The sequence below is a fragment of the Lathyrus oleraceus genome, chromosome 2 (assembly GCF_024323335.1).
Source record: "Lathyrus oleraceus cultivar Zhongwan6 chromosome 2, CAAS_Psat_ZW6_1.0, whole genome shotgun sequence".
NCBI lineage: Eukaryota > Viridiplantae > Streptophyta > Magnoliopsida > Fabales > Fabaceae > Lathyrus > Lathyrus oleraceus.
The window spans coordinates 235293780-235437958 of NC_066580.1; the positions used below are offsets into that span (position 1 = coordinate 235293780).

The 144179-nt window shown below is 39.3% G+C and overlaps 1 protein-coding gene across 1 annotated transcript; it reads right to left on the minus strand.

Annotated features, from left to right (window-relative positions):
• Positions 1-119108: 119108 nt before the first annotated feature.
• LOC127122719 (uncharacterized) lies at positions 119109-119609 on the minus strand. The gene has a single exon (XM_051053014.1). The coding sequence runs from the start codon at positions 119607-119609 to the stop codon at positions 119109-119111; it is 501 nt and encodes a 166-aa protein (XP_050908971.1).
• Positions 119610-144179: the final 24570 nt, after the last annotated feature.

Consider the following 144179-nt stretch of genomic DNA (forward strand, 5'->3'; position numbering starts at 1 on the left):
TCTCTCCGTTTTTGGTTAGTCACCTATTATATACTTCGGTATCTCTGGTGTCTTTTCCTTTCGAGTATATTATTCACGGTCTGCCGGTAATGAATAATATATCTCATGCGCTCTTTAGTTGGAATCCTTTGTTGATTTTCCCCAGCTGAGCAAGATTCGTATTCTTTGTAGAATCGAATATCCATCCTTTAACCAGTTTGTGTTTTGGATGATGAGTGTTTTGGCATATATACCAATTCACGTTTTCGGTAGATCACCTATTATATACCCAGTAACCGGTATCTCTGGTGTTTCTTACCATGCGAGTTTATTATCTACGTTTTGACGGTAATAGATAATATATCTCATGCGAGTTTCTTATCCACGGTCTGCCGGTAATGGATATTGTATCTCGTGCACTCTTTGGGTTTGTGTCCCCAGTTGAGTAAGATTCGTTTTCCCGTTGTGGATTCGAATGTCCATCCTGTAAGTCGATTTGTTTTTTTTTCAAGCCCTCCTTTTGGATGATGAGTGTTTTGGCATATATACCAATCCACGTTTCGGTTGGTCACCTATTATATACCCAGTAACCGGTATCCCTGGTGTTCCTTCCTTTCTGCTCCCTATTATGACCTTGGTCCCTTGTGGAGTCAGATTTTCCTGAGTTTATGTACCTTTTCCAGGTCTTTCTCAGATGTTTGGTTGATTGATATCTCTCACCCTTATACCGGTCTTAGATATTCATTCTTCCTGAGTTTGTTACCCTTATACCAGTAACATCTCATTTCTTTGGTGCTTCCTTAGTGAAGTTTTCCTGTTGCTTCTCCCCCAGGAGTCAGCTTGTGTCTCTCCAATGGATTTATTTTCCTTTGGATTTCTTTTCCCCAGTGTGAGTCCTTCATTCCCCAGTGAGGTCTCCAGTCTGTTTTCTGTTCCCCTAATCAGAGTCGTGTCTTGTTCACGTTGTGTCAGTTTTGTCTATCCCCAACATGAGTCTTGTTAGAGTCTCTATTCCTGGTGAGTGTATTACTCCGATGGATCGTCTTTTCTTCTGTGTGAATCATATTCCCCACAGAATTTGTGTCTTTTGCATGCATACATTTGCATCATGAGGTCTCTTAGGGACCAAAATTCGTCTCATTACTGTTATTTAAGCCCATTCTACCGCGTCGAGATGAAGATTTCTAAACTTCACTTCTCCGGCTAGAATGACCTTAAATAGGGGCATCTGTAAGACCCCAATTTCGGCCCTAAGATCCCTCATGGCCCATATCATATCATACCATGGCCTCAAGGATCATTGCATGCCCTAGCTTCCCTCCTAGTGGGTGGGTTGCCTTGTGAGTTGATTCTTGATCACCAAGCATGTTTTGCATTTGTATATCTTTGCTTTTCATATGTTTATCAACCAAAAGTACAAAAATATTGTCATCTAACCATGTTACTTGCAGCTGAAGCAATCATCAGCCAATTAGGTCAAAATCAGTCAAAGTCAGTCATTGCAGTGGATGGTGGCCATTCTTGCAGAATTTGGGCACCATGATCAATCATCAAGAGTTCTTATATGTTGTGACATCATTTGGAATCAAGATATCAAGGAATTAGGGTTTGGAATTCATCAGAAAGTGATTCAGTCAAGCAAAACCCTAGAAAGTCAAACTTGGTCAACTGTCCATTTAATCAGTGATTTGAGGATGGGATTTGGTTTGGGAGGTCTCATTCATGCCTATACAAGCTTCATATATCATGTCAAGCATCCACAGTGAAGAAAATAAAGTCAGACAAGAAATTTCCAGAAATAGAAAGTAGACCTGTAATTCAAATTTGCCAAAAATGGAAACTTCTTGATCCTAAACTTACATCATGATACAAGCTTCAAATGAAATTTTGCCCAACATGAAAGTTGAAGATCTTGTTCTCCCATTTCCAAAAAGTCCAAGAACACTCAATTCCCATGTATGGTTGGCAAGTTATGATCAATTCAATCTCAAATATTTTTGAACTTCAAAAGGCCATATCTTCCAAACCATTTGGCCAATTTGGGTGGGGTTTTTTCCTACAAGTCATATTTGATCCCCTCTTTCCAAAAATGTCATCATCATGCATCAAAACATCACCATTCAAAATGACCTTTTTGGACTTGCTTGAATTAATTTCAAGTGTGGTGCAAAAATGAGTTTCAAAATTAACCACTTCTAACACATCTTGCCAATTGAGATAGTTCAGAAAATGTATTTTGGATTTGTTTAGGCCCAAATTTCACAGCCAGCTCATGCACATGCACCATTTGAGTGAGAAACCACCAATTAGCAAAAAACATGTCAAATTAGCAATTCCAACTTCATTTTCCATTAACCTTAATTAGAGAAGTTAAACAGAGGTATATAAGCTCTTTTTCTGCAAGAAGCAACCCTAGCAGCCATCAATTGAAGACAGAAAAACTCTCTCTCTCAAAAAACCTCATTTCCTCATCTTTGATTTTTTGCTAAAAAACTCAAAAGGATTCGAGTTGGCCTTGGTTACTGCATGATATACCATCACTTTTGAGCCCATTGAAAACCAAAAACACTAGCTGGAACAGCATTCTCGAGTCTGTTTCACCAAGCACACTTCCATGGCAGATCTAGTTTGAAGACATTCCAAAGGCTTTTGAGCTACAAGTCACTCTCCATTCATCATTTCAAACCACAAGGAGCATCTGTTTTGAGCATTTGCAACAAGAGAAGCACTGAATCGACACTGTCCTCCAAGTTTGGTGAGTTTTCGATTTTCATTATTCTCTAAACCATGCCATGCTTTAGGTAGGCCTTGTTTTGCTGATTCTATTGAGCCTTGAATCCATAAAAATGGTCGAGTATTGAGTGAATATTGTTGAGTTGAAGTTTCATGTTAAAAGTTGTTTTTGCTTATTTCTCTTGTGTTAGTTTATGTTATTGAAAATAAATGGTAGAATGTTGATGAGGATGCTTGGCTGGTTCGAATGTTGGTTTCAATTTGTATTTCTGGAAAAAATTTGAATCGAATTTGGTGAAGAAGATGAGTACTGTAGCGAACCCTAACCATAAACCCAGAAATCGCGTTTTCTGCACTTTTTGAATTTTGTTTGCATGAGGTTCCTGTTTCATTGCCATGTGACCTATCACGACTTGCCACGCCTGTGAGCTTAAGCGCACCGTTTCGTTAAGTTGGTCCGGTATTTACCAAATTGCCATTGTGCCCAATTATTTCAATTAATTCATTTTATTTGTTCAATATTTATTTCATTTTGATTCAACAACTTACAAAAATCCTAGCAGCTTCATTTTAAATCCAAATTTCATGGGAATTTTTGCATTGTGTTCATCTGGATCTCTATTATTTTATCATGATTTTTCCAGAATTTTTGCATAGATAGATTTTAATTGGTGCTAGGATTTTGTTCATGTGACAATATTTTGTACCTTTTACCATATCCTTTGTGAAATGATGATGCATTATCCAATGGCCCTGAAATTTTTTGTGCTTAAACCAGACACGCTCGTGGTGATTTTGGTGTAGAGTTTGTGAATTTATCTTATCTGGATTGTGAGTTATGAATTTCTGAATTATGGTGTGACAATTTGTGTCACACCATTGATGTGCAACTTCATGATTTTTGATACCATGCCTCTTGACCTCAAATTGATGTGAATTTTTGCATGAACCTACTCTTGTATGTCTAGTTTACATGTGAATTTTCTTGGAATTATTTGTGGCATTTCCTAATTGTTTGAGATTTTCTCCCCTGTTTGACCAAAATGTTGACTTGTGTGATACATGTTGCCATTTCATTTGTGAAATTCTCATACTTTATTGGATGAACATGAAATTTGACATGTGATTAGTAGACATCTTAAGCTTTGTCATGGTGTTGATCCCATTCATTTATCACATGTTATCACTTATTTATGATTTTTTGAAGTTGATACATGTTTGATTGACTTCTTTGAGCATGCTTAAACTTGCTTTGAATTTCTGATTTTCATTGACCATCTTCCCATGATCCAAATGAGCTGAAACTTTATATGCATGTCATGTTATGGATTATGATTGATCATGTATTATTTAATGATTTTTGGAATTGATTATGATTAGTTTTGAGTTAAGTCTTGCTGTTGACTTCTATGAGCTTTCATTTGCCATGCTTTGACTTCTTTTGCTTATGATATGATGATGATGAATGATATGAATGTGGGACCAATTGAGTTTTCCTCTTAAATGTTTAAACTTGATTTTGATTGGATATCACTTGCTGTTTTGACTTTCTCATCCCATTTTGACCCTAGGCTTGTCCTAGTGGTCCTGTTGCTTATGTTTGAGTTCCTGTTTTCAGGTTAAGCAACAATGCCCCAAAGAGATCATACAAATTTGATTGAGCTTGATTGTTTATCATGAGCTAACCTCTTTGTTTTGTAGGTGGCTTGACTCATATGATTTGAGTCTTGTGCTTTGCACATTTGTCTGTTTGTTTTGACTGTTGGTTTCTACCTCCTTCTGATTTAAACTTTGAGTTGTGTACTGATTCTGTTTGACTATTTCAGGTACCATTAGTTGCTTAGTTCTTTGAACTTGCTTTGCTTTGCTTTATAGCAATTTGCATTGAGGTATAATTCCTTATTCTTCATGTAGTCTGGAAGACCTGGCCTGTTACTTGGCCAGGCAACTGTCTGAAGTCCTCCTTAAGAGGCAATGCTTGTGTGTGTTTACATTTGTCCCAAGCAGGAAAAGTCCTTTAAATAAGGCAATTGGTAGATCAAAGAGATAAGCAACCTATCTCCTACTATTCTGTGAGTCTTCTCCTTGCTCCCATTACATGGTTGTAGCATTGAGATTCAAACCCAAGATCTATAGAGTCTAATATGTGGAGAGAGTTCCTACTTTCTGAACTCTCACACCTTCTGATATTCAAAAGCTCTCCCTGATCAGGGATAAGAGCAATGAGGCACACCCCTCATCTCCTTTCATCTGTTTCACCTTAGCCCCTCAATGGCAAGGTTAAGAGCACCTTTGACCCTATTCCAGTTGGCTTCAATGCCTAAACCCTTTTGTATGAGCCTCCTTGTTTGGTTATAGTGTATGCTGATTGACTTCATTGATTGATTGTTGTTTCATATGCACATGTTTGCTTGTATGCTTTATGCATTTATCATCATTAATTGCTCATTAATGCATAACCATCTCATTTGTCTTTGTGACATTATCATTGTTGTTTACCCATTGAGGACAATTGTAAGACCATTCATTGGCCTTTGCTCCTATGATATGGAAGGATAGAGTGTAAGACCTCATTGGTCACTCATATCTTCTGTTGTTTTGTTTGTTTGTGTGTGAGGATGCAATTATAAGTCCCTGTAAGTTGGCATTTGCTTTCCTATGATCACATGTGGCTTTGTTTGTTTGTAGGTGAGGATACAATTGTAAGTCCGTGTAATTTGGCATTTGTATTCCTAGGACCATACTGTGGAGGTTAGAGTAAGCCCAGATAGATTGGCATTTGACATCCATGTTTTGCTTTCTTTGTTTGTATGTGAGGATACAATTGTAAGTCCGTGTAATTTGGCATTTGTTTTCCTATGATCATATGTTGGATATTGGTATAAGCCCAGTGATTGGCATCTGGTATCCCAGTTTAATCTTGTTTTTGTTCTAGGAGATTGGTATAAGTCCAGTGATTGGCATCCGGTATCCACTTTCTTTTATTTCTTTGTTTGAGGAGATTAGTGTATGACCATTGAGTGGCCTCTGATATCCAGTTCTGTTTTAGGAGATTGGTATAAGCCCAGTGATTGGCATCCGGTATCCGCTTTTGTTGACTTTCTTCTTTGTTTGTTTATTATTATCCATTGCTTATTCCAAAGGACACACTTGAATCATCTCCTATATGATTTCAAGAGGTGAACCTTCTAAGAAGTTTTACAACCCATCTTCATCCATTCATCCCCATTATGTCCTAAACCTTTTCACACATTACTTCAAACTCGACATAGATATTGTGCAAACATCTTCATGCTTTTCAAACTAAAAACCTGGACCCAAGTCCTTGACTTTTTTCAAACCCCATTTCATAATACTTCTTTGAATTAATCTTAATCATACTTTGACTCCACATTCATAATCATAATCAATTAACTTCACCCATACAATTGTTTTGGCTTTGTCCATTGTTAATCTTTTCATACATGAGCTATAGGTTTGATTTATCTTAGCTGGTTGATGTCAATCTCACCTATTTGTCCTTAGTTGATTGAATTGTAAGTCTTCCTTGCTTATTATAGGGTTAACCCCTCACTAGCAAATTGAAGCCGTTCTCACATGGTGGACTTGTTGTTTGTATAAGGTTGAGTTTTCTCCCGTGGATAACGTAAGACCTTAGGGCTTGTGTCTAAAATTGAATCCACCCACTTTTGGAAATCTTTTAGCCGAACTACGGCGTTTTGATCCTTACCTTTGATGGAAGGTACGTAGGCAACGGGTTCATCCGTTCGAACACAAGAATAATAAAATTGTACATTCTTTTCTCATTATCCCAATCATGTTTGCACAATACTTATGTCATAACAAATAACAATCTTTTACAACAAGTGTGAAAAGGGCTCCCTAGGAGTACCTAGGACGTAGTGGGTGCCTAACACCTTCCCATTGCGTAATTTACCCCTTACCCAGACTCTCTGATCTTTTTATTAGTTTTCTACGTGTAAAACTTCTTAGGCTTTTGTTCGCTTTTTAGCCAGTCCTTTGGATAAATAAAAGTGCGGTGGCGACTCGAAATTTCATTGTATGCTTTGCTTATGGTTTAATCGATAAATCATATAGCGACGAATACACCGCTACAGCGGCTTAGACAAAAATGAGCGTCTCGGTGGATAACCCGAAAGGGTGATCCAGGCAAAAGTTAGAGACATGAAAAAAAAAGAATATTTGTATCCCGCTAGATTGAGTACCTCACCCTGGGGCAATCTAGGCAAAAATTAGGGATTTGGCAAGTAACTGCATCCTGACAAGACTTTTTGTTCTACAACTGTCTTTTCGTCAGAGACTCTCGATTCGTCGTCAACTGAAGCTTCGAATACATCGAGATTCAAATTGGTAGAGAAAGGATCATTATGTTCAATGTAGCCCTCTTCCAATATACATCACTGATTTCAAATTTGTACAGATCTATGGAGTCTTGCCATTTGCAGGCTACCATTCCATCAAATAAATTTGAGCTTTTTATCCAATTATTTGCACTCTTATTTGTTTCAATTCAACAAATGTTTTGCATGTTTTAATTGATAAAATGTCATTGTTTTAAACAAATAAATTTTTCAAACTATTGTTTTAAACAAAGTGAACATTCACAATGATGAAAGGATACTTAAGAATTTCTTAGTGCTCTCCCGAGGGTGGCATGATTTCCAACAGGGTAAGACATTTGTTCATATTCCTGGCATGGTGGTATCCTCTTTCTCCAGATTGTTATTGGGGTTGTTCCCCAAGCAGAGCCTCTGTTGAGATCTTGTTCCCCAAGCAGAGTGCTTGTTGAAGACTTCGTTTTCTTCTCCAACAGTTTTTTCTCCCCAGCATGGTTGCTTTCCTTTGGAAGATTCGGTAGTAGGTGGTTTGAGACCCCGGTACCCCATCACTCTCCCCAGTGCAGTCGCCAGCGGATTTGTTGCTTCTCTCCTCAGCACTGTCGCCAGGGTTGTTGATATGATATACCGCATTTGATGCTATATCTCCCCATCAGAGCGCTTGTTGAGGTTTTCACCTCTTATCTCCTTCAGCAAAGCAGTGTTTATTGTCCTCCTCGGCAGTTGTGGGTTTATTCTTGGAAGGTTCAGCATTTGGTGGTTGATCCCCAACTCTCTTCCTCATCCCAAATGGATTCCCTAGTGAAGCCATCGGTATATTTGTGGCATGATGGATTTGTAGCTGTGATTCCCCCAGAGTCCCCAACAGGGTCAGAGTCTCCGCCAGAGTTGGTTTTCTCAACAGATTTGTGGCAGTTTCTGCCTGTTGAAATCTCTGTTTCCCCAGTGGGATCGGTTGGTGATCTATCATCCAGAGATTTGGTTGATTCCCTGATGCTTTTGATCCCTAGTAGAGTGGCTTGTTGCAGAAACTACTTGTGTGATCTATTTTTTTCCTTGGTGGGTGTATTCCCCAATGGAACGGCTGACAGTATTTCCCAGTAGAGTTGCTTGTGCAGTTAGATTCTACATCAATGATCTGTTCTCCCTTTGTGGGTTGTTCCCCAGCGAAGTTATTTGGAGTTGCTTTCGTGGCAGTTCTCGCCTGTGCAGTGAACTCTTGTTTTCCAGTTGATACTGAGAATCTCCCTGCAGATATCTCGGGATTTCTCCTTTTTCCCAACAAATTTGTCTTTGTGGCTGTTTATGCCTGTGGTGACTTTCTGTTCCCCAGTTGGGTTGATTGATGATCCATCACTCAGAGATTTTGTGATTTCCTTTGTTATCTCTGACCTCTTTTGCCTCCCCGCAGATCTTTGCTTTTCAGCATGTAGATCTCCAGCAGATTGGCTTTCCAGTTGTTTTTCTTCTGGAAGTGTAGTACCGGGCGTTTGATTCCTGGGCCTGTTTGTGTTAGATATGTCTGTTTTGTCAGCATTCATCAAACTTAAATCACGCATATTCATGCATAATCATAAACATTCAGATATTCATGTTGCATTTTTTTGACATATATCTCTTGTTTGTTGTCTCCTGCTATGGGTGATACAGATCTCCACAATAGATCTTCCCGAGCAGATGTCGGGTGTTTAAATCTCTCAATATAGAGTCCGCCCTATTAGCAGAAAGTGTTTGTCGTTCCTTCTGCAGTTCCCCACTGAGATATATCCTCGTGGATGACGGTTTCTTCCGTTTCCTCCCAACACATATATTGGGACGGATCTTCCTATTGAGTTATATCCTCATTAGGATGAGTCTTGATTCAGTCTGTCTTTTTGGATCAATCCCGAATTGGCTATTTTGTCAACTGTTTCTCGTGCTTCCCTGTGGAATAAATGAATGAATTGCCCAGTAACCGGCAATATTTCTTTTTACCCCCAGCGGGGTTTGGGCCTCTACCCTTATACCGGTAGTTGTAAGTCCTACGTTCCCTCTTCTTGGCGGAATTTGTGGTTATATACCTTTTATTCCTCAGCCAGAGTTTTGGTTTTCTACCCAGTATTCGGTAGTTGTAAGTCCTATCTCTTTTCCCCTATCAGAGGTAACCTTTGTGGTTCGTTCTGGTTGATGGTGGATTTTGTGGTTTTCTACCCCGTATTCGGTAGTTGTAAATCCTATGTTTGTTACGATTTTATTCCCAACGGAGTCTGTGCTTTCTTGTGGATAATTGCCGGTTGCTAGCAATTTTATCCCCAGCAAGGGTTTTGGTCTTCTACCCCGTGTTCGGTAGTTGTAAACCCTAATTTCTCCCCTTAGCAGAGTTAACCTTGTTGTTCATCCTAACCGATGATGGTTACTCTTCGTGGTTATCTTCATTCAGTATTCGATGTTGATATTCCTCCCTTGCTTCTGGATAATTGCCTTTTGCTAGCAATTGTATCCCCAGCAAATCTTCTTCCGGATAATTTCCGTTTGCCTGCAATTTTATCCCTTTTGAAGTCGCCAACAAATCTTTGTGGATAATTGCTGTTTATGCAGTTCATCCCCGGTGAGTCTTCTTTCATTTACCCTTTTGCTTGGTAATGATTGTTGCTCCCTTTGATTGGTCATCATTATATACCTAGTTTTGGTATCCCGATGCCTTTCTTTTCGGTCGATTTATCCTTTATTAACCCGGTAACCGGTTGTGGATAATCTTCCATGCGAGTATGTTATCCACGTTCTGACGGTAATGGATAATATATCTCATGCACTCTTCAGTCGAAGCCTTTTGTGTTTCCCCAGTCGAGTAAGATTCGTTTTTCCTTTGTGGAATCGAATTTTCTTTGTTTCTTGGATAATTGCCGGATGCTTGCAATTTATCCCCTGTGAGTTATCTTTCGTTTACCCTGTTGTTCTTGGTAACGATTGTCTCTCTTTTTGGTTGGTCACCTATTATATACCTTGTAACCGGTATCTCTGGTGTCTCTTCCTGTCGAGTATATTATTCACGTTCTGACGGTAATGAATAATATGTCTCATGCGCTCTTTGGTTGGAACCCTTTGTTGATTTTCCCCAATTGAGTAAGGTTCGTATTCTTTGTAGAATCGAATATCCATCCTTTTGGATGATGAGTGTTTTGGCATATATACCAATTCACGTTTTCGGTAGGTCACCTATTATATGCCGTAACCGGTATCCCTGGTGTTTACTTCCATGCGAGTATATTGTCTACGTTCTGACGGTAATAGATAATATATCTCATGCGAGTATTCTATCCACGTTCTGAAGGTAATGGATATTATATCTCATGCGCTCTTTGGGTTGTTCCCAGCTGAGTAAGATTCATTTTCCCGTTGTGGAGTCGAATGTCCATCCTGTAAGTCGATTTGCTTTTTCAAGCCCTCCTTTCAGATGATGAGTGTCTTGGCATATATACCAATTCACGCTTTGGTCAGTCACCTATTATATACCTTGTAACCGGTATCCCTGGTGTTCCCTCCTTTCTGCTCCCTATTATGACCTTGGTCCCCTGTGGAGTCAGATTTTTCTGAGTTGATGTACCTTTTTCAGGGCTTTCTCATATGTTTGGTTGATTGATATCTCTCACCCTTATACCGGTCTTAGATATTCATTCTTCCTGAGTTTGTTACCCTTATACCGGTAACACCTCATTCTTTGTTGCTTTCCCAGGAAAGTCTTTTTGTTAGACTTTCTCCAGTGGAGTTTCTTGTGGTGATTTTTACCCTCTTGCTGTATGGGCGTTTTCCCCAATATATGCAATTTTCCCCGGCAGGGAGATTCTTTGTGAATCTTTTCCCTAGTCCGAGACCGGATTTTTATCCGAAGTATCCTTTGTGGATAATTTGAGTCAGCTTGTGTCTTTCCAATGGGTGTGTCTTCCTTTGGAATTCTTTCTTTTCCCCAGTGTGAGTCCTTCACTCCCCAGTGAGGTCTCCAAGTCCAGTCGTGCTTTGTTCACGCCGCGTCAGTTTTCCCCTAATTCAGAATCGTGTCCTGCTCATGCATTCTCTTCTTTTTATTTTTATCCCCATGAGAGTCCTGTTAGAGTCTCTGTTCCTGGTGAGTGTATTACTCCGATGGATCGTCTTTTCTTCTTTGTGGACCCTATCCCCACAGAGTTGTTTCTTTTGCATGCATACATCTGCATCATGAGGTCTCTTAGGGACCAAAAATTTGTCTCATTACTGTTATTTAAGCCCATTCTACCGTGTCGAGATGAAGATTTCTAAACTTCACTTCTCCGGCTAGAATGACCTTAAATAGGGGCATCTGTAAGACCCCAATTTTGTCCCTAAGATCCCTCATGGCATCATATCATATCATTTCATTGCCTCAAGGATCATTGTGCACCTTGTTCCCTTCCCTAGGGGTGGGCTATCTTTTGAGAGTGATTTCTTGATCACCAAGCATGTTTTGCATTTGTATATCATTGCTTTTCATTTGTTTACTAACCAAAAGTACAAAAATATGTCATCTAACCCTTGTCTTGCAGATGAAGCAATCAACAGTCAAAGCAGTCAAAGGCAGTCATTGAGCAATAGGTGGTGGCCATTCTTGAGAATTTGGACACCACAGTCATTATCAAGACATCATATGAGCTATGATATCATTTTGAATCAAAATCCCAAGTGGTAGAGGCTTGAATTTCATCTGAACATTGCCAGGTCAACTGAAGACCTAGAAAGTCAACTGCCAAGTCAACTGTGGATTTGGAGATGGGACATGATTAGAAATACTTCATTCATGTTCAAACAAGTCTCATTTGACATTTCAAACATCAACATTGAAGAAAATAAAGTCAGGTCAAAACTTTCCAAAAATAGAAAGTGACCTATAATTCAAACTTGGCAAAAATGGAAAGGTTTTAACCTAACTTCAACTTCAAATTACATCATCAAAAAAGCTTCAAATGAAATTTTGTTGAACATGAAAGTTGTATATCTTGCTCTCCCATTTCCAAAAAGTCCAAGATCATCCATTTCTCATGTGTGGTTAAGGAGTTATGATCAAAACATGGCAAGGTGTACATGAAGATTCAAATGGGCATAACTTCTCAACCAAAGCTCCAATTCAAGTGGCTCTTTTTTGTACATTCTTCTCTTGACTTCTACTTTCCAAATCATGCATTGCATTTCATGAATTATAATCATATGAACATTTGGTATTTCACTTGATTTTTGGAGGGAAATCTTGAAATTTAAAATTGGTGAATTATTTGAGCATTTTGCCATTTCCAATGATTTTAAAAATTCATTTTAAGTGAAATTAACTTGAACTCGTGTACTGTTCACATGCCATTTCCATGCATAAGGGTGAAAACCAAAATTTGTCAAAGCACCTCCAAACTTAATCCATTTTCATTAGCATTGGTTAATCTTGATTAGAGCATGATTAGGAGGGAGTATATAACATAAAACCCTAACAGAATTTCATAACAACACACACAATTTTCAGATCTAGAAAATCCTTCAAACTTTTTCTCTCAAATTTTCTTCACATTTCTTCAAACCAAAGCACAATCCACTACTTGATTCATCACTCTGAAGCATCATTGATCATTATTGGACTTGGAATCACATGAATTCGTGCACATTGGAGCAGCTTGGAGCTTGAACTCATCCATGGTGAAATCAAATTCTGCTCGAATCAAGAACCATTGAACCTCAAGATCTCTTCCAAACACTTGTACAAGATTGCTAGAGGAAGATTGAAGCATTGCAAGGCCTGATTCCATTGAACTCCAAAGCTGCTCTTCAAGAGGTCACGAAATTGATTCTCTCTTTTCTCAAATTGCTTATGCTAATGTTGTAGATCATGTTGTTGTGGTTAATCTGAGCTTTGAATCACTAAAATCCATGCCATATTCATTGAGATTCGACTGTTTAAAGTTTGATGATGAATCTTGTTTTGTTCGATCCTCATGATACACGATGTTAGATGCTTAACCATTGCTTGATTCTTGATCCATGATGTTTATGCTACATGTACATGTGCTTAGTTTTAAGATTTGGAAAATTTGTTCATCATGTTCTTGTTGAATCACTGTTCATGGCGCGTGTTTGTGAAGAAGATGATACAGGACATTAGGCCATAGTTTTGATGCTTCATTGGCCATGCAAATCCGTTTCCGTATGTTTCTAGGGCTAGCACGTGAGTGGTTTCATGGACCGCTCATGCTTGCATCTGATTGGCCAGGCAAAAATTTAAATAAAACGGTGCGTTTAGCACCAGGCGCCAATTTCAAATTGTTACTTGGTTCGATCCTCTGCTGTACCAATTATTCAAATGTGCTTCATGATTTTCCTTTTCCCTCCATTATTCCATGCATACTTCATATTACATTTTTTTATTTTTTCTACATCTTTAAAAATTCATAAATAATTGATAAATGATCCAAAAAATATGTGGTTTTTTGCATTGTGTCACATTTTCTGTCTATTATTTTTTGGTTATTTTTCCATAAATTGTGCTTGGCTTGAAATGTTTTTGAACCCTAGGGTTTGTGAACATGTATCATATCTTGACATTGCCTTGCTTCTTCATTTGTGAAATGCTGAGTTTTTATCCAATGAATCTGAAAATTTGCATGTTGAAACTAGACACTTTGCTTGACATTTTGGTGTTGATTTGGTATTTTTATCATTTTTCATTTCTGTTTTATGATCATATGAATGTAGGTGTGACAATTTGTGTCACACCTTTGTTTGTTCATCTTATGTGATGTGATTACCCTATCAAATGATCTCCAATTGTCCTGATTTTTTGTGTGATACATATTATGAATGTTGTGAATGAACATGAATTTTCTTGGACTTATTTGACAGATTTCTGATTTAATTGAGATTTTTCATTCTGGTTGGTCACATTTGAGCTTTAAAATTGTCTTGAATTTCAATTGATCATGAAATGGATTTGGTAATTGATATTGATGTGAGACCTTTTGGACGGTTTCAAGATGTGTTTGAAGTTGATTCATGTTAATTTTCAGCTTCTGTTTTAAATTTTTTCTCCATCTTTGACCCTAGGCTTTGACCTAGTGGTTTGCCTCTCATGTTTGAGCTTTGATTTCAGGTTGAACATCCAAGTTATATGGTTCATGATGCTCCATCATTTGAGCATTTGATGTTTGCCTTTGACTACTAACATTGTGTGTTTTGTAGGGTTGTTAACTCATTTGATCTTGACTTGTGGCTTATGCCTTTGCTTATTGGGTTTGACTGTTGATGTTAACTGTTGGTTGTTTGTCTGTATAGTTGTACTGATTTGTTTGATGTTTCCACAGGTACATAAGTTGCTTAAGTTCATTTTGAACTTGCTTTTGCTTGGTTGCTTAACCACTTAGGTATAACCTAATCTTCATGTAGTCTGGAACACCTGTCCTGTTATGTGGGCAGGCACCTGTCTGAAGTCCTCCTTAAGAGGCAATGCTTGTGATTGTTTACTCTTTGTGCCAAGCAGGAAAAGTCCTCTTATGAGGCAATTGGTAGATAAAAGAGATGTGTAGTCCATCTCATACTATTCAGTGTGTCATCCCTTTTCTCACATAACATGTTGATGCATTATGGATACTAACCCAAAATCTTATAGAGTCATATCATTTGTGGAGAAGAGTTCCAACTTTCTGAACTCCCACACATTCTAGTATTCAAAGCTCTCCCTGACCAGGGATAAGAGCTATGAGGCACACCCCTCATCTCCATTTCATCTGCTTCACCCTAACTCTCAATGTTAGGGTTAAGAGCACAACATACCCCATTCCAGTTGACTTTAAAGTCTAACCTTGCTTGAGCCTAACTGATTGTATATAGTGTGTGCTAATTGACTTGTTTGTCTGCTTACTTGATTCATCTGTGCATATCTGCTTGAGTGTGCCTTTGTGCATCTATCATCATCATTTGTATATCATTTCATAAACTTTGCTTTATAGCATTTTTTCTTTGTCCATGGAGGAGACAAGCATAAATCCATTACTTGGCAATTGTTCCTATGATATGGTGTGAGATTAGTGTAAGTCCATTGATTGGCATCTGGTGTCATTTGTTTTGTTTTAGGAGATTGGTGTAAATCCATTGATTGGTATCCTGTATCCATGGTTGTTTGTTTGTGAGATTGGTATAAGTCCATTGATTGGCATCCGGTATCATTGTTTTGTTTAGGAGATTGGTGTAAGTCCATTGATTAGCATCCGGTATCCAGTTGCTTTGTTGTTTATTTGTTATTGCCCATTGCCTATTCCAAAGGAATCACTTGGATCATCTACATATGATCTCAAGAGGTGAACATCTAAGAATTTTTACACTCCCTCACCCTCCCACCTTTTGTTTCTTTAAACCTTCATTTGCATGCTAATCCAAAACCTGAAAAGTATTAGGCAAACATTGTCATTTCTTTTCAAATCAGAAACCTAGGCTTTAAGCCTTTGATTTTTTTTCAAACTCCATTTCATAATACTTCTTTTGAATTGAATTATAATCATACTTTGACCATCTTTTGTGAATAAATCCTAATTGGTTAATCCAACTCATTCAATTGTTTTGTGGCTTTGTCCATTCTTGATAAGTTTTCATACATTAGCCATAGGTTTGATTTATCCTAGTTGGTTGATGTTAATCTCACCTTTTGTCCTTAGTGATTGAATTGTAAGACTTACTTGCTTATTATAGGGTTAACCCCTCACTAGCAAGTTGAAGCTGTTCTCACATGGTGGACTTGTTGTTTGCATAAGGTTGAGTTTTCTCCCGTGGATAACGAAAGACCTATGGGCTTTTGTTTAAAATGAATCCTCTCATATTTTGGAAATCTTTTAGCCGAACTACGGCGTTTTGATCCTTACCTTCCATGGAAAGGTACGTAGGCAACGGGTTCATCCGTTCAAACACAAAAACAATAAAAATTGTATATTCTTTTCTCATCCTTTCAATCCATGTTTGCACAATAAATATTTCATAAACAAATAACATTTCGTACAACAAGTGTGAAAAGGGCTCCCTAGGAGTACCTAGGACGTTTTGGGTGCCTAACACCTTCCCATTGCGTAATTTACCCCTTACCCAGATCTCTGATCTTTTCATTAGTTTACTATGTGTAAAACTTCTTAGGCTTTTGTTCGCTTTTTAGCCATTCCTTCGGATAAATAAAAGTGTGGTGGCGACTCGATTCTTTGTATGCTTTGCTTTTGATTTAATCAATAAATCATAAAGTGACGAATACACCGCTACATCGGGTTGTATGAAACTGTACTTCTTCGTATTCCTTCTTTGCTTATCCATGTCTGAAAATTTGCAAATAGACCTCTTAAGTTCCTTGAAATGTTTCTCATTGTTGATGATATGGATGTGTATGAATGCATGAATGCATGGATGCAACAATCACACTCAAGGATCAAGCAAATCACACCACACAAAGGTCATGGGATGGATCAAGTCATCCTTAATATCAATCATCCATTTTGGTGGATTATGGTTTACACCTTATCAACACCCAAGTTCCATTGATATTAAGGATACACAAGAACGGATCAACCATGAATCAAGGGTTTGTTGCGAGTCGCGAGCATGGAGTCTTGGTTAAGAAACACCCAAAGGGAGTGTACTATGGTTAAACCTGACAATCATGTTCTACAAGAGGTTCCCATAGTCATCATCCCATCTTTCGGATATCATCGGATAAACGATTACTCGTATTCCAAAAACATTCTCAAGAGAGACTCTTATGAGTGTAGTATCGTGTAACAATCGTTTGAAATCTTACACTTGAACGATCTTTGCACTACGTCCTAAAAATAGGCCAAGATGGGCGTGGTAAACTAAGGTCCTTGGCATCTAAGGCATATATTGGAAAGAGTAATGCCTAACCACAACTACTCGTGTGACATTATTGATCCCAACATAACCTCCACCAAGTGAATGGGCTTGCAAGTCAACTTGCTAAGGAATAACTCCACACAAGTCAACAAGACTATGCCATTCTCCTATCCTAAGTGCACTCGAGTTCAGGTATAGAACTCATCTCACGAAGATCACCAAGCATACAAGGAATTAATATTCAAACAATTCAATCATTACATACAATACAGTAATCCCAAATTGCACAAAAATATGTCACAAAGCAATATACCATACAATACAACAAATATGAAAAGTAGGCAAAACCCACTAGGCAAATGATAGTCCCCAGCAGAGTCGCCACTTTTCTGTAGCGGGGTATTCTTTACCATTAGAGATATTGACTAAATCCAAGGTAAACCATACAAGTCGAGTCGCCACCGCACTTCTATTTATCCAAAGGAATGGTTAGAAAGCGAACAAAAACCTAAAAGTTTTATCGAATCAAAAACTAGTAAAAATGACAGAGATTTGGGTAAGGGGGTTGGTTATGCAATGTGAAGGTTTTAAGCACCCAAAACATCCTAGGTACTCCTAGGGAGCCCTTTTCATAAGTGTTGTTCTAGTCTAAAGGGTGTAGGTATATCTAAAGTACTATTTACTAAAAGGAAGGTTAAAAGAAAATGACTCGCAAGGATGTCACATCCACTGCCTACGTATCTCATCTGAGTATGAGAATCAAAGTCTTCGTATCTCGGCTACCTATGGGTTAAAGAGAAGTGTGCTCGGTAAGACGTTGCATCTTATGCCTATGTATCTCATCTGGAATGAGAATCAGAGCAAAACGTAGTTCGGCTAACTACGGGAACAAGGGTCTCGATTGCAACTAGGGCAAGAGAAAGGGAAGGTCTCGATCGCAATGAGGGAGAGAGAAAAGAATCGCAGCAAGGGCGAAAGCAAACAAGGATTAGTTGTTAGTCGTCAGTCAAACTCGGCAAGACATCGCATCTCGTGCCTACGTATCTCATCTGAACATGAGAATCAGAGTTGTCGTAGTTCGACTAAACTAGGGTTTAAGGATTGCCATCTGAACATGGACTTACAAAAGAGGACACCAGCTGTGTCAAAGGAGGGTGGGCAGTGTGTTCAACGTCCTAGCAGTAGGTGTCGCAGCTCGCTGAATCGAGTCTTAGGCAGTTACCTCTTTGCAATAGAACGGACTGACATGCCACAAGATCGGAGACGCACGGAAGGTCTAAAAATAGGGAGGCTCTACTCTAGAGTTATCATGCAATATGGACCTATGTGTTAGGATTTTCAAAGGGGAACATCTACCTAATGTTAGCATGCAAAGAATAGGGGAATTCTACCTATGTTATCATACAAAGGGTTCTACCTAATGGGTGCTACCTAAACGGAACAAGAGTCGACGGATGGAGCGCGATGAGGAGTTACGAATAAGGGTAGATGGAGATGCCGGAGGCAATCGACTTACAGGTAGATGGAGATTCCTGAGGCAATCGACTTACAAGAGGATGGATGAATGCGTGTTGGTTCTGTTAAGTTTTGAAAATGATTACTCGACGTTGGATCGAGCTTTTGATCTTATTTTGAAATGGTTATCGGATGTTCGTTTTAATTCTTGTATTAACATGTGACTAAAGAAATAAAGAAATAAATATTATACACTTTATGGGAGAGGGGTACATTTGTTATGAATGGGGATTGTTCATGGCAAACAAACAATAAGAATATATGCCTCATACATCATACAAGTAGGCAACAATTATCAATCAGATCGGATAAATAAACAATATATAATCAAACAAAAGAATCAAATAGTAGAGCATTTAAACAATGCATGGGAGTATGAACATGTTAAATAATCAAGCAATAGAAATCATGAACGAGAGAAACAAGTAAAAAAGATAACAGATGAATCAAACAGATGAAAATATACACACGAAGGGTCCACTGAATAATTTAATCAAGAAATGAGGCAAGGACCAAATAAAATCAAGGTAAAAGGCCTATAATACATGGCATATGAGATGAGCAAGGGAGGATCAAAAGATCTCTTCAATTGCCATAAGCAATCCCTAAGTCAAAAATCGATCATAAAGAAGTCAACTGAAAATTCAAGTCAACTTAAAAAATAACAAATAAATAGCAAATTAATCAAGAAAATTATGAAAAATTAAAATAAATAAGGTGGGGTCAGGACATCATCATCCCCCAAAAAGATTTTAAAAATAATGAAAATTGACACGTGAATTAATTTAAACAAAACATAGGTCAAACCAAAAGTCAATTAATAAGACTAGGTTAGAAATAAATCAAGAGTAAATAGTAAATTAATCAAGAAAGTTATGAAAAATTAAACTAAATAAGGTGGGGTTAGGACATCATCATCTCCCAAAAATATTTTAAAAATAATGAAAATTGGTACGTGAATTAATTAAAATAAAACAGAAGTCAAATTAAAAGTCAACCAACCAAACTAGGTCAAAAATAAATCAAAAATAAATCGAAAATGTGAAATAAATTTCCAAGAAAAGGTCAGATTGACCATGAGATAGTGGTCAACCTTCATCCCAAAAATCAAATGCTAACAATAATTTTAAGTCATAAAAATAAAATCAATAAAAAAAAGTGTGTTAAAATGGACCATTTAGAATAAATAATTAAAATAAAATATTAATATTAAAAAAATACGAAAAAAAAATTATATAAAATTAAATAAAATGTTAAGAAAAATGAAAACTATTTTTGGGTAATTTTATGGACGAAGAAAATATTTTAAATAAGAAAAAGAAATATGAAAATGGAAGGATTAATGGTGATGAACATGGTAAGCAAGCGTAGATATATCAAAACATGGCCATGGAAGAGATGATTACCTAATGGAAAATAGAAGTGGAATGGAATCTGATATGTGATGAAGCTTTTCCTCCTTGCCACGAAATCCCAATGCTCCTCTAGGGTTAGGGTTTTAGCTTCTTAAATAGGGTGGATTAGGTGTTCTCATGGGCTTTTTAATAAGTGATTTATCCATAAGAATAAAAGTGTGAAGTGAGGTGTAAAATGTTGTTATTTTGGGCCAAACTTAAGTGAATGGATGTCCAATGCATGGCCAAAAGAGGTAAAAAATGTGACTGGTTTGTGCAGCATGCTTAGAAAATCTTATTGGGCCAGCCAGGCCCAAAATCTGTCTAGAAAATCAAGTCATGATGCCCACTTTAAATGAATGTATCTCTCAAACCATGGATCCAAATGAGATGATTCCAAAAGTATGTGAAATAGGACGCGATAAGGTACAATTGTTGTGAAGAAAGCATTTTCAAATAATGCCTTGAAGTGCAAGAAAACTGGCCAAGAAGTCTTGACAAATTTTGAAGATTTTGGACTTAGAAATTTTTCTAAGTATCCTAAAAAAATGTCTCACTCTGACTAAGCATAACTTTCTCAATTCTAATCCAAATGGAGCAAACTTTATATCTCTAGAAATCTTGGAACAAGAGTAACAACTTTCCTGTTGGAGAAATTTTCAAATCGAGCTTTTATCTTGATGGGAAGTGGGCTTAAAGTGAGTGCAACGATCATGAAAACTTGCCCTAAATGGAAAGTCAACCATTTCCAAATTAAGTAACTTTCCCAATTCCTGATTAAATGATGAATCCATGATCCAACCTTGATCAAATTTCACATGTAGGATCCCCTAGGCATGGATTTTGAGATTCCACTCTCAAAATGTCAGGAGTTGACTTTTCTGGCCCCATAGTTGAGTTTTCCTAAACTGTCTGATTCCCGATTCCATTGATCAATTGAAGCACTTCTAGCTCAAATAAAGAGCTGATTTTTTGTATGTAGACCCTTGTGGACATATGGAGGGCCATGGAAAAGAGTTTCACCCAAAGAATCAGAAATAAACTGATTTTATACCAAACCCTAGTTTTAGGGAAAAATGATCAGGAACTGATTGCACTGATTGCCAATGGATCTTTCTGAGATAATTGTGAATCTTCCTAGGCCAAGATGCCTCTCTAATCATGACATGGATAAGCTCCTCTAATTCCAACCAAACATTGCATGTTGCAGGTAGCCATGAAACCCTAATTTCTGATTAAATCCAGATGAACACTCTGATAGCTTTGAATCCTTCACTGATGAACTGAGGATCATAATAAGATACTTGGACCCCCTTGAGACCCTTGAGACTTGTATACTTAGAAAATGAAGTCCAATTCTCAATCTTGCTTTGTGTGGGATCCTTCTGTTAAGGAGTGATCGATCAAAACCTGATCTCCATGTCACCAATGCAGTATGCAATGAGTATGACCTAATATGATGCTAATGAAGTGTAAAACATAATCCCATGCTTCCAGGAAAAATGAAGGGTAAATTTTGGGGTATTAGACATAATCACCGTATATACATATACATATACATTCATATAATTTAATGATTTTGCATATCCTACATATTTGATTGCTTTGAGATTTTCATTCTCTGTTATGGCGGTACTTTATCCCCATACCAAATCTGGCGTATGTCCTCCTTCAAGTGTAGAGTGTTAGCCCCTAAGCAGAAAAGACTTTAACCTTTCTCTGTTTCCCCACTGAGTTTGTTTCCTCGTGGATGATTGTTATTTCAGTTTCCTCTCCGGCAAATTTTCCGGATGGAATTACTCCCCTTGAGTTATGTCCTCATTGGGTCGAGTCTTGATTGGCCGTTTCTTTCTAGCTCTTACCTAGATAGATACTTTGGTCTCCTTAGAGTCTATTACCCAGTAACTAGTTATATTCCTCTTAGTTTGCAGTTTGTTACTTTTTGCCCAATACCCGGCAAAAGTACCCATTTTCTCCCCAGTGGAGTCCCCGGAAGTATATCATTGATATGTTCATCTTAACTAGGTGACATATATCTTTCTTTTTCCCCGCAGGAGTCTATCCTTGATATGTTCACTTTAATCAGTGACGGATATTCTCTTCTTTGGTATTCTACCCAGTAAAAAGGTAGTTATAATCCCTATTTTGTTTCCCTAGAGAGTTAATCCTTGATATGTTCATCTTAATTGATGACGGATTTTCTTCTCCTTGTTGGTCTTCTACCCAGTAACCGGTAGTTGTAAATCCTATTGTTCCCCTTTAGCGGAGTCTATCCTTAATGTGTTCACTTTGACCAATGACGGATTTTCTCTTCTTTGGTATTCTATCCAGTAACTGATAGATGTAATCCCTATTTTCTCCCCTTTCAGAGTCTATCCTTGATATGTTCATCTTAACCGGTGAAGTATTTTCTCTTTGATTTGTCTTCTACCCAGTAACCGGTAGTTGTAAATCCTACTTTGTCCCCTCGCAGAGTTTAATCCTTGATATGTTCATCCTAACCGGTGACGGATTCCCTCTCCGACGATTTTCTATCTAGTTTTCGATAGATGGAATTCCCCTTTTATTGTTCAGTTGGTATATCCTTGATATGTTCATCCGAACCGATGACGGGTATCCTCCTTGACATCCCCAGGCAAGTTTATCCTTGATATGTTCATCTTAACCGGTGACGGATTTTCTTCCCTGTCGAGTTTATCCTTGATATGTTCATCCTAACCGATGACAGATACTCTCACCTTTGGTCTTCTTCCCAGTAACTGGTAGTTGTAAATCCTATTTCCTGCAGTTTTCCCCATCAAGGCTATTCTTACCCAGTAACTGGTAATGAATATTCCTCCTGGCTTTTCTTCAGCGAGTCATCCTTGATATGTTCATCCTAACCGATGACAAATGTTCTCCCTGTCAGATCTTTATTATCTCCTCACCCAGTAACAGGTAAGAGATAATATATGTCTTCTCCTCCTGTGTTGAAAATTTATTTTCTCCCCAGTCGAATCGAGTGCGCGTTTCCTTAGTGAAATCATTTTTCCCTGCACGAGTCGAATATTTCAGTTTTATCCTAGCTTATTCGTATCCCCTGCAGATGCTGTTGTTATTTCCCCGGCTGAGTCTTTCCATTTTGTATGGATCCCCTCAAGTCCCCCAATAGTTTTAAGTCGTAGCCTGGCCTACGCATAACTCCTTTTATCCCCCAGAGTCTCTATCTCCCTGGTGAGTTTTCCTTATGGAATGCATTGTGCTCCTGCGGATTTTCGGTCCCTCTGATTTCTTTTTCCTTTGTGGCAATATTTCCCCACAAGTGGGTTGAGTGTTCTTCAAAGAATGACTTAAAATATACAAAGCAAAAGCAACACTAACTTCTAATCAACTAACAACTAACATTTAATTTCAAGTCATTTACTTTTATGCACTTTAAATGTTGAGCTTTTATTCATACCATTCAAATTATTTATTTTAATGCCATTTTTACTTTGCCCACTTGGGCCATAATTTGTGATATTTTGTGTTTGTATATACTTGTTTGTTTGTGAGGTATTTTAACCTTAATGTACATAATAAGAACAAAAACCCTAAAAAACATGTCATGTGGACTGTTGGTTTGATCTGAGACTATTGGACTTAGAATTTAGGCAACACTCCCTATGCAAAGGACTTGGGCAATGACAACTTTCATGAAACCAAGTGCTTGTGAAGTGAGCATTCATCTGATACAATATGGGAGATCCATTTGAGCTCATCTGCAACATGATCATATTTGAAGCTGTTACTTTGAACCTGTGTCTAATGTCATCTTTGAAGTCATCTGATACATGGGAATTTCGAAGAAGATCATGGAGTTGCTAAGATTGGATGTGGCTATCTTTATTTGATGTCTTTCTCTTCTTCTTGCTATTTGTATATTGGTATTGCTTGATTCTAAAGTCCAAGGGAAATTTGGGTTTCTATATGACACTTTGTTTATTGGATTGCAGCCCATTGGTCAGATCTTTTCAACTCTCAACTTTTAAATTTGTGCTTAGGATTAGTCTCTTCATCTCTTCCCCACTTCTTTAATTTCAAAAATCTCTCCCTCCTTTTAAAAATCTTCTTTGTTTATGATTTCTAAACTTGGACCATATTACAAATTAGAAACTTTGGCCTTATGCCATTGCATTTTCAAACTTGTTTTCTTAATCAAACTTGCAAATAAACCTAACTATACTTGACTTAAATTTTCAAAAGCCAAAAAGAACTAACACTCATTCAAACCTTTTTAGGCCTTTTGTGCCTTTGTTAAACTCACACTTTTGTTAAAAGCAATGCCCTCACTTTAAAATTGTTACCACGAACTACGAGCTTTTGATCCCTCAGTTTTATGTTGGTACGTAGGCACAAGTCCGAAGGTCTTGTCAAACATAAAAATATAATTAATGAATTATTTTCTCATCCCTCCATTCTATTTCTTGCAAACATCATTTGTACAAAAACACATATGCACACAAGAAAGGGCTCCCTAGGAGAACCTAAGACACTTTGGGTGCTAACACCTTCCCTCTGTGTGACCAACCCCCTTACCTGTAATATCTAGAATTTAATTAGTTTTGATTTGAAAACTTCTTATCTTTTGGGTTTGTTCGTACTTTTCCCTTCTCCCTTCATGAGGCAGGAGCCGTTACTTCAATGTTGCATCAGAAATTAAAGTTTGTCAAGAGTGGGAAGCTTGTTATCATCGGTGGGGAGAAGGCTTTGTTGTTAAGCCACCTGTCATCTTTATCTTATGTAGAAGCTGAGGATAAGGTTGGACCTCCGTTCCAAGCTTTGTTTATTGCTGAGGAAAAGAGAGTTGGGGCACCCATGTCCTTATACAAGGATGCGCAGAGAATTGTTGAAGATGGTCAGTCTGATCAATAGAGGCGAATGGTAGAGGTCTCCGACAACAAGAGTAGGGCCGGTTTGGGTTTCCAACAAGGTTCATCAGTGGCTAGAACTGAAGATGTGCAATCCAGTTTCCGTAGTGGAGGGTTCATTCATGGTAATGAATAACACTTAGCTGTTGTGATAAAGGGTGATGAAGATGAATACTACACCAATTTTGTGACGCATGTAAAAGCTTGTGTAAGACCCCAATTTTGACCCTAAGATCCCTCATGCAACTTCATCATAAGCATTAGCATTGGGATCATACCTTGGTATCCTCCGTACCCCTCCTTCATTGGGTTTATTTTAGGAGAGATCACCAAGCACTTTGTGATTATATCATACTTGTATTTTATCATTTTGACTAACCAAAATACCAAAAATATGTCTTTGTATCTATCTAACTCTTTTTGTAGGTAGGGGCATGATCTCCTTGATTCATTGTTTATGTCTTTGACCATTAATGCACATAATAATAACAAAAACCCTAAAAGACAATTTGAGTGGACTGTTGTTTTGATCTCTCCAATTGGACTTAGAATTTAGGCAACATTCCTTTGCTAATGGACTTGGCCAATGCCAATTTGTTGAAGAACCAAGAACTTGCAAGTTTGAGTTCATCTGATACATCATTCAAGATCTCTCCAGATTCATCTACAACATTGATCCTTGTTAAGTTGTTATGTTGAACCTGTGACTTGTGGAATTCATCTGCTACATAGGCTATTCTAAAGAAGATCATTGAAGTGGATAAGCTTGGATGAAGATATCTTTATTTGATGCCTTTGCTCTTCAAGATTGATATAATTGTGCATTTGTATGTTGCTTGATTCTAAAAAAGTCCAAGGGAATTCTGGGTTTCTATTGACATACTTGTCTATTGGATTGCTCCCATTTGGTCAGATATTTTCAACTTTAAACTTTTAAATTTCTTGTATCTAGGGTAGTCTCTTCATCTTCTCCCCATTTCTTTAATTTCAAAATCTCTCCCTCCATTTCCAAAACCTTCTTTGTGTGAACTATTTTGTTCCAAACTTTGACCACTTTTACAAAAAGGTAGAAACTTTGGCCTTATGCCATTGCATTTTCAAACTTATTTTCTTAAATCGAACTTGTAAATAAACTTAACTATACTTGAATTAAACTTTCAAAAATCCAAAAAGAACTAACTCATCCAAACCATTTTAAACCTTTGTGCCTTTCAAGGTTAATTTTTGTTAAAACCAACCAACTCACTTTGAAATTTATAGCACGAACTACGAGGTTTTGATCCCTCATTTATATGTTGGTACGTAGGCATGAGACCGAAGGTCTTGTCAAACACAAAAATATAATTAATCAATTCTTTTCTCATCCCCCCATTCTATTTGTTTGTAAACATCACTTTGTACAAAATACACATGCACACAAAAAGGGCTCCCTAGGAGTACCTAGGACACTTTGGGTGCTAACACCTTCCCTCTGTGTAACCAACCCCCTTACCTGTGATCTCTGATTTTTATTAGTTTTTATTTGAAAACTTCTTACTATTTAGGTTTTGTTCGCATTTTTTCCCTTTTCCCTTGGAAACAATAAAATCGCGGTGACGACTCTTGTTAATTGATCTTTAGCTTGTCAATAGCTTTATGATCACGAATTTCCCGCTACAGCTTGCAACAATTGGATTGCTATTAATGTTCCTATTATTGTGCATCAATCTAAGTAATTACTTTTATATGTTTTTGAAAATCCTTCTCCTATGCCTAAGGGAGAAGTGAACATTGTTTGGCACTTTCAAATTTTGATCATCAATAAAATATAATTCTACTCATCCACATCTATGATGTTTTATTTTTTGCTTTATTCTGAAAATGGTAATCACAAAAAACATAAATAAATAAATAAACTTGTCCATCTGCATAATATTTGGTCACAAATCACTTCTCTAAAATCAAAATATCATATCATTATGCAGGTTGGTTTCTAAACCCATTGAATACAATGATCCTTCTCCTTCTCCAAATTTTGAGTTCCCTGTGTTTGAGGATGATGTGAAGGAAGTCAAGATTGGGTCTCAACTATGTCCAGAAGTGAAGAAGGGTTTGATTGATCTTCTCCGAGAGTATTCAGATGTGTTTTCTTGGTCTTATTAAGACATGCCTGGTTTAGATTCTAAGATTGTGGAGCATAGGTTGCCGTTGAAGCCAGAATGCCCGCCAGTCAAGCAGAAGTTGAGGAGAACTCATCCTGATATGGCAGTGAAGATCAAAGAAGATGTGAAAAAGAAGATTAATGTCGGTTTCCTTGTTACTACTGAGTATCCGCAGTGGATGGCCAATATTGTGCCTGTTCTAAAGAAGGATGGAAAAGTCCGTATGTGCGTTAATTATAGAGATTTGAATAAATCCAGTTTGAAAGATGATTTTGCTCTGCCGCACATTGATATGTTGGTAGACAATACAGCTAAATTCAAAGTCTTTTCGTTTATGGACGGATTTTCCGGATATAATCAGATCAAGATGACACCCGAAGAAATGGAGAAGACCACATTCATTACACCCTGGGGAACATTCTGTTATAGAGTGATGCCTTTCGGTTTAAAGAATGTTGGTGCAACTTACTAGAGAGCAATGACTACTCTTTTTCACAATATGATGCATAAAGAGATTGAAGTCTATGTTGATGATATGATTGCTAAATCTATTGATGAAGGGGAACATGTTGAGCATTTATTGAAGTTATTCCAGCGTTTGAGGAAGTATAAACTCCGCTTGAATCCCAATAAGCGTACTTTCGGTGTTCATTCTGGTAAGTTGTTGGGCTTTATTGTCAGCGAGAAGGGTATTGAAGTTGATCCTGCCAAGGTCAAAGCAATACAAGAGATGCCTGCGCCCAAAACTGAGAAGCAAGTCAGAGGTTTTCTCGGCCGTTTGAATTATATTTCAAGATTCATTTCACATATGACTGCCACATGTGCGCCTATATTCAAGCTTCTTCGGAAAGATCAATCTTGTGATTAGACTAAAGACTGCTAGAAAGCTTTTGATGGTATCAAAGAATATTTACTTGAACCTCCGATTTTGTCTCTGCCTGTTGAAGGAAGACTGTTGATCATGTATTTGACTGTGCTTGAAGAAACTATGGGTTGTGTTCTTGGTCAGCAAGATGAGATTGGAAAGAAAGAATATGCTATTTACTACCTCAATAAGAAGTTCACCGATTGTGAGACTCAATATTCTATGCTTGAGAAGACTTGTTGCGCATTGGCTTGGGCTGCTAAGCGTTTGCATCAGTATATGTTGAATCATACCACTTGGTTGATATTCAAAATGGATCCAATCAAGTATATTTTTGAGAAGCCTGCTTTAATTGGGAGGATTTCCTGTTGGAAGATGTTGTTATCAGAGTATGATATCGAATACCGATCTCAGAAAGCGATCAAAGGTAGTGTGTTGGCTGGCCATTTGGCTAACCAACCAATTGAAGATTATCAGTCATTGCAGTATGATTTTCCCGATGAAGAGATCTTGCACCTGAAATGAAAGATTGTGATGAACCATTGCTTGCAGAAGGGCTAGAACCTGGTTCCCGTTGGGGCATAGTATTTTATGGAGCTGTTAATCAGTATGGTAATGGCATCGGGGAAGTGATTATTACTCCTCAAGGCACTCATTTTCCGTTTACAGCTAGATTGACTTTCAAGTGTACAAACAACATGGCTGAGTATGAAGCTTGCATTATGGGGCTTGAAGAGGCCATTGATCTCAGAATCAAGTATTTGGATGTCTATGCAGATTCAGCTTTGGTTGTGAATCATATCAAAGGTGAATGGGAGACGAATCAACCCGGTTTGATACCATATAGAGATTACGCGAGGAGGATTTCAAATTTCTTTACAAAGGTAGAATTTCATCATATCCCTCGAGATGAAAACCGGATGGCAGATGCTCTTGCAACGTTGGATTCAATGATTGTGGTGAAGTATTGGAATGAAGTTCCCAACCTGACTGTGATGCGTCTTGATAGGCCAGCTCATGTGTTTGTTGTTGAAGAAGTTAAAGACGAGAAGCCATGGTACTTTGATATCAAATTTTTCCTTCAAAGTTAGATTTACCCGTCTGGGGTATCTTTGAAAGATAAAAGGACTTTGAGAAGATTAGCCGACAACTTCTACCCGAATGGTGATGTATTGTATAAGAGAAACTTCGATATGGTTCTGCTCAGATGCATGGATAGACACGAAGCAGACCTATTGATGACTGAAGTCCATGAAGGTTCCTTTGGTACTCATTCCAATGGACATGCAATGGAAAAGAAAATGTTACGAGCAGGTTAATATTGGCTGACAATGGAATCTGATTGTTGCAAGTTTGTGAAGAAATGCCACAAGTGTCAAATTTACGCAGATAAGATTCATGTTCCTTCGACACTGTTGAATGTCATTTCCTCCCCATGGCCCTTCTCCATGTGGGAATTGATATGATTGGCATGATTGAGCCCAAAGCTTCGAACGAACATTGTTTCATTTTGGTGGCTATTGACTACTTCACAAAATGGGTTGAAGCGGCATCGTATGCAAATGTAACCAAGCAAGTGGTTGTGAGGTTTATCAAGAATCAGATTATATGCCGATATGGTGTGCTAAGTAAGATCATTACTGATAATGGATCGAACTTGAATAACAATATGATGGAAGCTCTTTGTAAAGACTTCAAAATTGCACATCATGATTCTTCTCCCTACAGACCTAAGATGCATGGGGTTGTTAAAGCTTCAAATAAGAACTTCAAGAAGATCATTTAGAAGATGGTTGTAACGTATAAGGATTGACATGAGATGCTCCCATTTACTTTGCACGGGTATCGTATATCCATCCGCACGTCAACAGGGGCAACCCCTTTTTCTCTTATATATGGTATGGAAGTTGTGCTCCCAGTGGAGGTTGAGATCCCATCATTACATGTTTTGATGGAAGCCAAGTTGAATGAAGTTGAATGGTGTCAAACCAGGTATGATCAGTTGAATTTAATTGAAGATAAGAGATTAACGGTCATGTGTCAAGGTTAGTTATATCAACAAAGGATGAAGAAGGAATTTGATAAGAAGGTCAGACCTCGCGTGTTTAGAGAAGGCGACCTTGTGCTCAAGAAGATTCTATCTTTCAAACCAGATTCTAGGGGAAAATGGACTCCTAATTATGAAGGCCCATATGTTGTTAAGATTGCCTTTTCAGACGGTGCTTTGATTCTTACAACTATGGATGGTGAAGAGTTCACTCGTCCTGTGAATACTGATGCAGTCAAGAAATACTTTGCCTGAAAAAGGAAAAGAACAACTCGCTAAGTTGAAAACCCGAAAGGGCGGCTTAGGAAAAAAATGAGCGTCTCGGTGGATTGAAAACCCGAAAGGGCGATCCAGGCCAAAGTTAGAGACCTTAAACAGAAAGAATTATCCCGATAAATTGAGTACCCCATCTTGGGGAAATTTATGCAAAAATTAGGGATTATGGCAAGTAACTGCATCCCGCTGATCTTCAGTTCTGAAGACTTTCTTGAGCACATTGTCGGATTCTGATCCCTAGTTGCAGCCAAGAGCACAACGGATCTCAAGAGTTGGTAGAAGGATTAGTGATCATTGTATTCAGTATAGCCCTTTTCCATGTAAATTACCATTTTCAAACTTTTGTAGAGATCTAGGGAGTCTTGTCATTTACAAACTACCATTCTATTAAATAAAGTTGAGCTTTTGTCCAATTGTTTCTACTCTTATTTAATTAAGCCAAATAGATTTAAATTCTATTATGATCATTTTTTTTGAAATTAAATTTTAATCAAAATCATATTTTCTTAAACATATAAAAGCGTTAATCAATTTCATTAAAAGGAATATCAATGGTGGTTTGAAAGTGGTAAGCCCGAAGTGTGGAGCATTATTGGTTTCCCCGAGCAGTTGGCATATTTCCTCTTTCATCCCCGGCAATATGTTGTCATCCGATGTTTGTTGATTTCCCCAGCCGGTTAATTTGTCGTTGTCCCTTGCTGAGTTTGTGATTGTCCTCCCTCGTGTTGCAGGCACTTCATTATAACAAATTTTGGCAGAATTTTGATTCCCCGTAATTCGCCATCAGATACGTTCCCAGTCAGAGTTTCATCCTGGTTTCTGAGCAGCTATTTGTGTTTATCCCCTACAGGTTTATCTCACATTTGATATGGTGTCGACCTAAAACTCCCCTCAGAGTGGATAGCAGTTTCCTCAGCAGATCTCCTTTTTTCTTCCGCAGCTAGGTGTAGCACCTCAAATTTGCACCTCCCATTTTGTACATACATTTTCATTTTAGGTCATTAACATTGCACTTCATTTGCATAGTCCATCACATGTCATCAGTCAGACTGGTCAGGGGATTCAGCTGTGCAAACAAGCAAGTGCATTTTCTATGGAATCAAAGCCTTAGGGTTGGTACAATGAGTTCATATGATTCAAGGATCATTTTGAAGTGGTTTGGCCAAGCATTGGATGTTCAAAGCTCATCAGTCAAAGTGTAATTCATCTGAAACCCTAAAAAGTCAACAGAAGTCAACTGTCAGTTCAACTATGGATTTGGAGGTGGGAGATGGTTAGAGATGCCTAATTCATGTGTAAACAAGTCTCATTTGACATGACAAACATCAACATTGAAGAATTTGAAGTCAGATCAAGACTTTCCAAAAATAGCAGGTGACCTGTAATTTGAATTTGCCAAAAATGGAAAGGTTTTCTCCTCAAGATTACATCATCAAGAAAGCTTCAAATGAAATTTTGTCCAACATGAAAGTTGAAGATCTTTCTCTTCCATTTCCAAAAAGTCCAAGATCATCAATTTCTCATGTGTGGTTGAAGAGATATGGATCAATCATGGCCAAGTGTGACTTGAACTTCAAACATGCATAACTTCTTAACCAAAAGGCCAAATGGAGTGGTTCTTTTTTGTACATTCATGTCTTGACATATACTATCCAAATCATGCATCACATGCCATGCATTTTCATCACATAATCATTTGATTTTTCACTTGATTTTTGGAGGGAATTTTCAAGTTTAAAAATGATGCATTGTTTACACATGGCAACACTTCCATTGGCTCCAAAAGGATATTTTGAGTGAAATTCAACACCATTTCGTGCACTGTTCATGATCATTCCATGCATAGGGTGAGAATATCCATTTTGCATTTACACTCTCATGTTGCTAATCCATTGGCCATTTTGCTTAAACCTGATTAGAGGCATGATTAAGAGGGAGTATAAAGCCTAAAGCATAACTATTTTTGCAGAACCATAATCAAAATTCTCAGATCTAGATCCAAACCATAAATTTTTCTCTCACTTTTTTCTTTGATTTTCTTCAAACACATTGCATATTTCTGGATCCATTCATCATCTAGAAGCATTATTGAGCATTGTTGAACTAAGATCCAAGGGAATTCGTGCAAGGTGGAAGTATACTTGAAGCTTGATACATCAATGGTGAACTTCAATTCTGTTGGAATCAAGCTCGATTAAGCTTCAAGTCTTCATCTATCCATCCATACAAGTGCTTTAGAAGATCTGTTTGAGCTTTTCAAGGCCTAAATCCATCAATTCCAGTTCTGCATCTTCAAGAGGTCATAAAATTAATCTCTCTAATTCATGAAATTGTTATGCCATTGCTGTAGATCTTTGAACACTGGTTAATCCGAGCTTCGAATCATTAAATTCCATGTAGGATTGAATTAGTTATAGTGATTTAAAGTTTGCTGTGTGATTCTTCATTTGCTCGATTTGCTTGATATATGTTGAATGAGCCTTAGCCATGCCTGGATTATTGTTGTATGTTGAAAGATCTATCCATTGATGTGTTTAATTGCCATTTTTGAGAGAATTGTTCATGATCCATGAAGAACATGATGAAGATGGATTAATTTCGTGCCCAGGCGTGTGTTTGATCCGTCCAAGCGTGTTTCTGGCGTGTTGCATGTGTTTTTGAAATAACCTACATGTATTGGTCCACGTCCCATCCTGCATGGCATTTTGATGCGTCCTCATTCGCTTGACCAAGCGCGCGTCAGCATTGACTGCCAACTGGATTAATGAAACGCAGCGTTTCATCCAGTTTGGCGCGCCACATTTGAATTGTAACTCAGTTCGAATCCTGGCTACCACATATTGTCAAATGCTTCATGTTTTATTTTGTTTTCCCTCCATAATCATGTACATGATCCACATGCATTTTTTTATTTTTTCATCATCTTTAAAAATCCACATCTAATTGAATAATGCTCCAAAAAATATGAGGATTTTTGTGTTATGTCATATTTTCTGTCTATTATTTTTTGATTATTTTTCCATGAATTGTGCCTGGCTGAAAATTTATTTTGCCTAGGGTTTGTGAACATGTGTGCATTTTGAACATTGCCTTGCTTCTCCCTTTGTGAAATGATGGTTGTTTATCCAATGCTCATGAAATTTTACATGCTTAAACTAGACTCTTGGCTGGACATTTTGGTGTTGAGTTTGTATTTTTACCATTTGTGGTTTCTGTTTTATGATCATCTGAAGTTAGGTGTGACAATGTGTGTCACACCTTGTGATGTCCAACTTGATGAATTTCTTTGCCATGCCAAATGAATTCCAAATGCTTTGATTTTTTGTATGATACTTGATATGAATGTTGTGAATGCTCATGATTTTTTGTGGAAATTTTGGAATCATTTCTGATTTGTTTGAGATTTTGCATTCTGGATGGTCATTTGTGAACTTTTGAAGTGTCTTGAATTTCAATTGCTTGTGAAATGCTTATGGTTTATCCTATGGATGTGAAACTTTGCACACTCCTTGTAGTCATGTTGAAGAGTGTTTTGGCTTTGGTTTGAGGTTTTTTCCTTGATTCATTTCTGTTTTAGGCTTGTGCTAAGTTGGTGTCACATTTGAGCTTGTTTTGATTGCCTTGCCTTATGCAATTTGATTACTATGCCTAATGTTGCCCAATTGCCCTAATTTGTTTTGTGATGATCATGTTGTATGTTCTGTTTACCCATGATTTTTCTTGAGATTAATTGAATCATTTTTGAATTAATGTGCATTTGTTCATTCTGTTGTCACAATGTGCTTTCAACTTGCATATCTTGCCATGTTTGGTTTATGAAATGAATTTGGTGAATGATATTGAGATGAGACCTTTTGGATGATGTTCTTAATTGATTGAGGTTGATTCATGTTGAATTTCATGTTCTGTTTTGAATTTTTTCTCCCTCTTTGACCCTAGGCCTTGCCCTAGTGGTTTGTTGCTTATGTTTGAGCTTTGATTTCAGGTTAAGAAGCACATGGCAATATCGGGATTGATTCACTTGCTTGAGTTGACTAAATTGGTTGATGTTGACCAACTTTGAGTTGTTTTATAGGTTGATGCCAAGACATTTGTATTTGAGCTTGTGCCTTGCACATTGTGGCATTGCTTGCTTGCTTGTCTGATTGATTGTGGGATTGTCTGTTTAGTTGTTTGACTTGTATACTGATTGAGTTAGATTTTTTTCAGGTACATAAGTTGCTTAAGTTATTTTGAACTTGCTTTTGCTTTGCTTGGTTGCTTAACCATTTGAGGTATAACTCTCTGACTTCATGTAGTCTGGAAGACCTGTCCTGTTACTTGGGCAGGCACCTGTCTGAAGCCCTCCTTAAGAGGCAATGCTTGTGTTTGTTTATCTTTGTGCCAAGCAGGAAAAGACCTCTATGAGGCAATTGGCAGATAAAAGATATGTGCAATCCATGTCCTGCTACTCAGTGAGTCATTCACTTTGCTCACACACCTTGTGTTGATGCATTATGGATAATAACCCAAGATCTTTGTTGAGCCAGTCATATGTGGAGAAGAGTTCCAACTTTCTGAACTCCCACACTTTCATTTGTCTGAAGCTCTCCCAGGCCAGGGATAAGAGCTGTGAGGTCTTACCCTCACTTCCCATTTCATCTGCTTCACCCTAACTCTCATTGTTAGGGTTAAGAGCTAACTACACCCGATTCCAGTTGGCTTGTGTTTCACAGCCTAGCCTTGTGTGAGCCCACTTTGTTTGTATATAGTGTGTGCTAATTGTGTGTATGTTTGCTTTGCCTGTGCTGTTTAGGATAGCTTGCTCCCTGTGCAAGTTAGATAGAAACCTTAACATAGGGATCGAATGCATGATAACTTCTAGGCTCGAGTCTTAGTCTCCCTAGTAGTTTGTGTCTCCCTTTGTATCTGGTTAGGCTAGTCCTTTTTCCCTGCGTAGGGGAACTACGTCGCCCTGATCCTCATACCAGATGAGGTACGTAGGCAGGAGATGAGCTGATCTCTCTGGGCGCGCTCTTTTCTTTTTCAACCCCTTTGTGTTGAGTTGGAGTCTGACGTAAGTCCAGCGATTGGCAGTCGGTTTCCTGTGTCTTGTTTGCTTGTTGGAGTCTGATGTAAGTCCAGCGATTGCCAGTTGGTTTCCTGCGTGTGTTTGTTGGTTCGGAGTCTGATGTAAGCCCATCGATTGGCATTCGGTTTCCATGTTTTCCTGCTTGTGTGGAGTCTGACGTAAGTCCAGCGATTGGCAGTCGGTTTCCTGTGTTTGTGGTTTTGTTTGGCGTGTGTTAGCCGAGCTACGAGTGCTCTGATTCTTCTCCCGTTAGAGAAGATACGTATGCATAGGATGCGACATCCTAGCGAACACATTTTCCCCTGTCCCGAACTACGTCGACTCTGATGTCTGTGCCTGACAGACTACGTAGGCCCAGGATGCGATATCCTGCCGAGTTAGTTTCTTTTGTCTTCCTTGTGTCTCCTTTCAGTCAGTGTGTGCAGTTTGTGTGCAGTGTTTAGCAACCTTTATCCTTCCTTTTGTGCGTGGATCCCGTCGAGTACGACAGATGCGTAGGGGTGCTAATACCTTCCCTTCGCATAACCGACTCCCGATCCCATCTCTCTATGGTCGCGAGACCATGTATTTTCCAGTTTTACTTCGAGCGTTTCCTTTCCCTCTTGTGGGATAAATAACGCACGGTGGCGGCTCTGTTGTTTCGTTTTCCCACCGGTTTTTCGCGTAATGCGACACTAGGGTTGAGCCTTTGATATGTTTGAACTTTTTTCCAGCAGTTGTTTCCCTCTTCAGTGGATTGGCTAGGAGTTGTGTCGATGATTCAAATCAGTGATATTTTTGTATCCTTTGTGATCGTTTTGTCAGCATAAGCATCATATATACATATACATATACATATACACCCATATAAATTCATTACTGCATTATTACTACTTGTGATTTTTGTCCTCTACTATGGTGGTGCTTTATCCTCATACAAGTTTGGTGTGTTTGTCCTCCTTCAATCATAGAGTGTCAGCCCCCTAAGCAGAAATACTTTAACCTTTCTCCTTTCCCCACTGAGTTATTTCCTCGTGGATGATTGTTATTTCAGTTTCCTCCCTAGATGATTATCTGGATGGAACCACTCCCTTTGAGTTAAATCCTCATTGGGTTGAGTCTTGATTGACCGTTTCTTTCTAGATCTTTCCTATATAGATGCTTTTATTCCCCTGAGAGTTCATTACCCAATAAATGGTAATATCCTTCTTAATTGGCAGTTTTGTTACTTCTCGCCCAATACCCGGCAAAAGTAACCCTTGTTTTTTCCCCAGCGGATTCGTTTTCACGTTACCTAGGAAGTGTATCCTTGATATGTTCATCCTAACTGATGACAAATATTTTCTTCCCCTGCTCTGAGTCTATCCTTGATATGTTCATCCTAACCGGTGATGGATATTCTCTTTTTGGTATTCTACCTAGTAAAAAGGTAGTTGTAATCCCTATTTTGTTTCCCAGGGAGTTAATCCTTGATATGTTCATCCTAACCGATGACAGGTTTCCTTCTCTTTGCGGTCTTTTGCCCAGTAACCGGTAGTTGTAAATCCTGCTTTTCTCCCCTTTGCAGAGTTTATCCTTGATATGTTCACTCTAACCAGTGAAGAATATTATTTTGTGGTTTTCTATCCAATAACTGATAGATATAATTCCTATTCTTCCCCCGGAGTCTATCCTTGATATGTTCATTCTAACCGGTGACGGGTATTCTCTTTTTGGTATTCTATCCAACATTCGGTAGATGTAATTCCTACTTTTTGTTCAGGCGGTTTATCCTTGATATGTTCATCTTAACCGATGATGGGTCTCCTCCATAACATCCCCAGGCAAGTCTATCCTTGATATGTTCATCTTAACCGATGACGAATTTTCTTTCCTCTGAGTCTATCCTTGATATGTTCACTCTAACCAGTGACGAATATTCTCTACTTTTGGTCTTCCCAGTAGCCGGTAGTTGTAAAGCCTATTTTTAGCTTTTCCCCAACAAGTATATTCTTACCCAGTAACCGGTAATGAATATACCTTCTGGCGGCCCTCAGCGAGTCATCCTTGATATTTTTACCCTAACCGGTAACGGAAGTCCTCCTTGACAGATTTTGTTATCTCTGTACCCAGTAACTGGTAGTGGATAGTATATCTCTGCTCCTCCTGTGTTGAAGGAATTTTCTTCCCTAGTCGAGTTGAGTGCGTGCTCCGTAGTGAAATCGTTGTTCCTGCATGGTTCGAGTATTTTAGCTTTGTTCTGATCTACCCGTTTCCCTTGCAGATGTTCCCTTTGTCCCCCGGGCTGAGTCTTTCTATTTTTCATGGAATCCCTCGTGTCCCCCAGTAGTTTTTAAGTCATAGCCTGGCATACGCATAGCCATTTACTCCCCTCAGAGTCTCTGTCTCTCTAGTGAGTTTTCCTTATGGAATGCATTACACTCCTGTGGATCTTCGGTCTCTCTGAATTCTCTTCCTTTGTGGCAACATTTCCCCATAAAGATTTCTTTTAACACTCATATCATATGCATCATGAGGTCTCTTAGGGACCAAAATTTGTTCCTATATGTTGTTATTTAAGCCCATTAGACAGAGTCGATACGAAGATTTTAACCTTCACTTCCTCAGTTAGAATGTCCTCAAATAGGGGCAACTGTAAGACCCCAATTTTGACCCTAAGATCCCTCATGCTACCTCATCATATGCATTAGCATTGGGATCATACCTTGGCATCCTCCTTACCCCTCACTTATTGGATTTGCATTGGGAGAGATCACCAAGCACCATGTGATTGTATCATACTTTGTATTTTATCATCTTTACTAACCAAAATACCAAAAATATTTCTTTTCCTTTGTCTAACTCTTTTGTAGGTAAGGCACATGATCACCTTTGATCCATCAAGCTCATATCTAGGGTTTAAGACCCTCACGGCTAAGACCTCAATCAAGAATTGGTCTATAATGGCTTTAGACATCATATATGAGTCGCTTTGATCTTTATATGTTATTTTGTTCCAGGAAGCATCAAGAGTTTGGAACTGGCTTGCCTGGGAAACCCTAGTTTATCTGAGTATCTTGTGTAACTTCTTCACCAAGCTTCTTCAACAATTGATCAAATACTTCAAGGGATACTTCAAATTTAATCATCTTAATCATATATGATCTCCCATGAGTCCCAAAAGTCAATAGAATGGCAAGTTAGCAAGTTGGTTGATGGTGGTTGACTAGAGGATTTCATCTTATCAAAATTGGGGTCCCCTAGACCCTATCTCCTACACTTTTTATCATATGAAAATGATTCCAAGAGAAACCTTACTCTAAATGACATTCCAAACAACTTCCATGTTGATGTCTAGAGCTAGTTTTGCTTGGAAAGTCATTTTGTATGTTGAAAGATTATAGAACATTTTGTCTAAACCCTAAGTTGGAGGACAACTTCCCAAGGCCATAACTTGCTCAATTTTTATGAGATGAAAGATTTCTAAGTTTCACAATCAAATTCAAGGTGTGTACTTCAAATTTAGTGTTTGGAGGAAGAGATAATTCAACTTTTATGAGCATGTGATATGAGGATACATTATAGGTCATTTTGGACCAATACCATTGAACAAGTGATTTTCCTCAACTTCAAAAATGCATAACGCATTCATTTAAAATCCAACTGAGGTCAAATTAGTGTCCGTTCTGGAGGACTTTGAAAGAGCTACAACTTTGATGAATACACTTTTCTCATTTGAAGCTCACACAAAAAGTTAGCCAAGGTGGAATAAGTAAACATATGGCTTGACACTTAGAAAACTTTTTGATATGTTAAAATTTCCAAACTTGCACTTCAAAATTCACCATGATACAAGTTTCAAATGGAAAAGTGTTCAACATAAGAGTTGTTCCTCTTGATCTAACCTTTCCAAAAAGTCAATTTCATCCATTTTGGACAAGATTTGGATGGTCTGCGCATGGCTTGAACATGGCATCATCATTTGGCAAAATCAAAACTTCAAACAGCTATACACATTTGCCTTGCATTCCAAGTTGATTTCAGACTCATTCGCACTTGGTTATGGACCTAAAAGAGTGACTTCATAGGCCTGTACATGCCCATGCAAGCATGCATCATCCATTGCCAAATTTGGAAGTTCAATTTGAAGGTGAAAATAACATGTGATTTAGCTATAAATAGAAGCCTCTAGGTTTAGAATTAGGGATCCCTTCGCGTCAACTTTGCTCCAAGATCCCAAACCCTTCAATTTGAGAGGATAATCCTGAGAATTTTCTTTGAAAATTGAGTTTGAATCTCACTGTTTTGAGATTCAAAACTCCAGGGCTCCAAAGCCTTTGGTTGATTCTAGTCTACTTCTCCAAGCTTCCTGAGTGAGATCAAGCAAGAATCAAAGCAAGAGCAATCGAATTTTGAACTGCATTGAAGGTAGTTTCCAGAATTTTTCATCTCTTTGATTCTTACTTAATTCTACATAATTCTCTTGGTTCCTTGGTTGTCTGAAGTCCTACCAATGTAGGCAAGAAGATTTAGTTGCTTTGAGGTCAAATCAAAGCAACTCAGATCATACACCTCAAATTTCAACTCCATGTATCTCTCAATATACTTGGAGTTAGGATAAATTAAGGTCAAATTCGTGCTCAATGCCATTTTTACTTCGAAATCATGTCCTTCTTTTTTATTTTAGTGACGGTTATGATTGGAACAGTCCGGCGAGGCTCGTTTGAGAATGTGACGGGAGGTTTGCTCCGTGGTGAGTTGGCAAGGTCCAGAGCCACATGATCTATTCAAGTTGTTTTAATCACGAGCGTTGGTTTTGATTACCGCTCATGTGGCGCGCTGAATCAACTCCATCATGGAACGTGCATTTGTGACCACTTGATCTACCACCTCAATTAATGAGGGAGATCAAGTGGTCCACGTTTTTTCTGATTATTTGATTTTCATTTTATTTGTGGTATTTTCATTAATTCATATTAATTTTAATATTGATCCAACAAATATGAGAGTTTCACCAAAAAAATTTAAATAAATTCCTCTTTCATTTTCTGAATTAAAATTATTTTTTGGATCATTCTTAATATTTTTCATGATTTAATTGATTTTGTGAATATTTTTAATTGTTTAAAAATAGTTTTAAGTTTCCAAAAATGATGAAATTTTTTCTCCAAGGTCCTTTGACCTTGTTTGACCTATGATAAATCTCATGGCCATTTCTTTGGTGTTTTGATGAGGTTTTAGGAAATTGACCAACCATTATTTAGTTTAATGCATATTTTATTTGTTTTTTAATTGAATAATTGCAAATAAATTATGTTGAACCATTTTAATTGGCTTGTTGAGTTTGAATTGTGTTGTTGGGCCTTGGTCAAGGTTGATTTAACTTTGTTAGGTTAAGATCATTGGATTTAGGGGATTGATGAAATATATATTTCATCTCCCAAAATGAATGAATGATCTTAACTTGATAAAAGTCCTCCTTTGACCAATTTGTGTTGATTCCATTTCCCCTCCCTTTTCATATCATTCCCCTTCTTTATTCATTCATGTCATGGACCTATGATATCTCCATATCCTAAGGCTACTTGATTGAAAAATCAACATGAGTGTGGATGAGATTAAGTTCACCTTTTTGCATATTCTTTTTGTGTGTGTTATGTCTCATGAGCATAGTCCATAATACTATGTCTCTAACATGCATTAACACCAAAATTTTATTGCCCGGTCTCAAATAGTTGAGACTTCTACATTAGTCCAATTACGATTGCTTAACATAGCACTAAATTTGTGACACAAAAAGGCATAGCATTCTAGTAAGTGAGATTGTTAGTCTCCCCTCTTTCATGGTATTGTGTGGAAACTTGGTCTTTTTTCCTTCCTTTGGAAGATGTCTTGGTTCAAGGATCCATGCTTGTGACAAGTGAGTTGTGTGTTCTCCAAAGAATGACTTAAACAAAACAAAGCAAAAGGAAAACTAACTTCTAATCAACTAACAACTAACATTTAATTTCAAGTCATTTACTTTTATGCACTTTAAATTTTGAGCTTTTATTCATTTGCCATTATTCATACCATTCAAATTGTTTATTTTAATGTCATTTTTACTTTGCCTACTTGGGCCATAATTTGTGATATTTTGTGTTTGTATATACTTGTTTTTTTGTGAGGTCTTTTGACCTTAATGTACATAATAAGAACAAAACCCCTAAAAAACATGTTGTGTGGACTGTTAGTTTGATCTGAGACTATTGGACTTAGAATTTAGGCAACACTCCCTATGCAAAGGACTTGGCCAATGCCAACTTTCATGAAACCAAGTGCTTGTGTAGTGAGCATTCATCTGATACAATATGGGAGATCCATTTGAGTTCATTTGCAACATGATCATATTTGAAGCTATTACTTTGAACATGTGTCTAATGCCATCTTTGAAATCATTTGATACATGGGAATTTGGAAGAAGATCATGGAGTTGCTAAGCTTGGATGTGACTATCTTTTTTTGATGCCTTGCTCTTCTTCTTTCTATTTGTGTATTGATATTGCTTGATTCTAAATTCCAATGGAAATTTTGGTTTCTAAATGACATTCTTTTCTATTGGATTGCAGCTCATTGATCAGATCTTTTCAACTCTCAACTTTTAAATTTGTGCTTACGATTAGTCTCTTCATCTCTTACCCACTTATTTAATTTCAAAAATCTCTCCCTCCTTTTAAAAATCTTCTTTGTTTGTGATTTCTAAACTTGGACCATATTACAAATTAGAAACTTTGGCCTTATGCCATTGCATTTTCAAACTTGTTTTCTTAATCAAACTTGCAAATAAACCTAACTATACTTGACTTAAATTTTCAAAAGCCAAAAATAAGTAACACTCATTCAAACCTTTTTAGGCCTTTTGTTCCTTTGTTAAACTTAAACTTTTGTTAAAAGTAATGCACTCACTTTGAAATTGTTACCATGAACTACAAGGTTTTGATCCATCATTTTTATGTTGGTACGTAGGCACAAGTCCGAAGGTCTTGTCAAACACAGAAATATAATTAATGAATTATTTTCTCATCCCTCCATTATATTTCTGGCAAACATCATTTGTACAAAAACACATATGCACACAAGAAAGGGCTCCCTAGGAGTACCTATGACACTTTGGGTGCTAACACATTCCCTCTGTGTAACCAACCCCCTTACCTGTAATCTCTGGCATTTTATTAGTTTTGATTTGAAAACTTCTTATATTTTGGGTTTTGTTCGTACTTTTCCCTTTTCCCTTGGAAACAATAAAAGCGCGATGGCGACTCTGGTTTAATTGATGTCTAGCTTACCTATAGCTTGATGATCATGAATTTACCGCTACAAGTATAAATATAACATGGACATGGCGCCTGATAAAGACCAGTTGAGGTCGATGTCTCAGAAGGACAAAGAGACATTCAAAGAGTATGTCCAAAGATGGAAAGAGCTTGCTACTCAGATCAATCCTCTATTGGAAGAGAAAGATATGATCAAGATTTTACTTAAGACCCTGAGTTCGTTCTATTACGAATGCAAGATTGCTAGTGCCCCAAGTGATTTTACCGAAATGGTAAACATGGGGATGAGGTTAGAGGAAGGTGTCTACGAGGGACGTTTATCTAAGGAAGAAGTATCATCAAACAAGAAGTATGGGAGCAGTTTCGCCAGAAAGAAGGAAGGTGAAACCAATGTAGTATCTATGGGGAGGCAGAGAAGGCCTCATGCCAAAAGAAATTCGCAACCACGCCTGCATCATCATCAAGTTTCACCCGTTATTCCAGTATTTTCCAACAATCAATCAATTCCAGTTCAACAACAACGTCAACAACAGCTATAACAAAGAACAAACAACTATAACACCAACAATCATCAACAACAACAAAGTTTCGAGAGGAAGAAGGTCTCTTTTGACCCTATTCCTATTTCATACGCAGAACTTTATCCATCTTTGGTTCTCAAGAACCTTCTCCAACCAAGAAATCTGCCACAAATTCCAGAACCACTTCTATGGTGGTATAAGCCAGGACTTCATTGTGCCTTTCATCAAGGAACTCCCGGCCATGATATTGAAAACTGCTACCCGTTGAAGTATGAGGTCCAGAAGCTTGTGAAGAGTAGGATGGTGTCCTTCGAGGACCGTGTACCGAATGTGAAAGCTAACTCGTTGCCTGCTCATGGTAATTCCTCTGTCAATATGGAAGATGGTTGTCCAGGAAGTTTCCGAGTATTCAATGTGAGACGTATTCGTCGGTCCTTGGTAGAGATGCATAAGACCCTGTGTACCATCAGTGATTGTGAGCATGACCATGATGGTTGTGCGTTGCAGTGTAAACCCCCGTGGGTGTTCCATCGTCAAGAGAGATATCCAAAAGTTGATGGATGAGAATGTAATCCATATTCAATAGTCGAGGGATATAGATGATGTCAATGTTATAGTACCAGTGTTTAAAACCCCTAAGCGGGCAGTGATTCAGTTTGACAGCAGCAGCAGTAACATCGTCAATATATCAATATCACCGTTAGTAATACGGTTAGCGGGCCCCGTCTCGTATGCATCTGATAGAGCTGTCTCGTATCAGAATAATGCTACCATGTTGGAGATTGGTCGAGAGGTTATGTTGCCTACAACCAATTCTATTGTGAATATTGCCGATATAACGAAGGTGACCCGTAGCGATCGTGTTTTTAGACCTGTCTTTCCAAAAGAGGTGATAGAAGATGTGTCTGTTGGTAAGAAGGTTGATGTGCCAGTAACGAATCTAGTTAGTGCTCCAAAGTGTCATTCTGGTGAATCCAGTAATTTTAAGCCTGGTGATGATAATGAGGTACTGAGATTGATCAAGAAGAGTGAATTTAATGTAGTGGAGTAGCTGCCTCAAACTCCTTCGAAGATTTCAGTATTGTCTCTGCTCATGAATTTTGAAGCACACAGAGAAGCATTACAAAGAGTATTGGAGCAAGCCTATGTAAAACATGATGTAATTATGGATTAATTCGACCACATTGTGGCTAACATCACTTCCTGCAACAATCTGAGTTTTTGTGATGAAGAGCTTCCTAAGGAAGGAAGAAATCACAATCTGGCACTACATATATCCATGAATTGCAAGGAAGATGCATTGTCAAATGTGTTGGTTGATATCGGTTCTTCATTAAATGTACTCCCCAAGTCAACTCTTTCAAAGTTAACGTATCAAGGCGCCCCTATGAGGTACAGTGGCGTGATTGTCAAAGCTTTTGATGGTTCTCGCAAGACCGTCATAGGAGAAGTGGACCTTCCAGTAAAGATAGGTCTGAGTGATTTCCAAATTACTTTTCAAGTAATGGACATCCACCCGGCCTATAGCTGCTTATTGGGAAGGCCATGGATACATGAGGTGGAGCTGTGACACCCACTCTGCACCAGAAGCTGAAATTTGTGAAGAATGGCAAGCTTGTCATTGTTGGTGGAGAGAAAGCGTTGTTGGCAAGTTACATGTCGTCTTTTTTGTATGTGGAAGCTGAGGATGAGATTGGAACTCTGTTCCAAGCTCTACCTACTACTGAAGTGAAGAAAGCTGGGGCACCCATGTCCTCTTTCAAAGACGCGCATAAAATTGTTGAAAATGGCAGTTCAGATCTGTGGGGCCGTATGGTAGAGGTCGTCGAGAATAAGAGTAGAGCTGGTTTGGAATTTCAGCAAGGGTTGTCTTATATCAAAGCTGAAGATGTGCAACCTAGTTCCCGTAGCGGAGGGTTCATCCATGGTAATGAACAATACTCAGTTGTCGTGACCGGGGGTGATGAAGATGAAGACTGCACCAATTTGATGACGCATGGAAAGGATTGCAATAATTGGATCGCTGTTGATGTTCCTATTATCGTCCATAGCTCTAAGTAATTTGTTTTTATCATTTTAGAAAATCCTTCTCCTATGCCTAAGGGAGAAGTGAACATTGTTGGGCATATTTCAAATTAATCATCAATAAAATGCAATTCTATTCATCCACATCTATGATATTTTGTTTTTACTTTTTGCTTTTCTGAAAATGGTAATCACATAAAACATAAATAAATAATAATTGTCTATCTACATAATATTTGGTCACAATTCACTTCTCTAAAATCAAAATATCAAATCATTATGCAGGTTGGTATCTAAACCCATTGAATACAATGATCCTACTCATTCTCCAAACTTTGAATCCCCTGTGTTTGAGGCTGAGGAAGAAAGTGATAAAGAAGTGTCTGATGAATTATCTCGTCTACCTGAGTACGAGGGAAAAGCCATTTAGCCATTCGAAGAGCAGATTGAGTTAGTCAACTTGGGTTCCGAAGATGATGTGACGGAAGTCAAGATTGGGTATCAGATGTGTCCAGAGGTTAAGAAGGGGTTAATTGATCTTCTCCGAGAGTATTCAGATGTGTTTGCTTGGTCCTATCAAGACATGCCTAGTTTGGATTCTGAGATTGTGGAGCATAGATTGTCGTAGAAGCCAGAATGCCCGTCAGTCAAGCAGAAGTTGAGAAGGACTCACCCTGAAATGGCAGTAAAGATTAAAGAAGAAGTGCAAAAGCATATTGATGTCGGTTTCCTTGTTACTGCTGAGTATCCGCAGTGGGTGGCCAATATTGTGCCTGTTCCTAAGAAGGATGGAAAAGTTCGTATGTGTGTTGATTATAGAGATTTGAATAAAGCTAGTCCGAAAAATGATTGCCTTTTGCCACACATTGATATGTTGGTAGACAATACAGATAAATTCAAAGTCTTTTTGTTTATGGACTGATTTTCCGGTTATAATCAGATCAAGATGGCACCCAAGGATATGGAGAAAACCACATTCCTTACACCCTGGGGAACATTTTGTTATAGAGTGATGCCTTTCGGTTTAATGAATGATGGTGCAACATACCAGAGAGTAATGACCACTCATTTTCATGATATGATGCATAAAGAGATTGAAGTTTATGTTGATGACATGATTGCTAAATCAAGTGATAAAGAAGAACATGTTGAGCATATGTTGAAGCTATTCCAGCGTTTGAGGAAGTACAAACTCCGCTTGAATCCCAATAAGTGTACTTTTGGTGTTCGTTCTGGTAAGTTGTTGGGTTTTATTGTCAGTGAGAAGGGAATTGAAGTTGATCAACCAAGGTCAAAGAAATACAAGAAATGCATGCGTCCAAAACTGAGAAGCAAGTCAGAGGTTTTCTCGGCCACTTGAATTATATCTCAAGATTCATATCGCATATGACTGCCACATGTGCGCCTATATTCAAGCTTCTTCGGAAAGATCAGTCTTGTGATTTGACCGAAGATTTCCAGAAAGCTTTTGACAGTATCAAAGAGTATCTGCTTGAGCCTCCAATTTTGTCTCCGCCTGTTGAAGGAAGACCATTGATCATGTATTTGACTGTGCTCGAAGAGAGTATGGGTTATGTTCTAGGTCATCAAGACGAAACTGGAAAGAAAGAATATGTTATTTACTACCTCAGTAAGAAATTCACCTACTATGAGACTCGGTATTCTATGCCAGAGAAGACTTGTTGCGCATTGGCTTTGACTGTTAAGCGTCTGCGTCAGTATATGTTGAATCATACCACTTGGTTGATATCTAAAATGGATCCAATCAAGTATATTTTTGAGAATCCTGCTTTAACTAGGAGGATTTCCCGTTGGTAGATGTTGTTATCCGAGTATGATATTGAATACCGATCTCAAAAAGCTATTAAAGGTAGTATCTTAGCTGACCACATGGCTCACCAACCGATTGAAGATTATCAATCAGTACGGTATGATTTCCCTGATGAAGAGATCTTATACCTGAAGATGAAAGATTGTGATGAACCATTGCTTGAATAAGGGCCAGAACCTGGTTCCCGTTGGGGCATGGTGTTTGATGGAGCTGTTAATCAATATGGTAATGGCATTGGGGTAGTGATTATTACTTCTCAAGGCACGAATTTTCCATTTACAGCTAGATTTGACTTTCAAGTGTACAAATAGTATGGCTGAGTATGAAGCTTGCATTATGGGACTGGAAGAGGCCATTGATCTCAGAATCAAGTATTTAGATGTCTATTGAGATTCAACTTTGGTTGTGAATCAGATCAAAGGTGAATGGGACACGAATCAACCCGGTTTGATACCATATAGAGATTATGAAAGGGGGAATTCAACTTTATTTACAAAGGTTGAATTTCATCATATCCCTCGAGATGAAAATCGGATGGCAGATGCTCTTGCAACGTTGGCTTCAATGATTATGGTGAAGTTCTAGAATGAAGTTCCTAATTTGACTGTGATGCGTCTTGATAGGCTAGCTCATGTGTTTACTGTTGAAGAGATCAAAGATGAAAAGCCGTGGTATTTTGATATCAAATGTTTCCTCCAAAGTCAGATTTACCCGTCAAGGGCGTCTTTGAAAGATAAGAAGGCTTTGAGGAGATTAGCTGGAAATTTCTACCTAAATGGTGATGTGTTGTACAAGAAAAACTTTGATATGGTCCTCCTTAGATGCGTGGATAGACACGAAGCAGACTTATTGATGACTGTAGTCCATGAAAGTTCCTTTGGTACTCATTCCAAAGGGCATGCTATGGCAAAGAAGATGTTGAGAGCATGTTACTATTGGCTGACAATGGAATCTGATTGTTGCAAGTTTTTGAAGAAATGCCACAAGTGTCAAATATATGCAAATAAGATTCATGTTCCTCCGACACTATTGAATGTCATTTCCTCCCCATGGCCCTTCTCCATGTGGGGAATTGATATGATTGGCATGATTGAGCCCAAAACTTCGAACGAACATCGTTTCATTCTGGTGGCTATTGACTACTTTACAAAGTGGGTTGAAGCGGCATCGTATGCGAATGTAACCAAGCAAGTTGTTGTAAGGTTTATCAAGATTAAGATTATATGCCAGTATGGTGTGCCAAGTAAGATCATTACTTATAATGGATCGAACTTGAACAATAATATGGTGGAAGCTCTTTGCAAAGACTTCAAGATTGCACATCATAATTCTTCTCCCTACAGACCTAAGATGAATGGGGTTGTTGAAGCTGCAAACAAGAATATTAAGAAGATCATTCAGAAGATGGTTGTAACATACAAAGATTGGCATGAGATGCTCCCATTTTCTTTGCATGGGAACCGTACATCCATCCGCACTTCAACAGGGGCAACCCCTTTCTCACTAGTTTATGGCATGGAAGATGTGCTCCCCGTAGAGGTTGAGATCTCGTCATTGCATGTCTTGAAGGAAGCCAAGTTGACAGAGATTGAATGGTGTCAGACCAGATATAACCAGTTGAACTTAATTGAGGAGAAAAGGTTAACTGCCATGTGTCATGGTCAGTTATATCAGCAGAGAATGAAGAAAGCTTTTGATAAGAAGGTCAGGCCTCGTGTGTTTAGAGAAGGCGACCTTGTGCTTAAGAAAATCTTATCTTTTAAACCAGATTATAGGGCCAAATGGACTCCTAATTACGAAGGCCTATATGTTGTTAAGAGAGCCTTTTAATGCGGTGGTTTTATTCTTAAAACTATGGATGGTGAAGAGTTCACGCGTCTTGTGAATGTCAATGCAATCAAGAAATACTTCGCCTAAAAAGAAAAGAACAGCTCGCTAAGGTGAAAACCCGGAAGGGCGTCTTAGGCAAAAATGAGCATCTCGGTGGATTGAAAACCCGAAAGGGAGATCCAGGCAAAAGTTAGAGACATAAAACAGAAAAAAATTATCCCGATAAGTTGAGTACCCCACCTTGGGGAAATTTATGCAAAAATTAGGGATTATGGAAAGTAACTGCATCATGTTGATCTTCAGTCTTAAAGACACACTTGAGCACAATGTTTGATTCTGAGTCATCTTCAACCAAAGCCAAGAGCACAACGGATATTGAAGACGGTAGAAGTATTAGTGATCATTGTATTCAATGTAGCCCTTTTCCATGTAAATTATCACTTTTCAACTTTTGTAAAGTTCTATGGAGTCTTGTCATTTACAGACTACCATTCTATTAAATAAAGTTGAGCTTTTATCCAATTATTTCTACTCTTATTTATTCAACAAAATAGAATTAAAATTTTGTGATGGTCATTTTGAAATTGAAATTTTAAAATCAGAATCATGTTTTCTTAAATAATAAAAGCAGTTACTTTAAAAGAGCAATCGGTTTCATTTAAGGAATATCAACAGCGGTCTGAGAATAGGTGATCCTAAAATGCGAAACATTGTTAGTTTTCCCCAAGCAGTTGGCGTGATCTCTGTTTTATCCCCAGCAGCATTTCAGCATCTCTAGCCAAGTTTTGTTTGGTTTCCCCAGCCGAGTTTTCATTTGCCGCCTTTGAGTTGTATGCGCGTTTTCTCAGCATAGATCCAACACAAGATTGTGTTTCCCCTCAAGTCTCCAGCAGATTCCAATTCAATACTGATTCTAGAGCAGTATGTTTGATCCTCTATAAGGTTATCTCCCATTTGATATGTTGTTGACCTGAAATTCCCCATAGAGTTGATGGTGTGGATCCTCGGTAGATATTTTCCTTTGCCCCAACCAGGATTTGATCCTTTGAGGTGGATGGTTCGCGTTCATCCTCTACCTCTCTTTCTCCAGTTGATTCCCTCCTGTTGAGATTGGGTGAGATGTTGTATTGATGATTCAGATCGGTGACATTTGTATCCTTTGTGATCATTTTGTCAGCACAATCATCATATATACATATACATATACATATACATATACATATACATATACATATACATCCATTATTATATCTTGTGATTCATTATTCCTCTGATCCTCTGCTACGGTGGTATCCTTTCCCCCCATGCATATCCGGCATGTCTGTCCTCTTTCAATTGTAGAGTGTCAGCCCCTTAAGCAGAAAGAATCCAACCTTTCTCATTCCACACTGAGCTATTTCCTCATGGATGATTAGTATTTCAGCTTCCTCCCTAGTTGATTACCTGGATGGAACCATTCCCCCCCTGATTTATATCCTCATTAGGTTAAGTCTTTGATTGACCTTTTCTTCCTAGATCTTGCCTAGATAGATGCTTTTGGGTCCCCTAAGAGTCTGTTACCCAGTAATCGGTAATATTCTTCTCAATTTGGGAGTACTTTACTTTTGCCTAATACCCGGTAAAAGTAATTTATTTCCTCTTACTCCCCAGCGGATTCGTTTTCACGTTTCCCCGGGAAGTCTATCCTTGATATGTTCATCCTAACCGATGACAGATATTTTCTTCCCTTGCTTTGAGTGTGTCCTTGATATGTTCATCCTAACCGATGACGGATATTTTCTTTTTTGGTATTCTACCCAGTAAAAAGGTTGTTGTAATTCCTATTTTTCCCCAGAGAGTTAATCCTTGATATGTTCATCCTTACTGATGACGGGTTTCCTCCTCTTTGCGGTCTTCTGCCCAGTAACTGGTAGTTGTAAATCCTGCTTTCCCCTTTGCGGAGTTTATCCTTGATATGTTCACTTTAACCGGTGACGGATATTCTCTCTTTGGTATTCTATCTAGTAACCGATAGATATAATTCCTGTTTCTCCCCTTGGAGTTTATCCTTGATATGTTTACCCTAACCGGTAACGGATATTCTCCCTAATTCCCCAAGTGGTTTATCCTTGATATGTTCATCTTAACTGATGACAGATATTCTTCCTTTGAGTTTATCCTTGATATGTTCACTTTAGTCTGTAACGGATATTCTCTTTCTTTGGTCTTCTGCCCAGTAACCGATAGTTGTAAATCCTATTGTGGCTTTTCCCCAGTAGGTTATTCTTACCTAGTAACTGGTAATGAATACACCTTCTGGTTTCCCTCAGCAAGGCATCCTCCATATATTTACCCTAACTGGTAACATATGTCCTCTCTGACAGATCTTGTTATTTCCTTACCCAGTAACTGGCAGTGGATAATATATTTCTCTTACTCCTGTGTTGAAGTTATTTTCTTCCCTAATTGAGTTTGATTACTTATTTCCTCATTGAAATCGTCGTCACCTATTTGGATCGCGTATTTCAATTTTGTTCTGATTTACCCGTTTCCCCTATAGACTTTTCCCTTATCCCCGACTGAGTCCTTCCATTAATTTATTTTCATTGAATTCCTCGTGTACCCCATATGTTTTAAGTCGTAGTTTATCCTACGCACAACTTCTATCCCCCGGAGTCTCTGTCTCCCCATTGAATTTTCCTTAGGGAATGCATTATGCTCCTGCGGACTTTCAGTCTCTCCGGATTCTTTTCCTTTGTGGCAACATTTTCCCAACAAAGATTATTTTTAACATTTTATAACATATGCGTCATGAGGTCTCTTAGGGACCAAAATTTGCTTCTATTGTTGTTATTTAAATCCGTTCTACTGAGTCGGTACGAAGATTTTAACCTTCATCTCCTCAACTAGAATGTCCTTAAATAAGGGCAACTGTAAGACCCCAATTTTGACCCTAAGATCCCTCATGCTATCTCATCATTTGCATTAGCATTAGCATTGGGATCACAACTTGGCATCCTCCTCACCCCTCATTCATTGGATTTGCATTGGGAGATATCACCAAGCACTTTTGATTGTATCATATTTCATTTTTCTTTATTTTACTAACCAAAATACCAAAAATATGTCAATGTATAGTTTGTTACTTTTGTAGGTAGTGTACATGTTCACCTATGCTCCACCTATATCATATATAGGGTTTGAGACCCTTAATGCAAGGAGCTTAATCAAGAATTGGTTTACATTTGATCTAGGAATCATATATGAGTCCCCATGATCTTCACATGTTATTTTGATCAAGAAATCATCAAGAGTTTGGAGTTGGTTTGCCTGGGAAACCCTAATTCATATGGGTATCTTGTGTGCTTCTTCAACAAGTTTCTTCAACAATTGATCAAATATTTTAAGGGATACTTCACATTACATCATGTTATGCATATATGATCCTCCATGAGTCCCAAAAGTCAAGGGAATATCAATCTAGCAAGTTGGTTCATGGTGGTTGACTAGAGAAAGTCAACTGATCAAAACTGGGGTTCCCTAGACCCTATCTCCTACACTTTTTGCCATATGAAAATGATTCGAAGATGAAAGTTACTCTAAATAACATTCCAAACAAATTTCATGTTGAGTTATAGAGCTAGTTTTTCTTGTAAAGTCATTTTTTATGGTGAAAAATTATAGGTCATTTTGTCTAAACCCTAGTTTGGAGGTCAACTTCCCAAGACCATAACTTGCTCATTTTTTATGATATGAAATCCATTAAAATTTCATGATCAAATTCACGATGTCTACTTCAAATTTTATGTTTGGAGGAAGTGCATATTTGATCTCTCTATTCGCAAGTGCACGAATCGCGTCAGAGTAATATAAAAGAATATCGATCCCATAGAGACCAAATCGTCAATCTATTGATTACTATCGTTACGATGTTTATCTAAGGAGATATAAAATAGATATTGATGTTGAAAAATAACGGTAAATAAAGAAAATAATAAACACAGTGCAGATAAAGACAGGTTGGAATGTATTTCACGTCAGTTAAACGATGTTTCGATTGTCTAAATAGAACTACTTATGGGGAAATATTTTCTACTCTTGAAAAGAATCCATTTAACAGAAACTGTCGCTTTCGTGTATTCAGAACCAAGTTTACCTTTAAATTAAGGCCTTTTATTGTCACTTATAAAAGGTGCGCAGAACGCTAAAGTAGTAAACTTATTTTTAAGAAATAAGACTCGTAAACTTAGTTGAAAAGTGATTTTGATTTGGAAAGTCTACCCAAGGAGTTTCCTGATTTTAAATCTATCAAAGCGTCCGAAAACAGTTTCAAAAATATTTTTTCCTTAAAGTGATAAAAATTCCTAGTTAACTAAACCAGGGTGCTTTCGTACTCCTTGAGTAGTTAAAACTAACCAAGTTTGTTTCAGAAAATTTGAATTAAAAATCAAAACAACCTTTAAAGCATTTCTACAGATTCAATATGTGAAACATCTCTTTAACTGCGATCCTTACATTCTAACCTTTGAAAGATTTAGTCAGACATGGTAATACCAACAAGCACAACGATATTGATCATGATGAAAAGTTGTTTTAGAATGTAAGGCGTAAAGAACAAGTAAAGCGTGTAAAATATTTAAAACGAGCAATAAAGATAATGGCCAGAAATTTAAATAAAGTAAAGTCAATGACAGGAATTAAATAAAGTAAACCGTGGTGAGAAATTAAATAAAGTAAAGACAATGACAGGAATTAAATAAAGTAAAGTGTGGCGAGAAATTAAATAAAGTAAAGACAATGATAGGAATTAAATAAAGTAAAGCGTGGCAAGAAATTAAATAAAGTAAAGACAATGACAAGTAAAATAGATAAAAGTAATTAAATAAGAACCTGCTCCAAACGAAGGCTTTAAATCTGGTACAAGGAAAATAAGCCTTCGACTCTGAAGATAAAGACGACAGCAAAATCGAAGTGCTCCAACTCAATCTCACTAAGGTGCGATAACCCCCCGATGTGACGGATTACCGCTTTTACAGATGATAAATATAGTCTTAGTGTTGTAAACTAAGTTGGATGATTTGGAAATGAACTAGAACGACCTATTTATAGAGGAATTCAGCAGCTTGCAAAGACCATGGTGCCCTTCAACTTCTCCTTAGTGGGACCGTGAAATACAAAGGTAGCGCCCACCACCCCTTCATGGCGCCCGCCATGTGTGGAAATGGGTAAGTTCATGGGATCGTGGCGGTTATCTCCTGGTTGAGGGCTGATGAGTCATGGCTTCTCCTATAGCGGTCACCATGCTGTAAGACCCCAATTTTGTCCCTAAGATCCCTCATGGCATCATAACATTGCATTGCATAGCCTCAAGGATCTTTGAGCATCTTGGCTCCCTTTCCCTTTGGGTAGGGATCTATTGTGAGTGGTTTGAGATTACCAAGCATGATTGAATTATATATAATTGTTTTTCTTGTTTTATTTACTAACCAAAAGCACAAAAATATGTCACTAACATCTTTTGTTTGTAGCTTAAGCAATCACCAGGTCAAGAGCTTCAAGAAGATCCGTTATGCAAGAGATGAGGTATTTTCTTGGGATGAGGATCAAATGATTATTATAAGGAGCTTACATGAGCCAGGGTTTTATTTTGAAGCAATTTCACCAAGTGGTAGAGGCTCAAGTTAATTAAGACATTTCAAGGTCATTTGAGGACCAAAAGTCAACTGTGCAGTCCACTGAGGATTATGAGGTGGGGAAATGAGTTGAGACACCTCAATCATGTTCAAATGGGGTCCATTCGTCATTCTAAACATCCATCTTGAAGATTCAAAGGTCATGGCAAAAGTTACTAAAAATGGAAAATGACCTATAATTCAAAGTTTCCAAATTTGGCAAGTTTTGGTCCACTTTCAACTTGACTTGTCAATGTCAAAGAAGTTTCAAATGGACTTTTGGTGAACATGAAAGTTGTAGATCTTTGTCCCCCCTTTCCAAAAAGTCCTAATTCATGTCCATATGATGAATGGTTGAGGAGTTATGGTCATTTGATCACAAAGTGTGCATGGAAATTCAATATGGCATAACTTTTGATGTAATGCTTCAAATTGGTTCATTCTTTTGGCAAAATGCTTCTCATGTTCAAGACATATCAAAATGAGCTTTGCCATGCATGGGAAAAGTGTGTATGTTCATTATTTCACACATGTGCAAATTGGAGGAAATCTTCACCATTCATTTTTGGCTTGAGTTGCAAGCAAATTAATCTTCAAATCTTGACCCTTGGATGTCCATAAGTAAATGGGAAGCATAGCATGGAGAGGAGCACGTGTATTATGGCTACATGAGCTCATTTTGCATTTTTGCAAATTGCTTCATATCTCACTAATCATGATTAACCAATGGAAAATATGATTAGCATTGTCATTAGCATGGAGTATATAAACAGAAACCCTAATCATAACTGAAAAAACCACCATTTCAGATCTGAAAATTCAAGAACTCTAAAAAATTCTCTCTCTTCGAATCTTCATTTTTCTCACACAAACCTCAAAGATCCTTGCATAATCTTGATCCTCATGCTTCACTGAGCAAGATTCATCCATCATTTGGTGCAATTCATCAAGAATTCGAGCAGTTCAAGAGCAATGTCATGTTGATGAAATTTGGAAGTTGAAGTGGATTCAAGAGGATTCAACCGTTCATTTTTGCTTAAAGCTTCATAGGAAGATCATAGGAGAAGATCTGGAGCTGTAGAGCTTGAGAGAACACGATTTCAGAGAGTTGCACTTCAAGGTGACTTAAAATTCGATCTCTCCTTTTGCTGTGTTTTGATTATAGAACTGTAGATCTTGTTGAGTAGAGCATGGAGATGTGTTTAGATTTAAAAATGAGTGAGAATTTAGGAAGTTAGGTTGAATGGAAGTTTGGATCTAGAATCTTATTCACTTCGATCTGCAAAACCTAGAGTGATTTAGGAGAAACCAATAGCATATTTCGAATCCTCGTTGAAAGATTAATCGAATGATATAAGTTTGGTGAATTTCTGGAAATTTATTGGGCGGCGCCGCCGCGTGAGTCGTCGGAGAAGACGACCAGAGCTGTAGCTCCGGCGTCTGTGTATTGCTAGGGTTTAGATAATGTAGACTCCATGTGTGCACTGCGTGGCAGATTGATTGGGGGAGCGCGTTTTGACTGAGCCACGCGTGCGTTGAAGCGCTGAGTGGCATGCTGACTGGTTTAAATGAAACGATGTGTTTCATGTATTCAAACCTGAGCCGTTGATGCTTGTGCACGCCAGATCTGATGGCTGCTGTTTTTTCTGATTTGATTTGAATATTTGCTTTTCCCTCCATTTCCATTTAATAATTCATTTATTTTGTTCACTTTGTAAAATGCATAAAAAATGCAAAAATGATCCAAATGAGTCCCAATTTTTTTTCATGATTCTGTATGGATGTCTACTTTTTTATGGTGCTGATTTCATGAATTGTTGATGTCTGGATTTTTAATTGTAAATTTTTGAATTGATGTTGTGGCAATTTGACCTATTGCATTAAATGCCTTGTGAAATCCTCATTTTTGAGCCTTCTGATCCAATTTTTTGCATGCTTGACATTCATACATGACATGAATTTTTGGTCACTGGTTTGGATTTTTTTCTCACATGTTATCATCATTTTTGACACATAGAGAAAAGTGTGACAATTTGTGTCACATTTTTTACATTGATTGGTGCATTTTTTTTCACATAGCATTTGCATCATTCTGGATTTGATTTTTTGCATGTTGAACATTCATGACATGAGAAACTTATACAAAAAATCCTCAAAGTCATTGCATGCATTTCTGATTTGGTATGAATTTTCTAAGTTGGAAGCTCATTTTGTGCATATTTTTTAGGCTTTTTGAAGCATTTGAATGATATTTGGAGTATGATGGATCTTTGGCCATGGTGATTGGTGTTTAGGGGTTCATATGGTTCTATTTGGGGCTTGTGATTTGATTCATCTCATGCCATTGGTTGTTTATGCTTTCTTATGTTGATTGGATGTACATAAGCTAACTTTGTTGTTTTGTTTCAGGATTGGATACTTAGCATTGGTAATTGGGTTTGTTCTCACTTTGTGAGATGCAAATACATTGAGTACTGACCTATTGTTGTTTTGTAGGGTTTTAATTGATGTGGTGAACTCATGAGCTCATTTGAGTGTTAGGGAACTTATGCACTGAATTGTGTAACTGTTAGAGGGTTTCACTGTTTGTCTATTGGTTTTATGACTGAAATACTAATTGTTTAGTCTTTGTACAGGTACCTTAGTTGCTTGCTTGCTTTAGCTCTTGCTTGAGCATTGGATTATGGTTGACACACCACTCAGGTAGTTAGCTTCTTACTTCATGTAGTCTGAAGTCCTGTCACCTTTTTGGCAGGCATTTTGCTGGCAAGTCCTTCTTCAGAGGCTCTGTTTGTGTTTGTTTAAAATTGTGCCCAAAGACCTCCAAGAAGAGGCATGTGCTATTTGATAAGACCTCCAAGAGAAGAGGCAATTGACGGATAAAAGGGATTAGTAGCCAATCCCCCGTTATTCAGTGTGTCGTTATTTATGCTCGCACTACGTGTTGATGCTCCTGAACATGTGCCCTAGATCTTTGTCCAGGGTCTGTCAAGTGGAAAAGGATCCCACTTTCTGGATCCCCACGCTTTCTTTGTCATGAGCTCACCCTGGCTAGGGTTAAGAGCATGAGGTCTCATCCTCATTACCATTTTGATCAGCTTCACCCTAACGTTCAATGTTAGTGGTTAAGAGCTACAGATTACCCATTACAGTTTGGCTTGTTTATCGAGGTTGACATGAACCCTCTTGACTAAAGCCCACCCATTGTTTGAGCCTCTTGTGTGGATATAGTGTGTGATGTTTGTTTACTTGTGAGTTAAGTTCTTGTTAGAAACCTCAACTTAGGGATGTTGATTGCATGATAACTATTAGGCTCGAGTCTTAATCTCCCTTTTAGTTTGTTGTTTCCCTGGTCTCTGGTTAGGAGAGTGCTTTACCCCATGGAACTTTTGATGTGTGTGCTCTTGAACTAGGAGTCTCCATTTGAGCTTAATTGGAGGATCATTACCATGTTCATCCAAGTAGAAGATACAAGATACATTGAGGATCTCTTATGAGACTTGTTTGATTGCGTATACTTTGTGCTTGCTTATTCCAAAGGATGGAAGCTACTTGGATCATCAATATGATCTCAAGAGAGGAACTCCTAGTGTGGTTTCATTTCATATCCCTCATATTTTTGTTTTCCTTAGGACTTAGCCCTTCTCCTTCATCTCTCCACCCTAACCCAAGCCAAAACCCTTTTTGTGCAAACATTTAAGCTTTGTTTTCAACATTAGAAACCTAAGCCTTATGCTTTTGATTTTCAAACTCTCTTTTCATAATACTTATTTTGAATTGAACTTTCAAGTCAACTTTGACCATTTTTGTATATACTTCTAATTGGTAAATATAACCCATTCAAATGTCTTTTTTGTGGTTTCAGTGGCCACTTCTTAATCAACTTTTTCATAACCTTTAGCTATTAGGTTTGAGTTATCTTTGTGGTAGATGTAATACTCACCTATATCCTTAGTGATGGACAATGAGTCTTCCATGCTTATTATAGGGTTAACCCCTCACTAGCATGTTGAAGCTATCCTCACATGGTTGATTTGTGGTTTTAGGTTTAGTTTTCTCCCTTTGATAACAAAAGACCTTAAGGCTTTTGGACCAATCAATCCACTCATTTGTTTTGAGATTTTTACCCTGAACTACGAGGTTTTGATCCTAATCTTTTTATAAGATGGTACGTAGGCAATGGATTTATCCATCCAAACAGAAAAATGTAAATAACTTGTACATTCTCTTCTCATCTCTTCAATCATGTTTGCACAAACAAATTTTCACAAAAAATACCAACCTTACAACAAGTATGAAAAGGGCTCCCTAGGAGTACCTAGGATGTTTTGGGTGCCTAACACCTTCCCATTGCATAACCAACCCCCTTACCCAGATCTCTGTTTCTTTTACTAGTTTTTGTTAAAACTTTTTAGGTTTTTGTTCGCTTTCTAACCATTCCTTTGGATAAATAGAAGTGCGGTGGCGACTCGACTTGTATGGTTTACCTTGGATTTAGTCAATATCTCCAATGGTAACAAATACCTCGCTACAGAAAAGTGGCGACTCTGCTGGGGACTGCCTAGTGGGTTTTGCCAACTTTTCATGCTTGTTGTATTGTATTGTTTTGTTTTGTGACATATTTTTGTGCAATTTGGGATTACTGTATTGTATGTAATGATTGATTTGCTTGATATTAATTCCTTGTATGCTTGGTGATATTTGTGAGATGAGTTCTATACCCGGACTCGAGTGCACTTAGGATAGGAGAATGGCGTAGTCTTGTTGACTTGTGTGGAGTTATTCCTTAGCAAGTTGACTTGCAAGTCCATTCACTTGGTGGAGGTTATGTTGGGATCAATAATGTCACACAAGTAAGTTGTGGTTAGACATTACTCTTTCCAATATAGACCTTAGAAGCCAAGGACCTTAGTTTACCAAGCCCATCTTGGCCTATTTTTAGGATGTAGTGCGAAAGTCGTTCAAATGTAAGATTTGATACGATTGTTACGCGATACTACACTCATAAGAGTCTCTCTTGAGAATATTTTTAGAATACGAGTAGTCGTTTCTCCGATAATATCCGAAAGATGGGATGATGACTATGGGAACCTCTTGTAGAACATGTTTGGCAGGTTTAAACCCTAGTACATTCCCTTTGGGTGGTTCTTAACCGAGACTCCATGCTCGTGATTTGCAATAAACCCTTGATTCATGGTTGATCCGTTCATGTATCCTTAATATCAATGGAACTTGGGTGTTGATAAGGTGTAAACCATAATCCACCAAAATGGATGATTGATATTAAGGATAATATGATCCATCCCATGACCTTTATTTGGTGTGCTTTGCGTGATCCTTGAGTGTGATTGTTGCATTCATGCATTCATGCACTCATTTGCATCCATATCATCAATAGTAAGAAATTTTCAAGGAACTTAAGGGGTTTATTTGCAAAATTTTCAGACATGGAAAGACAAAGAAGGAATACAAAGAAGTACAGCTTCAGGCAACCAGATTTGAAAGAATTAAGGAATCTGACATCCTATGTATTAGATCCCTTGGGTTTCAAGGCTCGCTTTGGGAAGCTTCTTCCTCTTCTGACTACTCAGGTGGATGAAGGGTTGATGAGCGTATTGGTGCAGTTTTATGATCCCTTGTACCGTTGCTTCACGTTTCCGGACTTTCAGCTTTTGCCTACCCTTGAGGAGTATGCTTACCTTGTGGGTATACCTATTTTGGATCAGTTGTCGTTCAGTGGCTTGGAGAGTATTCCTACTTCTTAAGAGATAGCTGACATGTTGCACATAGATGAATCTCTGGTTGGTGCTCATATGACTACCAAAGGTGGAATTCAAGGTCTCCCTTATGAGTTCCTCATTGCTCAAGCTACTGTTTATGGGAAGGCCATGAGTGAGGATGCCTTTGAAGCCATATTTGTACTTCTCATCTATGGATTGGTATTGTTCCCCAACATCGACAAGTTTGTGGATGTGAACGCTATTAGGATCTTCTCCGCTCTTAATCCCGTTTCGACTCTGTTGGGTGATATCTATTTATCTTTGCATATGAGGAATGCAAAGGGTGGTGGTGCAATTGTGTGATGTTTGCCTCTGTTGTATAAGTGGTTTATTTCTCACTTACGTCATACGGTCGCTTTCAAGGAGAACAAGGGATGTCTACGGTGGTCCACGAGACTCATGTCTCTCACTAATGATGATATCTCTTGGTATAACCGTGTATATGATGGTGTACAGATTATCGACTCTTGTGGTGAATTCTCCAATGTGCCTCTTCTTGGCACATGTGGTGGGATTAACTACAACCTTGTTTTAGCACGTCGTCAGCTTGGGTTCCTCCTAAAGGATAAACCTAATAACATTCTATTAGAGGGTGTGTTCTTTCAGGAGGGTAAAGATCCCCAAGGCCTGAAAGTTAGGATGGTTCGCGCTTGGCGCAAGGTTCATAAGAAAGGAAGGAAGGAGTTGGGTCCTAAGAATTTCATTGCTTTGGAGCCTTACACTGCTTGGGTAAGGAAGAGAGCATCTGAGTATCTCATGCCTTACGAATATCCGAGACCTACACCTTTGGTTGTGGCTGGACCTTCAACCCTCCCTAACCAAGGAGTAGAGGAGTTGAGAGATGAAGACCTATCACGTGCCTGGATCCGTGAAAGGGAAGAGTTGCTTCAGCAGATTAAGGAGAAGGATGCTTTGATAGAGTTCCTCGAGCATCAGGTTATTGATGATCCTAATGATGCATGGACTTCTCTACTTCCTCAGTCTTCCGAGTTTTGGAAGAGGAAGTATGACCGACTCGCCAAGGAAAAGGCAGATATGGAGGCAGCTTACGAGAGGGAGGTGAAGAGGCTTCGTGCATCTTTTCTTCCTGTGTCCCGAGCTTTAGATGATTGTTTCTAGGGATCCATAGGATGATTATTTTCCTTTTCTCTTATATATGATTGACAATGTTGTATTTCTTCTCCCTGATATTATTTGATGAGATATTTCCATATGTGATAAATAGTTAATATTTCTAAAATTTGCAAATAAAACCCTAGAGTTCCTTCGAAATAAAAACAAATCATATGCACAAGCATTGCATGCATCATATGCATAAGCAGGTTTGGTTCCCGGCTTCTGGTCTTGTGGTCTAACTCTGTGTTCTTCATTTATTTTGAAGACAAACTGACTCACCGGTACTACACTAGAGCCAACTCTTCCAGACTGATGGATCGTCTAGAGCAAGAGAACCGTGAACTCAAAGAAGAAGTCGCCAGACTGAGTGCTTTGATGGAATCATTCCTGGCTGCCTAGAGCCAGTCTTCTCCAACATCTTCAACTCCTCAGAAGACAGTCATCTCTGAGATTGTTTCCTCAACTGTGCCTGCAGCCAGCGCACATTTTGCTCCGACAGCCATGCCAACCGGGTTTCCATGGGGGATGCCTCCCAACTTCATGCCTGAGGGCCCTGCTCCAACTTTTGCTTCTATGCCGGCATCTAGCCCGGTCCTTGCTGTCCCTCCGCCTGTCGTGCATACCATGCCTAGGGTAGACGACACCATCTATCATTCTGAGTCATCTGAGGGCCCAGGTGTCCATTATAAGATGGACGCTATGAACGACCAATTTCTTGAGCTTCGCAAGGAATTGAAGACTCTTAGAGGAAAGGATCTCTTCGGCAAGTCTGCTTTCGAGCTGTGTTTGGTTCCCAATGTGAAGATCCCTGTGAAATTCAAGGTCCCTGACTTTGAAAAATACAAGGGGAACACCTGTCCTCTCAGCCACCTGGTCATGTATTCCAGGAAGATGTCAACTCAGACTGATAATGACCAATTGCTCATCCACTACTTTCAGGACAGTCTGTTCGGTGCCGCTCTGTGCTGGTATATGGGGCTGGACAGTGTGAACATCCGATCCTTCAATGACCTTGGCGAGGCCTTCGTCAAGCAGTACAAATACAATGTGGATATGGCTCCCGATAGGGATCAGCTAAGGGCCATGTCCCAAAAGGACAAAGAAACATTCAAAGAGTACGCCCAGAGGTGGCGAGAGTTGGCAGCACAGATCGTGCCTCCGCTAGAAGAGAAGGAAATTACCAAGATTTTTCTGAAGACCTTGAGTTCATTCTATTACGAGCGGATGGTTGCTAGCACTCCTTCTGACTTCACCGAGATGGTGAATATGGGGATGTGGTTAGAAGAAGGGGTTAGAGAAGGACGTCTAACCCGAGAAGAAGGCTCTTCTACCAAACGTTATGGGGAGTTTGCAAAGAAGAAAGATGGAGAGGCACATGTTGTGACCTCCCATGTGAAACCTAGAAGACCCTCTGTGAGGAGGAAGACTGTGCCTCCCGCCAGTAACCAGCACCAGGTGGCTCATATAACACCTGTTTTCAGAGACAATCAACAGTATCAGCAACATAGCAACAATCAACAACCACCTCAGCAATATCAACAACAACAGCTCCGTCCGTAACAGCAGGCCTATCAGCCTCGAAACAGTAATCAAACCAGCACGAGTTACGAGAGGAAAAAGGTCACTTTTGATCCGATTCCGATGACATACGCAGAACTATATCCCTCTTTGATAGAGAGGAAGTTGATTACTCCGAGAGACCCACCAGCTATACCTGCTAACCCTCAGTGGTGGTATAAGCCTGAATTGCATTGTGTATACCACTCTGGTGCTCCCGGCCACGACGTGGAGAATTGCTATCCTTTGAGGACCAAGGTTCAAGACCTTGTGAGGTGTGGCATCCTGTGTTTTGAGGACGTAGGTCCTAATGTGAAGAAGAACCCATTGCCCGAGCATGGGAAATCTGTTAACATGGTCCAGGGCTGCCCTAGCAAGTACAAAGTCAAATATGTTAGTCATATTCGACAATCGTTGGTCGAGTTGCATCGCTTGCTATGCGAGTACAATCATTATGAACACGATCATGATAGATGCCGAATATGCCCTGTTAACCGATTGGGTTATCGCCAAGTGCGTAGAGATCTTCAGGAAATGCTGGATGAAGGAGTTATTGAGATCCTTCAGAATAGGAATGTTGACGAAGATGAGCCAGAGGTCAATGTAATTTCCCCAGTATTCCGGATGCCCGAGCATGTTATCATCAAGTATGACGGTAGCAAGAAAAAGGTTTCTCCTTCCCTGATCATTAAGCCTGCCGGTCCAATACCGTATTCTTCTAAAAAGGCAATTCCCTTTCGTTACAACGTTGTTACTATAGAAGATGGGAAAGAGGTGATTTTTTCATCCTCCTCTGTTGTGAATATTGTTGACGTAAGTGGTTTGACCCGCAACGGTCGTGTGTTTTCAGCACCACCGAAGCTCCAGGCGAAGGCTGATTTTGTTGAACGCCCGGTTGGGAATGATGTAGGCAGCCCGAATTCGGCACCTGTTGTTAAGCCCTCCTCTGTACTAAAAACTCCTACTTTTGTTGGCCCTAGCGGCAATGTGAAAGAAGACTGTGATGAGATGGTGAGGCTCATCAAGAAGAGTGAGTACAACGTTGTAGACCAGCTTCTACAAACGTCATCCAAGATATCCGTGTTATCATTACTCCTGAATTCATAACCATATAGAGAGGCTCTGCAGAAAGTTTTGGATGTGGCATATGTAGATCATGATGTCACTATAGAACAGTTCGATAGCATTGTTGCAAACATTACTGCTTGTAACAATTTGAGTTGCTGTGACTCTGATCTCCCTGAGGAGGGAAGAGACCACAACTTGGCTTTACACATATCCATGAATTGTAAAGACGATGCCATGTCCAATGTGCTGGTGGACACTGGGTCATCCCTGAATGTATTGCCAAAAACCACTCTCTCAAAACTATCATATCAAGGGCCTCCCATGAGGCAGAGTGGAGTTGTTGTGAAAGCTTTCGATGGGTCTCGAAAGACTGTGATTGGGGAAGTTGATCTCCCAATCAAGATTGGACCAAGTGATTTCCAAATTACCTTCCAGGTTATAGACATTCACCCATCGTACAACTGTCTCCTAGGCAGACCATGGATTCACGAGGCTGGTGCCGTGACATCCACCCTACACCATAAGCTGAAATTTTTGAAGAATAAGAAACTGGTAGTGGCAGGGGGAGAAAAGGCTCTCCTGGTTAGCCACTTGTCTTCATTCTCATACATAGATGCTGAAGATGAAGTTGGAACTCCTTTCCAAGCTTTATCTATAGCTGAGCCTGTTTAGAAGAGAACTCCTTCATTTGCTTCCTACAAAGATGTGAAGTTGGCCATTGAGTGTGGTGCAATTGCTGGTCTAGGAAAAATGATTGAGCTGGAAGACAATAAGTCCCAGGCTAGCATTGGCTTTAATTCTGGGGTCTTCAATGAGAAAGGGTTGTTCAAGAGTGAAGGTTTCATCCACGCAGGTCAGGAGGAAGAAGTTGTTGCTGTCTTGGAAGAGGATGCAGAGGATTCCTACAATTTCATCATCCCTGGAGGGATCTGCAACAATTGGGTCGCTGTGGATATTCCTACAGTTGTCCACAAGTCCACGTAATGATCACTTTGTTTAAAAACCCTTCTCCCATGCCAAAAGGAGGAGTGATGACATTGTTGGCAACATAAATACAATGATATTTTCATTCAATAAATTCATGTAAAATGTTTGTTTTTCCAATTATTTTCCCTTTTTACTTTTTGCATGAAATTGGTGATCACATAAAACCCTAAAAATAGAATAAAATCAACCTTTTCATCTGCATAATAATTTGCCTTGTTTGATTTCTAAAAGCTTTTCATATCCAAAATCATTATGCAGATTGATCAAACCCATTGAACATAATGATCCGACACCATCTCCCAATTTTGAGTTCCCTGTATTTGAGGCAGAGGAAGATGATGGTGAAGAGATTCCTGACGAGATTACCCGTCTACTTGAGCATGAAGAGAAGGTCATTCAGCCGCATCTTGAGAATCTGGAAACAGTCAACTTAGGGTCTGAGGATTGTGTGCGAGAAGTGAAGATTGGGGCACTCCTGGAAGAATCTGTTAAGAAGGGGTTGATTGAATTGCTATGAGAATATGTTGATATCTTTGCTTGGTCAAATGAAGACATGTCGGGTCTAGATACAAATATTGTGCAGTATTTCCTACCCTTGAAGCCTGAGTGCGTGCCTGTGAAGCAGAAGCTCAGAAGAACTCATCCTGATATGGCAGTGAAGATCAAAGAGGAAGTTCAGAAGAAAATTGATGTGGGGTTTCTGGTGACTTCTACATATCCTCAATGGGTGGCCAATATTGTGCCCGTGCCTAAGAAAGACGGAAAAGTCAGGATGTGTGTGGATTATAGAGATTTGAATAAAGCTAGTCCGAAAGATGATTTCTCTCTACCACATATTGATATGTTGGTAGACAATACAGCTAAATTCAATGTCTTCTCATTTATGGATGGATTTTCCGGATATCATCAGATTAAGATGGCACCCGAGGATATGGAGAAGACAATATTCATCACACCATGGGGAACATTCTGTTATCGAGTGATGCCCTTCGGTTTGAAGAACGCCGGAGCCACGTGCCCAAAATTTGCCCTCCTTATTCACGCATTCATTTTTAGGTCATTTAACATTAGATACATTGCATTTCATCATGTCAATCGGGATTAGCTCCAAGAAACTTTATTTTAAAAAAAAAAACGAAAAAGAACGAAAAAAAAAATTTAATTAATTAAATAAATAAAAAGAAAAAAATCTCAGACTTGGACCTCTCTCAAAAGCCCACTAAGCTACCAATATTAGGTTATAAATACTAGAGTTTCATTGAAATAAAAGCCACACAGAAAAGAGACAGAAGAAGGAAGAGAAGCAAAATACTCTGAGGTTTCCTTGGAACAAAATCCTGGACAAAACCTGGAGAGAAACCTGACAGAGAACTCAGAGTAGCCTCCAAACCCTGAAGGGAACTCAACTGCACAGAATCACCTCTGCCTCACATAAACCCTAAAGATTGTTTTGTAAACCTCACGGGTGCAACTCAAATTCAATCAAGCTCTCCAATCAGGTTTGCCCTATATCCATCATCTTTATGCCTTTAATTTGAATGCTCTAAATGTATGAGGTATTATGGGTGAATTTGATACCCTTTTGATGCATGTGTTTGACAAGAGGTTTAGGCCTCCTACCCTTGGTTGCTTTTTGTGAGCTTTTTGTGAATTGAAAGGGCATGATTCATGTGGTTACATTTTGATTTGGGGGCAACTCTTGGTTACCCTATCATGTTTCTCTAACCTGTTTGTTGAGTTTTGTTTTGTGAGGGCTCACATGACTTTTGCAGGGATAACTTGCGTGGTTTCCCACCTTATTTGTGGGATACCCCCTGGAGGTTCATTCCGATTACCTATACTGACTCACTTTCTTTGATGGTGTTAGCTTGGGAGGATCTCAGGGTTTCCTTGTTCCGTTAATTACTGTTACTTCGGATTTTTATCCGCGTGGTACTTTTACATTTTTCCCTCATTTTACTGCTTTCCTAGCTGGAAGACCTCGATAGGAGGCAATATTTTTGTGTGTTTATTTTTGTTTTACAGGTTCCTTCGTCCAGGACCCTTTTTACATGAGCATCCCTAACCCTACCAACTCATTGATTTTTCTTCTCCTAAGAACACGTTAACTCCTTCTACTACACGCGAGTAAGTCTCCAAAGGTCGAGCATCTGGTAGATTGCGTAGTAACGTCGTTCGTCCAAAACCCAATCCATAACCCCGTAGTTAGCCGAACTACGGCTTGCTCTGATTCTCATTCCATATGAGATACGTAGGCATAAGACGCGATGTTTTAGCGAGCACAATTACCCTTAACCCCTAGGTAGCCGAGCTACGAAGACTCTGATTCTCATATTCAGATGAGATACGTATGCAGTGGATGCGACATCCGTGCGAGTCATTTTCATTTATCCCCTTTTTTAGTAAACATCACAAGATAAACCCACACCCTTTAGACAAGAACTACAAAAGTGGATCCCGTAGAGTACTACGGATGCGTGGGGTGCTAATACCTTCCCTTCGCATAATCGACTCCCGAACCCAAGATTTGGTTGTGAGACCCTGTCTTATCCTTTCCTTTTTCCAGGTTTACTTCGAGCGTTTCCTTTCCCTCCTTTGGGATAAATAACGCACGGTGGCGACTCTCCTGTCTTTCTTCGCCGGTTGTTTTTTTCGCATTCCATTTTTCAGGTTGCGACACCACATATCAACGAGCTATGACTACCTTGTTCCATGATATGATGCACAAGTAGATTGAGGTATATGTTGATGATATGATTGCTAAGTCAAGAACGGAAGTTGAACATGTAGAGCACCTGTTGAAGCTTTTTCAGCGTCTGAGGAAGTACAAGCTTCGTCTGAATCCCAACAAGTGTACATTTGAAGTCCGTTCTGGCAAGTTATTGGGCTTTATTGTCAGCGAAAGAGGTATTGAGGTTGATCCTACAAAGGTCAAAGCAATACAAGAGATGCCTGCGCCCAAAACTGAGAAGCAAGTCCGAGGTTTTCTTGGCCGCTTGAATTATATTTCCAGATTCATATCCCACATGACTGCCACATGTGCGCCGATATTCAAGCTCCTCCGGAAAGATCAGTCCCATGATTGGACCGAGGATTTCCAGAAAGCTTTCGATAGTATCAAAGAGTATTTATCTGAACCTCCAATCCTGTCTCCGCCTGTAGAAGGAAGACCTTTGATCATGTATCTGACAGTTCTTGAAGACTCGATGGGTTGTGTACTTGGTCAGCAAGACGGATCAGGGAAGAAAGAGTATGTTATTTACTACTTAAGTAAGAAGTTCACTGATTGTGAGTCTCGATACTCAATGCTTGAGAAGACATGCTGTGCTTTGGCTTGGGCCGCTAAGCGTTTACGCCAGTATATGATAAATCATACAACTTGGTTGATATCCAGAATGGATCCAATCAAGTATATATTCGAGAAGCCTGCTTTAACTAGGAGGATTGCCCATTGGCAGATGTTGTTATTTGAGTATGATATTGAGTATCGAGCTCAGAGGCCATTAAAGGTAGTATCTTGGCTGACCACTTAGCACATCAGCCGATTGAGGATTATCAGTCAGTTCAGTATGATTTTCTAGATGAGGAGATTCTGTATTTGAAGATGAAAGATTGCGATGAGCTTACGCTCGATGAAGGACCAGAGTCTAGTTCCAGATGGAGTATGGTATTTGATGGCGCTGTAAATCAATATGGAAATGGTATTGGGGCAGTGATTATTACTCCTCAGGGCACACATATTCCTTTTACAGCAAGGCTAACTTTCAAATGCACGAATAATATGGCTGAGTACGAGGCCTGTATTATGGGATTGGAAGAATGCATTGATCTAAGGATCAAGCATCTTGATGTTTATGGTAATTCGGCCCTCGTTGTCAATCAGATTAAGGGTGAATGGGAAACGAATCAGCCTGGTCTTATTCCATACAGGGATTACGCGAGGAGGATTTCAACGTTCTTTACTGAGGTTGACTTCCATCATATTCCTCGAGATGAGAATCGGATGGCAGACGCTCTCGCTACGCTTGCTTTGATGATTGTGGTCAAACTTTGGAATGAAGTTCCCAATATCACTGTGATGCGCTTGGATAGACCAACTCATGTATTTGCAGTTGAAGAAGTGAAGGATGATAAGCCATGGTATTATGACATAAAGTGCTTCCTCCAGAACCAGGTTTATCCGCCTGGGGCATCTGTGAAAGATAGGAAAACTTTGAGAAGATTGTCAGGCAGTTTCTACCTCAATGGCGAAGTGCTTTATAAGAGAAATTTTGACATGGTTCTGCTCAGATGCATGGATAGACACGAAGCAGACCTGTTGATGGCTGAGGTCCATGAAGGTTCATTTGGTACCCATTCCAATGGATATGCCATGGCTAGAAAGATGTTGAGGGCAGGATACTATTGGCTGACAATGGAGTCCGACTGCTGCAAATATGTGAAGAAATGCCATAAATGTCAGATTTATGCGGATAAGATTCATATTCCTCTGACACTTCTGAATGTGATTTCATCACCATGGCCTTTCTCTATGTGGGGAATTGACATGATTGGCATGATTGAGCCGAAAGCGTCCAATGGACACAGGTTTATTCTCGTAGCAATCGATTACTTCACCAAGTGGGTTGAAGCGGCGTCATATGCAAATGTGACCAGGCAGGTAGTCGTGAAGTTTATCAAGAATCAACTCATATATCGTTATGGTGTGCCAGATAAGATCATTACTGATAATGGATCTAACTTGAATAACAAGATGATGAAAGAGTTGTGTAGTGAGTTCAAGCTCGCGCACCATGATTCTTCTCCTTATAGACCCAAGATGAATGGGGCTGTTGAAGCTGCTAATAAGAATATCAAGAAAATTATCTAAAAGATGATTGTTACGTACAAAGATTGGCATGAGATGCTGCCATTTGCTTTGCATGGATATCGCACATCTGTCCGCACTTCAACAGGGGCAACCCCTTTCTCTCTTGTTTATGGCATGGAGGTCGTACTCCCAGTAGAGGTGGAGATCCCATCAATGAGAGTCTTGATGGAGGCCAAGTTGACTGATGCTGAATGGGTTCAGAGTCGCTATGACCAGCTGAATCCGATTGAAGAGAAGAGATTGACTGCCATGTTTCATGGTCAGTTGTATCAGCAGAGAATGAAGAAGGCTTTTGATAAAAAGGTCAAGCCTCGCGTGTTCCGAGAGGGTGACCTCGTGCTCAAGAAGGTCTTGCCTTTCGCGCCCGATTCCAGGGACAAGTGGACTCCAAACTATGAAGGTCCATATGTTGTTAAGAGAGCCTTTTCAGGCGGTGCTTTGATACTTACAACTATGGATGGGGAGGATTTCACTCGTCCTGTGAATTCAGATGCAGTCAAGAAATACTTCGCCTAAAAATAAAAACAGAATAGCTCGCTAAGTTGAAAACCCGAAAGGGCGGCTTAGGCAAAAATGAGCGTCTCGGTGGATTGAAAACACGAAAGGGCGATCCAGGCAAAAGTTAGAGACATAAAAAATGAATATACGCATCCCTCTAGATTGAGCACCTCATCCTAGGGCAATCTAGGAAAAAATTAGGGATTTGGCAAGTAACTGCTTCCTGACAAGACTGTGTTCTACAACTGTCATCCATCAGAGATTCTTGTTCATTCATCATCAACCAAAGCTTCGAATACATCGAATTCAGAATTGGTGGAGAAATGGTCATTATGTTCAATGTAGCCCTTTTCCAATATATATCACCAATTTCAAACTTGTAAAGATCTATGGAGTCTTGCCATTTGCAGGCTACCATTCCATCAAACGAATTTGAGCCTTTTATCCAATTATTTGCACTCTTGTTTGTTTCTATTCAACAAACATTTTGCATGCTTTTAATTGAGAAAATATCATTGTTTTGAAAAAATGAAGTTTTCACAACTTGTTTTTTAAACAAAGTGAACATTCACAATGACAAAAGGATACTTCGGAGATCCTCAGTGCTCTCCCAAGGGTGGTATGATCCCCAACAGGGTAAGACATTTGTTCATATCCCTGGCATGACTGTATCTTCTTCCTTTGGAGCCCCTTTTATGGTTCATCCCCGAGTGGTATGCTTGTTGAGATGTTCACCACTCTCCCCTTCAGCGGAAGAGCGATCTTTTCTCCTCAGCAGGTGTGATCTCCTTGGTGAGTTTGGTACTTGGTGTCGGATCACCAAAATCCTCTTATATCCCTCAGATGGATTCCCTAGTAGAGTTGCTTTTGTGGAAGTTTCTGCCTGTGCAATGAACTTTTTTCCCCAGCCGGATTGACTGATGGTTCATCCCCCAGAGATTTTGTGATTTCCTGGTATCTCTGATTCCCCGGCAGATTGGATACTCTCCATTGGAATTTTGGGCTTCCTCCCTTGAGATGTAGTACCGGACGACTGTGTGCCTTTTCCTTTGGAGCTGTTTGTGTTAGAATGTCTGTTTGTTAGCATTCATCATACATAAATCACGCATATGTGCATATAACCTTCAAACATTTGGATATTCATATTGCATTTTTTGCCATATATCTATTGTTTGTTATCCTCTGCTAGTTGGTAATACATTTTCCAAGCAGATGCTGTTGTCTGATCCCTCAATACAGAGTCAGCCACTTTAAGCAGAAAGTGTTTATCTTTCCTGCCATTTCCCCACTGAGTTATATCCTCGTGGACGACGGTTGTTTCTGCTTCCTCCCAACACGTACATTGGGATAGGTTCCCCTATTGAGTTATATCCTCATTAGGATGAGTCTTGATTCAGTTTGCCTTTTTGGTTTGATCCTAAATTGGCCTCTTGTGACTGTCTTTGGTGTTTCCATGTGGTAAATGAATAATTACTCAGTAGTCAATAATTATTCACCTTATCCTCAGCGGAGTTTGTGGTTTTCTACCCTTATGCCGGTAGTTGTAAACCCTATTTTTCCCCCCTTTGTAGAGTTAACCATTGTTGTTCATCCTAGTTGATGACGGTTACTCTTCCGTGGTTTTCTACCCAGTATCCGGTAGATGTAATCCCCTCTTTGACGGTTATCATTATCCAATATTCGGTATTGATATTCCCTCCTTCTTTTGGATAATTGCTCTGATTAAGCAATTTTATCCCCAGCGGGTCCTCTTTCATTTACCGTTTGCCAGTGATGTTTGTTGCTCCCCTTGTTTGGTCATCATTATATACCTAGTTTTGGTATCCCGATGCCTTTCTCTGTCGGTCGATTTATCCTTTATTAACCCAGTAACCGGTTGTGGATAATCTTCCATGCGAGTATATTATCTACGTTCCGACGGTAATAGATAATATATCTCATGCACTCTTTGGTCGAAGCCTTTTGTTCTTCCCCAGTCGAGTAAGATTTGTATCCCTGTTTTGGAATCGAATGTCCATCCCATAATCGAGTTTGCATTCTGCCCTCTTTTTGGATGATGAGTGTTTTGGGAATATTCCCCAATTCATGCTTTGGTTGGTCACCTATTATATGCCCAGTAACCGGTATCCCTGGTGTTCCTTCCTTCTGCTCCCTATTATGACTTTAGTCCCCTGGGGAGTCAGATTTTCCTGAGTTGAGATATACCTTTTAGGTCTTCCTCAGATGATTTGGTTGATTGATATCTCTCACCCTTATACCGGTCTTAGATATTCATTCTTCCCGAGCTTATTGTTCTCTCACCCTTATACCGGTGATCAGATCACATGTCTCATTGAGCTTGTTACCCAGTAACCGGTAACACCTCATCCCGCTGCTTCCCTAGGAGAGTCTTTTAAGACATCCCCAACGAGGTATCTGTTGTGGATCGCCTTTTGCTGTGTTGGCATATTCCCCAACACATGCACCTTCGAGTCAGCTCGATGTCCTTCCATTGGGTTTACTCCCTTTGGGATTATGTTCCCCAAGTTTCAATTCGTGACCTGCTCACGCGTTTTCAACCCTTTACTCCCCGGTAGAGTCCCTTCCCCATGGAGTGGATAACTCATAGGGATTATCACATTCCTTCTGATCTTTTCTTCTTTGTGGACACATATCCCCACAGAGTTTGTTTGTTTTGCATACATACATTTGCATTATGAGGTCTCTTAGGGACCAAAATTTGTCTCTTTGTTATTATTTAAGCCCATTCTACCTCGTCGAGACGAAGATTTTAACCTTCACTTCTCCGGCTAGAATGACCTTAAATAGGGGCATCTATAAGACCCCAATTTTGTCCCTAAGATCCCTCATGGCATCATAACATTGCATTGCATAGCCTCAAGGATCTTTGAGCATCTTGGCTCCCTTTCCCTTTGGTTAGGGATCTCTTGTGAGTGGTTTGAGATTACCAAGCATGCTTAAATTGTATATCATTGCTTTTCTTGTTTTATTTACTAACCAAAAGCACAAAAATATGCACTAACATCTTTTGTTTGTAGCTTAAGCAATCACCAGGTCAAGAGCTTCAAGAAGATCCTTTATGCAAGAGATGAGGTATTTTCTTGGGATGAGGATCACATGATTATTATAAGGAGCTTACATGAGATAGGGTTTCATTTTGAAGTAATTTCACCAAGTGGTAGAGGCTCAAGTTAATCAAGACATTTCAAGGTCATCTGAGGACCAAAAGTCAACTGTGTAGTCAACTGAGGACTATGAGGTGGGGAAATGAGTTGAGACACGTCAATCATGTTCAAATGAGGTCCATTCATCATTCTAAACACCCATCTTGAAGATTCAAAGGTCATGGCAAAACTTACTAAAAATGGAAAATGACCTATAATTCAAAGTTTCCAAATTTGGCAAGTTTTGGTCCACTTTCAACTTGACTTGTCAATGTCAAAGAAGTTTCAAATGGATTTTTGGTGAACATGAAATTTGTAGATCTTTGTCTCCCCTTTCCAAAACGTCCTAATTCATGTCTATATGATGAATGGTTGGGGAGTTATGGTCATTTGATCACAAAGTGTGCATGGAAATTCAAAATGGCATAACTTTTGATGTAATGCTTCAAATTGGTTCATTCTTTTGGCAAAATGCTTCTCATGTTCAAGACATCTCAAAATGAGCTTTGCCATGCATGGGAAAAGTGTGTATGTTCATTATTTCACACATGTGAAAATTGGAGGAAATCTTCACCATTCATTTTTGGCTTGAGTTGCAAGCAAATTAATCTTCAAATCTTGACCCTTGGATGTCCATAAGTGAATGGGAAGCATAGCATGGAGAGGAGCACGTGTATTATGGCTACATGAGCTCATTTTGCATTTTTGCAAATTGCTTCATATCTCACTAATCATGATTAACCAAAGGAAAATATGATTAGCATTGTCATTAGCATGGAGTATATAAACAGAAACCCTAATCATAACTGAAAAAACCACCATTTCAGATCTGAAAATTCAAGAACTCTCAAAAATTCTCTCTCTTTGAATCTTCATTTTTCTCACACAAACCTCAAAGATCCTTGCATAATCTTGATCCTCATGCTTCACTGAGCAAGATTCATCCATCATTTGGTGCAATTCATCAAGAATTCGAGCAGTTCAAGAGCAATGTCATGTTGATGGAATTTGGAAATTGAAGTGGATTCAAGAGGATTCAACCGTTCATTTTTGCTTAAAGCTTCATAGGAAGATCATAGGAGAAGATCTGGAGTTGTAGAGCTTGAGAGAACACGATTTCAGAGAGCTGCACTTCAAGGTGACTCAAAATTCGCTCTCTCCTTTTGCTGTTTTTTTATTATAGAACTATAGATCTTGTTGAGTAGAGCATGGAGATGTGTTTAGATTTAAAAATGAGTGAGAATTGAGGAAGTTAGGTTGAATGGAAGTTTGGATCTAGAATCTTATTCACTTCGATCTGTAAAACCTAGAGTGATTTAGGAGAAACCAATAGCATATTTGGAATCCTCGCTGAAAGATGAATCAAATGATATAAGTTTGGTGAATTTCTGGAAATTTATTGGGCGGCGCCGCCGCGTGAGTCGTCGGAGAAGACGAACGGAGTTGTAGCTCTGACGTCTGTGTATTGCTAGGGTTTAGAGGATGTGGACTCCATGTGTGCACTGCGTGGCAGAGTGATTGGGGGAGCGTGTTTTGACTGAGCCACGCGTGCGTTGAAGCGCTGAGTGGCATGCTGACTGGTTTAAATGAAACGGTGCATTTCATGTATTCAAACCTGAGTCGTTGATGCTTGTGCGCGCCAGATCTGATGGCTGCTGTTTTTTCTGATTTGATTTGAATATTTGCTTTTCCCTCCATTTCCATTTAATAATACATTTATTTTGTTCACTTTGTAAAATGCATAAAAAATGCAAAAATGATCCAAATGAGTCCCAATTTTTTTTCATGATTTTGTATGGATGTCTACTTTTTTATGGTGCGGATTTCATGAACTGTTGATGTTTGGATTTTTAATTGTAAATTTTTGAATTGATGTTGTGCCAATTTGACCTATTGCATTCAATGCCTTGTGAATTCCTCATTTTTGAGCCTTCTGATCCATTTTTTTGCATGCTTGACATTCATACATGACATGAATTTTTGGTCACTGGTTTGGATTTTTTCTCACATGTTATCATCATTTTTGACACATAGAGAAAAATGTGACAATTTGTGTCACATTTTTGACATTGAATTGGTGCATTTTTGTTCACATAGCATTTGCATCATTCTGGATTTGATTTTTTGCATGTTGAACATTCATCACATGAGAAACTTATACACAAAAATCTCAAAGTCATTGCATGCATTTCTGATTTGGTATGAATTTTCTAAATTGGAAGCTCATTTTGTGCATATTTTTGAGGCTTTTTGAAGCATTTGAATGATATTTGGAGTATGATGGATCTTTGGCCATGGTGATTGGTGTTTAGGGGTTCATATGGTTCTGTTTGGGGCTTGTGATTTGATTCATCTCATGCCATTGGTTGTTTATGCTTTGTTGTGTTGATTGGATGTACATAAGCTAACTTTGTTGTTTTGTTTCATGATTGGATACTTAGCATTGGTAATTGGGTTTGTTCTCACTTTGTGAGATGCAAATACATTGAGTACTGACCTATTGTTGTTTTGTAGGGTTTTAATTGATGTGGTGAACTCATGAGCTCATTTGAGTGCTAGGGCACTTATGCACTGAATTGTGTAACTGTTAGAGGGTTTCACTGTTTGTCTGCTGGTTTTATGACTGAAATACTAATTGTTTAGTCTTTCTACAGGTACATTAGTTGCTTGCTTGCTTTAGCTCTTGCTTGAGCATTGGAATATGGTTGACACACCACTCAGGTAGTTAGCTTCTTACTTCATGTAGTCTGAAGTCCTGTCACCTTTTTGGCAGGCATTTTGCTGGCAAGTCCTCCTTCAGAGGCTCTGTTTGTGTTTGTTTAAAATTATGCCCAAAGACCTCCAAGAAGAGGCATGTGCTATTTGATAAGACCTCCAAGAGAAGAGGCAATTTGACGGATAAAAGGGCTTAGTAGCCAATCCCCCGTTATTCAGTGTGTCGTTCTTTATGCTCGCACTACGTGCTGATGCTTCTGAACATGTGCCCCAGATCTTTGTCCAGAGTCTGTCAAGTGGAAAAGGATCCCACTTTCTGGATCCCCACACTTTCTTTGTCATGAGCTCACCCTGGCCAGGTTTAAGAGCATGAGGTCTCATCCTCATTACCATTTTGATCAGCTTCACCCTAACGTTCAATGTTAGTGGTTAAGAGCTACAGATTACCCATTACAGTTTGGCTTGTTTGTCGAGGTTGACATGACCCCTCTTGACTAAAGCCCACCCATTGTTTGAGCCTCTTGTGTGGATATAGTGTGTGATGTTTGTCTACTTGTAAGTTAAGTTCTTGTTAGAAACCTCAACTTAGGGATGTTGATTGCATGACAACTATTAGGCTCGAGTCTTAATCTCCCTTTTAGTTTGTTGTTTATCTGGTCTCTAGTTAGGAGAGTGCTTTACCCCATGGAACTTTTGATGTGTGTGCTCTTGAACTAGGAGTTTCCATTTAAGCTTAATTGGAGGATCATTACCATGTTCATCCAAGTAGAAGATACAAGATACATTGAGGATATCTTATGAGACTTGTTTGATTGCTTATACTTTGTGCTTGCTTATTCCAAAGGATGGAAGCTACTTGGATCATCAATATGATCTTAAGAGAGGAACTCCTAGTGTGGTTTCATTTCATATCCCTCATCTTTTTGTTTTCCTTAGGACTTAGCCCTTCTCCTTCATCTCTCCACCCTAACCCAAGCCAAAACCCTTTTTGTGCAAACATTTAAGCTTTGTTTTCAACATTAGAAACCTAAGCCTTATGCTTTTGATTTTCAAACTCTCTTTTCATAATACTTATTTTGAATTGAACTTTCAAGTCAACTTTGACCATTTTTGTATATACTTCTAATTGGTAAATATAACCCATTCAAATGTCTTTTTTGTGGTTTCAGTGGCCACTTCTTAATCAAATTTTTCATAACCTTTAGCTATTAGGTTTGAGTTATCTTTGTGGTAGATGTAATACTCACCTATATCCTTAGTGATGGACAATGAGTCTTCCATACTTATTATAGGGTTAACCCCTCACTAGCATGTTGAAGTTATCCTCACATGGTGGATTTGTGGTTTTAGGTTGAGTTTTCTCCCTTTGATAACAAAAGACCTTAAGGCTTTTGGACCAATCAATCCACTCATTTGTTTTGAGATTTTTACCCCGAACTACGAGGTTTTGATTCTAATCTTTTTATAAGATGGTACGTAGGCAATGGGTTTATCCATCCAAACACAAAAATGTAAATAACTTGTACATTCTCTTCTCATCTCTTCAATCATGTTTGCACAAACAAATTTTCACAAAAAATACCAACCTTACAACAAGTATAAAAAGGGCTCCCTAGGAGTACCTAGGATGTTTTGGGTGCCTAACACCTTCCCATTGCATAACCAACCCCCTTACCCAGATCTCTGTTTCTTTTACTAGTTTTTGTTAAAACTTTTTAGGTTTTTGTTCGCTTTCTAACCATTCCTTTGGATAAATAGAAGTGAGGTGGCGACTCGACTTGTATGGTTTACCTTGGATTTAGTCAATATCTCCAATGGTAACGAATACCCCGCTACACATGCATAACGCTATGTGTATAATTTTTGCCGAAAAAAACCCTAATTTTTGGTCTTTTTGCTTCGTTTCTTCTAAAAGGGTCCCGAAAGAGCTAAATATCCGAAAACAACATAAAAGAGAGCATCACACAAGAAAAATGATAATAAAGACCTAATAAACATGTGAAATCCGAGTCAAAAACACAGTGTGATTCAGTGTGATCAATATTCAACTTGAAAATGCATGTGCCAAGTAAAAACATTATAGGCCATTTTGGGCCAATACCATTGAACAAGTGATTTACCTCAACTTCTAAAATGCATAACTCCCTCATGTCAAAGCCAAATGAGGTCAAATTTGTGACCAAATTAAAGAGGTTTGAAATATATACAACTTTGATGAAGAAACCTTTTTCATTTGAATCCCCTAGAAAAAGTTATTCAAGGCGAAAGAAGTGAACATTTGACTTGGGACTTAGAAAATTTTCAAATATGTTTGATTTCCCAAACTTCCACCTCAAAATTCATCATGATCCAAGCTTCAAATGAAAAAGTGTGCAACATTAAATTTTTTCCCCTTGATCTCACCTTTCCAAAATATCCAAGATCAACTCATTTGGATTAAAATTGAAGGACTTGCACATGGCTTTATTATGGAGAGTGTTTTGGCAAGATTGGACTTCACATGATCATTTGCTTCTGTATGCTTGCACATAATGCATTCAGTACTCTTTACACACGAATTGGAAGTGGATTGTGTCGCATCCGCGAAAAACAACCGGCGGGCTAAAACAAAACAAACAGAGCCGCCACCGTGCGTTATTTATCCCAAAGAGGGAAAGGAATCGCTCGAAGTAAACCTGGAAAAGACATGGTCTCGCGACCAAAGAGAGATGGGATCGGGAGTCGGTTATGCGAAGGGAAGGTATTAGCACCCCTACGCATCCGTCGTACTCGACGGGATCCACGCTCAGAAAGATAGAAGAAAGGTTGCTAAACACTGCTCAAAAGAATGCACACACACACAACAGACAACACAGGTGGGAAAAGAGGGGAACGGGCTCGCTAGGATATCGCATCCTATGCCTACGTATCTCATCTGGAATGAGAATCAGAGCTACCGTAGTTCAGCTCACGCACGCCAAACAAAACACACGCAGGAAACCGACCGCCAATCGCTGGACTTACGTCAGACTCCACACAAACAGGAAAACATGGAAACCGAATGCCAATCGCTGGACTTACATCAGACTCCGAACCAAACAAACCCACACTGGAAACCAACTGCCAATCGCTGGGCTTACGTCAGACTCCAAGCACACAACAAGAAGGATAACAAACAAACAAGTTACTAAGGAGTCTGGCACTAGAGCCTAGTAACTATCAAGCAAACACACACAAAAAGAAAAAGGGTGCCCAGAGAGATCTCGTACGATCTCCTGCCTACGTACCTCATCTAGTATGAGGATCAGGGCAACGTAGTTCCCCTTAACAGGGGAGAAACTTTCTCCTAACCAGAGACTGGGAAATGACAAACTAGAAGGGAGACTGACTCGAGCCTAATAGTTATCATGTATTCCACAATGGCCCTAGGTTAAGTTTTCTATCTAACTTGCACAGGCAACAAGCTAGCCTAAACAGCACAAACAATCAAAACAAAGCAAACATACACACAATTAGCACACACTATATACAAACAAAGTGGGCTCACGCAAGGTTAGGCTGTGAAACACAAGCCAACTGTATCAGGGTGATGTTAGCTCTTAACCCTAACATTGAGAGTTAGGGTGAAGCAGATGAAATGGGAAGTGAGGGGTGTGCCTCACAGCTCTTATCCCTGGCCTGGGAGAGCTTGACTCAAATAGAAGGTGTGGGAGTTCAGAAAGCAGGAACTCTTCTATCCACATATGACTGACTCAACATAGATCTTGGGTTAATATCCACAATGCATCAACACAAAGTGTGTGAGCAAAGGGATGACTCACTGATTAGCAGGAGATGGATTGCACATCTCTTTTATCTGCCAATTGCCTTATCAAAGGTCTTTTCCTGCTTGGCACAAAGATAAACAATCACAAGCATTGCCTCTTAAGGAGGACTTCAGACAGGTGCCTGCCCAAGTAACAGGACAGGTCTTCCAGACTACATGAAGTCAGAGAAATTATACCTAGATGGTTAAGCAACCAAGCAAAGTTCAAAGAACTATAGCAACTAAGGTGCCTGAAAACAATCCAACACAATCAGTATACAATCAACAAAAGTCAAACAGACAGTTAAAAGTCAACAGCTGTACACAGTCAAACAACAATGCAAGTCACAAGCCAATGTGCTCAACACAAATGACTTAGAAGCCACCTACAAAACAAACTCAAGATTAGTCAACATTGACCAATTAGTCAACTCAAGCAAGTGAATCATTTCCCTCATAGCCATATGCTTCTTAACCTGCAAACCAAGCTCAAACATGAGAAGCAAACCACTATCACAAGTCCAATATGGTAAAGCATGCAAGTTGAAAGCACATTGAAGCAACCAGAATGAACCAATCCACATTAATTCAAAAATGATTCCATAAATCCCAAGAAAAATCATGGCTAAACAGAACAAATCACACGATCATCACACCAAAATTCAAAGCATTTGGACAAGTAGAGGCAAGTCAAATAAATTCATCAAGTCAAGGTATGCACAAACAAGCTCAATTGAGGCACAATTTCATACATCAAGTTAACACAAGCCTAAAACAGAATCCACACATGATAAAAACATCCAATCAAATCCACAACAAACTTCAAAATGTCTAGAACGAATGTACAAAATTTCAAGTTCATATGATAAACCTCAAGCATTTCACAAATCATCTAAGTTCATGACTATCCAAATGTCCACAAATGGTCAACCAGAAAGTAAAATCTCAAACAAATCAAAAATGAATCTAAAAATTCCACAAACGTTCATGATCAATCCTAACATCTAGAAGTAACATCATGCAAAAATTCACATCATTTGAAGTTCATTTGGCATGGCAAATAAAATCCACAAGTCAAGCAAGCAAAGGTGTGACACACATTGTCACACCTACATTAATCAGATCATATCTCAACAACCAGAAATGAGAAAAATGAAAACTCTATACCAAAATGTCACTTAGGATGTCTAGTTTAAGCATGCAAAATTTCACAATCATTGGAGCAATATCCATCATTTCATGAAACAAATGGCATGGAAGGTCAAGAATACACACATATACACAATCCCTAAGCCAAAACAAATTCCATCCGTGCACAAATTCTGGAAAAATAGTCATAAAACTCTAGAGATCATGAGGAACATCATGCAAAAAACCTCATCTCATTTGGACAATTATTCATGAAGTTATGAATTTTTGAATGAATGGAAAAAATAAAAAATCACATGAGATGGCATACATGAATGACATGAAGAACAATGAATAAAGTGAAAAGGCAATATATGGATTTGCACACTGCTGGAATCGAAGTGAGGAAATATTTGAACTAGCGCGCCTTCACCATGAAACTCACCGTTTCACTTAAAGTCTAGGGACACGTGGTCCAATGCATGAAGAAAAACACACAAGCGCATGCAGAGTACGCGGTGAGAGGATCAAACACATTCTGGAATCAAAACCCTAAATGTTCATCAATGTTCATACGCGTTCATCAGCTCAAGAACATTTTCGTCCAGAAATTCACAAAAACCACACCATTGGAATCATCTTTCAACGTACAACATGGATCAATGATCAATTCTCCCTAATTCATCCTATATCACAAGATTCGAGCCATGGAAGTTTCATGCATGAAACTTAGATTCAACATAACTTGTTCATTTCTTGATGAAATTTAATGCCACAAAGCTCAGTGTTCTCTATGTTCAAAGATCTACCAAAAGCACATAACTATTTCAAGAATTGTGATGATCGAATTCTAACCTTAATTGAAGTGCAGAAGTGAAACAAGTGGATTCAAGCTTTGCCAAGTCCAAACAGTTGCTCTCCAATGCTTGTACAATGTAATTAAGGAAGGTTCAATGCTCAATCGTGCTTGCTATGGCTCAAATCCTCAACTGCCATGAATGGATGAATGTTGCAACAGTTCCAAAACCAGCACGAAATCCTTGAAATCTTGCTTCTAACACACTCAAATATGCTTATGGATCAAGGATAGATCAAGAACTAGGCAAGGTTTGTGAAGAATTTTGGAGAAAAGTGAGAGATAAAAATGGTGAAGATTTTGGAACTAGATCTAGATCTGAGAATTCTGTTATGTTAATCACAAAAGCAGTTATGATTATGCTTTTATATGGTCTGTTAATGACTCTTGCTAACCATGATTAAGCAAATGCAAAGGATTAAGTGAAATCAAGTGTTTTGGCCAATTTTGCAAATTCACCTCATGTGCATGTAATGAATGGAACAGTGCACGAAATTCACTTGAAATCCACTTGAAATGTGATTTTGGAGCCAAGGCAAGTGATTGGAAGTGAAAGTAATGCATATTTTTCAAATTGCCATTTTCCCTCCAAAATTCAAATGGAAAGTCCAAAATTTTTGTGATCAAAATGCATGGCTTATGATGTATGATTTGGATAGTACATGTCAAAACAAGAATGTTGCAAAAAGAACCACTTCATTTGGCCTTTTGGTTCAAAAGTTATGCACTTGTGAAGTTCAAATTATCTTGACCAAGATTGATCCATATCTTCTCAACCATACATGAGAAATTCATGTTCTTGGACTTTTTGGAAAGGTGAGAGCAATATCTTCAACTTTCATATTGGACAAAATTTCATTTGAAACATTTTTGATGATGTAATCTTGAGGATAAAACCTTTCCATTTTTGGCAATTTCAAGTTACAAGTCACTTTCTATTTTTGGAAAGTTTTGTCCTGACTTTATTTTCTTCAATGTTGATGTTTGAAATGTCAAATGAAACTTGTTTGAACATGAATGAAGTGTCTCTAACCCTCTCCCACCTCCAAATCCATCAGTTGACTTTTGGTTGACTTCTGTTGACTGATAGATGACTTGGCTATGCACAGATGAATTTGAGCCTCAATCTCCTGATGAAATGGCTCCAAAATGAAACCCTAGCTTGTACAAGCTCCATAAAACCATATGATGATCCCCATCTCCACAAAGACCCCATCTCCTTGCAAAACCCTGATTGGCACAATACAATTGATTAGGGTTGACCAGAGGTTAAAACCCTAATCCTAAGATACATGATCAGCAATAATGAACCTCTTGGTGATGATAAGACCATGATGATGGTGATGTACCATTTCAACCAAGATAATATCCAACCTCCTTGAGGAACCAAGAAAACCCTAATTGAAGCACAAACCTTCAGATGGCTAGTGATCAATTCATGAAACCCTCAGGCATGCATCTTAACCTCTTTATCTTCTGATCAAGACCTAGGAGGATGACTTGCTTATTGCTTCCACATGATATGCAAAGATGCAATGACTAATGACCTACAAGATGAAATGCAATATGCTAAGCTAGTCCCAAGAGAGGAGGGCAAATTTTGAGGTGTTACAGCTGCCCCTATTCAATCCACTGTGAACCTGTCAATATGAACAGCCTCGGCTTTCGGATGATCAGGGTGAAGAGTGATTGAATACCAAGAACAGTCGAACAATTTGCACTCTGATGGGAAAATAATTAACAATGCCTGTCAGAATCGGCAAAGAAGCAATCTCGAAAGAAGAACCTGTCTGGTACGGAGAAAGTCTGCCTGAACACCGAAACAGAATGTCGACCTAGATACCAAAATAAATGGTAACACAGGGATAACCATGGCCTGAACACCACATCCGCTGGGGATTATTATTTTTACTTTTTCTTGAACCCCGGAACTTTCTGAGTGATACTTTTTTCGTTTTCTTGAACCCCAAACAAATATTTCTTTCGCGCGAATGATCCCGGATCACCACAGTCGAACCCCGACAACTTCATAGTAGTCTTGTTTGCCAAATAATGAACCCCATTCTCCATTTGAACCCCATTCGCCTGACGATAACTTGTGATCGCCATTGTGAACCCCGCTCTCCAGAAAACACCCTGTGTCTCCCTTTCTCCATTTGGACCCCGCTCTCCAATTTCTTGTGATAATTCCGCTGGCAACGTCGGAAGTAACACCAATCACCACTCCGATGGCGACATATCAGAGGGTATTCGACCAGACATTTACCAATGACTGGTGTAACACCTCAAAATTTGCCCTCCTCTCTTGGGACTAGCTTTGCATTTTTGTATATCATTTGTAGGTCATTAGTCATTGCATCTTGGCATATCATGTGGCTACTTTGTGCAAATCATCCTCCTAAGTCTTGATCAGAAGATAAAAAGGTTGATGTATGCAAGCTAGGATGTGTGGTACCAATTAGGGTTTCATGGTTTCTCAAGGAGATTGAGCTTGATCTTGGGTGAAATGGTACATCATCATCATGGTATTGATATCATCCAAGGGATTTATCAGATACCTTGGGATTAGGGTTTTGACCACTGGTCAACCCTAATCAGTTGAATCATCTGCATTGGGCCAATCAGGGCTTGGCAAGGAGATGGGGTCTACAATGGATATGGGGATCATCATATGGTTTTATGGAGCTTATGGAAGCTAGGGTTTCATCATTGAGCCATTTCATCAGGAGATTGAGGCTCAAGTGGATCAGTGCATAGCCAAATTCATCTATCAGTCAGAAAAGTCAAATGTGGTCAACTGTGCCTGAAATGATGGATTTGGAGGTGGGAGAGAGTTAGATACACTTCATTCATGTCTAAACAAGTTTCATTTGACATTTCAAACATCAAGAATGAAGAAAATAAAGTCAGATGAAAAGTTTCCAAAAATAGCAGGTGACCAGTAATTGAAAACTGCCAAAAATGGAAAGTTTTTCTCCTTGAAATTACATGTCCAAAAATGCTTCAAATGAAATTTTGTCCAACATGAAAGTTGTAGATCTTGCTCTCACCTTTCCAAAAAGTCCAAGAACATGAATTTCTCATGTGTGGTTGGCAAGTTATGTTCAAATCATTTTCCAAAAATGTTGAAATTCAAAGTGGCATAACTTTTGAATGGAATGGCCAAATTGGGTGATCTTTCTTTGAGCAAACCACATTTTACATTTACTTTCATGATGCATCATCATATTTCATCAAAAATCATCATAAAAAAAAGTCATTTTTCAAGTGAACCATTTGAAAATTGGTGGGAAAAAAGGTCAATTTCCAATATACATGTGATTTCCATACAAGACCAATTCCAACACATTCCAAATATCCAATATGACTTGTTTGCACTGGTTTTACACTGTTACATTGACTGATAATGAAAAGGATATTTTGGCCATTACACATAAATTGCATTTGTGCTAATTCACTCCAATTTTGTTAATTGTGATTAGCAAATGGATTAGGGCATGGTATAAGATGTTAATTGTAACAGAAATCATAATGACATTTCACAATTTCAGATATAACAAACTTTCCCTCCAAAAAGTTTCACACTTTTTTCATCATTTCTCATTGAATTCATCAATCTTTTGGCTGTTTCTTGTTGGATCCATCATCTACATGTGTCATTGAGGATCTGTTTCATCAAAATCGTGGAAAAGCATTGAGGAATTGGACTGTTGAAAGCAAGCTCATCCATGGCAAATTGAAAGTTCTTCAACCTGGTGCACAATTGAGCTGCAAGACCTCCTTCAATCATCTTCGACATCATCAATCTTCATCTGTTTTGGCATTAGAGGCTTGGAAACTCACAATTTCAACTGCTGCCATCACCACAAGGTTAGAACTCGATCTCCTTAATTGCTCAAATCATGATATGGTTCTTATAGATCTAAGTTCATAGAGTGCACTGCAACTTGTAGAATTGATTTTTGTTGAGAATCGAGTGAGAAATCTTGAATTTAAGTTTGGAGGTGAAACCTATTTTCGTTCGATCCGTGAAGTATGATTAGAGTTAGGTCAAATGCTTGCCATATTCGTGATGTATGTTGAACGCCGGTCATTTTGATATATAGCACGATGATTTTGGTTGAAATTTGTCCATGGGATTTTTCTGGAAATTCTGATGTTGATGAATGTTGAAAAACACGTTCAGAAACGCGTTTAGATCTGATTGGCCTGGCTCGCGTTTGAATTTTCTGTTTCCCGCTTCCATTAGCCAATAGCGTGTCGCCAGCGTTTAAAATAGAACGCCGCGTTTTAGCTTCGTTGCCAGATATTTACGAAATTGCCATTGTTGAATATTATTTCATGTTTATTTCATTTCTTTTTTCAATTTCATTTCATTTTGATCAATGATCTTCAAAAATTCATAAGCAATTCATTTTTAGTCCAAATTTGGTGAGACTTTTTGCATCATTCTCCTTGTGATGTGTAGTTTTTTATGGTGATTTTTAATATTTTTGTGCACGGGTGAAAAAATAAAATGCCTAGGGTTTGATTGAATGTATGCTTTGTGTGTATGTCTCACCATTTTGATCATGAAATCTTGATGCCTTATCCAAAATGCTTGAAATTTTATATGCACATTCTCGACTCTTTTCTGGTGATTTTGATGTATAGTTTTCTAATTTTGAGTTTCTGGTTAGAGAGATATGATGTGATCAATTTGAGTGTGACAATGTGTGTCACACTATGTTATGCCATGTTCATGAATTTTGTTTCCATGCCTATGCTTTGTCTTTTGCCCTGGATTTTTGCATGTGATTCCATCTAGATGTTAGGTTCAACCATGATTTTTTGTAGGATTTGTTGATCCATTTCCGATTTGATTGGGATTTTTGTTTGCTGTTTAGTCATTTTTAGGTTTTTCTTGAGTGGTCTACTTGCATGCCTTGTAAAATTCTCATACCTTGTCACATGAAGATGAAATTTTGTGGAGTGGTTATTAACATGTTTAACTTCATTTTGGCTTTGGTCCCATTCATTTATCATGTTTTGTCACTGTTTTATGATTGGTTGAAGTTGGTGCTTGTTTTGATACCATGTATGAGCTTGCTTGAACTTGTCTGGAATTAGTGAATTTAATTTCCTTACTTCCACTTGTCCAAATAGCATGAAATTTGATATGCTACTCATTGAATGTGTTCTTTTTAGGCTGGAATTTTTGTGGAATTTATTGAGCTGTTTTGATATTGATTTGATTGTGATCATTCTGTTTGCTCTAATGTGTTTCCAAAATGCATAGTTTGACATGTTTTGTATATGAAATGGATTTGGTGCATAGTTTTGGTGTGAGACCAATTGGATTCTCTTTTTGCTTGATAAATCTTGGTTTTGATTAATTTTCACTTGCTGTTTTGAATTTTTCATCTCCTTTGGACCCTAGGCTTGTCCTAGTGGTCTTGTTTCTCACATTTGAATGTGATTTTCAGGTTGAAGAAGCAAATGTTTTAAAAGGAGATTAATGCAAGTTGATTGAGTTCGGTTTATATGCTTGTTGTGAACTAACTTGTTGATTTTGTAGGATGCTTGGCTCACTTGAGTTGATTGTGCTTTGCACATGTGATTGATTGTGTTGTCTGTTGATTCTTATCTTGTTTGTTTTGACTCTGTGATTGGTATACTGACTGAATTAGATTGATTTCAGGTACTTTAGTCGCTAACAGTTCATCTTTGAACTTGCTTTGTGCTGCTGCTTGGTTGTATAAACCAATTGAGGTAGACTCTCTTGTCTCCATGTAGTCTGGAAGACCTGGCTTGTTATTTAGCCAGGCAACTGTCTGAAGTCCTCCTTAAGAGGCGATGTTTGTGATTGTTTAACTTTGTCCCCAAGCAGGAAAAGACCTTGATTAAGGCAATTGGCAGAACCCAAGGGATTTGCAATCCATCCCCTGCTATTCTTGTTGAGTCGTCCCTCTGCTCACACCACTGTGTTGATGCATTGGGACATTAACCCAAGATCAGTTGAGTCAGAGTCATGAGTGTAGAAGGGTTCCTACTTTCTGAACCCACACTCCTTTGTCTGAAGCTCTCCCTGGCCAGGGATAAGAGCTGTGGAGTCTCATCTTCACTCACCTCTCATCTGCTTCACCCTGAATCTCAATGTCAGGGTTAAGAGCGAACACCACCCGGATACAGGTGACTTGCCTTGGCAGTCTAACCCTTTGTTTGAGCCCGCTTTGACTGGATATAGTGTGTGCTATTTGGAATGTTTGCTTTGTTTTGTTTATGCTTGCATGCTTTGCTTTTTCCTGGTTAGGATTAGCTTGCAGCCTGTGCAAGTTAGGATAGAAACCATAACATAGGGCAATGATGCATGATAACATCTAGGCTCGAGTCCAGCTCCCTAGTAGTGTGTCTCCCTTTGTATCTGGTTAGAATTTCTTTCCTGTTCAGGGGAACTACGTCGCCCTGATCCTCATACCAGATGAGGTACGTAGGCAGGAGACCGTGCGAGGTCTCTCCGGGCACTTTTTTTCTTTTTTGTATGTGTGTTTGCTTGACAGCTGCTAGGCTCGAGTTCCCGACTCCTTAGTAGCTTGTTTGCTTGTTAACCCTCTTGTGTGTCAGGATATGGATGTAAGCCCAGCGATTGGCTGTCCGTATCCTGAATGTGTTTGTTTGGTTCGGAAGCCGATGTAAGTCCAGCGATTGGCGTTCGGGTTCCAGGTTTGCCTGTGTTTGTGTGTGTCTTGTTTGGCGTGCGTGAGCCAAACTACGGCAGCTCTGATTCTCGTTCCAGACGAGATACGTAGGCATAGGACGCGATGTCCTAGCGAGCCCTCTCCCCTCTTCTCCCACCTGTGTTGTCTTCAGTGTGTGTGTGTGTGTGATGTTTGTTTAGCAACCTTTTCTTTCTTTTAGAGCGTGGATCCCGTCGAGTACGACGTACGTGAGGGGTGCTAATACCTTCCCCTTGCGTAACCGACTCCCGTACCCTTTCTCTTTGGTCTCGAGAGCATGCTTTTCCTAGGTTTACTCTGAGCGTTTCCTTTCCCTCTTTTGGGATAAATAACGCACGGTGGCGGCTCTGTGTTGTTTTTGTTTCAGCCCGCCGGTTGTTTTTCGCGGATGCGACAGCTGGCGACTCTGCTGGGGACTCAAGATGTTGACCTGTGCTGGTCCATCTTCCCTAAGTGAGTCTCTCCTAGCGTTCTAGGGTAGTTTAGGTTGCTTGTGCCGCTTTATTTATTGCATTTATTATTCTGACTGTGTATATATTTGCATAAATATTTGCATGCATCATACTATCATGTTGCCGTCCTCTGTGCAGGTGGTTCCTCTGTTTTGGGGTGGGTGTTCTGAGTGGGGCTAAAACCCAGGCCCGAGTATACACCTAGGATTAGTGTGGTCTCACGTTCCTCATTTGCTTTATCAGCATATTGTTGTAACGTGACATACCACAAGCCGGACGAGGTTCTTTTGAGGGGGCTTTTCCTCTGTGGAGTATCCACTTTGGTTGAGTGACTTCATCTGAACTGTTGACTCTGGTGACCGATCATTTCCCGGATCTTTGGTTTAGACGATCCCAGGAGAGCTACAATGGCACACCCGAAAGGGCAAACCCATTGAGTATCTCTGCCCGATTGTCGAGACTATTATCCGCCTTAGGATAACCTGATTAGAATTTACCTGTGAGGGGAGGGTGATTCTTACAGATGGTGATCAGATGGTGACTTTTGGTTCCGTTGATCAGAGTCCTATTTATAAGTCGGATTTATGGCCATTTCTTTCTGAGGCGCCGAAGTGCTGTCCGTGTTATTTATCAGTGGGGATCCGTTTATTTCAGGATTCCCCGGGCCGATTCAGAGGATTGAGGTTATCTGCTCAGAGTTTGTCTGATGATGATGGTGATGTATCTTCCGTTTATTTCGGAACCCTTGAGGTGGATTTGTGGTTACATATTCCTTCAGATGGTTGTGATCAGTTCAGAAATCAGGGTTTCAATGCAACAAATGATCAGATGACTTGGAGGATGGCAATGCATTGCATTCATTCATCAGCATCATCACATTTTGCATTTACCTGCATCTAACACATGTTTATCCATATGCAGGGACATTTTTATCGAGATCCTGGTTGAGAGACTTCTTGCTCAAATATGAGGACCGGTTTGAAGGACGATGTTGTCTACAGCTTCTTCAACCCAGAGATTGATGAGTTGAGAGATGTGATCGCATTGATTATGCCCGACCATGTAGGGATGTTCAGAGAGTCATACGGTAGTATTCTAAAGATGGTTTTCAGGCTCACCGACAGTGACAAGAGCGCCGTTCATACTCTTCTCCAGTTCTATGACCCGGGTCTAAGATGTTTTGTCTTCCCGGACTATTTGTTGGGACCTCTGATGGAGGATTATGTTAGTATTCTGGGTATTCAGATCCGAGATCAGATTCCTTTCTGTGCTATTAGGGGAGAGCCCGACGTCCTTGGGATTTCCCGTGCTCTTTATTTGAGTCCGGAAGTGACCAAGGAGGGTTTGAAGGAGAAAGGAAAGTTACCTGGATTTCATTTGAGTTTCTTGGAGGCCAAAGCCAAGGAATATGCTGTTGCGGGTAATTGGAAGACGGTTTGTGCTTTGGTTGCTGTGAGCATTTATGGTGTTATTCTGTTTCCTAATCAGAGGAGCTTTGTGGACCATAATGCCATCAGATTGTTCATGCAGAGGAACCCCATTCCTACTCTGGTCGGAGATGTCTATTACTCGGTTCATAACAGGAATGAGAAGAGACGTGGTGGTTTGATCAGGTGTTGTGCTCAGATGCTGTTCAGATGGTTTATGGGGTATTTGCCTTCCCGAGGTGTTTTTGCTTCTCTTGATCCTTCGGTCAAGTGGTCGGTCAGATTGATGGGTTTGCGGGCTGACGATATAGCATGGACTCATAATGGTTTGGCTGGACGGAATTTTATATATAGCTGTGGGGATTTTCCCAATGTGCCTCTTATAGGAGTTCAAGGTTGCATTAATTACAACCCAACGCTTCTTAGGAGACAGATGGGATTCGCTATGGAGATTCCTCCCCTTGAGTGTGAGACTCAGGAGTCCTTTTACTTCCCAGTTGAGGGCAATCAGGCCAAGTTGATGCAAGTGTCTGGGTCATGGCGTAACATTCAAAGAAAGGGCAAGGTTCCTTTTGGCAAGGTCAATAGCCGGTATTTTCCTCTATTCGATGATTGGCTTCGGAAGAGGATTGAGATCACACATCTACCATTTCCGGGAGGTGATCCTTGGTGTCCTATGATTGAGGGTCCGTGTTCTTCTGTCAGTATGGAAGAATTCCTCGAGATGAAGAGAGCCAGAGATCAGTTGCTAGCGGAGAAAGCTGAATTGGAGATGAGTGTTGCTCGGATTCAGACGGCCAACCAGGAGATCAGAGTGAAGATGGAAGATCAAGACAAGCGACATGCCCTGGAAGCAAAGCGCTTTGAAATGGATACTGCCTACTATGGGAAGGTCAGTCAGGCTTTGGCATCTTCAACAAAGGAGCATGACATCACCAAAGAGAGATTGGCTAGGGCTTCAAAGGTCATTGAAGATCAGAAGAGGAGGCAAATTCTCGTGAGGGATCAGAGGGATGACAAGGTCCGAGTTCTCATTGCTGAGTGGGAGGCCAAGCTGAAGACCAAGGAAACAGAGAATGTGAAGATCATCGTCGAGAGAGATCATTACATGGCTGAGAGAGATCATTACTTCAGGCAGATGAAGATTCATCAGAAAGAGGTGGGGAGATTACAGCAGGAGAACACCGAGCTCAGGTTCGCCGCAGAGTTCGCGAAGATGGTTGATGAGATAGGGCCGTCTGGGGGACCCTCATCAGGCTAGCTTTATTATTTGTGTGGATTACCGTCAGGCTTGTTGACGGAATTCATTTTGCTTGTATTTCTTTCCCGATTCTGGAGATTTGTATTAGCTGTGATGTATGACTATGGCACTTATTGTGCATTTTGCTATGTGATGGTTATTTTCATTCAGTGGTTGATCTTCAAGCTTTATTTGCTTTCCCGTATGCACTCACACAGCACACACACATGGTTGGGGATATTTTGCTAAATCATATATCTCTGGTCTGTATGATGAAATCAAATGCTGAATGTCAGAATATTGCTGCCGGATTATTATTTGTCTCAATGAAGCCAGGATCGAGAGACAAAGTGTTTCTCATATGGATAAACACTGCATTCATGCATGATCATAATAACTTGTGTTTTGTTTTGCAGGTATCTGTTGCTAACGTGCTTGATTGTTTCAGGAATCATTGCTCGTGCTCACAGAGTTGTACCTTTGCACTCAACCCGTCCTCACAGATACTTTACGAGACACAATACTCCCAGACTAATGGATCTCCCGAACACAGATATCCTCGAGTTGAAGGACAAGATGAATGAGCTGATCAACATCATGCAAGGTTTTGCAGTTGGTCAGAAGGCTCTAGCTGATAAAGTTGAGAAGCTCGAGCGGGCTTCAGCGGCAAATAGCGGTGTAAACCTGGATGGTGTCTCCAACCAGGGGCTGGGTGGTTCTCGAGATGGGGGTAAAAGGACAACCGTGGGTATAGTGAACAACGCTGCTGGTTTTGGTGCTGCGGGTGGTCAACCGGGTCAGAATATGAAGGACAGTCTGTTCCCTCCATTCTTCGGGGTTGAGGACGACAGAGAGGAAGACCGAGAGGCCGATCAGTTCTCGATGCACAACGAACCGTTCGGTCAATACAGTGCCCAACCACAGAATAAAGAGATTCAGCTGCTGGCTGAAAAGATCAGAACATTGGAAAGTTATGCCACTCCTGGGGTGGTCAACATGTCAAATATGGGGCTAGTGGAGGGGATTGTGATCCCGCAGAAATTTAAAGCGCCCACATTTGATCGGTATAATGGGAGTTCCTGCCCCGAGACTCATTTGCAAGCGTTTGTCCGTAAGATCTCTGCATACACCATGGACCAAAAGCTGTGGATGTATTTCTTCCAGGACAGCCTGTCTGGAGGCTCACTGGAGTGGTACACCAAGCTCAAGTCCTCAGATGTCAAGAATTGGCAAGATCTTGGGGACGCTTTCTTTAAACAGTATCAGTTCAATGCTGATATGGCTCCGAGTCGTACCCAGCTGCAGGGTATGTCTCAGAAGAATAATGAGGGATTTAAAGAATACGCTCAGAGATGGAGGGAGTTGGCTGCCAGAGTGCAACCTCCACTTGTTGACAGAGAGATGTCTGATCTCTTCATGGGGACCCTGCAGGGGGCATTTGTCGAGAGAATGTTGGGCTGTCCGGTCACCAACTTTTCAGACATAGTGGTGGCTGGTGAGAGGATTGAGAGCTGGCTGAAGCTCGAGAAGATACAGGGTAGTGTTTTGTCTTTAGGGTCGAAGAAGCCCTTCGGTAATGGCCAGAGAAAGAAAGAAGGTGATACCAGCGCGGTCTACGCTCAGAGGGGACCCAGTAGGGATCGTTACTTCCAACACACTGCTGCAGTAACTATTCCTGCTGATAATCAACAACAACAGCAGCAACAACAACAACCTCAACAGCAAAGACAACCATTTCAACAGAGGCCTCAGAGGGCTGGTTATCAGGTGCGGGGAAGAATGAACGACCGTCAGTTTGACAGGCCACCTGTGACTTATTCTTTTCTGTTGAAGAAATTGATGGACTTGGGGTTGGTACAGCTAAGGACTCTGGCACCTTTGAGACCTGATCAAAGGCCAGCCAACTATGATGAAAATGCCAAATGTGAGTTTCACTCAGGTGCGCCCGGACATAACATAGAGAACTGCAAAGCTTTTAAGCACGTAGTTCAAGACCTGGTGGATTCGAAAGCGATCAACTTTGCACCATCTCCCAACGTCAATGCTAATCCCATGCCCGCGCATGGTCAAAGGGGGGTGAATGCTATCTCTGAGGAGGGCCGAATCGGGTTGTTGAGGGTTGATCAGTTGAAGACTCCTCTGGCTGAGGTTAAGAGGCAGTTGTTGTTGAATGGGGTCAATCCGGGCTGTAATGATGATTGTGCTGAGTGCACTGTTGTTCAGAATGGGTGTGAACTATTGAGGAAGACTGTCCAGGGTCTGATGGACAATGGAAGTATTCTGATTGAGAAGGCTGATAAGGGAAAAGATGAGGTCTCCACCATAACAATTTATTTTGACCCGGTGGATTTGTCAACTCTAGCTGAGGCGGCTCCAGTTACCATCACGGTACCTGGACCAATTCCGTATGACAAAGATGATGCCGTGCCTTGGCATTATGGTGGAGAAGTGTATTGTAATGGTGAGAAGGTAGAAGATCAGACTGCAAGTGAAACCACCATTTCAAAGGTGGATAATGCCGGTACCAGCGGTTTCACTCGTAGTGGAAGATTGTTTGCTCCGGACGCGTTGAGGGGAGGAGAAGGAGAGAAAGAGAAAAAAGAAAAGGTCGAGGCTTTAGCCAGGGCGAAAGGGAAAGCAGTAGTGAATGATAGTACTTCAGTAGTGACACCGGCGCCGGTTGGGTCGAAAGAAAAGCTTGATGATGATGCAGAAGAATTCTTAAGGATCATCAAGAAGTCTGAGTACAAGCTTGTGGACCATCTACAGCAAACTCCCTCCAAAATCTCGATTCTATCTTTGCTGTTAAGCTCTGAGGGGCATAGAGAGGCTCTATTGAAAATTTTGAAGAAGGCCTATGTTCCTCAGGAGATAACGATAAACCAGTTGGAGACGGTCGTGTCTAATGTGCATGCCAGCCATGGGTTGGGTTTTACAGACATGGACCTGACTGTGGATGGGAGAAATCATAACCGGGCGTTACACATCGCAATGGAGTGTAAAGGAGCCGTGCTGTCGCATGTGCTGGTTGATACCGGCTCCTCATTGAATGTGTTGCCAAAGAAGGCTCTGGCAAAGTTGAATTGTGACGGGCTGATTCTGACTCCGACTGATTTGATAGTAAGGGCGTTCGATGGGTCGAAGCGGGCCGTGTTCGGAGAGGTTGAGCTTCCTGTGAAGATAGGCCCAGAGGTGTTCAAGTCGACTTTCTATGTCATGGATATTCAGCCGGCATACAGTTGCTTGTTGGGTAGGCCGTGGATTCATGCTGCTGGGGCAGTGACCTCGACTTTGCACCAAAAGCTGAAATATATTTGGGAAGGACAGGTTGTCACTGTGTGCGGAGAAGAGGACATCTTCGTCAGCCACTTGTCCTCATTCAAGTACGTTGAAATGGACGGCGAAATCTGGGAGACACCAAGTCAAGCATTTGAAACCGTCAGGGTGGAGAATGCTCTGTTTGCAAAAGAGGAGGAGAAACCGTCCATTGCTTCGTACAAACAGGCCGCTGAGGTGGTGAAGAATGGAGAGGCTCCTGGTTGGGGCAGGATGATGGATATCTCTGCAAAGAAAGACCGCTTCGGAGTGGGGTACCAGCCTGGCAGAGGCTCATTTGGACAAGGCAGAGGACGCCGTACGTCAATAACCTTCACTAGTGCCGGAATGCTGGATCCGGATCACATCTGCATGATAAGTGATGAAGCTGATAGTGACTGTGAAATAGACCAATGGATAAAGCCTTGCGCACCAGGGATGGGACTCCAGAACTGGAAGGCTGAAAAGATCATCCGGGTCACTCTGCTGGAAGAGTAATATTTTCCTGTTTTTTGATTTTATATGCATGAAAACCATACGTGTTGCCCGACACGTAATGGTTCATTGTAAGGGCCACCTCATGTTTAAATTTGCAATTTTGCATCATCAATAAAAGGATGTTTTTCAGTTAAAAGCGGTGTTCCCAGTTTTTCATTTATTTTCGCAGTTTAAAAATAAAAACAAAATAAAAATGGCAATGTTTTCATTTTTCTTTTTCAATTTGTCTCGTTCCGGTTCTAAAGCAATGCATGAATCAGCATTCATGCAGATGCGATCATTCTCCGGATCTCATTGATAACAATCCTGTTACACCCTTGTATGACTTCGACAGTCAGATCTATCATGCTGAAGAAGAAGACGAAGAAGATTGTGAACTGCCAGGGGAGTTAGCCAGGTTGTTGAAACAAGAGGAGAAGGTGATTCAGCCGCATGAAGAGCAGATTGAAACAGTGAATCTGGGTACCGACGAGGTCAAGAAAGAGGTGAAAATCGGGGCTGCTTTGGAGGCAAGTGTCAAGAGCAGATTGGGAGCACTATTGAAAGAGTATGTCGACATCTTTGCCTGGTCTTATCAAGATATGCCAGGGTTAGATACCGATATTGTTGTGCACAAGCTACCGTTGCGAGCAGATTGTCCTCCAGTGAAGCAGAAGTTGCGCAGAACTCGACCTGATATGGCGATGAAAATTAAAGAAGAAGTGCAGAAGCAGTGGGATGCTGGTTTCCTTGCTGTCACTAATTATCCGCCATGGGTTGCGAATATCGTGCCAGTCCCGAAGAAGGATGGGAAGGTGAGAATGTGTGTAGACTACCGAGATCTGAATAGAGCTAGCCCGAAGGATGATTTTCCACTACCTCACATTGATGTGTTGGTAGATAATACGGCTCAATTCTCGGTGTTTTCCTTCATGGATGGCTTTTCTGGCTATAATCAAATCAAAATGTCGCCAGATGATATGGAGAAAACAACGTTCATCACACCATGGGGCACTTTTTGTTATAAGGTGACGCCATTCGGTCTCAAGAACGCCGGTGCTACTTATCAGAGGGCCATGGTGACTTTGTTTCATGATATGATTCATCATGAAATTGAATGCTATGTTGATGACATGATAGCAAAGTCCCAAACAGAAGAGGGGCATTTGGTAGATCTGGCCAAGTTGTTCGACCGGCTGAGACAATTCAGACTGAGGTTGAATCCGAACAAGTGCACATTCGGAGTGCGGTCCGGTAAATTGCTGGGGTTCATTGTAAGTGAGAAAGGAATCGAGGTTGATCCTGCAAAAGTAAAAGCAATAAGAGAAATGCCTGAACCGAGGACAGAGAAGGAGGTTCGTGGTTTCTTAGGTAGATTGAACTATATCTCACGGTTCATATCTCACCTAACAGCCACGTGTGAACCAATATTCAAGTTGTTGAGAAAAGATCAAACGGTAAGGTGGAATAATGATTGCCAAGCGGCATTTGAAAAGATAAAAGAGTATTTGCAGGAGCCTCCGATTCTGATGCCTCCTGTGGAGGGAAGACCGTTAATCCTGTACCTGACAGTCCTCGAGGGGTCTATGGGGTGTGTATTGGGGCAGCATGACGAGTCTGGTCGAAAAGAGCATGCCATATACTACCTTAGCAAAAAGTTTACCGACTGTGAAACAAGATATTCACTGCTCGAGAAAACTTGTTGTGCTTTGGTCTGGGCTGCTCGCCGACTAAGGCAGTATATGCTGGTTCATACAACTTTATTGATTTCCAAGATGGATCCAATCAAGTACATTTTTGAGAAGCCAGCATTGACCGGACGGGTTGCGAGATGGAAAATGATTTTGACAGAATATGATATACAGTATACCTCTCAGAAAGTAATCAAGGGGAGTGTATTGTCTGATTACCTCGCTCAGCAACCCATTGATGATTATCAACCGATGAAGTTTGAATTCCCTGATGAGGACATCATGTTTCTCAAATCGAAAGATTGCGAGGAACCAATCCCGGAGGAGGGGCCTGACCCTGAATCCGAATGGATTCTGATGTTTGATGAGGCCGTTAACGTGAATGGTAGCGGTGTTGGTGCTGTTTTGGTTACGCCGAAAGGATCCCACATTCCTTTTGCTGCCCGGCTAACATTTGAGTGCACCAACAACGTGGCTGAATATGAAGCTTGTATATTGGGGATTGAAGAGGCGATTGATTTGAGAATCAAGAACCTCGTCATCTATGGAGATTCAGCTCTGGTTGTAAATCAGGTTAACGGAAAATGGTATACGCATCAGTCTCATTTAGTTCCATACCGGGATTATACGAGGAGATTGTTGACGTTTTTCATCAAGGTGAAGATGCATCATGTGCCTAGAGAGGAGAATCCTTTGGCAGATGCTTTGGCCACTCTGGCTGCCTTGATTAAAGTGCAGTGGTGGAATCAGTTCCCCAGTGTTGAGGTAGGTCGTCTAGATAGACCGGCTTATGTGTTTGCTGTTGATACAGCGCCTGATGATGAGAAGCCGTGGTATTACGATATCAAGCGCTATCTAGAGACTCAAGAATATCCTGAGGGAGCATCCAAGAAGGACCGAAAGACTCTGCGGAGGTTGGCCATGGTGTTCTACCTGAATAAGGATGGGGTTCTGTACAAGAGGAATTTCGATTGGGTCTTGCTCAGATGTGTTGATGATAAAGAAGCAAGCCAATTGATGAAAGAGGTTCACGAAGGATCGTTCGGTACCCATGCCAGTGGGAATGCGATGGTAAAGAAGCTGCTGAGGGCAGACTATTACTGGATGACAATGGAGGCCCAATGTTTTAATTTCGTGTGGAAGTGTCATAAATGCCAGATTTATGCTGACAAGGTGCACGTGCCTCCGAATCCGTTGAGCTTAATGTCGTCTCCGTGGCCGTTCGCTATGTGGGGCATTGATATGATTGGAAAGATTGAGCCTACGGCTTCGAATGGGCATCGATTCATATTAGTGGCTATTGATTACTTCACCAAGTGGGTGGAAGCAGCCTCTTATATGAACGTGACGAAGCAGGTCGTTGCCAGGTTTCTCAAGAGAGACATCATTTGCAGATACGGGGTTCCCGAGAGAATCATTACTGATAATGGTTCTAATTTGAATAACAAAATGATGGCGGAATTGTGCCGGGAATTCAAGATTGAACATCACAATTCTTCTCCCTATCGTCCGAAGATGAATGGGGCGGTTGAGGCAGCCAACAAGAATATTAAGAAGATTGTGCAAAAGATGGTGGTGACCTATAAAGACTGGCATGAGATGTTGCCGTTTGCGTTACATGGGTATCGAACGTCGGTGCGTACATCTACTGGGGCAACGCCTTTCTCATTGGTATATGGAATGGAAGTCGTGCTACCGGTTGAGGTTCAGATTCCCTCTTTGAGAGTCCTGATGGACGTGAAATTGCAAGAGGCGGAATGGGTAAGGACCCGGTACGAAGAGTTGAGCCTGATTGAGGAAAAGAGACTGGCAGCCATCTATCATGGGCAGTTATACCAGCAACGAATGAAGCGTACTTTTGACAGAAAGGTACGACCTCGGGTATATCACGTAGGTGATATGGTGCTGAAAAGGATCCTTCCTCCTTAAAACGATCGAAGGGGCAAATGGACACCCAATTATGAAGGTCCATTCGTGGTCAAGAAGGTTTTCTCTGGTGGAGCCTTGTTGCTAACGACCATGGATGGCGAGGATTTTCCATCCCCTGTGAATGCGGACGCAGTTAAAAAATACTTCGTATAAAGAGACCCGCTGGACAAAAAAGAATAAAAGAGTCCAGGCAAGAATGGGCATCCCGGCGAACCAAAAGACAGAAAGAAGAGGTTCCGGCAAAAATTAGGGATAAAAAGAAAAGAACTGTACACCCGGCAAGTCGAAAACCTGAAAAGGCGACTTGGGCAAAAAAGGGTATCCCGGTGGACTGAAAACCCGAAAGGGCGGTCCAGGCAAAAGAGGGATTCAAACGAACAACTGCGTCTGGCAGGATCGTTTGCGCTTTGGTTAAGGCATCATGGATAATACCCGGTAGGGATCAGTCAGAATCGTCTTGTTCAGAAGGCAGAAAGCACGGAGAGTCTGAGGACATATGGGGTGTAACCGAGTTGGAACTTGATGAGATCACGGGTTTCACATTGCCATTAGGATAGATTTTTCCTTTTGTGCGCAATTACCTCTTTTCAGGAATTGCTTCCTTTGTATTGCTCAATTTGAGTCACACTTTTTCAATCAATAAAGTGCGTATTCAGTCAAATACTTTTGTTTTTGTTTTTCATTACCGCTTTGATTGCAAAAACATCCGATTATTTTGATAACGAATCTTTGCATTTCAAGACATACAGGTCCCTTCCAATGCATGTTTATAAGATTGAAAACTTGAAATCTTATTTGGAAGGTTGAGTGACCCAAGTGTTGAAATCTTGACACGCCGGGGGCACGATTTTATCTAACGATCTCTTTTGCAGGTGCTGTTAGGTATTTTCACTCACTTGCAGGTTCTGATGTGGAAGCGGTTGACAAAACAATCCCCATGGAGTTCAGTCAGGGACGAATGAATGGAAGAATGGTGAAAGGACGACGGAAGGACGTACGACGATCCTGGATATTAATCAAGAAGACTCTTCAAAGTCTGAAAATTGAAAAGTCTGTATAAGTCCCAGGAGTTCGCTCTCCGTCGAGCGCGGAGCGATTTTGAATACAAGATGATGGAGCAGAAAAGTCCAGACGAGTCTGGGAGTTCTCAAAATTGGAAAACTGACATGGGAGTTGGATATGAATACCAAGGGGTCGACGAGTCGACGGGTGTTCGGTATCAGATTTTCCTCATCTCTCCAAGCGGAGTCGGAAGGACTAACTCCACAGCAGATTCAAGGTTTGTGGCTTCCCTAGCAGGGTCCGGATGGTTATCCCCCAGCAGGTTTCAGACCGATGCTTCCCCAGTCGCCAGGCCTGAAGGTTGCAGTTTTCCCAGCGGAAGTATCTGTGGGTGGTGGTTTCCCAAACAGAGTCGGGATTGATATCCCCAGCAAGTCAAAGACTGGTGTATCCCCAGAGAGCGCTGGTGGATCTTTCCCCAGCAATTCCCCAAGCGGATCGGGTGCAAAGGAGGTTATCCCCAGCAAGGGTTGCGTTTTTCCCAGCAGCAGTGCTATTCCCCAGCAGGGCGGAAATTGGAGTGGTGGCGAGTTCCTCAGTAGAGTGTCTCGAGCTCCCCAGAAGAGTCCCTTGAGGGGGATACTTTTTATACATTCATCATGTAGATAAGCATATCATATTGTATAATGAATCGCGTAGCATTTCCATAAGTATGGAGCATTACGTAGAAAAATCAATCATGCATCATATTGCAAGCATGAGCTAGCCTCAGACCGTGGTTATCATTTGAGAGGTGGTTGCCCGAGGGTGAAGGTGTTGCTCCGAGGAGTTTGGCACCGTTTTTATCAACAGTACTTCCCCAGTAGTGCGATACTGGAGGAAACTTTTCTGTCGGACAGAGATGGGAATGTTACGCGATCAGCGCGACTCAAGTCGTGGTTACCGTTTGAGATTTGGTTTTGCCCGAGGGTGAAGGTGTTACTCTGAGGAGTTTAGCATCGTGATGTCAGATCAGCAATGTTCTCCAGTAGTGCGATACTGGAGGAATTTTTTCCGTCGGACGGAGATGGAAATAAAATCAAAGGACGTTATGCGATCAGTGCGACAATCGGGGTTCAATTGGAGAAAGGGAGATGTTGAGGCATTTTCTGGAGATCGGGGTTCAATTGGAGAAAGGGAGATGTTGAGGCATTTTCTGGAGATCGGGGTTCAAATGGAGAGAAGGAAGTGTTGAGGCATTTTCTGGAGAATGGGGTCCAAGTGGAGATTGGAGTTGAAGATTATATCCGGGATGAGGTCCTCAGAATTATCTTCTGTTCATGTGTCACCTTAGACTTTGGCTGAGGCCACTGGAAGTCGTTATGGGTGTCTTCTGAGGAAGAGATGCACATGTTACCTTCCTTTTGTGAAGGTGTACCCTCTGATAGGTCGCCCTCAGAGTGGTGTTTGGTGTTATTTCCGACGTTGCCAGCGGAATTATCACAAGAAAGCGGAGAGCGGGGTTCAAACGGAGAAAGGGAAATGTTGAGGCATTTTCTGGAGAACGGGGTTCACAATGGCGATCACAAGTTATCGTCAGGCGACTGGGGTTCAAATGGAGAATGGGGTTCATTATGTTGGCAAACAAGGTGTCGGGGTTCAAATGCAATGATCCGGGATCATTTGCACGAAAGAAAATTTCGGGGTTCAAGAAAAGCATTAAAAAGAGATCATAATCCCCAGCGGATGTGTGGTATTCAGGCCATGGTTATCCCTGTATTACCATTTATTTTGGTATCCAAGTCGACGTTGTTGTTTCGGTGATCAGGCCGACTTTCTCCATACCAGATGGATTTTTCTTTCAAGATTACTTCTTTGCCAATCCTGACCGGCATTGTTAGTTATTTTCCCATCAGAGTGCAAATTGTTCGTCTGTTCTTGGTATTCAATCACTCTTCATCCTGGTCATCTGAAAGCCGAGGCTATTCATATCGACAGGTTCACAGTGGATTGAATAGGGGCAGCTGTAACACCTCAAAATTTGCCCTCCTCTCTTGGGACTAGCTTTGCATTTTTGTATATCATTTGTAGGTCATTAGTCATTGCATCTTGGCATATCATGTGGCTACTATGTGCAAATCATCCTCCTAAGTCTTGATCAGAAGATAAAAAGGTTGATGTATGCAAGCTAGGGTTTCATTGAATTGATCATTAATCATCTGAGGATGTGTGGTACAAATTAGGGTTTCATGGTTTCTCAAGGAGATTGAGCTTGATCTTGGGTGAAATGGTACATCATCATCATGGTATTGATATCATCCAAGGGATTGATCAGATACCTTGGGATTAGGGTTTTGACCACTGGTCAACCCTAATCAGTTGAATCATCTACATTGGGCCAATCAGGGCTTGGCAAGGAGATGGGGTCTACAATGGATATGGGGATCATCATATGGTTGTATGGAGCTTATGGAAGCTAGGGTTTCATCATTGAGCCATTTCATCAGGAGATTGAGGGTCAAGTGGATCAGTGCATAGCCAAATTCATCTATCAGTCAGAAAAGTCAACTGTGGTCAACTGTGCCTGAAATGATGGATTTGGAGGTGGGAGAGAGTTAGATACACTTCATTCATGTCTAAACAAGTTTCATTTGACATTTCAAACATCAAGAATGAAGAAAATAAAGTCAGATGAAAAGTTTCCAAAAATAGTAGGTGACCTGTAATTGAAAACTGCCAAAAATGGAAAGTTTTTCTCCTTGAAATTACATGTCCAAAAATGCTTCAAATGAAATTTTGTCCAACATGAAAGTTGTAGATCTTGCTCTCACCTTTCCAAAAAGTCCAAGAACATGAATTTCTCATGTGTGGTTGGCAAGTTATGATCAAATCATTTTCCAAAAATGTTGAAATTCAAAGTGGCATAACTTTTGAATGGAATGGCCAAATTGGGTGATCTTTCTTTGAGAAAACCACATTTTACATGTACTTTCATGATGCATCCTCATATTTCATCAAAAATCATCATAACAAAAATTCATTTTTCAAGTGAACCATTTGAAAATTGGTGGGAAAAAAGGTCAATTTCCAAAATACATGTGATTTCCATACAAGACCAATTCCAACACATTCCAAATATCCAATATGACTTGTTTGCACTGGTTTTACACTGTTACATTGACTGATAATGAAAAGGATATTTTGGCCATTACACATAAATTGCATTTGTGCTAATTCACTCCAATTTTGTTAATTGTGATTAGCAAATGGATTAGGGCATGGTATAAGATGTTAATTGTAACAGAAATCATAATGACATTTCACAATTTCAGATCTAACAAACTTTCCCTCCAAAAACCTCTCAATTCTCTCCAAAAAATTTCACACTTTTTTCATCATTTCTCATTGAATTCATCAATCTTTTGGCTGTTTCTTGTTGGATCCATCATCTACATGTGTCATTGAGGATCTGTTTCATCAAAATCGTGGCAAAGCATTGAGGAATTGGACTGTTGAAAGCAAGCTCATCCATGGCAAATTGAAAGTTCTTTAACCTGGTGCACAATTGAGCTGCAAGACCTCCTTCAATCATCTTCGACATCATCAATCTTCATCTGTTTTGGCATTAGAGGCTTGGAAACTCACGATTTCAACTGCTGCCATCACCACACGGTTAGAACTCGATCTCCTTAATTGCTCAAATCATGATATGGTTCTTATAGATCTAAGTTCATAGAGTGCACTGCAACTTGTAGAATTGATTTTTGTTGAGAATCGAGTGAGAAATCTTGAATTTAAGTTTGGAGGTGAAACCTATTTTCGTTCGATCCGTGAAGTATGATTAGAGTTAGGTCAAATGCTTGCCATATTCGTGATGTATGTTGAACGCCGATCATTTTGATATATAGCACGATGATTTTGGTTGAAATTTGTCCATGGGAATTTTCTGGAAATTCTGATGTTGATGAATGTTGAAAAACACGTTCAGAAACGCGTTTAGATCTGATTGGCCTGGCTCGCGTTTGAATTTTCTGTTTCCCGCTTCCATTAGCCAATAGCGTGTCGCCAGCGTTTAAAATGGAACGCCGCGTTTTAGCTTCGTTGCCAGATATTTACGAAATTGCCATTGTTGAATATTATTTCATGTTTATTTCATTTCTTTTTTCAATTTCATTTCTTTTTGATCAATGATCTTCAAAAATTCATAAGCAATTCATTTTTAGTCCAAATTTGGTGAGACTTTTTGCATCATTCTCCTTGTGATGTGTAGCTTTTTATGGTGATTTTTAATATTTTTGTGCATGGGTGAAAAAATAAAATGCCTAGGGTTTGATTGAATGTATGCTTTGTGTGTATGTCTCACCATTTTGATCATGCAATCTTGATTCCTTATCCAAAATGCTTGAAATTTTATATGCACATTCTTGACTCTTTTCTGGTGATTTTGATGTATAGTTTTCTAATTTTGAGTTTCTGGTTAGAGAGATATGATGTGATCAATTTGAGTGTGACAATGTGTGTCACACTATGTTATGCCATGTTCATGAATTTTGTTTCCATGCCTATGCTTTGTCTTTTGCCCTGGATTTTTGCATGTGATTCCATCTAGATGTTAGGTTCAAACATGATTTTTTGTAGGATTTGTTGATCCATTTCCGATTTGATTGGGATTTTTGTTTGCTGTTTAGTCATTTTTAGGTTTTTCTTGAGTGGTCTACTTACATGCCTTGTAAAATTCTCATACCTTGTCACATGAAGATGAAATTTTGTGGAGTGGTTATTAACATGTTTAACTTCATTTTGGCTTTGGTCCCATTCATTTATCATGTTTTGTCACTGTTTTATGATTGGTTGAAGTTGGTGCTTGTTTTGATACCATGTATGAGCTTACTTGAACTTGTCTGGACTTAGTGAATTTAATTTCCCTACTTCCACTTGTCCAAATAGCATGAAATTTGATATGCTACTCATTGAATGTGTTCTGTTTAGGCTGGAGTTTTTGTGGAATTTATTGAGCTGTTTTGATATTGATTTGATTGTGATCATTCTGTTTGCTCTAATGTGTTTCCAAAATGCATAGTTTGACATGTTTTGAATATGAAATGGATTTGGTGCATAGTTTTGGTGTGAGACCAATTGGATTCTCTTTTTGCTTGATAAATCTTGGTTTTGATTAATTTTCACTTGCTGTTTTGAATTTTTCATCTCCTTTGGACCCTAGGCTTGTCCTAGTGGTCTTGTTTCTCACATTTGAATGTGATTTTCAGGTTGAAGAAGCAAATGTTTTAAAAGGAGATTAATGCAAGTTGATTGAGTTCGGTTTATATGCTTGTTGTGAACTAACTTGTTGATTTTGTAGGATGCTTGGCTCACTTGAGTTGATTGTGCTTTGCACATGTGATTGATTGTGTTGTCTGTTGATTCTTATCTTGTCTGTTTTGACTCTGTGATTGGTATACTGACTGAATTAGATTGATTTCAGGTACTTTAGTCGCTAACAGTTCATCTTTGAACTTGCTTTGTGCTGCTGCTTGGTTGTATAAACCAATTGAGGTAGACTCTCTTGTCTCCATGTAGTCTGGAAGACCTGGCTTGTTATTTAGCCAGACAACTGTCTGAAGTCCTCCTTAAGAGGCGATGTTTGTGATTGTTTAACTTTGTCCCCAAGCAGGAAAAGACCTTGATTAAGGCAATTGGCAGAACCCAAGGGATGTGCAATCCATCCCCTGCTATTCTTGTTGAGTCGTCCCTCTGCTCACACCAATGTGTTGATGCATTGGGACATTAACCCAAGAACAGTTGAGTCAGAGTCATGAGTGTAGAAGGGTTCCTACTTTCTGAACCCACACTCCTTTGTCTGAAGCTCTCCCTGGCCAGGGATAAGAGCTGTGGAGTCTCATCTTCACTCACCTCTCATCTGCTTCACCCTGACTCTCAATGTCAGGGTTAAGAGCGAACACCACCCGGATACAGGTGACTTGCCTTGGCAGTCTAACCCTTTGTTTGAGCCCGCTTTGACTGGATATAGTGTGTGCTATTTGGAATGTTTGCTTTGTTTTGTTTATGCTTGCATGCTTTGCTTTTTCCTGGTTAGGATTAGCTTGCAGCCTGTGTAAGTTAGGATAGAAACCATAACATAGGGCAATGATGCATGATAACATCTAGGCTCGAGTCCAGCTCCCTAGTAGTGTGTCTCCCTTTGTATCTGGTTAGAATTTCTTTCCCGTTCAGGGGAACTACGTCGCCCTGATCCTCATACCAGATGAGGTACGTAGGCAGGAGACCGTGCGAGGTCTCTCCGGGCACTTTTTTTCTTTTTTGTATGTGTGTTTGCTTGACAGCTGCTAGGCTCGAGTTCCCGACTCCTTAGTAGCTTGTTTGCTTGTTAACCCTCTTGTGTGTCAGGATATGGATGTAAGCCCAGCGATTGGCTGTCCGTATCCTGAATGTGTTTGTTTGGTTCGGAAGCCGATGTAAGTCCAGCGATTTGCGTTCGGGTTCCAGGTTTGCCTGTGTTTGTGTGTGTCTTGTTTGGCGTGCGTGAGTCGAACTACGGCAGCTCTGATTCTCGTTCCAGACGAGATACGTAGGCATCGGACGCGATGTCCTAGCGAGCCCTCTCCCCTCTTCTCCCACCTGTGTTGTCTTCAGTGTGTGTGTGTGTGTGATGTTTGTTTAGCAACCTTTTCTTTCTTTTAGAGCGTGGATCCCGTCGAGTACGACGGACGTGAGGGGTGCTAATACCTTCCCCTTGCGTAACCGACTCCCGTACCCTTTCTCTTTGGTCTCGAGAGCATGCTTTTCCTAGGTTTACTCTGAGCGTTTCCTTTCCCTCTTTTGGGATAAATAACGCACGGTGGCGGCTCTGTGTTGTTTTTGTTTCAGCCCGCCGGTTGTTTTTCGCGGATGCGACAACTGGGAAGGAACTCGACGTTTACTGGACATCGAACAATGATGTTTACTGACACCAAAGAAAACTCGACCAGACATTGACCAATGACTGGGAGGGAACTCGACGTTTACTGGACATCGAGCAATGATGTTTACTGACACCAAAGAAAACTCGACCAGACATTAACCAATGACTAGGAGGGAACTCGACGTTTACTGGACATCGAACAATGATGTTTACTGACACCAAAGAAAACTCGACCAGACATTAACCAATGACTGGGAGGGAACTCGACGTTTACTGGACATCGAACAATGATTGGGAGGGAACTCGATGTTTACTCGATCGGATCCATCTTGGAAATCCACAAAGTGGTATGAACCAGCATACACTATCTCAGTCGGCGAGCAGCCTATGCCAAAGTACATCAAGTTTTCTCGAACAGTGAATGTATTGTTTCACAGTCGGTAAACTTTTTGCTAAAGTAAATTGCATGCTCTTTTCGACAAGACTCGTCATGCTGACTCAATACACACCTCATAGACCCCTCGAGGGCCGTCAAGTACCAGATTGATGGTCGTCCCTCCACAGAGAGACGTCAGAATCAGAGGCTCCTGCAACTTATTCTTTTATTTCTCAATGCCCCTTCGCAATCATTATTCCACCTGACCGTTTGATCTTTTCTTTTCAACATCTTGAATATGGGTTCACACGTGGCTATTAGATGAGATGTGAACCATGACATGCAGTTCAATCTATCTAAGAAACCAAGAACCTCTTTTTTTGTTCTCGGTTCAGGCATTTCTCTTATTTTTCACTTTAGCAGGATCAACCTCGATTCCTTTCTCGCTTACAATGAACCCCAGCAATTTACCGGACCGCACTCCGAAAGCGCACTTATTCGAATTCAACCTCAGTCTGAATTATCTCAACTGTTCAAACGACTGGCCCCGGCCTGCCAGATGCCCCTCTTCTGGTTTGGGACTTTGCTATCATGTCCTCAACATAGCAATCGATTTCATGATGAATCATATCATGAAACAAAGTCACCATGGCTCTCTGATACGTGGCACCGGCGTTCTGCTTCTCTAGAGGATAGTCTTCTCTCCATGGTAGCTTGTGTACAACGACATCGGTATCCGACCCTGGCATATCCTGACACGACCAGGCGAAGTTATCCACATGCTCTTTCAACAGGGCTACCATTTTGCTCCCGACTCGCCTCTGAAACGGCCCTAATTTTTACTTCCTTCCTGACCTTCTCGGTGCCTGGATTAACGATCTCAACTCGCTCTTCATGCGGCTGAATCACCTTCTCCTCTTGTTTCAACAACTTGGCTAATTCCAGCAAATCACAATCTTCTTCGCCTTCTTCTTCGGCATGATAGATCGGATTGTCGAAGTCATATGAGGTGTAACCAAATTGTTATCAATGAGATCCGGAGAATTACTTTTCGAAGTCGGAACGAGACAAATCAAAAAAAGGGGAAAAATGAAAACAAACATTGCCATTTTTTATTTATTTTAAAACTGCAAAAATAAATGAAAAATAGGGAACACCGCTTTTAATGTGAAAAACATCCATTTATTAATGATGCAAAATGTTGCAAAATGAAACACATGAGGTGGCCCTTACAATGGACCAATACGTTTCGGGCAAAACGTATGGCTTTCATGCAAATAAAATTGAAAACAGAAATATTACTCTTCCGGATGAGTGACAGTGATGATCTTTGAGGCCTTCCAGTTCTGGACTTCCATCCCTGGTACGCACGGTTTTATCTAACCATCAAACTCGCAGTCACTGTCGTTCTCTTCACCTACCGCACAGGCGTGATCCGAATCTTCAGCAATTGCACCCACCATCGCCTGACCATATGCCGACATGGGATTAGTATTAACATTCGGTGATGGTGCAAAATTGATGGCCTTGGAGTCTACCAGATCCTGGACAACATGCTTAAATGCTCTACAGCCCTCAATGTTATGCCCTGGTATTCCAGAATGGAATTCACACGCGGCGTTCTCATCATAATTAGGAGGCCTCTGATCTGATCTTACCGGAGCCATCGTCCTCGGCTGAACCAACCCAAGATCCATCAACTTTTTAAACAGAACAGCATATGTCACGGGCGGCTTATCGAACTGACGATCAATCCTTTTTCCCCTCACTTGGTACCCGGCTCTCTGTTGAGGTGGCTGATGTTGCTGTCGTACTGACTGATTACCAACAGGGGTGGTTACCGCAGCAGTGTGCTGGTAGTAACGATCCCTACCGTGTCCTCTCTAGGCATACACAGCACTCGATTCATCCTCATTCTTGCACTGACCATTCCCAAATGGCTTCTTTACCCCAGATGACGGAGCATTTCCCTGTATTTTCCCCATTCTTAGCCAACTTTCAATTCTCTCCCCTGCCACCACAATGTCTGCAAAGCCCGTGACGGGACAACCCACCATCCTTTCAGCAAAGGTCCCCTGCAGGGTACCCATAAACATATCAAACATCTCCCGATCCACCAGCGGAGGTTGAACTCTGGAAGCCAACTCCCTCCACCTTTGTGCATATTCTTTAAACCCTTCATTCGTCTTTTGAGACATACCCTGCAATTGGGTACGGCTAGGAGCCATGTCAGCATTGAATTGATATTGTTTAAAGAATGCATCTCCCAGATCCTGCCAGCTCTTGATATCCGAAGACTTCAACTCGGTATACCATTCAAGAGATCCACCAGACAGACTATCTTGGAAGAAGTACATCCAGAGCTTCTGATCTGTTGTATAGGCAAAAATTTTCCGGACAAAGGCCTGGAGATGAGTTTCCGGGCAAGAACTCCCATTATATTTATCAAACGCAGGCGCTTTGAACTTTTGTGGGATCACAATCCCCTCCACCAGCCCCATGTTCGACATATTGACAACCCCCGGAGTAGCATGGCTTTCCAGAGCCCTTATCTTGTCCACCAGCACCTGAATTTCCTTGTTTGGCGGTTGGGCACCGTACTGGCCGAATGGTTCATTAAGCATGGAGAATTGATCCGCTTCTTTATCTTCCAGGGCTTCCAGGAAAGGAGGGAACTGATTAACCTTCACATTATTGCCCATATTACCGGGTCCACCACCTGTGGCAGCACCAAAGCCTCCAGCATTATTGATTACCACATCATCAGCAGCCTTCCTCCTGAGATCACCACCATCCCTAGAACCACCAAGACCACTGTTGGAGACCCCCTCAAGGTTGTTACCACTGTTGGCAGTCGAAGCCCGCTCGAGCTTTTCCACTTTCTCAACCAACGCCTTCTGCCCCAAGGCGAACCTTTGCATAATATTGATCAGCTCTCCCATTTTCTCTTTCAGCTCGAGAATGTCTGTGTTGGAAGTATCCATCAATTTGGGTGTGTTGCGTCTGGTAAAGTATCTGTGCGGACGGGTTGTGTACAAGGGAATGATTCGGCGTGCGCGAGCAATGATTCCTGAGTAAACCCAAACATGTTAGAAACTGACGCCTGCAAAACAGAAGATAGGTTATTATGACTCACGCGTGAATGCAATGTTTATCCATATGAGGAACACTCTTTCCTTCGATTCTGGCTTCATCGAGACGGATAAAAAATTCGACAATAACATTCTGACATCAGGATGTCTCTCAACCAGAATCTCAATCGAGAATGTACCCTGAGTATGGATAGACATGAGTTAGATGCCGATGAATGCAAAATGTGGATGATACTGATGCGTGAATGCAATGCACTGTGCCATCCTCCAAGTCATCTGAACATTTACTGCACTGAGTTACAGCCTCTGAACCGATCATAACCATCTGAAGGAATATGTAACCATAAATCCGACTTGGGAGTTCCGAAATAAACGGAACTGAAAGGTACATCACCATCATCACCAGAGATTCTCTGAACAGATAACCATAAGACCCTCTGAACCAGTCCGGGGAATCCTGAAATAAACGGATCCCCACTGATAAATACCACGGACGGAACTCCGGCGTCTCGGAAATAAATCCATAAATCCGACTTATAAATAGGACTCTGATCAACAGCTGAACCATTAGTCACCATCAAAGTCACCATCGGAACATGCATATGTAAGAATCACCCTCCCTTCATAGGTGAATTCTAATCAGGTCATCCTAAGGCGGATAATGGTCTCGATAATCGGGCAAAGATACTCAACGGGTTTGCCCTTTCGGGTGTGCCGTTGTAGCTCTCTTAAGATCGTCTAAACCAAAGATCCGGGAAATATCGGTCACCGAAGTCAACAGCTCAAAAGAGGTAACCCAACCAAAGTGGAACCCCACAAAGGAAGAGCACTCTCAAATGAACCTCGTCCGGCTTGTGGTATGTCACGTTGCAACAATATGCTGATAAAACAAATGAGGAACGTGAGACCACACTAATCCTAGGTGTATACTCGGGCCTGGGTTTTAGCCCCACTCAGAACACCCACCCCAAATCAGAGAAACCACCTATATAGAGGACAGCAACATGATAGTATGATGCATGCAAATATTTATGCAAATATATACACAACAGAATGATAAATGCAATAAATAGCAGCACAAGCAACCTAAACTATCCTAGAGAGCGCTAGGAGAGACTTGCTTAGGGAAGATGGACCAGCAATAGGTCAACTTCGAATCCCCAGCAGAGTCGCCAGTTGTCGCATCCGCGAAAAACAACCGGCGGGCTAAAACAAAACAAACAGAGCCGCCACCTTGCGTTATTTATCCCAAAGAGGGAAAGGAAACGCTCGAAGTAAACCTGGAAAAGACATGGTCTCGCGACCAAAGAGAGATGGGATCGGGAGTCGGTTATGCGAAGGGAAGGTATTAGCACCCCTACGCATCCGTCTTACTCGACGGGATCCACGCTCAGAAAGATAGAAGAAAGGTTGCTAAACGCTGCTCAAAAGAATGCACACACACACACACACACAACAGACAACACAGGTGGGAAAAGAGGGGAATGGGCTCGCTAGGATATCGCATCCTATGCCTACGTATCTCATCTGGAATGAGAATCAGAGCTACCATAGTTCGGCTCACGCACGCCAAACAAAACACACGCAGGAAACCGACCGCCAATCGCTGGACTTACGTCAGACTCCAGACAAACAGGCAAACATGGAAACCAAATGTCAATCGCTGGACTTACATCAGACTCCGAACCAAACAAACCCACACTGGAAACCAACTGGCAATCGCTGGACTTACGTCAGACTCCAAGCACACAACAAGAAGGATAACAAACAAACAAGTTACTAAGGAGTCTAGCACTCGAGCCTAGTAACTGTCAAGGAAACACACACAAAAAGAAAAAGGGTGCCCGGAGAGATCTCGTACGATCTCCTGTCTACGTACCTCATCTGGTATGAGGATCAGGGCAATGTAGTTCCCCTTAACAGGGGAGAAACTTTCTCCTAACCAGAGACTGGGAAATGACAAACTAGAAGGGAGACTGACTCGAGCCTAATAGTTATCATGTATTCCACAATGGCCCTAGGTTAAGTTTTCTATCTAACTTACACAGGCATCAAGCTATCCTAAACAACACAAACAATCAAAACAAAGCAAACATACACACAATTAGCACACACTATATACAAACAAAGTGGGCTCACACAAGGTTAGGCTGTGAAACACAAGCCAACTGTATCAGGGTGATGTTAGCTCTTAACCCAAACATTGAGAGTTAGGGTGAAGCAGATGAAATGGGAAGTGAGGGGTGTGCCTCACAGCTCTTATCCCTGGCCTGGGAGAGCTTGACTCAAATAGAAGGTGTGGGAGTTCAGAAAGCAGGAACTCTTCTATCCACATATGACTGACTCAACATAGATCTTGGGTTAATATCCATAATGCATCAACACAAGGTGTGTGAGCAAAGGGATGACTCACTGATTAGCAGGAGATGGATTGCACATCTCTTTTATCTGCCAATTGCCTTATCAAAGGTCTTTTCCTGCTTGGCACAAAGATAAACAATCACAAGCATTGCCTCTTAAGGAGGACTTCAGACAGGTGTCTGCCCAAGTAACAGGACAGGTCTTCCAGACTACATGAAGTCAGAGAAATTATACCTAGATGGTTAAGCAACCAAGCAAAGTTCAAAGAACTATAACAACTAAGGTACTGTAACACGGTGGGAGAACTGACTTTAGTTAAATGTTGCGGATAGCAAGAGTCGCCACCGACTTTTATTTTATCCAAAAGGAAAGGACATAAAAGAACAGGAAAGACCTTAAAAAGATTTTGAGTTCGGGGGGTAGGTTATACAAAGGGAAGGTATTAGCACCCTTTATATCCATGGTTATCCATGGGCTCTTAGTTACTTAGCTCACTTTGTTTGTTTGCAAGAGTGTAGTGTGTGATTAGAAAAATTTCTTTAAGTACTTTGTAATGACCCTCGTATGGGTGTATACAAAGCCTAGTTTAGAAATTGTGAGGTGTAAAAGTAATTTTGAAAAGTGTGAGCAAGTAACTATGAGATACCTACCCTAGATCAAGTCTTTCGTGTTCTCGTATATTCTTTCAATGGTAAGACTGTCCCTATTATTAAGGAATAGGTAGTCATTACCTTGGATGTGTTTAAGGGACGGGCGTAGGGTCATCGTATGGTCAATGAAGGCAACATAAGGGGTGTCTTTAGCAACTCGTAGGGACTATCATCATATTTACCGAAGGGACAAGATCATTATATCGTAGGCAACCTCGTAGGGACTTGATCTTTTAAGTTTATAGGGACTTGATGATTTTTCTGTTTGAAGGGACTTTGCTTAAGACACCCTTATTTTTGAGGGACTTGACCATTTAAAGAAGGCAACCAAGAGGAATACCCTAGGAAGTACAGATGGCGATCAAAGATCGACTTACGTGTGTGAGTGTTATTTTTCAGATATTTGTCTTGAATTTAATTTTCTAAGTTCAATTATTTACAGTTAGTTTTTTGCACTCCCTAAGTTACTAACCACGCAATAAATATTTACAAAAATAAAAGCAAGAAAAATAAATTCCTAAACTATTACATGGCTATGGGACAGATACATAATAATCAGGCAAGAAAGAATAAATTTACAACCTATACATTTGTTCCTAATATTATAATTAAAACAAAATTAAAATACGGAAAATAATGAAGCAAAAATAGAATAGATAAAAGCAAATAATAATAAAATAATAAATAAACAATGGTAATAAAGCAATAATAAAATAACAATAATAATAAAGTGATAATAAAAAGGTTAGAATTTTAAAAGAAATTATTTTAGGTTAAACAAGTTAGATTTTTTTAGAAGTTATTAGAAAAATATGAGTTTAAAATAAATTAGTAATAATAAAAGAATTTAAAATACATTAATGTACAAATTATAAAATAAAAGAGTTATATGAAAAATATTAAGTTAGTTATTTACAAAATAAATAAAGATTATAGAAAATATCAAATTATTAGATTAATAGGTTTATTATTATTATTCAATTAGAAAAATGGTCAATTAGATTTTATTTACAAAATATATAAGGATTTATTATTATAAGTAAGTAATAAAAAAAAGTTATTAAAATAGTTAGTATTTATTATTTATTTACAAAAAATATAAAGGTTATAGAAAAATATTAAATAATTAATTTAGTAGGTTTTCACGCCCTACATTACTAAACCACGCAGTTAATATAGGATCAATGGCAGGAATTTAAATGGCAGAAAAATAAATGGCAGAAAAATAAAATGGCAGAAAATAAATGGCAGAAAATAAAACCCTAATTATTACAACGCTTTGGTGCAGTTACATAATAAAGATGGCGAAAAGTAAAACTGAAAATATTACAAGTTAAAACTTAAAATATTACAAGGGCGAAGCAGTTACAGTGTATGAATAACATAAATATGAGCGAAAATAGGAAATAATAATAAGGTTTGTTAAGGTTTAAGAAAAAGTTTATGGTTTAGAGGAAATAACACGGTTAAAGTTTTAGGTTTGAAATTTAGAGTGTGTGGCGAAATTGTCAGGGTTTAGGAAAAATCAGGGTAGTTAGTTATGAAAAAAAATGTGCAGATCTAAATATATGTATATATAAAAAATATGAATTAAAAAAAACAACGGCGTTGCTAGCGCAAAATTGCGATCATCGCAACTGGATCGGATAACACAAATGTCACGCCTCATACACGTATATGTGAAAACGGCGTATTGACACGATCCGATCCGAAAACATAATCAAATTATAACATAAAATAGAAATATATATATATATATATATATATATATATATATATATATATATATATATATATATATATTTAACACACTAGTTACATATTATAAATTATATATTATATGATCCATATGCATTTTTATTAACAACAAAATTATTATTATATTATATTATATATTATGAGACATGTAAAACTTATATAAAAACAAACACATCAAATACATAATACAATGAACCAAATTATTATACATGTTATACTTATGTGCATAAAAAGCAAAACGGCGATATCCTGATATATTTAACCAAACCGCATGTATCTGGAATACATAACACAGTCACACATATGAACATGTATTTGAAACACAGTAACAAATATATCAACAAAATAGATAAAGTATATATCATATATAAACTATTACCAAACTGTGTGTACGATAGTATAGATCAGCCACTCTCAGTTTCTCTTTTTTGTTTTGTCTTTTTTTGCCTCCCTCTATCAGTCATGCTAGTAAATATATATAGGAACAAATTAGGTTAATGATAATGGGCCTAAGTTTATTTTGAAACCCAATATTAAATTAAAAACTGAATAAAGTTAAATAATTAAAATAGTTAAAATTAAAATAAAAACTAATTAACCTATTTATTTATTCTAGACCCAATATAAAAATAAATAGACTCAAAAAAAATAAAAGTCGGGCACCAAAATGCTCGAAAAAATAAAATGAACACGTCAAAATAATCAGCGCGAAATAAATGACTCGGAAAAATACAGCGTTTGGTCGGATTTTGAAATAAAAATTATGACCGTTTAAACTGCTCAGACTGATCAACATATGACCAAAAATAGTCGTAAAAATATTTTTAGCATGTCAAATTAAACCACGTGAACCGCAGATTAATGTTACCGACATTTGCAAACTTAAGCTTTTCATTTTTTCATTGACTAATTTTAGGCACAGTTAAAAAGTTAATTTGACCAGTCTGTTTGTAAATTCCGAGAAATTATTCCGGCTAATCTTAAGACAGAAAAAAATGTTATGCTATGAAGATGATGCAAATGAATGTGAAACAAAAAATTGGTTAGAGTTAAAAATAGAGGGCAAATTTTTGGGTGCAACAGCTGCCCCTGTTCAATTTTCTGAAACCTGAGGAGTTAGATTGGCCTGTGTGCCATTCGTGACTTGGAAGGTTGAAGGGGATTGAACACAAAAGCCCAAAAATTTGCACTCGCCGGTGCGTAAAGTAACACTGATGACTGGTTGTATATGCTTAAGTGGGCTTGAAGATGCCACATGGAAGAACTGGAGATGGGCTTATAGATGCCATCCATAATATCAGGAGGTGATAATATCTTGATGTTGATACTGGATATCAGTACTAGGTCTTCGTATAGGCCGTCTCTGAATCGTATCTAAGAACATACTTTTAATTTAAGTGTCAGAACCAAATCTTCGTGGCGATTTCTTTCTGAATTAAGTATCAGCACTAGACCTTCGTATAGATCGTCTCTGAACTGTTTTGAATTGTTGAATAGACCAGTAGAAATAAATCTTCGTGATGATTATCTCTTCTGGAAATATCCTGGATTAGGGAATAGATCTTCGTATAGACCGTTTGCCTAATATCCAAGAACAAAAGAGTGTCAGGATGAAATCTCCTGAAAATATCCTGGACTACGGAATAGATCTTCGTATAGACCGTTTGCCTACTATCCAAGGACACCTTGAGTAATGATTAAGTATCAGCACTAGATCTTCGTATAGATCGTTTCTGACCTGTTGTGAATTGTTGATAGTATTTTATCTATATATAACCATCCTGCAAGGAAAAGGTTAGTTTATGCAATATGTATGCATGCATGGCATGGTGCATCTAAGTAAATGTATTATGCACTTATGGATATGCCATGGTATGATGTAAATGATGTATGTATGAATCATGCGGCCTGAAGCGTCCGGATATCTTTGTATAACAACTGCTGGCTAGGGAAAATAAATCCCGATTCGTTGTTGAAGAATATGAGGAACTCGTTCCCGTCTTGTTTGATAGTATAGTATTTGTCACTTCCTGTATTCGTTCGTCGTACTTCTATTGAAGGAATAAGTTCCTGAGTATCCCGACTGAGGATAAAAGAGATGGACATAAATTCAAGGGGAGACGTGATTCGAAGCATCTATAAAGATAGATTTGCTCTACTGGGGATTTGTAGTGGGGATGAACCGGCGAAGCTTCGTTGAACTACTACCCTCGTTCGTCCTTAGTAAATACTATTACTGCATTTTATGCATTTCTGGTAAACATCAATCGTATTCAAAAGCATACATACATTCAAACACAACCAATGGACGTTTTCGCTTATGTAAATAGAGTAAAAGTAAATCTGGATTCAAAGATGAAATTTTATTTATATCACAAAGTGACCTATACATAGGCAAGTTTGTACAAGGAGACAGAAATCCTAGTAAGAGGAATTCGTCGTAAATTTTTTATAAAACAAAGAAAACAGCTATGTGAAAAATGATCCTATTGAGTTTCAATTCTACTATTGCCATTATCTTCAAATATCTCATCTTCTGCTGTTGAGACAGAAACGATTGGATTGATCTTTATCTGTTTGAACTTGATTTAGGTAGCACCATCAGTTAAAGTTACATGAGTGATCCAAACGAGACATAGTCATACGCTTTAATCCCTAACTTTTGCCTGGATTGCCCTTTCAGGTTTTCAATCCACCGGGATACCCTTTTTTGCCCAAGCCGCCTTTTCAGGTTTTCGACTTGCCGGGTGTACATTTTTTTTATATATATCCCTAATTTTTGCCCGAACCCTTTTGGTTTGCCGGGATGCCCTTACTTTTGCCTAGGCCAGTCAACCTAGCGGGTCTCTTTTTATGCGTAGTATTTTTTAACTATGTCTGCGTTTACAGGCTGTGGAAAGTCTTCACCATCCATAGTAGTAAGCATCATGGCACCTCCTGAGAATACTCTTTTGACCACAAATGGTCCTTCATATGTAGGAGTCCACTTGCCCCTAGGATCACCCTATGGTAGTATGATACGCTTGATTATCAAGTCACCAGCCTGATATACCTTTGGCTTAACCTTCTTATTGAAAGCTTTGATCATCCGTTTCTGGTACATCTGACCATGACAAACAGCTGCCAACCTCTTCTCATCAATCAAATTTATCTGGTCGAGTCGAGTCTGAATCCACTCATCTTCATCCAAGCCTGCATCCTTCATGATTCTTAAGGAAGGGATCTGAACTTCAATGGGCAGAACTGCTTCCATACCATAGACTAAGGAGAATGGGGTTGCCCCTGTTGAAGTACGTATTGTAGTACGATAACCATGAAGAGAAAATGGTAACATCTCGTGCCAATCCTTGTAAGTAACAGTCATCTTCTGTAGAATCTTCTTAATGTTCTTATTAGCAGCTTCTACTGCCCCATTCATCTTCGGACGATACAGAGAAGAGTTATGATGCTTAATCATGAACTGCATGCAGAGATCAGTAATCATGGTATTGTTCAGATTAGAGCCATTGCCTGTGATAATCCTTTCAGGGATGCCATACCTACATATGAGATTATTCTTAATGAATCGAGCCACAACATTCTTGGTAACAGATGCGAATGAGGCTGCCTCTACCCACTTTGTAAAGTAATCAATAGCAACTAGGATGAAACGATGCCCATTAGAAGCAGTAGGCTTGATCTCACCAATCATATCAATGCCCCACATGGCAAAAGGCCAAGGAGCAGTCAACACTTTTAATGGAGCCGGAGGTATATGCACTTTATCAGCATAGATTTGACACTTGTGACATGTCCTGGAATGTTGATAGCAGTCAGCTTCCATGGTAGACCAATAATATCCTGCTCTCAATATCTTTTTTGTCATAGTATGACCACTAGAATGAGTGCCAAAAATCCCATCATGCATGTCTTCCATAATCTCTGTTGCTTCCTTCTTATCCACACAACGAAGAAAAGTTTAATCATGATTGCGTTTGTACAAAATTCCATTACTCAAGAAGAACTTAGCAGAAAACCTCCTTAGAAACTTCTTATCTTTGACAGATGCCCCTTCAGGGAACTCCTGAGTTTCAAGATATCTTTTTACTTCATAGAACCAAGGCTTTTCCTCTCCTCCTTCAGTATCAATCTCATTGCAGTATGCAGGCTTCTCAAATCTATCAATAGTAATCTTGGGAGCTTCATCATCCCAGCTAATCTCAAACATAGATGCCATGGTGGCTAATGCATCTGCCAACTGATTCTCTCCTCGTGGAATGTGTCCAAAGGTAATCTCTTCAAAATGTGGGATCAAAGACAACACATGCTCTCTGTAGGGAATAAGATTTTCATGCTTGGTATCCCAATCTCCTTTAATCTGACTCACTACCAGGGCTGAATCTCCATATACGTCCAGGAACTGAATTTTCATATCAATGGCAGCTTTGATGCCCAGGATACATGCCTCATACTCAGCCATGTTATTGGTACAATAGAAACAAAGTCTTGCAGTAATCGGGGTATGACAACCTTCAGGGGAAATGATCACAACACCAACACCATTACCAAGTGCATTAGAAGCTCCATCAAAAACCATAGTCCATCGGGACCCTTGTTCAGGTCCGTCATATTGTCCAGGTTCTTTGGTAATAATCATAATGTCTTCATCGGGGAATTCAAAACTCATTGACTGATAATCATCCACTTCCTGATGAGCCAAATGATCAGCTACAACACTTCCTTTAATGGCCTTCTGAGTAGTGTACTGTATATCATATTCTGTTAAGATCATTTGCCATCTCGCTATTCGTCCGGAGAGAGCAGGTTTCTCGAATATGTACTTGATTGGATCCATCTTCGAAATCAATAAGGTAGTATGAGTCAACATATACTGTCTTAGTCGGCGAGCAACCCATGCCAAAGCGCAGCAAGTTTTCTCGAGCAGTGAGTATCTTGTTTCACAGTCGGTAAACTTTTTGCTAAGGTAGTATATTGCCTGTTCTTTTCGACCAGACTCGTCATGTTGCCCCAACACACACCCCATTGAGTTGTCTAATACTGTTAAGTACATAATCAAGGGTCTTCCATCAACTGGTGGCATCAAAATTGGAGGTTCTAAGAGATATCTCTTGATTTTATCAAAGGCTGTCTGGCACTCATCATTCCACTCCATTACCTGATCTTTCTTTAACAACTTGAAGATTGGTTCACAGGTAGCAGTTAATTGGGAAATAAATCTTGCAATGTAATTCAATCGTCCCAAGAAACCTCTAACTTCCTTCTCAGTACGGGGAGCTGGCATCTCTTGTATAGCTTTCACTTTTGCAGGGTCTACTTCAATACCTTTTCCACTGACAATGAAACCCAGGAGTTTACCATACCTAACTCCAAAAGTACACTTGTTTGGGTTCAATCTCAATTTGTATTTCTTCAACCTTTCAAACAACTTATGCAGATGATCAAGGTGTTGCTCTTCATTCTGGGACCTGGCTATCATATCATCCACATATACCTCTATCTCATGATGAATCATATCGTGAAACAAAGCCACCATAGCACGCTGATATGTTGCCCCGGCATTCTTCAAACCAAATGGAATCACTTTATAGCAAAAGGTACCCCACTGTGTAACAAATGTAGTCTTCTCCATATCTTCAGGTGCCATCTTGATTTGATTGTAACCAGAGAAACCATCCATGAAAGAGAATACTTTATGCTGAGCAGTGTTGTCTACCAAAACATCAATATGAGGCAGTGGAAAGTCATCTTTGGGGCTGGCCTTATTCAAATCCCTGTAGTCTACACACATACGTACTTTACCATCTTTCTTAGGTACCGGTACCACATTTGCAACCCATTGAGGATAAGAAGTCACAGCTAAGAACCCTGCATCAAATTGTTTCATTACCTCTGCTTTAATCTTTTCTGACATTTCAGGACGCATGCGACGAACCTTCTGCTTCTTTGGACGACAATCTTCTTTTACCGGTAAACGGTGAACCACAATGTCCGTATCCAACCCTGGCATATCTTGATAGGACCAAGCAAAGATTTCCACATAATCACGTAACATTTGAATTAATCTGCTCTTGACACCATCTTCTAATTCAGCTCCTATCTTGACCTCTTTCCTGTTTTCTTCAGTTCCCAGATTCACAACTTCGATTGGCTCTTCATGTGGCTGTATAGCTTTATCTTCTTGTTGTAATAACCTAGCAAGCTCTACAGGTACTTCACAATCTTCATCCTTTCCATCTTCAGCTTGATAGATCGGATTCTCGAAATTATAATTGGCAATAGTAGAACTGTTATTAACAGGATCCAGAATGGATGAGGATCTGCATTTTAGTGATGTGGGTGTGCGTAAGAACACATAGCTGATGAAAATAAAATAAAAGAAAAACAAAGAGCCCTAATATTTACGAAAATGAAACGTCCATTGATTTTTATTGAATGAAGTATGCAAATGAAATGACGTCCCGAAACAAGCATACCATTGTGCCCCGGGTAAGGCACAAGGCTTAAAAGTTTAATTGTTCAAACTTAAAAATAACAACACAGTAATAATATTTACTCCTGACTAAAGGAGATAGGAATAACGTCTTCAGTCTTCCAATTGTTGAGCCCATCACCCACAGTAGGAAAAATCCAGTTATCCAGATTGTAGTCTTCATTATAGTCACCCACAGCATTGATTTGATCTTTCATGTTCCCTGGATTGGTGATACGAACAGCACGAGCACGACGAACAGCCTTCTGGGACTCTGCAGTGAAACCCAAACCAAACTTGTCAGACTTGTAAGGAATGTCGGGAAGCTGACCCCAAATAGTGCAACCACCTTCTTCAACCACAGCTCTAGCATCTTTGAGGGAAGCCATTGTAGGAGGTACTCTGGTAACCATAGGAACTCTTTTAACCACAGGAGGAGCTTCAGTAGCGGGAACGACCCAAGGAACTACTTCAAATGTCTGGCAAGGAGTCTCAACATATTCACCTTCCACTTCAACATACTTAAATGTATTCACATGACTGACCATATATTCTTCCTCTCCATAAACAGTTACGATCTTTCCCTTCACTGGATATCTCAACTTCTGATGTAGAGTGGAGGTCACAGCACCTGCCCCGTGGATCCAGGGGCGCCCAAGCAGACAAGAGTACGCAGGACGAATATCCATTACATAGAAGGTAGAATCGAAGACTTGAGAGCCTACTTTGATCAGGAGATCTATTTCTCCATGCACCACTCTTCTTGAACAATCAAAGGCTCTCACCACTATATTACTTGATCTTAACACAGCATCTTCAGGATTGAGCTTGTTCAGAACCTCTTTGGGAAGTACATTCAATGAAGAGCCATTGTCTATCAACACATGAGACAAGGTAGTGCCCCTACATTCAATGGAGATATGTAAAGCTCTGTTATGGTTTCTTTTGGCAGGAGTCAAGTCAGCATCAGAAAAACCTAACCCATTATCATAAGTCAGATGTGCAACACAATTTTCAAATTGATCGACAGAAATTTCATTTGGTACATGAGCAGTCCTTAAGAATTTGATCAAGGCTTTAGCATGAGCCTCAGAACACAGCAACAAAGACAACATGGAAATTTTGGAGGGAGTATGCCCTAACTGGTCAACAATATCATAATCACTCTTACGAATGATCTTCAGCACTTCTTCCATCTGTTAAGAGAGATTTTCAGCAGTCGGTGCTTCAGCTTGCACAGGTTCAACCACAGGACCTTTGCCTCGAGCATCAGTACTTGGCTCAGAAGTGGAGGTAGTAGTTGGAAGAACTGTATTTTTTGAGGTAGCTGGAGGAGAGAAAATTCTTCCACTTCTGGTGATCTTACTAGATCCAGCAATATTATCAACATCAAGATTATCATCAGTAACAGGTGTATCAGTCAAAGGTTCCTGCTTAACACCATGGATATAAACATCAGAACCGTAATTCCAGGGTATAGCTTTATCAGAAGTATAAGGAATAGGGCAGGAGTGGTAATAATCATGGGAGGCACTCTAACTTCAGCAACAGTCTTCACCAGGCCTTCAGCAGTAATTTTGATAGGACCCTTGGAAGTGATCTTGACAGGGCCTTTGGAGGTAATCTTCATTGGCACTTTATCAACCATATCCACATCTTCAAACTTCTTACCTCGAGTTAGGTGTTCACACATACTTTCCACAGAAGGAGTTCTCTCAAACAATATAGTGTAATTGTCCATGAGGCGTTGAATACCATCTTTCAACTTCCGGCATCTATCAGGTTTGTAGGCACAATAAAAACAGTCTTCGTTGCAACCTGGAAAGAATCCAGCCTGCACCAGCTTCTTCTTGATAATAGATAAGGGAGTAGTCACATCTGCTACTGAGGAAACATATGAAACTTCATCAACAGCATTAACAGTCTTCTCATGATTGGGCATGGGAGCAGTAATCACATTTGGAGTCCCAGGAGGGTCAAATTCAATCTCCCAGCTTCAATCATATCTTGAATCTTATTTTTCAGCACCCAGCAATTGTTGGTGTCATGTCCCGGACAATTAGAATGATAGGCACATCGTGCATTAGGATTGTACCGAGGAGAGGAAGTATTAGGATTCTGAGGAGGGTCCTTCAAAGTAATGAGTTCCCCTTTCAACATGTGTTGCAAGGCTTGGGCCAGTGACATGTTGATCTTGGTGAATCGTCTTCTAGGCTTCTGTTGATTACTCTGTGGTAGCTCTGGTGTTGCAGGAGTAGGATTGGAAATGTGAACTGCTCCTACGGATTGGTGACTTCTGTTACGGCCAGGTTGACCATACACAGCATTAGACTCCTTCTTTCCACTAGGGGGCTTCTTTGCAGTGCTTGATGAAGAGGCACCCACCTGTATCTTACCACTTCTTATGCCACTTTCCACACGCTCTCTAGTCATTATCAGTTCAGTGAAACCAGATGATGAGCTTCCAATGAGGTGACTATAGAAAGGACTATTCAGCGTACTCATAATTATATCCACTAGCTCCCTGTCAGTCAGAGGAGGTTGAACTCTGCCAGCCAGGTCTCTCCATTTCTGGGCATACTCCTTGAAATTCTCCTTAGCACCCATTGACATGCTTTGTAGCTGCATGCGAGTAGGTGCTAAATCAGCATTGTATTGGTATTGCCTGTAGAAGGCCTCAGTAAGATCATTCCAATCACGAATATTGACACTCTCCAATTGATAGTACCATTCCAATTGAGCTCCAGACAAGCTCTCTTGGAAGAAATGAATCCATAACTTCTTATCAGTAGTATGTGGTTGAATCCTCCGGACATAGGATCTTAAATGCAGCTTGGGACATGAGACACCATCATACACCACAAAAGCAGGAACCTTGAAACCAATAGGTATAACCACTCCAGATATTAAACTCAGATCTTCAAAATCCAGCCCAGAAGATTTTTGTAACTCCATAGCATTCATTCTATCCTCCAGCATCTTGTACTTATCTTCATTAGGATCATGATAATAATTTGCTTCAGAATCAGAATCTCCCACAGTATCATGGGGACTACCTCCCTCTTTCTCAGAATTTTCAGACTCATAATCATCAACCTGTTCCTTTGTCTTGATAGGGCCTCTGAATCTTCTTCCCAGATTGATAAGGCCTCCTGATCTTCTAGTCTTCTTCTTCTTCTTAGCCAGCAATGTCTTCAACTCATCTTGCCCCTTGGACAAATTCAGAATCAACTCTTGGAATTGTGCATTCTGAGCCTGGAGATCTTTGACAGCCTGTTCAAGAGCCATTTCTGCTGAAATAAACAGCGAGAAGATAAGATACCTGTTCATAAGAAACCTGTGATGCAATAATATGGTATGTAGATGCTTATGCAATGTTTTCAAGGACCGTAGGATTTAAATTTGTTTAAACCACCAAAAAGTAAACTTTTATTAGTAATAAACTTGTTTGCCCCTTGGGCTTACAATAAAAATGAAATGAATACAAAAAATGGGGTTTTAAGTCTCCCATAGACGTTTCCTCTTTGTGTTGAGGTATGAGTTGAGATTCCGCTGCTCGTGAAGTTGTTTTGTTAGCTCCAGGATTCTTTCCTGACTTGCCTTGTAATGAGTCTCAAAAGTATCTCTTTGCTCCTTCAATTGGATCCAGGACCTCTGTAACTCTTCCATGTCAGTGGGCACGTCTGGATGAAGAATGATGTAAGAAGTATCTCCTTCAGCAACAGGCTCCATGGTAACTGGCAGGATAGCAGGATATGGCATCATAAGAGTCTGAGCACGAGATCGTACCCATCTGAGATATGGTTCCATAGGAATAGTGTACTTGGGTTCCAGAGTCTTGCTGTCAACCTTGTTCACTTTACCCCATGCTCGTATGAACCTTTGACGGTAACCTTGAAGATCGTTGTTGTAGTCGAACACAATACCCTGAATAAGCATGTCATGAGGACCATCAGTCCGAGCGTAACCAAACTGACGTAGAGCTAAAGAAGGGTTGTAGGTAATGCCCCCTCTTATGCCAAGGAGTGGCACATTAGGGAACTCCCCACAATGGTCAATGATGGTAACCTTCTCCATAGATCTAGAGCACCAATGAATATCTGAATGAGAAAGTGACATAATCCTCTTGGACCACCTGAACCCTTGTTCATTCTTCATCACTGATCGAGGAAGGTGAGAAATAAGCCACCTAGATAATAGAGGTATGCAACACATCAGAGTTCCTCGTGCCTTCGTAGTACGGGCATGAAGAGAGTGTAAGATGTCTCCAAGTAATGTAGGCACTGGATTGCGAGTCAGAAATATGTTGATGGCGTGTACGTCTATGAACTGGTCTGGATTGGGGAACAGTACTAAGCCATAAATCAATAGGGCTAAGATCTCCTCAAAAGGATCATAACTCATAGCCTTCAGGAATACTTGAGCTTTCTCCACCAATACCTTAGCAAGAATACCCTTAACTCCACTCCTTGTTTCTAGGACAATGTCTGATTTCTTTAAATGTAAGGCTGCAACAATGACTTCAGGTTTAGGCTCTTTTTCCAAGCCTGTGAAGGGTTTCTGATCAAGAATAGGTATACCCAGAAGCTTGGAGAACTCTTCCATTGTAGGAACCAGCTGATAGTCGGGAAATGTGAAGCAATGATGTTTAGGGTCAAAGAACTGAAACAAGACACTCATCATGTCTTCATTGAACCCTGAAGTGACTAGATCCAGTAGGTGACCATGCCTCTTGATGAACTGGGAGTTTTCAAAAACTTGAGAGACCAATTCCTTAAGCTTAGGAGGTATTCCTACAAAGTTGATCCGGATAGTATTCCTACGAGCAGAAGCCATGACCTGCAATAAAGATAAATCCTTTGGTCCTTGAAATGGTTAGTGAAAATGCTATGCTTATGATGCATGATGATGCTATGATGTTATGCTCAATCACAAACATGTGGCACACACACACAAGTCACACAATAGCCCTAGGTTTGAAGGCTTGCATGAGGTTTAAAGGTAAGTACCCTCCCCTGAAGTTTAGTTGATTCATCCTGTCCTACAAAAGTAACCAGGTTCTAAGGGATCTCAAAATCATTGATCCTTCACAAGGGTGGTTGTTCAGTAGGCAACTTACTTGCCAACCAAAACCCTCCAAGTTTAGGATCTCAATGAGTGTAGTATCGAGTATCAACCAACTTCAGTCTTCACCAAAGTCGGTTATCTCACTACTTTCTAAAGGCCAAGATGGGATGACTAGGGTTCTAAAAGTCAGTTAGTGTATTGACAACATATGGCAGCCTCATGTTATCCTCAACTTGCTTAAGGAACATAAGCACCAACCAAGAAGTCACACTAACTATGGCCACCAGATCAACCATATCGATATACGCCGTACAGTTTCCTTGGTCTATTGCCATTTACCTAAGGTACACTAGATCCAGGTTAGGGTCTTTCACACATAAGAGCACCCAACAGATAAGTATAAAGCAAACAGGGCAAACAATTTTAAAGTGATCTAATTCCTAAGGGTACCCCTCTTTTATTAAATCCCCAGCAGAGTCGCCAGTTCTGTAACACGGTGGGAGAACTGACTTTAGTTAAATGTTGCGGATAGCAAGTGTAACACCCTTCTACCCAAACGACATATTTAAATAGATTATCAGAGTACAACATGTAGAAGAGTTTACATTTCTTACAACATAACACTTATCGCATCACAACATAAAACATATTATTTATTTTATTAAAACTTCGCAGCGGACAACAACACAAATATTATCATTCATCATATAACAATTCATAATAATGTTTCAACATTATCTCAACAAAGCATCTCAACATATTAGTCATCATAAACAACGTAAATAATAACCAATTATCTATCGAATCCCATAACCCCGGTGTCACATGACCAGAGCATTTGACTCGACTCTGTAGAATAACTCTACACTTATTCTTCAAACCTCAACAATAGCTACTCCTCTTTATCTGCACATTGCTCATCATAGATGAACATAAACACATGCAGAAGGGGTGAGAATTACATTATTAAATAATAATATAACGACAGAAATATAAACATAAATATATTTCACATATGCCAACACAGCTCATCATAATCATCATAATCAACATACTCATGAACATCAACAAAACAACATATCAAATGCAATGCACACACCCATGCATGACTCAACACGACTCGGTATACCCATTTTGTGACCAACTACAGGATCACCACTCCCAGATTCATCACCATAGAATCCGAGTTCCCCGCAAGGAACCAAGCCTCTCAACAAGCCCGGAGTCAACAACATCATTGGAACTCAGTCCGTTCATCACTAGGCATCGGCCTTTCATGAATGCATGCACACCAAACATGCATCATAATCAACATAGCAACAACAACATCATATAGTCATGTTATCATCATCATTAATAGCATGACATACAACTCAACAAAACAACAACAACATTACAACGATATCACATCGTTACATAACACATTTATAACTAAACACGTAAATTCAACATCTCATCATCATAAACACCTCATACACAATCATATAATCACTGTTAATTGTTTATAATACAATTACAGCGACTTACTAAGAGTCTCGCAACTCAACGTACTCAAAAACTCACCAACATTAGCTTCACAGCACAGTTCGCGCCGCCAACATAGGGACGCGCCGCGAACTCCTCCATTACTCCAGGACGCGCCGCGAACGAAGGATCGCGTCGCGAACAATTAATTCGCTTCAGTACGCGCCGCGCAGCAGGGTTCGCGCCGCGAACGATGCGTTACAAAACTCCTCTGAATCCTGCCCAGTTCGCGCCGCGAACTGGGCTTCGCGCCGCGAATCGCGCGCGAACAGAAGCCATCTGCTACGGAAACCAGCGCAGCTTTGCTTCTCTACTCGCCATAACTCATACCCCACAGCTAACAACCCAATATCAACATTTAACAGTCATATATACACAACATACTTCGATTATAATGCATATAACTCAACAAAACTCACAGATCGGAGAATTTCCATCAAAACCCCAACTTTCCCAATCTCCCTAAAATCCCCAAAATCCATCAACAATCCAACATATATCATGAATTTGCTCGCATATTATCGTTTAATAAGGTTCAGACCCCTTACCTCTTTGGATTGAAGGAAGTTCTGAGCAATCTTTGGCCTTTTCCTCTTCCTTCTCTTTCTCTTCAGCGTTTCTCCCTTTCCCTGACTCTGAGGCAAAAATACGTGAAAAACACTCTGAGTTCTCACTTTGGCCTCTTTTATCAAATTCCACTTTTACCCTTCCACTCTTCATATTCCATTTATTTTATTTATTTAATTATTATTAAAATAAATAACATCTATAATAATAATAATAATTCCCAATATTATTTAATAATTCATTTTACCTTCAAATAATCATATTAAAATAATATTTAAATTAATCTAACAATATTCGGGGTGTTACAACTCTCCCCTACTTTAGAAGTTTTCGTCCTCGAAAACATACCTCAAGCAAATAGAGCCGGATACGACTCCTTCATCTGATCTTCACGCTCCCAAGTCAAGCTCTCACCAGCTGGACCTCCCCAAACAACTTTCACTAGAGCAATCTTCTTGCCTCTCAGGGTCTTCTCTTCTCGGTCATCTATCCGAATTGGCAACACCTCAACGGTCAAATTATCCCTCACCTGGATATCATCCAACTGAACAACATGCGAAGGATCCGCAATATATTTTCTCAACTGAGATACATGAAACACATCATGCAGATTAGAAAGCGACGGCGGTAAAGCTATCCGATACGCCACTTCCCCAACCCTCTTCAAAATCTGATACGGACCCACAAACCTCGGAGTAAGCTTTTTAGACTTTAAAGCTCTACCCACACCTGTCGTCGGAGTAACTCTCAAGAACACATGATCTCCCTCTTGGAACTCAAGTGCCTTTCTCCTCTTATCATGATAACTCTTCTGACGACTCTGAGAAATCTTCATTTTCTCCTGAATCATCTTAACCCTTTCTGTCGTCTGCTGCACAATCTCAGGTCCGAGTACAACACTCTCACCTGATTCATACCAACACAATGGAGTTCTACACCTCCTACCATACAATGCTTCATATGGAGCCATACCGATACTAGCATGAAAACTATTATTATAAGTAAACTCCACCAACGACAAATAACTATCCCAAGAACCACTCTGCTCCAACACACAAGCTCTCAACAAATCCTCCAAGGATTGGATAGTTCTTTCAGTCTGACCATCAGTCTGAGGATGATAAGCTGAACTCAACCTCAACTTAGTCCCCAACGCTTTCTGCAAACTTTCCCAAAATCTAGAAGTAAATCTGGGATCTCTATCAGACACAATACTGGATGGAATACCATGCAGCCTCACTATCTCCTCAATATACAACTCTGCCAACTTCTCTAAAGAGTGATTAATCTTCATCGGCAAGAAATGCGCCGACTTAGTCAATCGATCCACAATCACCCAAATAGAATCATTACCTTTCACCGTCCTCGGCAATCCCGTCACAAAATCCATGGAAATGCTATCCCACTTCCATTCAGGAATCTTCAAAGGTTGCATCATACCTGCCAGTTTCTGATGTTCAATCTTTGACTTCTGACAAGTCAAACAGGCATACACAAACTTAGCAACATCTCTTTTCACCAACTGGTCCATCAAATCATCAATCCTCGGCAATGGATACCGATTCTTGATAGTCACCTTATTCAACTGCCGATAATCGACACACAACCTCATCGTACCTTCTTTCTTCTTCACTAACAATACTGGTGCACCCCAAGGAGAAACACTTGGACGCACAAACTTCTTCTCAAGCAATTCTTCAAGTTGCTTCTTCAATTCAACTAATTCAGTTGCCGACATTCTATAAGGAGACATCGACACTGGACTCGTACCTGGTACTAAGTCAATGGCAAATTCGACTTCACGTTCTGGAGGTAAATCACTTACATCCTCCGGAAACACATCCTGAAATTCACAGACAACAGGCAAATCTACACTCACCACTTTCTTATCCGCTTGCAGAGACGCAAATAAAGCGAATATCTGAGCTTCATCTTTCACAAAATCCCCCACCTGCCTAGCAGATAGAAATCTTGCCTCATCATTCTCACCAACTTCAGAAAACCGCACCGTCTTCCTATAGCAGTTGATAAACACGCCATAGAATTCTAGCCAATTCATTCCCAGAATAATATCAATTTGGTGCAAGGGTAAGCACACCAAATCAACCACGAACTCTCTCTTAAAGATCGTCAAATGACAACCTCGACAGACAACAGAAGTCTTCACAGAACCATTAGCAGGAGTATCTATCACCATATTTCCGCCTAGGGACGACATAATCACACCAATCCTGGTCGCACACTCATACGAAATAAACGAATGAGTAGCACCAGTGTCAACAATAGCAAGCAATTCAACATTATTAATCAAGCAAGTACCTTTAATCAGATTATCTTCTTTAGGAGCTTCAGCCCCACTCAGAGCAAACACCCTACCAGTAGTATGAGCTGCAGTAGCCGCCTTCTTCGGTTTCGAGCACTGCGAACTGATATGGCCTTTCTCGCCACAATTAAAACATGTCGGACCAGCATCCTTACATTCAGTAACTCTATGACCAGCCTGACCGCATCGGAAACATCTCAGCACTTTCTTGGTACAGCTATCAGCACGGTGGCCTGGCTCGCCACACTTGAAACATTTACCAGCTATGGGAGATCCTCCCCCACTGGGCTTCTTCTCATCTACCACTTTCTGCTTACCTTTACCATTCGGAGATGCATAAGGACTACCACGATCCTTATTCTTCTTCTCACTAAGACTCTTGTAATGAGCAGTCCTAGCCTTGCTATCTTCATCAAATATCCTGCACTTATTAACCAGTGTAGGAAACCTACGAATCTCCTGGTAACCAATGCCTTGTTTGATCTCGGGACGCAACCCGTTCTCAAACTTGACACACTTGGATTCCTCAGCATCAGCATCATTATAATGAGGACAATACTGCACCAGCTCCTCAAACTTCGAAGCGTAATCAGCAACAGACATGTTACCCTGCTTCAGTTCTAGAAATTCCATCTCCTTCTTACATCGCACATCAGCAGGAAAATATTTCTCCAGAAAGACCGTCTTGAACCTTTCCCAAGTCATCTCAGCACCTGGTACTTCAATTCTCTGGCGAGTGTTATCCCACCAGTTTTCAGCTTCTTCAGATAACATATGCGTACCAAACTGCACCTTCTGTGCTTCAGTACACGTCATCACCCGGAAAATCTTCTCAATTTCCCTCAGCCAAATCTGAGCACCATCTGGATCATAGCGCCCTTTGAATGTAGGAGGGTTATTCTTCAGAAACCTTCCCAAATTCTTAAACTCGTCGACCGGCGGATTCTGCTGCGCCTGCATAGCCTGCGCCATAGCAGCCAAAGCCTCAGCAATCGCACGATCATTTTCTCCAGCCATACTCTGCACAACACAACCACAACCGTTAAATATCGACAGTGTCATTTACACTAATCGACCAACAGGGAAAACATCACATTATGACTCGACTGGACTGACTATGCTCTGATACCACTAATGTAACACCCTTCTACCCAAATGACATATTTAAATAGATTATCAGAGTACAACATGTAGAAGAGTTTACATTTCTTACAACATAACACTTATCGCATCACAACATAAAACATATTATTTATTTTATTAAAACTTCGCAGCGGACAACAACACAAATATTATCATTCATCATATAACAATTCATAATAATGTTTCAACATTATCTCAACAAAGCATCTCAACATATTAGTCATCATAAACAACGTAAATAATAACCAATTATCTATCGAATCCCATAACCCCGGTGTCACATGACCAGAGCATTTGACTCGACTCTGTAGAATAACTCTACACTTATTCTTCAAACCTCAACAATAGCTACTCCTCTTTATCTGCACATTGCTCATCATAGATGAACATAAACACATGCAGAAGGGGTGAGAATTACATTATTAAATAATAATATAACGACATAAATATAAACATAAATATATTTCACATATGCCAACACAGCTCATCATAATCATCATAATCAACATACTCATGAACATCAACAAAACAACATATCAAATGCAATGCACACACCCATGCATGACTCAACACGACTCGGTATACCCATTTTGTGACCAACTACAGGATCACCACTCCCAGATTCATCACCATAGAATCCGAGTTCCCCGCAAGGAACCAAGCCTCTCAACAAGCCCGGAGTCAACAACATCATTGGAACTCAGTCCGTTCATCACTAGGCATCGGCCTTTCATGAATGCATGCACACCAAACATGCATCATAATCAACATAGCAACAACAACATCATATAGTCATGTTATCATCATCATTAATAGCATGACATACAACTCAACAAAACAACAACAACATTACAACGATATCACATCGTTACATAACACATTTATAACTAAACACGTAAATTCAACATCTCATCATCATAAACACCTCATACACAATCATATAATCACTGTTAATTGTTTATAATACAATTACAGCGACTTACTAAGAGTCTCGCAACTCAACGTACTCAAAAACTCACCAACATTAGCTTCACAGCACAGTTCGCGCCGCCAACATAGGGACGCGCCGCGAACTCCTCCATTACTCCAGGACGCGCCGCGAACGAAGGATCGCGTCGCGAACAATTAATTCGCTTCAGTACGCGCCGCGCAGCAGGGTTCGCGCCGCGAACGATGCGTTACAAAACTCCTCTGAATCCTGCCCAGTTCGCGCCGCGAACTGGGCTTCGCGCCGCGAATCGCGCGCGAACAGAAGCCATCTGCTACGGAAACCAGCGCAGCTTTGCTTCTCTACTCGCCATAACTCATACCCCACAGCTAACAACCCAATATCAACATTTAACAGTCATATATACACAACATACTTCGATTATAATGCATATAACTCAACAAAACTCACAGATCGGAGAATTTCCATCAAAACCCCAACTTTCCCAATCTCCCTAAAATCCCCAAAATCCATCAACAATCCAACATATATCATGAATTTGCTCGCATATTATCGTTTAATAAGGTTTAGACGCCTTACCTCTTTGGATTGAAGGAAATTCTGAGCAATCTTTGGCCTTTTCCTCTTCCTTCTCTTTCTCTTCAGCGTTTCTCCCTTTCCCTGACTCTGAGGCAAAAATACGTGAAAAACACTCTGAGTTCTCACTTTGGCCTCTTTTATCAAATTCCACTTTTACCCTTCCACTCTTCATATTCCATTTATTTTATTTATTTAATTATTATTAAAATAAATAACATCTATAATAATAATAATAATTCCCAATATTATTTAATAATTCATTTTACCTTCAAATAATCATATTAAAATAATATTTAAATTAATCTAACAATATTCGGGGTGTTACAGCAAGAGTCGCCACCGACTTTTATTTTATCCAAAAGGAAAGGACATAAAAGAACAGGAAAGACCTTAAAAAGATTTTGAGTTCGGGGGGTAGGTTATACAAAGGGAAGGTATTAGCACCCTTTATATCCATGGTTATCCATGGGCTCTTAGTTACTTGGCTCACTTTGTTTGTTTGCAAGAGTGTAGTGTGTGATTAGAAAAATTTCTTTAAGTACTTTGTAATGACCCTCGTATGGGTGTATACAAAGCCTAGTTTAGAAATTGTGAGGTGTAAAAGTAATTTTGAAAAGTGTGAGCAAGTAACTATGAGATACCTACCCTAGATCAAGTCTTTCGGGTTCTCGTATATTCTTTCAATGGTAAGACTGTCCCTATTATTAAGGAATAGGTAGTCATTACCTTGGATGTGTTTAAGGGACGGGCGTAGGGTCATCGTATGGTCAATGAAGGCAACATAAGGGGTGTCTTTAGCAACTCGTAGGGACTATCATCATATTTACCGAAGGGACAAGATCATTATATCGTAGGCAACCTCGTAGGGACTTGATCTTTTAAGTTTATAGGGACTTGATGATTTTTCTGTTTGAAGGGACTTTGCTTAAGACACACCTATTTTCGAGGGACTTGACCATTTAAAGAAGGCAACCAAGAGGAATACCCTAGGAAGTACAGATGGCGATCAAAGATCGACTTACGTGTGTGAGTGTTATTTTTCAGATATTTGTCTTGAATTTAATTTTCTAAGTTAAATTATTTACAGTTAGTTTTTTGCACTCCCTAAGTTACTAACCACGCAATAAATATTTACAAAAATAAAAGCAAGAAAAATAAATTCCTAAACTATTACATGGCTATGGGACAGATACATAATAATCCGGCGAGAAAAAATAAATTTACAACCTATACATTTGTTCCTAATATTATAAATAAAACAAAATTAAAATAAGGAAAATAATGAAGCAAAAATAGAATAGATAAAAGCAAATAATAATAAAATAATAAATAAACAATTGTAATAAAGCAATAATAAAATAACAATAATAATAAAGTGATAATAAAAAGGTTAGAATTTTAAAAGAAATTATTTTAGGTTAAACAAATTAGATTTTTTTAGAAGTTATTAGAAAAATATGAGTTTAAAATAAATTAGTAATAATAAAAGAATTTAAAATACATTAATGTACAAATTATAAAATAAAAAAGTTATATGAAAAATATTAAGTTAGTTATTTACAAAATAAATAAAGATTATAGAAAATATCAAATTATTAGATTAATAGGTTTATTATTATTATTCAATTAGAAAAATGGTCAATTAGATTTTATTTACAAAATATATAAGGATTTATTATTATAAGTAAGTAATAAAAAAAAGTTATTAAAATAGTTAGTATTTATTATTTATTTACAAAAATATAAAGGTTATAGAAAAATATTAAATAATTAATTTAGTAGGTTTTCACGCCCTACATTACTAAACCACGCAGTTAATATAGGATCAATGGCAGGAATTTAAATGGCAGAAAAATAAAATGGCAAAAAATAAATGGCAGAAAATAAAACCCTAATTATTACAACGCTTTGGTGCAGTTACATAATAAAGATGGCGAAAAGTAAAACTGAAAATATTACAAGTTAAAACTTAAAATATTACAAGGGCGAAGCAGTTACAGTGTATGAATAACATAAATATGAGCGAAAATAGGAAATAATAATAAGGTTTGTTAAGGTTTAAGAAAAGGTTTATGGTTTAGAGGAAATAACACGGTTAAAGTTTTAGGTTTAAAATTTAGAGTTTGTGGCGAAATTGTCAGGGTTTAGGAAAAATCAGGGTAGTTAGTTATGAAAAAAAATGTGCAGATCTAAATATATGTATATAAAAAAAAATATGAATTAAAAAAAACAACGGCGTTGCTAGCGCAAAATTGCGATCATCGCAACTGGATCGGATAACACAAATGTCACGCCTCATACACGTATATGTGAAAACGGCGTATTGACACGATCCGATCCGAAAATATAATCAAATTATAACATAAAATAGAAATATATATATATATATATATATTTAACACACTAGTTACATATTATAAATTATATATTATATGATCCATATGCATTTTTATTAACAACAAAATTATTATTATATTATATTATATATTATGAGATATGTAAAACTTATATAAAAACAAACACATCAAATACATAATACAATGAACCAAATTATTATACATGTTATACTTATGTGCATAAAAAGCAAAACGGCGATATCATGATATATTTAACCAAACCGCATGTATCTGGAATACATAACACAGTCACACATATGAACATGTATTTGAAACACAGTAACAAATATATCAACAAAATAGATAAAGTATATATCATATATAAACTATTACCAAACTGTGTGTACGATAGTATAGATCAGCCACTCTCAGTTTCTCTTTTTTGTTTTGTCTTTTTTTGCCTCCCTCTATCAGTCATGCTAGTAAATATATATAGGAACAAATTAGGTTAATGATAATGGGCCTAAGTTTATTTTGAAACCCAATATTAAATTAAAAACTGAATAAAGTTAAATAATTAAAATAGTTAAAATTAAAATAAAAACTAATTAACCTATTTATTTATTCTAGACCCAATATAAAAATAAATAGACTCAAAAAAAATAAAAGTCGGGCACCAAAATGCTCGAAAAAATAAAATGAACACGTCAAAATAATCAGCGCGAAATAAATGACTCGGAAAAATACAGCGTTTGGTCGGATTTTGAAATAAAAATTATGACCGTTTAAACTGCTCAGACTGATCAACATATGACCAAAAATAGTCGTAAAAATATTTTTAGCATGTCAAATTAAACCACGTGAACCGCAGATTAATGTTACCGACATTTGCAAACTTAAACTTGACATTTTTTCGTTGACTAATTTTAGGCACAGTTAAAAAGTTAATTTGACCAGTCTGTTTGTAAATTCCGAGAAATTATTCCGGCTAATATTAAGACAGAAAAAAAATATTATGCTATGAAGATGATGCAAATGAATGTGAAACAAAAAATTGGTTAGAGTTAAAAATAGAGGGCAAATTTTGGGGTGCAACAGGTACCTGAAAACAATCCAACACAATCAGTATACAATCAACAAAAGTCAAACAGACAGTTAAAAGTCAACAGTTGTACACAGTCAAACAACAATGCAAGTCACAAGCCAATATGCTCAACACAAATGACTTAGAAGCCACCTACAAAACAAACTCAAGATTAGTCAACATTGACCAATTAGTCAACTCAAGCAAGTGAATCATTTCCCTCATAGCCATATGCTTCTTAACCTGCAAACCAAGCTCAAACATGAGAAGCAAACCACTAGGACAAGGCCTAGGGTCAAAGAGGGAGAAATAATTCAAAACAGAACATGAAAATTGACATAAATCAAGTTCAATCAAATTAGAACATCATCCAAAAAGTCCCACATCCATATCATGCACCAAAATCATTTCACAAGTCCAATATGGTAAAGCATGCAAGTTGAAAGCACATTGAAGCAACCAGAATGAACCAATCCACATTAATTCAAAAATGATTCCATAAATCCCAAGAAAAATCATGGATGAACAGAACACATCACACGATCATCACACCAAAATTCAAAGCATTTGGACAAGTTTAGGCAAGTCAAATAAATTCATCAAGTCAAGGTATGCACAAACAAGCTCAATTGAGGCACAATTTCATACATCAAGTTAACACAAGCCTAAAACAGAATCCATACATGATAAAAACATCCAATCAAATCCACAACAAACTTCAAAATGTCTAGAACCAATGTACAAAATTTCAAGTTCATATGATAAACCTCAAGCATTTCACAAATCATCTAAGTTCATGACTATCCAAATGTCCACAAATGGTCAACCAGAAAGTAAAATCTCAAACAAATCAAAAATGAATCTAAAAATTCCACAAATATTCATGATCAATCTTAACATCCAGAAGTAACATCATGCAAAAATTCACATCATTTGAAGTTCATTTGGCATGGCAAATAAAGTCCACAAGTCAAGCAAGCAAAGGTGTGACACACATTGTCACACCTACATTAATCAGATCATATCTCAACAACCAGAAATGAGAAAAATGAAAACTCTATACCAAAATGTCACTTAGGATGTCTAGTTTAAGCATGCAAAATTTCACAATCATTGGAGCAATATCCATCATTTCATGAAACAAATGGCATGGAAGGTCAAGAATACACACATATACACAATCCTTAAGCCAAAACAAATTCCATCCGTGCAAAAATTCTGGAAAAATAGTCATAGAATTTTAGAGATCATGAGGAACATCATGCAAAAAATATCATCTCATTTGGACAATTATTCATGAAGTTATGAATTTTTGAATGAATGGAAAAAATAAAAAATCACATGAGATGGCATACATGAATGACATGAAGAACAATGAATAAAGTGAAAAGGCAATATATGGATTTGCACACGGCTGGAATCGAAGTGAGGAAATATTTGAACTAGCGCGCCTTCACCATGAAACTCATCGTTTCACTTAAAGTCTAGGGACACGTGGTCCAATGCATGAAGAAAAACACACAAGCGCATGCAGAGTACGCGGTGAGAGGATCAAACACATTCTGGAATCAAAACCCTAAATGTTCATCAATGTTCATACGCGTTCATCAGCTCAAGAACATTTTCGTCCAGAAATTCACAAAAACCACACCATTGGAATCATCTTTCAACGTACAACATGGATCAATGATCAATTCGCCCTAATTCATCCTATATCACAAGATTCGAGCCATGGAAGTTTCATGCATGGAACTTAGATTCAACATAACTTGTTCATTTCTTGATGAAATTTAATGCCACAAAGCTCAGTGTTCTCTACGTTCAAAGATCTACCAAAAGCACATAACTATTTCAAGAATTGTGATGATCGAATTCTAACCTTAATTGAAGTGCAGAAGTGAAACAAGTGGATTCAAGCTTTGCCAAGTCCAAACAGTTGCTCTCCAATGCTTGTACAATGTAATTAAGGAAGGTTCAATGCTCAATCGTGCTTGCTATGACTCAAATCCTCAACTGCCATGAATGGATGAATGTTGCAACAGTTCCAAAACCAGCACGAAATCCTTGAAATCTTACTTCTAACACACTCAAATATGCTTATGGATCAAGGATAGATTAAGAACTAGGCAAGGTTTGTGAAGAATTTTGGAGAAAAGTGAGAGAGAAAAATGGTGAAGATTTTGGAACTAGATCTAGATCTGAGAATTCTGTTATGTTAATCACAAAAACAGTTATGATTATGCTTTTATATGGTCTGTTAATGACTCTTGCTAATCATGATTAAGCAAATGCAAAGGATTAAGTGAAATCAAGTGTTTTGGCCAATTTTGCAAATTCACCTCATGTGCATGTAATGAATGGAACAGTGCACGAAATTCACTTGAAATCCACTTGAAATGTGGTTTTGGAGCTAAGGCAAGTGATTGGAAGTGAAAGTAATGCATATTTTTCAAATTGCCATTTTCCCTCCAAAATTCAAATGGAAAGTCCAAAATTTTTGTGATCAAAATGCATGGCTTATGATGTATGATTTGGATAGTACATGTCAAAACAAGAATGTTGCAAAAAGAACCACTTCATTTGGCCTTTTGGTTCAAAAGTTATGCACTTGTGAAGTTCAAATTATCTTGACCAAGATTAATCCATATCTTCTCAACCATACATGAGAAATTCATGTTCTTGGACTTTTTGGAAAGGTGAGAGCAATATCTTCAACATTCATATTGGACAAAATTTCATTTGAAACATTTTTGATGATGTAATCTTGAGGAGAAAACCTTTCCATTTTTGGCAATTTCAAGTTACAAGTCACTTTCTATTTTTGGAAAGTTTTGTCCTGACTTTATTTTCTTCAATGTTGATGTTTGAAATGTCAAATGAAACTTGTTTGAACATGAATGAAGTGTCTCTAACCCTCTCCCACCTCCAAATCCATCAGTTGACTTTTGGTTGACTTCTGTTGACTGATAGATGACTTGGCTATGCACAGATGAATTTGAGCCTCAATCTCCTGATGAAATGGCTCCAAAATGAAACCCTAGCTTGTACAAGCTCCATAAAACCATATGATGATCCCCATCTCCACAAAGACCCCCATCTCCTTGCAAAACCCTGATTGGCACAATATAATTGATTAGGGTTGACCAGAGGTCAAAACCCTAATCCCAAGGCACATGATCAGGAATAATGAACCTCTTGGTGATGATAAGACCATGATGATGGTGATGTACCATTTAAACCAAGATAATATCCAACCTCCTTGAGGAACCAAGAAAACCCTAATTGAAGCACAAACCTTCAGATGGCTAGTGATCAATTCATGAAACCCTCAGGCATGCATCTTAACCTCTTTATCTTCTGATCAAGACCTAGGAGGATGACTTGCTTATTGCTTCCACATGATATGCAAAGATGCAATGACTAATGACCTACAAGATGAAATGCAATATGCTAAGCTAGTCCTAAGAGAGGAGGGCAAATTTTGAGGTGTTACAGATTGCATCATCCTCAAGGCCCAAATCATTTCCCATGCACCCATGCAAGGAGGTTTTGAATTTTGTCCAATTTTTAAATTATGCCAATATCAAGTGCATTGCCTATTTAAACAAGCTTAAGGCTTCAGATTCATCATCAACTTCCTGCCCAAGCTTTTCTAGACCATTGCAAACTCTCACTACCATAGAATTTTCTTAGATTTCTCTTGAAATCGAGCTTGAACTTCATCTTCTGTTTGGAAGTTCAAATTCCATAAATTCACTTCCCTTTTCATCTCATTTGGTTTCTGTAAGCAAGAGGAGGAGAAAGCAATCAAATCTAAATCAAGATCAAGTGGAATAAGATCAACTCGAAGGTGATTTTTCAGAAACTTCTTCTCTTCGATTCTCTCTTAATTTTCTCCAATATTCTTGTTGATTTTTGGTTTACTTAAGTCCTACCAATGTAGGAAACAAGATTGAGTTGCTTAGAGGTCAAATCGAAGCAACTCAGATCATCATCCTCAAAATTCAATTCCGTGTATCTTTTCATATACTTGGAATTAGACAACATTGAGGCCAGATTCGAGCTCCTGAGCATTTTTCTTTAAATCCATGTCTTGCTTTTTCATTTTGGTGATGGTTAAAGGTGGACCAGTCCGGTGAGGTCCACCGGAGAAGACGACCGGAGCTCTGGCTCCGGCGATGTGTTGGAAGCATCTCAACCATATGATCCATTTAAATTGTTTTAATCTTGAGCGTTGCTTCTAATTATCACGCGTGCATCTCAGTTGACTCAGACCTTTGTAGAACGCGCGCTCTGGTCTATCTGAGCTACCGCCTCAATTAATGAGGGAGATCAAATGGTCCACGTATTTTTGAATTTCTGAAATTTCTTTTAATTGCTTTATTTTTCATTAATTCATATTAATTTCATTATTGATCCAAAAAATATGGGACTTTCACCAAAAAAAATTAAATATTTTTCTCTTTCATTTTCTGAATTTAAATTATGTTTTGGATCAATATTGATATTTTTCATGATTTAATTGTTTTTATGCATATTTTTAATTATTTAAAAATACTTCCGACTTTTCAAAAATGATGAATTTTTTTCTCCAAGGTCCTTTGACCTTGTTTGAACTATGATAAATCTCTAGGCCATTTATTTGGTTTTTTGAAGAGGTTTTAGGTTTTTGATCAAACATAATTTAGTTTAATGCATTTTAATTTGATTTTTAATTGTTTAATTGTGCAGAAATTATGTTGAGCCATTTTATTGACTTGTGAAGTTTGACTATGTGTTTTGGGCCTTGGTCAAGGTTGATTTGACTTTTGTTGTATTAAAATCATTGGATTTAGGGGATTGATGAAATGTACATTTCATCTCCCAAAATGAATGAATGATTTTAATTTGATAAAACTCCTCCCATGACCAATTTTTGTTTGTCTCATTTCCCCTCCCTCTTCATCTTCAATCCCTTTCTATCCCATCCCTCTCATTGAACAATGACATCTCAATATCCTAAGGCTAATTGGTTCATCAATAACTTTATGTTAGATGAACCAATACAAGTATGGATGAGATTAGGTTCATCCTTTGATCATTTTCTTTTTGTGTGTGGTATGTTTTAGGAGTATAGTTCATTATACCATATCTCTAACATGCATTAACACCAAAATTTCTATTGTCGGGCCTTAGATAGTTGTGACTTCTACATAAGTCCAATTACGATTGTTTAACATAGCACTAAATTTTTGACCAAGAGGCGTAGCATTCTAGTAAGTGAGATTGTAAGTCTCCCCCCTTTCATGGTATTATGTGGAAACTTAGCCTTTTTTCCTTCCTTTGGAAGATGTCTTGGTTCAAGAATACATGCTTGTGAATAAAGGGTTAAGTGTTCTCCAAAGAATGACTTAAACAATTGAAAAGCAAAACTCCAATAACACCTAATCAACTAACATTTGACTAACTTTTAATTTCAAGTCATTTACTTTATGCAGTTTAAATTCAAGCCATTTATCATATGCCGTTATACATATCATTTAACTTGTTTATTTTAATGCCATTTTCCCTTTTGCTCACTTGAGCCATATATTGTTATTGTATATATTTGTTTGTATATTTTGTTTGTGCTTGTGGTCTTAGGACCTTAAAATACTTAATAAACAACAAAAACCCCTAAAAAAATGTTTGTATGGACTGTTGGATTTGATCTGAGCTTAGGACTTAGAATTTAGGCAACATTCCCTATGCAAAAGGACTTGGCCAATGCCAACATCTCTGAAACCAAGTTCTTGTGATTTGAATTCTCATTTGATGCAAGTATTGAGATCCACCTGAGTTCATATACTACATGGTCTTAATGCAAATGTTACTTTGAACATGTGTCTAATGCCTTATTATGAGCCATTCAAGGAGTATGTCATCTGATACATGGGGAAGACTATGAAGTTGTTAGCTTGGATGTGGCTATCTTTATTTGATGCCTTGCTCTTCATTGTGCTACTTGCTTATTGATATTGCTTGACTTAAAGTCCAAAGGAAAAGTGGGTTTCTATATGACATTCTTGTATATTGGATTGCATCCCATTAGTCAGATCTTTTCAACTCTTAACTTTTAATTTTTGCTTAGGATTAGTCTCTTCATCTCCTCCCACTTCTTAAAATTCAAATCTCTCCCCCATTTTTAAAACCTTCTTTGCTTGTGATTTCTAAACTTAGACTTTATTGCAAATTAGAAACTTTGACCTTATGCCATTGCATTTTTCAAACTCTCTTTTCCTTAATCAAACCTGTAAATGAATCTAACCATATTAGACTTAAAATTCCAAAAGAAAAAAAGAACTAACACTCATTAAAACTCTTTTAGGCCCCTTTTTGCCTCTCTTAAACTTATTTTTTTGTTAAAAAGAAATCCACTCATTTTGAAATTGATACCACGAACTATGAGGTTTTGATCCCTTATTTTTATGTTGGTACGTAGGCACAAGTCCGAAGATCTTGTCAAACACAAAATATAATTAATGAATTCTTTTCTCATCCCCACACTTTATTTATTGCAAACATCTTTTACACCAAAACACATACACACATAAAGAAAGGGCTCCCTAGGAGTACCTAGGATACTTTGGGTGCTAACACCTTCCATTTGTGTAACCAATCCCCTTACCTGTAATCTCTGGCATTTTATTAGTTTTGATTTGAAAACTTCTTATCTTTGGGTTTTGTTCGTACTTTTCCCTTTTCCTTTGGAAACAATAAAAGCGCGGTGGTGACTCTGGTTTAATTGACGTTAAGTTTATCCATAGCTTAATGGTCATGAATTTACCGCTAGAGGTTCCAAAATTAACCTTATTGGAACAAGAAAGGGATAGACGGGCCAGATACAAGCGAGACATAGGCTAAAGCTGGAAATGGTTCCAAAATTAACCTTATCAAAAAAGGCTAGGATAGAATGGCTAAACACAATCGGGGTTTAGGCTGAAGCTGGATAAGGAATTCCAAAGTTAAC

What these genes read in the sequence shown, in the direction of transcription:
- LOC127122719 (XM_051053014.1), bottom strand. Translation starts at nt 119,609, where the DNA reads ATGGCTGAGTATGAGGCATGTATCCTGGGCATCAAAGCTGCCATTGAT.